The sequence below is a fragment of the Theobroma cacao genome, chromosome 2 (genome assembly GCF_053813885.1).
Source record: "Theobroma cacao isolate CCN51 chromosome 2, ASM5381388v1, whole genome shotgun sequence".
Lineage (NCBI taxonomy): Eukaryota > Viridiplantae > Streptophyta > Magnoliopsida > Malvales > Malvaceae > Theobroma > Theobroma cacao.
The window spans coordinates 8,681,649-8,819,044 of record NC_142640.1 but is presented as its reverse complement, the minus strand read 5'-3'; the positions used below and the strand labels follow the sequence as shown (position 1 = coordinate 8,819,044).

At 34.9% G+C, this 137,396-nt stretch overlaps 22 protein-coding genes, 1 non-coding gene and 2 pseudogenes across 26 annotated transcripts; 12 read left to right on the top strand and 13 right to left on the bottom strand.

Annotated features, from left to right (window-relative positions):
- Positions 1 to 1,691: 1,691 nt before the first annotated feature.
- Positions 1,692 to 2,926, bottom strand: NCLPP7 (nuclear-encoded CLP protease P7). The gene is made up of 2 exons (XM_007043234.3): positions 2,481 to 2,926; positions 1,692 to 2,392 (listed from the first exon to the last, which is right to left on the bottom strand). Exons 1-2 carry the CDS (start codon positions 2,776 to 2,778, stop codon positions 1,947 to 1,949), a joined length of 744 nt encoding a protein of 247 aa, XP_007043296.3. The 5' UTR covers positions 2,779 to 2,926; the 3' UTR covers positions 1,692 to 1,946.
- Positions 2,927 to 3,489: 563 nt separating this feature from the next.
- LOC18608503 (large ribosomal subunit protein eL42) lies at positions 3,490 to 5,072 on the bottom strand. Its single transcript, XM_018114880.2, has 4 exons — positions 4,938 to 5,072; positions 4,087 to 4,266; positions 3,815 to 3,889; positions 3,490 to 3,721 (listed from the first exon to the last, which is right to left on the bottom strand). Exons 1-4 carry the CDS (start codon positions 4,938 to 4,940, stop codon positions 3,662 to 3,664), a joined length of 318 nt encoding a protein of 105 aa, XP_017970369.2. The 5' UTR covers positions 4,941 to 5,072; the 3' UTR covers positions 3,490 to 3,661.
- A 2,582-nt stretch (positions 5,073 to 7,654) lies between these two features.
- LOC18608502 (uncharacterized) lies at positions 7,655 to 8,961 on the bottom strand. Its single transcript, XM_007043231.3, has 2 exons — positions 8,494 to 8,961; positions 7,655 to 8,313 (listed from the first exon to the last, which is right to left on the bottom strand). Exons 1-2 carry the CDS (start codon positions 8,878 to 8,880, stop codon positions 7,831 to 7,833), a joined length of 870 nt encoding a protein of 289 aa, XP_007043293.3. The 5' UTR covers positions 8,881 to 8,961; the 3' UTR covers positions 7,655 to 7,830.
- A 12,643-nt stretch (positions 8,962 to 21,604) lies between these two features.
- Positions 21,605 to 24,092, top strand: LOC18608500 (Metal-dependent phosphohydrolase). The gene is made up of 7 exons (XM_007043229.3): positions 21,605 to 21,997; positions 22,400 to 22,430; positions 22,518 to 22,536; positions 22,736 to 22,833; positions 23,049 to 23,147; positions 23,388 to 23,560; positions 23,702 to 24,092. The coding sequence occupies exons 1-7, from the start codon at positions 21,812 to 21,814 to the stop codon at positions 23,786 to 23,788; spliced, it is 693 nt and encodes a 230-aa protein (XP_007043291.3). The 5' UTR covers positions 21,605 to 21,811; the 3' UTR covers positions 23,789 to 24,092.
- A 795-nt stretch (positions 24,093 to 24,887) lies between these two features.
- LOC18608499 (cytochrome P450 86B1-like) lies at positions 24,888 to 27,644 on the bottom strand. Its single transcript, XM_007043225.3, has 2 exons — positions 26,171 to 27,644; positions 24,888 to 25,522 (listed from the first exon to the last, which is right to left on the bottom strand). Exons 1-2 carry the CDS (start codon positions 27,461 to 27,463, stop codon positions 25,118 to 25,120), a joined length of 1,698 nt encoding a protein of 565 aa, XP_007043287.3. The 5' UTR covers positions 27,464 to 27,644; the 3' UTR covers positions 24,888 to 25,117.
- A 4,487-nt stretch (positions 27,645 to 32,131) lies between these two features.
- Positions 32,132 to 37,025, top strand: LOC18608498 (serine carboxypeptidase-like 35). Its single transcript, XM_007043224.3, has 8 exons — positions 32,132 to 32,524; positions 33,974 to 34,081; positions 34,214 to 34,402; positions 34,544 to 34,632; positions 34,764 to 35,045; positions 35,143 to 35,279; positions 36,475 to 36,567; positions 36,650 to 37,025. Exons 1-8 carry the CDS (start codon positions 32,251 to 32,253, stop codon positions 36,906 to 36,908), a joined length of 1,431 nt encoding a protein of 476 aa, XP_007043286.3. The 5' UTR covers positions 32,132 to 32,250; the 3' UTR covers positions 36,909 to 37,025.
- A 2,133-nt stretch (positions 37,026 to 39,158) lies between these two features.
- LOC18608497 (uncharacterized) lies at positions 39,159 to 42,201 on the top strand. Its single transcript, XM_007043223.3, has 4 exons — positions 39,159 to 39,293; positions 39,484 to 39,578; positions 39,683 to 39,942; positions 40,796 to 42,201. Exons 1-4 carry the CDS (start codon positions 39,264 to 39,266, stop codon positions 41,605 to 41,607), a joined length of 1,197 nt encoding a protein of 398 aa, XP_007043285.3. The 5' UTR covers positions 39,159 to 39,263; the 3' UTR covers positions 41,608 to 42,201.
- A 1,980-nt stretch (positions 42,202 to 44,181) lies between these two features.
- On the top strand, positions 44,182 to 47,051 carry LOC18608496 (serine carboxypeptidase-like 34). Its single transcript, XM_088803520.1, has 10 exons — positions 44,182 to 44,461; positions 44,867 to 44,971; positions 45,159 to 45,248; positions 45,362 to 45,454; positions 45,544 to 45,632; positions 45,731 to 46,000; positions 46,088 to 46,227; positions 46,369 to 46,464; positions 46,571 to 46,676; positions 46,873 to 47,051. Exons 1-10 carry the CDS (start codon positions 44,182 to 44,184, stop codon positions 47,020 to 47,022), a joined length of 1,419 nt encoding a protein of 472 aa, XP_088659646.1. The 3' UTR covers positions 47,023 to 47,051.
- A 1,300-nt stretch (positions 47,052 to 48,351) lies between these two features.
- LOC18608495 (serine carboxypeptidase-like 34) lies at positions 48,352 to 50,248 on the top strand (annotated as a pseudogene).
- Positions 50,249 to 53,025: 2,777 nt separating this feature from the next.
- On the top strand, positions 53,026 to 57,303 carry LOC18608494 (serine carboxypeptidase-like 34). Its single transcript, XM_007043219.3, has 10 exons — positions 53,026 to 53,349; positions 54,386 to 54,493; positions 54,668 to 54,763; positions 54,847 to 54,939; positions 55,115 to 55,203; positions 55,653 to 55,943; positions 56,065 to 56,201; positions 56,407 to 56,499; positions 56,753 to 56,858; positions 56,956 to 57,303. Exons 1-10 carry the CDS (start codon positions 53,049 to 53,051, stop codon positions 57,103 to 57,105), a joined length of 1,464 nt encoding a protein of 487 aa, XP_007043281.3. The 5' UTR covers positions 53,026 to 53,048; the 3' UTR covers positions 57,106 to 57,303.
- Positions 57,304 to 58,136: 833 nt separating this feature from the next.
- Positions 58,137 to 58,209, bottom strand: TRNAE-CUC (transfer RNA glutamic acid (anticodon CUC)). Its single transcript has one exon. It is a non-coding gene; the product is annotated as a tRNA-Glu (tRNA).
- Positions 58,210 to 59,100: 891 nt separating this feature from the next.
- Positions 59,101 to 62,442, bottom strand: HEMC (hydroxymethylbilane synthase). Its single transcript, XM_007043217.3, has 5 exons — positions 62,089 to 62,442; positions 60,926 to 61,331; positions 60,389 to 60,595; positions 59,561 to 59,738; positions 59,101 to 59,448 (listed from the first exon to the last, which is right to left on the bottom strand). The coding sequence occupies exons 1-5, from the start codon at positions 62,298 to 62,300 to the stop codon at positions 59,336 to 59,338; spliced, it is 1,116 nt and encodes a 371-aa protein (XP_007043279.2). The 5' UTR covers positions 62,301 to 62,442; the 3' UTR covers positions 59,101 to 59,335.
- Positions 62,443 to 64,821: 2,379 nt separating this feature from the next.
- LOC18608491 (nicotinamidase 3-like) lies at positions 64,822 to 65,746 on the bottom strand. Its single transcript, XM_007043215.3, has one exon. The coding sequence runs from the start codon at positions 65,706 to 65,708 to the stop codon at positions 65,088 to 65,090; it is 621 nt and encodes a 206-aa protein (XP_007043277.2). The 5' UTR covers positions 65,709 to 65,746; the 3' UTR covers positions 64,822 to 65,087.
- Positions 65,747 to 66,004: 258 nt separating this feature from the next.
- Positions 66,005 to 70,576, top strand: YLS8 (mRNA splicing factor, thioredoxin-like U5 snRNP). 2 transcript variants are annotated; one of them, XM_018115824.2, is made up of 2 exons: positions 66,005 to 66,221; positions 70,000 to 70,576. In XM_018115824.2, exons 1-2 carry the CDS (start codon positions 66,102 to 66,104, stop codon positions 70,306 to 70,308), a joined length of 429 nt encoding a protein of 142 aa, XP_017971313.1. In that variant the 5' UTR covers positions 66,005 to 66,101; the 3' UTR covers positions 70,309 to 70,576. The 2 variants fall into 2 exon arrangements, with proteins under 2 accessions (XP_017971313.1, XP_007043276.1); XM_007043214.3 differs by lacking the exon at positions 66,005 to 66,221 and adding an exon at positions 67,226 to 67,482.
- Positions 70,577 to 70,967: 391 nt separating this feature from the next.
- On the bottom strand, positions 70,968 to 73,270 carry LOC18608489 (receptor-like protein 33). The gene is made up of 2 exons (XM_007043212.3): positions 72,856 to 73,270; positions 70,968 to 72,771 (listed from the first exon to the last, which is right to left on the bottom strand). The coding sequence occupies exons 1-2, from the start codon at positions 73,232 to 73,234 to the stop codon at positions 71,042 to 71,044; spliced, it is 2,109 nt and encodes a 702-aa protein (XP_007043274.3). The 5' UTR covers positions 73,235 to 73,270; the 3' UTR covers positions 70,968 to 71,041.
- A 537-nt stretch (positions 73,271 to 73,807) lies between these two features.
- LOC18608488 (receptor-like protein EIX2) lies at positions 73,808 to 76,337 on the top strand. 2 transcript variants are annotated; one of them, XM_088803194.1, is made up of 3 exons: positions 73,808 to 74,317; positions 74,416 to 75,609; positions 75,736 to 76,337. In XM_088803194.1, exons 1-3 carry the CDS (start codon positions 73,873 to 73,875, stop codon positions 76,194 to 76,196), a joined length of 2,100 nt encoding a protein of 699 aa, XP_088659320.1. In that variant the 5' UTR covers positions 73,808 to 73,872; the 3' UTR covers positions 76,197 to 76,337. The 2 variants fall into 2 exon arrangements, with proteins under 2 accessions (XP_088659320.1, XP_017970366.2); XM_018114877.2 differs by having other exon boundaries at positions 74,416 to 76,337.
- Positions 76,338 to 76,422: 85 nt separating this feature from the next.
- LOC18608487 (DNAJ heat shock N-terminal domain-containing protein) lies at positions 76,423 to 78,636 on the bottom strand. Its single transcript, XM_007043210.3, has 4 exons — positions 78,150 to 78,636; positions 77,792 to 78,048; positions 77,367 to 77,550; positions 76,423 to 77,269 (listed from the first exon to the last, which is right to left on the bottom strand). Exons 1-4 carry the CDS (start codon positions 78,504 to 78,506, stop codon positions 76,646 to 76,648), a joined length of 1,422 nt encoding a protein of 473 aa, XP_007043272.2. The 5' UTR covers positions 78,507 to 78,636; the 3' UTR covers positions 76,423 to 76,645.
- LOC18608486 (sugar transport protein 10-like) lies at positions 78,626 to 80,325 on the top strand (annotated as a pseudogene).
- Positions 80,326 to 81,645: 1,320 nt separating this feature from the next.
- On the top strand, positions 81,646 to 86,100 carry LOC18608485 (Succinyl-CoA ligase, alpha subunit). The gene is made up of 7 exons (XM_018115798.2): positions 81,646 to 82,051; positions 82,407 to 82,616; positions 82,897 to 83,067; positions 83,809 to 83,932; positions 84,260 to 84,321; positions 85,419 to 85,500; positions 85,778 to 86,100. Exons 1-7 carry the CDS (start codon positions 81,785 to 81,787, stop codon positions 85,915 to 85,917), a joined length of 1,056 nt encoding a protein of 351 aa, XP_017971287.1. The 5' UTR covers positions 81,646 to 81,784; the 3' UTR covers positions 85,918 to 86,100.
- A 708-nt stretch (positions 86,101 to 86,808) lies between these two features.
- LOC18608484 (lysine-specific demethylase JMJ29-like) lies at positions 86,809 to 100,133 on the top strand. The gene is made up of 13 exons (XM_007043206.3): positions 86,809 to 88,434; positions 88,541 to 88,656; positions 88,997 to 89,096; positions 89,192 to 89,336; positions 90,100 to 90,163; positions 90,275 to 91,028; positions 91,497 to 91,826; positions 95,634 to 96,134; positions 96,891 to 96,963; positions 97,052 to 97,137; positions 98,094 to 98,213; positions 98,921 to 98,982; positions 99,759 to 100,133. The coding sequence occupies exons 1-13, from the start codon at positions 87,367 to 87,369 to the stop codon at positions 99,784 to 99,786; spliced, it is 3,447 nt and encodes a 1,148-aa protein (XP_007043268.2). The 5' UTR covers positions 86,809 to 87,366; the 3' UTR covers positions 99,787 to 100,133.
- Positions 100,134 to 103,118: 2,985 nt separating this feature from the next.
- Positions 103,119 to 106,778, top strand: TT16 (K-box region and MADS-box transcription factor family protein). Its single transcript, XM_018115814.2, has 8 exons — positions 103,119 to 103,152; positions 103,482 to 103,699; positions 105,051 to 105,117; positions 105,208 to 105,372; positions 105,610 to 105,651; positions 105,756 to 105,797; positions 105,993 to 106,203; positions 106,606 to 106,778. The coding sequence occupies exons 2-7, from the start codon at positions 103,512 to 103,514 to the stop codon at positions 106,188 to 106,190; spliced, it is 702 nt and encodes a 233-aa protein (XP_017971303.1). The 5' UTR covers positions 103,119 to 103,152; positions 103,482 to 103,511; the 3' UTR covers positions 106,191 to 106,203; positions 106,606 to 106,778.
- Positions 106,779 to 107,182: 404 nt separating this feature from the next.
- Positions 107,183 to 108,987, bottom strand: LOC18608482 (Pentatricopeptide repeat (PPR) superfamily protein). Its single transcript, XM_007043202.3, has one exon. It carries the CDS (start codon positions 108,854 to 108,856, stop codon positions 107,264 to 107,266), a length of 1,593 nt encoding a protein of 530 aa, XP_007043264.2. The 5' UTR covers positions 108,857 to 108,987; the 3' UTR covers positions 107,183 to 107,263.
- A 202-nt stretch (positions 108,988 to 109,189) lies between these two features.
- LOC18608481 (RING/U-box superfamily protein) lies at positions 109,190 to 113,015 on the bottom strand. The gene is made up of 7 exons (XM_018115802.2): positions 112,461 to 113,015; positions 111,990 to 112,344; positions 111,860 to 111,900; positions 110,109 to 110,150; positions 109,912 to 110,033; positions 109,727 to 109,835; positions 109,190 to 109,463 (listed from the first exon to the last, which is right to left on the bottom strand). Exons 1-7 carry the CDS (start codon positions 112,662 to 112,664, stop codon positions 109,422 to 109,424), a joined length of 915 nt encoding a protein of 304 aa, XP_017971291.1. The 5' UTR covers positions 112,665 to 113,015; the 3' UTR covers positions 109,190 to 109,421.
- A 762-nt stretch (positions 113,016 to 113,777) lies between these two features.
- Positions 113,778 to 128,760, bottom strand: LOC108660629 (BTB/POZ domain protein). Its single transcript, XM_088803519.1, is given in 12 exon segments — positions 113,778 to 113,956; positions 113,959 to 114,035; positions 114,037 to 114,073; positions 114,195 to 114,249; positions 114,252 to 114,414; positions 114,469 to 114,729; positions 127,268 to 127,299; positions 128,418 to 128,451; positions 128,453 to 128,549; positions 128,552 to 128,659; positions 128,662 to 128,690; positions 128,756 to 128,760. Coding segments are annotated over 12 exon segments (1,077 nt in total).
- On the bottom strand, positions 128,216 to 131,478 carry LOC18608480 (Tetratricopeptide repeat (TPR)-like superfamily protein). Of its 2 annotated transcripts, XM_088803209.1 has the most exons (2): positions 129,121 to 131,478; positions 128,216 to 128,982 (listed from the first exon to the last, which is right to left on the bottom strand). In XM_088803209.1, exons 1-2 carry the CDS (start codon positions 131,360 to 131,362, stop codon positions 128,810 to 128,812), a joined length of 2,415 nt encoding a protein of 804 aa, XP_088659335.1. In that variant the 5' UTR covers positions 131,363 to 131,478; the 3' UTR covers positions 128,216 to 128,809. The 2 variants fall into 2 exon arrangements, with proteins under 2 accessions (XP_088659335.1, XP_017971238.1); XM_018115749.2 differs by having other exon boundaries at positions 128,216 to 131,478.
- Positions 131,479 to 137,396: the final 5,918 nt, after the last annotated feature.

Here is a 137,396-nt window from a genome sequence, read left to right as displayed (position 1 = left end):
AATCACTTCCGGGAAGTATAAATTAATCATGTGAAAATATTGAAATTCAAACCACGCAATTGTTTCTTTTTTGTGGCGTGGCATGAAGCAGTTAATGAACGGAAACTAGCATAATATTATGGAAAACGTGAATGCTTGTTTAGATTAAGATCGTAAATTATGGTAACAATGCCTGCCTTAAATTTAATCCATTTATTTTGTGAAAGCCAACATTTAATTCTTTATATTACATGTATGTGAACATTTGACTTAAATCTCTTATCCAAAATGCAAAAATTCCATAACCTACCTACTAGTGAATATGAAAAGTACTTCCTATTTTTTTTTATATATATTTACTTATTTATTTTAAGAAAAAAAAAAAGGTTACGATTAATCATTTGTACAAATGCATTTGACTTAGGTAATGCACGATTTGAGAAGGTTTGAATCCCCTTTCTCAAATCAAAATAAATAAACAATCATTCCTACCAATTTTAAAGAATGTTACAACTATTTTCGGTTTCACGGGACAGAGTCAAACCATTAGCAACATCACCATTCAAACAACCATGGACTACCAGTAAGTACTTCACTCAACAGAAATCAGCATCAATGTCACATATGCACCTGAATTCGGCAGATCTCTACTTTATTACCCAACAAGCTGCAACACCAATTCCACCACACCACCCACCATATTCTCCACAACCTGATGCCACCACTTCTCATTTCAACCATTAACTCAAATCTTTAGATTACTTTCAAACGAACACCAGCAATCATAATTCTCTCAGGGATTATTGAGAGCTTTGAAATTCAATGATGTCCAAAATTAGTGGGCAATTTCAAGATATCAGTCATAATCGTGTAAAACTTGGGTCTGGTGATTATTCAAGACAATGGTAAGAATTTTTCATGTTGATCTTTATCCACAGATAAGAGGATAGAAAAAGAAGACTAAACATCAGCAAGAACTGAGACGTTTTTGAGAAAATCAGTCATGTCAACCATCCTCCTTAAAGAAATTGTAGCCCTAAAAAGGTAGACTAATATCATTCAGCAGGCATCCCCCGGTATGAGATTATGGCTTGGTTGAGTCTAATCTCAAAATAAAACCCTTAACTTAATCCCTAATAGCCACGAATCAAGATCTTTCACTTTGACATAAAACCCTAAGAAGCTAAGACACTCATCGTATTCATGCTAATCTTAATCCTACTACATATTATGCCCAGAAGTCCTTGAAAAATCTTGTCCAAAGTAGCCAACATGTGAAAATTGAAACCCAAAGATCAAGAATCAGTAGGAAGTTTTATTATGCATGGAAACAAAAATGCAGGTTAACAAGTCAAAGTCCTTGCTCATTCTTGGTTTAATGCATCTGTATGACCAAAGACCATCCTCCTCTACCTAAAACATACCAACAACATGGACAAGCAGAATCTTGTTTGCACTTTATGCTTCAATGCCAAGCACCATTAAGTTGCTCATTTAGGGAATTTTTTTTCAAAACCAAGAAGAGCAAGGGAGAAAATAGGAGGATGATGCTTCAATTAGTGGGGGGGAGATAGAAACCAGAAACCAAATCTTCTAATTATATCAAAGTTCTTTCCTATTCTTCACCAATTCAGATTAGTTATTATCTACATTATGAGGCATAAAAACCAAGATCAAAGATTTTCATAGAAAAAGCATTAAAGCCACCCATCTAAATATATAAACACCCATTCATGTATTATTTTTCTACTTAAGTGCGCTTTCTTAAATAAAACTCTTTGCCAGCAAAACTTTGTGTCTGATCTCATACAAGTACTGATGGAAACATTAGCCGGCAAGCTCACTAAATTGCAGATATCAATTCCAGGAGCATAAGATCAACAGCCGAAAAACAGCTACAAAAATAGTTAATCATGAAATTGGAGAACGGAAACAATAAATCATCAAACAGCTTACCACCTCTGATCCTAATTGGAACCTTTATCTTTGCTCTCTTTGCTTTCTTTGTTATCTTTGGTTTCATTTGCTACAGCATCAGTGATCAGAGCCATTGGTCTTTCATCAATAACTTCATCAATTATCCCAAATTCTTTGGCCTCTTCGGGAGTCATAAAATAATCCCTATCCATATTCTTCTGAATTACATCAACCGATTGTCCTGTGTGCTTCGAATACAAAGCATTCAACGAATCCCAAACGCGAACAATCTGCTTAGTGTGAATGGTCATATCTTTAGCCTGGCCGCTGTATCCACCAGAAGGCTGATGAATCATGATGGTGGCATTGGGGAGGGACCGCCTTTCGCCCTTGGCGCCTGCAGCTAAAAGGAGAGAAGCCATGGATGCAGCTTGGCCCAAACAGATTGTGTTAATTGGAGATTTAATGTACTGCATCGTATCATAAATTGCAAGGCCTGTACAAAAAAAAAATAATGATAAGATTATTGAAAATTATGATAGAATTGGGAATTTTTGAGGTTGAAAAGGGGGAAAGGGAAGGACCTGCGGTGACATGGCCGCCGGGGGAGTTGAGGTACATGTGGATGGGCTTGGAGGGGTTTTCGGATTCGAGGAAGAGGAGCTGGGCTACGACGACGTGGGCAGTGTCGTCGTTGATGGTTCCGTTTATGCAGACGATCCTTTCCTTGAGGAGACGAGAGAATATGTCGTAAGCTCTTTCGCCGCGGGAAGAGTGCTCGATCACCATCGGTATGAGGCTGTAGTTTCGGTGGTTGGAACGTGACAGGGCGGTGGTAGTGGTGGAGATGAGCCTTTTGGTGCTGGAAATTAGGGCCCTCATGGTTGCCTCTGCGACAATCAGGCTTAGCTTAGGGTTTCGGAGAAATGGGGACAGGATGGGTTTTAGACTTCAAGGAGTTACTAACAAGTTCTGAGAGTGAGAATGAGAGAGCTCGCTTCTTTCCGGTGCCGTTAGTTTTATGCTTATAAACTTAAGCTCTGCCATGTCATTTTATTCAATGGTTACCATTGGGTGTTACTACAAATTAGCACAAATAATCAAATGAAGTATTCTATGGTCTTTACCATAACAATGAAGCACCAAATGCGCGTTTAATTGTTTCACATTTTTGCTTTGATAAGATAATATCTTTCTTTCTTTCTGGAGATATCTCCCAAGAATTGAATCGATAACTAGGATCCATGGAGATTAGAGAAGAGGAGAATAGTGCATCTCTCCATCATATGCTGCTTTAAAATACCAAAAATTATTTGAAGGTGTTAAGTTAGTGGTATCGATCATCTGCAGTCTTATGAATTGAGCAAGCCAGCCAATGTTATAACAGTTGAATCAATTTTCATTACCTATTCTTTGATCTCATCTTTCAACTTCCATTATCTTTAGGCCAAAATAGAGCAAGGGTTATGCTTGCCTTGTGCTATTCCTTCTTTCCCAAATACAGCAAATTCAAAATAGAAGTGAAAACAATCAAATTGAAAAATAGTGGAAGATTTAAATTAAAAAATAATGGTGAAACTTTGAAACAATTGCTAACAGTAAGAGCAACTGATGTCATTAAGTACTTGAAAAGAACACCAAAATATCCTCTAAAAACAACATCATAAAACTAAAAGCAAACTCAACAAAATTCCAAACTGTCTTTTATGTTTTTCAACTACTGCATTACAGTAAAGCAACATAACAGATGGCATGAATAACACATTTAGAAAAGAGATGTTCCCTTCCCCTTCTTGTCTCCGCCAATCTCAAAGTGCTTGCACCTCTGCAAAACCCAAAACACACAAACAAACATTAGCTCATGAAACAAGGTTGAAGAAAAGCAAAATGAAACACCAGGGGTTTTCAGTGCATTAACCTTGATTGGATGCTGGGAGACATGCTTGCAACCCTGGCATTGCAGCCTTAGCACAATCTTCTTGGTGGTCTTTGCCTGTAGGGATTATACAAAGTCACATATTTATACATGTATAAGGCTCAGAGTTGCAAGAAATATCAATAATCAAAATGACAATTGAATAACTAAACATCTCTAGGGACCTAGTACCAGAATGTAAGGCATAAAATTCTTCATCTTTTCACTTCCTAAATATAATCTATGGGATAAAAGATTGGTGACATAAAATTTACCTTCTTGTGGAACACTGGTTTGGTCTGCCCACCATAACCTGACTGTTTGCGATCATAACGGCGTTTCCCTTGGGCAGCCAAACTATCCTTACCCTTCTTATACTGTGTAACCTTGTGCAAAGTGTGCTTTCTGCAATCCTTGCTCTTGCAGTAAGTCTTCTTGGTCTTGGGTACGTTCACCTGCAAAAAGTCATAATTAGTCTCAAAACAATATCAAAAGTAATAAACTTGAAGACCTAGGTTACACTTCATTGTCAACAAGAAACAAACAGTACTGCCAAGAACAACAATTTACCCTACTTTGCAATCTCATCAACTTATTTTATATTAGAATTTTCAAGAGACAAACCCAAGGCTAAAGTGATTAACGCATGGCCAATTTTCAGATTTAAAACACTTTGTTTTTTTTTTTTTAGCCAAAGATTTCAAACATCCTATAGTTATCATTAATTCATCAAAATAGTGTAAAATCTACATCTTTATAGGCGATTTCTTGGATACCAATCCTATAAAACACATGATAACTAAGCTTAAGTAACCAAACATTAAAAACTGCGAAATATTACACTAAAGGCATATGGAAGAAAATAATTACACAATAAATTTTCTGGGAGGGGAAGATAAAGAAATGCCCAAGCTCTACATGCCAGTTCTCTCCACCCAAATGGTTTCATAAAATCATGATAATAAACTAAATTTATATCGTTTCGATTATTTCTCATTTTAATCATTATGTAAACATTTTCTACGGGGAAAAAGGACCAAATCTAATCTAGATGCTCAACAAACAAATGAAACTAAACCAAGAAGAGGAACAGTAAGAGTGAGAGAGAGGGAGACGGAGAGCGTACCATGGCCGCAGACGAAGAGAGAGAACCTGAGCTCTGTTTCGGCCGGAAGGTGAACTGGGAGGCGTCCAAGCTATAAATATATCCATTCTAAAATTTAGGGTTTGAAAGGGTTAGGGGTATTTTCGTCTTTGAAAGGGAAAATAACGGAAAAAGGAAATAAGAGAAAAAAATTAGTAAAAGGGCAACATAAAAAGATTAAAAGGAAACAAGAAAGCAGTGAAACAAATCTTTGCTTGGATATCTTTGGCCCATTAAATATTTTTGGGCTAAATGTAGTACTAATAAATTAATGTTTAGTTTTGCAATGCTAACAATGGCTAATGATGGTAGATGTTTCCAAACCCAAAGACCTGTCTAGTATATGGGAGGCCTTTAAACGGGCCTGGACAAAATCAAGACCCATTTAAATTCGGGTCGGGTTTTGAAAAGAAATTTAGAGCCCAATTCTGGCCCGGCCCGATTATTAAAATTGATGATATAAGCGTTTACCTTGAAATAGGGAGTTAAAAAGATTAAAAGGTAATGAAACTTGGAGTGGACCCAATGTAAAGATAAGAAATTGACATGCTCCTCAAATCACATCACTCTTCACGTGATTGCTTTTGGCTTTTAATTATGTAAGTATTTATTTTTTCTGATTTGGCTTCCTTTCATATTTACTTTACTATCTGAACCAGCCGCTTCTCCGGATCAAAGCCATTTTGGCGTTTCTCTTCGCCGTGATCTTGTCCCTTTCTCCATTTCTTTATCAGATCCCGCTTTTGTTTCGTCCTCCAAGGTTTGTAGCAATAAACCATGGTTTGATATTGGTTTAATTTTCCATTCACCTTGAAATCTTGTGTTTATGTTTTGTTCAAAGATGAATGGTAATAAAGTTAATCTTATTCTTAATCTATCTAATTAATAGTATTATAATATAACTCTAAGTAATTGATAATATGATATTATAACTCCAATTAAATAATTTGTACAATCATTTTAATAATGTAAAAGAATCTTGACACTGCTTGCCTAAAATCAAATTGGATGAATTGGGATGTAACCATAATTATTGCCTTTGATGACAAGTTATCCATAATAATGAGTTTGTTTACAAGTATTAAATTAAAAATTAGAAGAAAATACTTTTATTTTTAAAATTTTGATCAAAATTATAAAAAAATCTATTAATTTTTGAAATGGATATTTCGTCCTAAGAATATAAATATCATTAACAGAAGTTATGAAAATGTTAAAATGTCATTTTTTTATTAATTTTAAAAAATATTATTATATTTAAAATAAAAAATAAAAAATAACAGGGAAGCATCAATTGATGCTCTCTAGCTCACCAAGAAAAAGGAGCACCGATTAATACTCCCAGGAGAAGGGAGCACGAAGCTCGATTGCCTTTTTTTTTAATTAATAAAAAAAATAAAATTATATAATAGTAATTATAAAAATTAATTAAGAGTAATTTTTTTAATTTTTGTTATATCAGTAAATTGATGAAAATATTAATGATTGACTAACAGATGGACTTACTTGTCCAGCGAAAAATATTTTTTTGAGAGCAGAGTATTTATTATGAAAACTAATGAATTTTCGTATAATTACGATTATAACTTAGTGGGATAAATATATCTTATCCTAAAAATTATACTTAAGTGGTTTAAACTATGGGCTTTGTACTTCCTTAGTGTTACCATTAATTAATAGTAGGATCGATTACTTAAATCTTACTTAATTTCTCATAATTTGTTTGTACCAAAGTTTGAGTTGTTTTTATCGCATAACAAATTCACTCAAATTTTGAGAAAGAAAAAAAGTCGAAAATATTATGCTAAAAACATATAGGAGAGAACTCCTTTTAAGCTCTAGACACGTGTAAAGTTTTTGCTTTATGGTAGCTTTTAGATGCTAGTGAGAAGTAGGGCAAGAATGATTGAGACGTGGCCACGATGGATAATTAAGGAGTCATAAATTAGGTTTGGTTCGAGCTTGTTGTGATTCTGACCATAGGAATGATTATCTAATGATTGGTAACCAAGAAAAACATTCCACCATTCCCCTTTCGCCTTTTGAATTGCACACAGTAAAAGAAGAAAGATAAACGTTTTCTTTTCCTTTGTCCAAGCCATTGTGGCACAGAACGGGAGAACAGAAAACCGAGCAATAACACGCTTAAGTTAGTGGCCAGCTTGGTCAAGGAGAAATTAACCACCAAACCAACCATTCAAGTAACCATTATTTAAGGCTTTACTCAGTCTTCTCAACTGTTGTATTGCCAGGTAAAGGAGGTGAATAAAAAAACAGAAAAAGGAAAACAATGAAGTTGGTGAAATTACCGGATCCATTGCTTTGCATCAAAAGAAAATTAATGCATACATTAGAAAAAACAGATAAATCGAAAGAAAAATCAGGTGTGGATAAGTCATAAGAAAAATAAATAAATAACAGCAAAGTCAAATTGATTAAACAGGATCAAAAAAATTATTTGAAAAATAAATAACATCTTTGAATATGGATTTCATGTTTTTTCTCTTTAAATTCTCTCGGTTATGTTAGGTGATGCAGAAGCCGACAACTGAAGCTGACCGCTATTTTCCAGCCACAAAAGCCAAACAGTCCCCAACATCACTCGTTGACGGAGTCCTGGCACGTGCTCCACATCTAAAATCACGTGACATCCCCCAACTGCCAATTAAACAAGAGCACCACCACAATGGAAAAAAACAAGAAAAAAGCTCAACTTTGATTCTAGAAGACACTGACCCACGGCAAATTTTCACAAAAAGTTCTGGTAATTTACACAAAATGCCCATTGGGCTCACTTTAGCAAAACATGTATAGTTGCATCTAACGTGCGCATTGAACATCAAACAAAACTTATTTTGTACAAAAAGTTTCACAATTACGTGAGCCGGTGGTTCCTCTGGAGGAACCCCTCCAACACCACCTTCTTCTTGTACTCCTCCGAATCCAAATCTAAATCACTGGAATTGGCGGTACCTCTAACAGCAGTGTCATTATTGTTAATTGTGGATCGGAAACGAGGGCAAAAATAGAACCATGCCGACGTACAAAGAATGGCGCACAATCGACCCCAAAGTAACATTATTATCAGGGTCACCATAATAATAGACATGCCCAGTACGGGGTCGATTTTTTCAACCACCTCATTATTTTTCCGTTGGACCTCCCTCAAGTGCATCCGGGGATTCCCCACCCGTTTGTTCTCTTCTAGGACCGGTAACGAAACCGTGTGGGACAACTTGGTCTGCGTTTTGGATTTGGGCTTCACGTTCGGCGAACCAGGTGGGCTCGACCCTGTTCTCGTCGGCTCCGAAAGTTTCCTATTCCCGAGGATGATATTCGGTTCAGGTCCCTGCCTTGTCTGAAAATAGTGAATTCCAAAAGTAGCATGTAAAGACAAAACAAGTTCTAACTGACGACACAGATCACCTTTTTACATACATAATGGTAATAAAGCAAGATTTAGCTAAAATAATATTAGGGTTTTGCTTTAACACTGCTTTTGCACAAGAAATTTTAAGGCCTATTCCTTTTTACTAACCTCTTTAGGTTTCTCTCTTGCAGCTTGATTGCAGGACGCCACTTGCTCAGCTTCGGAATTTTGAGGTGAAGGTGTATGATTGGTAACCGGGTTCTGAGGTTTAGAGGAGAGTTTGGTATCAGATTTCCTCTTGATCAGCTTTGATGTATGGCTTTTATTGCCATCTGCGCCCTCTGCTTTCTCGGTGTTATCAACAGGCACCGTTTTGGTACGGAACTTTCTCACGCTTGAACGAAACATTGGCCAAGAGAGCAAACGGGTCTCTTTTTTGCTCCTGGCATGGATGGTTTTCTTCAGGGGTTTTTCCTTCCCGGAAAACCCAAAACAGCCTATAAAACAACTGCTTCTGCGGTTGGTTTGATGGGTTTTCATTTGAGGTTCGGCCATGGAAGAGAGAGAAGGGAGTTGGCATGGAGGACTTTGAATACCCGAATGGATGGCCCTCTTCTTGGGTCGCTATGACTAAATAATGACCACATTATTCTATTCATAAAAAATTGTACTGTATTAAATTAAAGCTTATTTATTATCTTTTTTTTTTTTTTTTACTTTTCTCATGAGTAATTTACGTTTGATTAGGGAGAGGAGACTTGGACTTGGTGGCTGAGTCGCTGTTCTAACACGTTTTCACCTTGTCCACGGTTTCACCACTTCTAATGTTGCCTTCCTTAATGCACAATACAATACAAACAACATGCCATGCATGTTGATTTTAGTAGACATTGACGCGTATCTTCCTTTTTTAAAATTTTTCTTACTTCCCTCGTTTAATTACTTAATGTCTAATTGTCTATGACTTAGGATAATTAGCCCCATGCAATTGTGATCAAGCTATGTTGTCAAAACCAAACCTTTGCTAATTTTCTGGTGGCAAAGGGGCCAGATTGACTGCAAGGCTTAATCTTTTTCATTTTTATTTTTTGATATTTATCCATTCCAACTAATTGACCTGGAATTAATGCATGTAAAATTCAGCCACGTATATACGTCACGTACTTGGTGTGACCACCCTAATAAATTTATAGTTACTTAATTGTATAATTAACTCAATAGTCGAACAAGTTACTTAACAAGTTCAGTCCAAACAAGTTCCGATTAATAGAATAAGAAGGCTTTTATTATTGGGAATTTTGAGAGAGATAAATTTGGTATAAGAATTTTATAAAATTTAAAAAAATTGGAGAAATGAAAAAAAAAAACATTTGTACAAGTTATATGAAATATGGTGTATTTTACGAGTTTAAGTACCATCTAGGAACAAGCTTGAAATACGAAAATATTCCTTAGATGAGTTACATGGGATATATATATGGCAAATATATCTCATGACCAGTGTAGATATATATATACTCACACAAGTTATATGAGATATGGGGTGTTCCATAGATTCATAAAGAGCGTATGCAATTTCACTTAAAATCCCAACAAAGAGATCCTCGAAGGAGACAAGGAGAGTTGATAATTAAGCTCCATGCACGCGTAAGGTGTATTAATTAAAGTGATTCAAAACCTAACTAATTTCATTACTACAACTACTCTATAAGCAGATAAAAAACATGTAGCGATGGCAGCTAAGTTATCATATGGAAGCGACGTGTTCCCCTACTTATTGACGTTGGGACTTTGCCTGGCGCCACGCCCTTGCCCTAGGAAGAATATATATAAACATGGTTTAGTTATGCATTTTAAAATTAATAATGGTATTTTTCTACAATTTTATTTTTGGCAATTTGTTCATTCAAATAAATATAAATTAAAATGGAAAATAAAAGAGTTGGTATGGTTCCGGTAAAGATGAATATGTAGTGATGGAAGTCTGTATATAAGGGCAAATAAGCCGAACACGTACATTTGAGGGAAGACTAGCTTTGGGATTTCTAACCTTCACATTAATCATGAAACGACAATTAATGAACTTATAAAACTAACACAAAAGCCAACAGTATTTGGACATAAATTCAACTGGCCTACCTAGCTAGCTGACTATATATATATATGTATATCTTTTAAATGTAGACTTTTCTAAAGCACAAGAAATTCTTGAGAAATTTCTCACAAGGCTTGAATGTAGATTAGAAAATTTTAAAGTTTGTAAAAGTAAAATGGAGATATGTAGCTTTGCGGCGTTATCCCAATAATCGTGATGGCTGCAATAAATAGAAGGTTTATATGTGCATGAGTCCCACGCTTAATAAAGTTGTTTCCATGTTCCGCTTTGCATTTTTTTTAAGCTAGCTACTGGTAGATACCCTCCTCACTCCCCTTTAAAAAAAGCCAACATAGAGGTTTAGGGACTGAAATTTGACACCCAAAGCGTTATTGACTTTATAATAATAAGGGTTAAATATATTCTCCCTATATATTATATATTTTATATCATATTTAAAAAATTTACAAGTAGATTCACATTGGTTGTATATAAATTTAAATATGCAATGAAATAAACATTAGTTTATGTAGTACACATATATTTAGTATTTGTTTGGTCTGCCTTATTTTTAGCTTATTTATTTTTTTAAAACTAAAAGTTGGGCCAAACACTATTTTGTGAGAAGTTCTTAATATTTTTATTTTTTTAAAGAACAAAATTTAAAAAAGAAAGTGCTTAAAAAAATTCAAATAGGAGCCTTCTCTTCTTCTTTTTTTTTTTTAAAAAAAGCACACCAGCTTCTTAAGAGAGTTATTTTTTTCCAAAACAATCCTCTCTCAAAAAAATACTCTTTTCCTCTCCCTCTCTTCTCTTCCTTTATGCAAATCATCCTTCTAGGGTTTTTTTTATTCTTACAATAATTAAAGGAAAAAAAACCTAAAATTCAAAATTACATTCAAATATTATTTCTTCTTTTTCTTTCTGTTTTATTTTTTATTTTTTTTTGGTTTTGAAAACTCTCTTTATTGTTTGATATTTTTCAGTTTATTATTTGATATGACAATTATGTGATATTTATTTGTTCTTAACTTCTTTCTAATAGATATAATATTTGTTGATTATGATTGAAATAATTAGTCAAATAAGTCAATGGCTGTTGAGATACATTAGATAAAAATTGAGAAGTCAATATTTGTACTCGTTTGTGCTAACTCAATTTTGAAGAATTTTTTCTTTTAGGTATAATAACAGGAGGCACTACAACAAATTGAAATAGATTTTAATTCCTTGGGCAATAGAAATTGCACATTTCTTGAACTTCTTAGCAGTGAATTCCACATTTGAGCTATCAATACGATGATGTGGCACTTCTCGACAAAATAAATAACTCATTAAGAAAATCAACAAAATTTGCCTAAAATAATGGAAAAAACTATAAAAGCCAAAACTTTTTTATTCATGGAGGCTAACTTTGTTGGTGAGGACATTATGATTTCAATAAGAAAATGGGCGCCAAATCAATAACTAAAGTGATTTTCCTGACCTAGTTAGATCAATTATTAATACCACCTTTGGCTTCCCTTCTTTCTTTTTGAGTTCTATTCCTTATATGTAACATCAGTTTTGTTTAGCTCCAAAAGTTATAAATTCTAAGCCAATTTTTAAAAAATAACAACAAATATTTTTTTTATATTCTTCTTTTATCCTTCAGCAATTCATAATATTATAGGGAAAATTATATTTTTGTCACACTCATCTTTTTTATTTGATTTATTAAGTAATTTTAATCAAAATTAGAATTTATATAAATTGTTTTGCCAAACAATTTATCTATAAAAAAAGCTTATAAAAAGTAAATTTATCAAAGAACTTTAATTTAATTTTAAAAGTTATTATTTTTCATAAGAGTTGTATAATAATTTTTAAGAAAAAAAAAGTCAGACCAAACATGCTCGTAGTAGGAACATGTGAGAGTATTAAGATCGGAATGTTTAGGATATCATTATCCAAACCTCATCCCGTCCTTTATTAATTTTCTTTTGAGCCAAATCCAATAGTTAACATATATTATTATTAAGTAAACACTTTGTTAAATTATAAATATGCTCCTGAGCTTTGAGAATTGGGCATAAGGCTATTCATGTTGACAAACCATGTTATTTCGCACAGCTTTGAATAAACATGTCCGGCTAGCTTGATTCAATTTAAAAGTTTTACTCAATTTTTATTTATAGACAAAGAGTAGTTAGTTAAAATCATTTCTCCATTTTGCTCCATGAATGATCGGCCAATAAGACCATTATTACAGTGAGGTAGCTAGTAATTTAATTTTCTGAATCTTGTATTGCCCTTCAAAAAAAAAAATAGAATTTGTATTACACATTTGTTCTAGAATTTCTACAATAGTTACTTCGTATTGGAATATACTTAAGTTCAGAACATTTCTAAATCTACATTTTATGCACACTTGTAATTATTTGATATTTGTTAAAAAAAAACAACCACATTGGTTAGTCAAGTCAAAAGCGTGGATTCATGAATATTATAGTTTATACCCAATAGATAGATATTCATGAGAGGGTTAGCAGTTGATTAGCCGAAGTCCTTAAAATGTCTAATCAAGATTAGTATCGTCATTATCTATGTCAGTATGTCATCGCTGACAATCGGAGACAGATATTTGAAGTTTAATGAAGTATGATACATCATCAAATAAAATCGCATCACATCCTGCCGGTTTTCTTGTTAGCTGTTGGGGCGGCTGCTTAGAGGCATTTAATCAAATTTATAGCTGCTTCGCTTTTACTGATGCAACACACTTTTGGCTTGGCTCCACACCTCGCTGTCCTGTTCTTCTTCGTGCATGTCTTTGTTGTCACTCCCAAATGTTTGTAAACCTTCCAAAATCCCCCATTCCTCCATCACCGGAAGCACTTGCAAGCCTAGGATTTTTATATTCGAAATTCAGTTTAACTGCTTCCATATGGAGGAAACACAGAAATATCTATATAGAGAAAAGGCAAATCCTCATTTGTCTGTATTCATTCAAATTTCTGGGTTTTGTTTCACAATTGTCCAACACCTTGCCTTGGTACTGGACAAATGGATTCGGTACTTTATTTATTACATTATAATTTGATTTTAGTGACGTACGTTGAGTTAAATCAAGTGTTATTTTCATTGGATTATTTCATTTATATAAAAGAGTATTACATCAGGCATGACAGAAAAAGAAGATTTTGGTGCTATTAAATTTGGACAGTTTCCCAAAGGACCAAACGAAGCCGCCAAGTACAAGTGGCCGCAACGGCAACCATTTGGATTAGCATTGTGATTCAACAGTGAATCATTCACTCTTTTAATATTCTTCTTTTTAAAATTTTTATAAATTGAAAATCAACTATTTATGATATTAAGCAGTTGCTCATAGGTTATTTTTTTTTTGTTGGAAATGAAAACCGTTGACTAAAATCTTGGGTTGGTTCATTTAACTCAGGTCTGAGTTTGGGTTGAGGACATTTGATCGCAATTAAGCCCACCTCAATTGAGTAGAGTCTGGGCAGAATTATTTGGCTTTTGCGGCAGCTGTGAAAGATATTCCAATAGAGGAGGGAGGTTGGAATTTGAAATTTGTCCCACTAGTCAACGAGTTTGAAGATGTGTTTCTAGATGAATTATTAGGTATGTCTTCCGAAAGGAAAAAATGTAGAGGGGAAGAAAAGAAGATCAGGTGAGAGAAAAATAAATTTGATTTTATTTCTTATGTAATTAAATTTTTAAAAAAACTTATCAATATATATTTGTAAGTTTCTAAAAAAATTAATTTTGTTTTTTATAATGAAGTAGCATTTTACTATAACCATCATATTAGATTAAAGTTAAAAAATTAAGTATAGATTAAGAAAATGATTTCTTTATTTGGGACAATTTTCGAGTGTATTTAATAAATTATAAATTTATATTTGATGCTCTAATAGTATATACTTTTTATACACTATCAGCTCACCAAATGCTGCTACTTCATTGAGGAGGTAATATTAAAAATCTTTAAGAACTTAAAATTAAATATTAATAATTTTTCTCAAAAATATATACAAAATAAAAATATTTTTTTCTCTCTCCAATTTCCTTACAACCGTTTTATTATTGTCCTCTTTGTATCTCTTTCCAACTCCATCATCTTGCTCTCTTCATCTTCTTCTTCCATTAAAAATAAATATTAAAACTTTTTAATAATTAATCAAATAAAAAAATAAAATATTCAATGGAACAGACATTACAAGGAGATATTGAGTGGCAATGGATATAGCACAAGTGAGAATCAAAACAATCTATGCCTTAGGCAATACCCTTCCATGGACTAAGTGGGGGAGTTAGGGAATAATAGATTTAGAGTTATCAATCTATGCTAGATGTCAGTCTGCAGAACTATGACAGACATTGTAACACCTAGTACCTTAGTAAGCTACTTAATAGAGACCTCAAGTGTGATGTTAAAATCAATTGAGATGTTTTAGAGCATTGGAAGGTGAAAGGAAAATTGTGAAATAAAATAATATTAAAGTAATATAGATGCTGAATTGATTATGTCACGTGAAAAATGTGTGAAATGTACATTAAACTTAAGTGAGGGAGGAGATTGAATTATTCATTATAATGATTAAAATAATATTTTTATACACATGTAATATATTCCAGGTAATATTATATATGCACATATTTGAAATATATGTAATTTGATTTATTTGAGTATACTAAGTGAGATTGAATAGCAAATTAGGGCCAACAAACCTTAAGGAATCCGCAATATTATGAAGTCCCAAATTTTCAATAAGTTAGGCTTTTGAGTAAGTTTTCCCATACCCTAAAGGACACAGGGAGAAGAGAAATTTATTTAAAACCAAAGTCATTATAAGATTTAGGAAAAGAAGAAAAGATGAAGAAAAAGAGATCATCAATAGTGTGAGTGCTTCAAATTCAACACACGCATGTATTGCAAAGCATTACGAGTCTTAGAATAATTTGCAAGCATCAAATAATTGCTTATCTCACCTTGAGATGGAAGCCATGTACTTAAACCCTTTGTGTCCTATGTGTGCCACAAATGGAGATATTGTGCACATGGGAGCCATGTACTTGGATGTCGAAGGCCAGCTGCAAGTTAGATATCCATATGGCGAAACACGCTTCGACTTAGAGGTGTTTTATAGACAACTAATTAGCGGCTACATCAATTACACCCATAACTATCATGGGGAACTTCTTGAAGATTTGTGGCATAGGGAAGCCATGAGGCAACAAAGGCGTTGCTTAGATCGAGTAAGGGAGAATGTCACGGTTTACAAAATCGTGACCTGCACAGCCCACAAGACTTGTCGATACAGTACAACAAACGATTGTTACACACCTCCTAAGGCCAGAAATCAACCTTAGGCCAACATTTATTGAGGCTTATCGACAACCAATAGGCCGTAGACACACCATGTTACCCGGTCTAGTTGACTAGTAGGCAGTAGAAAAGATTGCATAAGGAGCCCAACTTCAAAATGACTACTCAAATAGGGTAGTTTGTTTGGGATAAAATTCTTGTGTATAGTCATCTATTTATTTTATTTGCACTAGGACTTTAGGCTAGTCATAGAATATTTATTTACTTTAAGCTCTTATTACTTATTCTAGTTGTACTAGACCACTAAAAGTAGAGCTTTTTTAGGATTAGGGAAAATCTATTATAAATAAGACCCTAAGGCATTAAGCAAAGGGAATTAGAGTTAATTGCCTTAGTAGTAATTTATTCAAGCATTCATAGGTTATTTGCTTAAAACCTTAGGTATTTATTTTCTTTTGGGAATAATACAATTATTTTTTTTCAAAGTTTTTTTTTTTAAAGTTCAAATATTTTTGCTTCTGTATATTTGCGCAATATTTTGAGTTAGGCTTGCTTAGGCTTTTGATTCCCAAACCTTAAGTGCCACACAAATCTTGGTTAAAGTTCCAAGCCCATGACATAGAAACTTGATGGAGTAACTATGATTTCTACTAGGGTTATGTCGTAATGTGCAGGTTCGGGAACTCGACCGCTAGATGTGGGCAAAAATTAAATATCTTGGAGTTGCCACCAATCCCTTTTTTTACCTAGGTGTGATTGGCCACCTAATAAATTTGTTTTATTCGACGAAATCTTAAATTAACTTAGGAATCATCGAAAGGACGATAAACCGGCCTACGTATCTTTTAGAGTTGGGTTCGGGAGTACGATTATGCACAGGGAAGGGTTAGCACCCCCGTGACGCCCGTTTCACGAACGGTACCATTTAATCATATATTATCCTAACCTATTAATTTTATTCTTATGTTTTCTTAATTGTTATTTATTTAATTTGTCTTTTATTTCATTAATCAAGTCAAAATATTTTACGGGTTTGGTGCACACATGATGCAATCGTGAAATGTATGGCATAAAATCAAGATAATGCCAAACGAAAACCTTTTATTGAGCATACTTTCTGAATCTGTCCATCATATTGGTGGGACCCGGGAGTATTCTCTCACCTAGAGAAATACCTTATAAACTCGCCTTCGCAAGCTTACAAGATAAATCCCATCATCGAGATAGTCGTTTGTGAGTAAAAAATAGTGCTTTCATGAATGCAAATCCTAATAGGGTAAAAGCCTTTTATTAAAAATATTTCTCCGAACCCTCCCATCGTACTGGTGGAGTTCGGAGGTATCTTTTCACCTAGAGAGTTTACCGATGAAACTCGCCTTCGCAAGCTTTCTCGAAAAGTCTCATCATCGGGGTTTAGACCCGTATACAGAATATATCTATATGCCATGGCATTTAACAATGCGACCATGATACGTGATGCACTCGTAGGTTCTATGTTCGTTTCTTATTTTTCACTTTTCTTTGAGCTTACTTATCATGAACAAAATGTTTCACATTTATTTATTGTTTTTATACAACCATTTCTATACTTTGTTTATTTATATTTTCAATCGTGTATTTTGACTATACATAGTTATTACTATTTATACATATGTATTTTATTCATTTTTATTATTATGATTAACGATTTTATTGTTACCATTGATTTCTCATTTTTTTTATATTTTTATTAATTGGTGATTAAGTGTATATAATTCTCATTTATTTAAAATTGAAAACATTAGAATTCCGAATTAGGACCCTCCTATCATACTGGTGGAGTCCTAATCGAAATTCCTAACTTAAGGAAATTCTTTCGGAATTACGACTTCTCGCGTTCCGTACAAATATCCCATCATCGGTATTACCTTTACATTTTTTTTTATCAATAATTAAAATTCAATTAACTATTAATATTAATCTAAGACATAAGTTTTATTATTATAATTAGTATATTTTTACCTCATCATTTTAACCTTTATTGACAAACATTTACTTTTTCTTTTACTTTGTTATAGTTTTGTTGTACTTGTTTATTTATTAACCATTTACCTACTCCCATGTCTCTTTATTCTTTTTCCCTTTTTTATTTATCTTTCCTTCTTTTTATTATTTATTTATTTCTCTAGCTACTAAATCCACTACTACAACCATACTTTATTTAGACATTTAGCTTTTGTTTTATATGTATGTTTCATGTACCAAGGTTTGTATATTTCCAATAAATATTCTCCTAGATTTAAATTCTTCCTATAACTATACTTTTTTAATATATTTTTAATTTATTATCTTTTTGTTATTATTATTTACATACTTTTCTATTTATGTTAGTTTCCTAACTCTAAAATATTACCTATCAATTTTTAAAATATTATACCAAAATAATTTGAATTCAATCTTACACCATTATACAATAATTTTAAAATTAAACAAAATGGACCAGCCCAAGTCATACAGATCTAAAAATAAATAAATAAATAGATAAAATCTTTACCTGACTTGGGCTTAAACTGTGACCCAAAAAGACCAGTCCAAGGGAGGAGCTCCCCAACCCGTTTTGTTGGCCCACTAGGTTCCCTTCCAAACGATGTCGTTTAGGTTCCAAGCCTTAGTATATAAACCCTTTTTTTCTCTCTTATCTTATTTTCCCCTCTTATTTTCTGTCTCTAGCCGGCCAAATGCTCTCCATTCTCTCTAAAATCGACTCTTTCACGGGCTAGATCTCCAACGTCGTCGAATCTAGTGCGTGACGCTACTTTCACCCTTTTTTCTCTCTACCTTAAGCCGGCGGCTTCCCCTCTCTCTAGTTAGTAATCGGTGGCCCAAAAGTCCTCTCCGTCGACCTTTTTCTTCCTCCTCCCGCTTCTCCGTCGGTGACCCAACCAGGTCTCCCTTTTTCTCTCCGTCGACCTCTCTTAACCGGATCTCTCCAAAAAGATCATAAATCCGAACCTAAAAATCCTAAGCCACTACCTTCTTTCCCATTTTCTTTTTCTTTTTGTATTTTTTTTGTTGTGATTTCTTATTTGCTGTTGATTGTGGTTAGGGCTGCTAGACTGCTGGTAGTTTAGGATTTTGTTGATGGTTGGTTTGTGGTTTGATTTTTGTGGGTTTTTGGTTTGAATCCCTTTTTTCATATTGGCTCTTTCCTTTTTTGAATCGTTTTTTAGTCTTCTTTTTAAGTTTTCTCCCCTCCAAATTGTTTTCCCCCTCTTCCTTTTTAAGAACTGGATTGTCCAAAAATTTGGACAATCCAGAAGTGAAATCATGCTCTAATGCTCTGGCAAATTGGAGGGGTTGGTAGCCGGAGGTGACCGCTCCTCCTCAAACCCGGCTGCCTTTCAAGGGCATTCATGCCCTGTAATGATGGACTGGGAAAGGGGCTGAGCACACGCTCAGTCCCTTCCTGTTCATCCATTTTTTTATTATTTTTTTAAATTTATTTCTTACTTTTATTTTTTTGTTTTTTTATTATATTTTTTTATTTTTTATTTTTATTTTTTTGAAATAGGTGTCTACAGGCTACTGAGACTTTTTGCTTTTGGGACGTTTTTAAACTCTTACTATATTGGAAATTTAATGTTTTTAGATCTTAAAGATCTTTTGTCTTCAAAGACGTCTTTAAGAAGATAATAGCATGTGAAGCAATTGTTCATAACATGTTAGCGTCCTTCTCTATAACTTATTCGATTATTGTATAGATATTCAAAGCATGCTTATAAAAAACTCAAATAAAAAATAAAATATTTTCAAACAATTTGTAGAAAAAAATTCTCATTTTGATCCTTCATGGTGGAAGAATTGATTATATCTTGAATCAATATTTTAAATTGGAATTTGAATTTTTTGCTCACAAAGAAATTCTCAACTCTTTGTTGACAGTGAGAGAATTAATTTATGTGAAAGAGGATATTATTTGAATCCTCTTGGAGATGAAGAATAAGAAAGAGAGAAGCATGCAAGAGGGATTCTAAAAAAAAAAAATTCTTTTCTATGATTAAGTATTAAAATATTTTAATATTTATTTTTAAGTCCTTATAAAAATTTACTTTGTTTATTAATGATGTGTTATATTTTGGTGATTTGATAGTGTCTAGAAAGTATACAATGTTTATGCACTGTCAATGTATCAAATATAAATCCATAAATTATTGAAAATGAAAATCTTCAATGTTTTAATTTTTTTTGTATGTTTGATGATTTACTTTTAAAAACACTTAATGGAAGATTTTTAACAAATAAAGTGTTAAAGATCTTAATTAGCTACAAGCTATTTAATGTATTCAACTAATTTTATTTTAAAAATTATATTATTTAAGATTAGTGTAATTAAATAAAATACTTGTAAATCTTTTATAAAAATAAAATAAACATTTTGTAATTTTTCATAATATATCAAACAATTTTTGTATCGCAAACTCAATACTTAAAATTTCCAAAACTAAAATCAATTTATTTCCTAAAATTGAGTTTTTATACTAATCTAATAGATCCAGACCCAAATCTGAGCCACTAATGGCATGTTTGGCATGGAAGAATAGCTAAGTCATTCCCCCCTTATATCTTTCTCATTTTTATTCTTTTGTTTGGTTGGTTTTTGAGGTGGGGAATAGCAATTCCAAGTAATGACTATTTTTCAAAATCTTGGTTTAGTTATTCCTCACCTCCTCATGTTAATGGCTATTACATGACTATGAAATAGAATCAAAAATTTATTAGATAAAAATGTCCCTATTTATTGAAAATAATTACAACCTACAAATAGAAAATAAAAATAAAAAAGTAAAAAGAAATTAAAATAAAAGATATATTAATAATTTAATAATAAATTATTAATGTTTAAATTTTTAAAGAAAATAGAAATTAAAAGATTAAAATATGAAAATACAAATAGAGACAAAATAAAAAGAAATTGAAATGAAAAATCATATTAATAATTTAATAATAAATTATTAATATTTTAAAATTTTAATAAAAAATTAAAAGATTAAAAAATAAAAATATTATTAAATTATAATAATGAATAATTTTGTCTAGTTTACTAAATTATAATAAACGGTAATTTTATCATTTTATCACTTATTTTTGATTAAATACCCAAATAAATCCCTAAACTATGTTAAAAAAATCAATTCAACCTCTATCATTTTATTGCGTTCAAATAAACCCCTGAACTTCTATTTCAGGTCAAATAAGCCTATCTCCCTAGCCATTTACTAACTTTCATTAATTAACGATACATGTGAGACTTTTATATCACGTAATCTGTCACGTGGTAGATAACATGACATTAAATATTATTGATTAGGATTTATGTGCTTACTTTTTTACCTATTTACTCAATCTTAATCAACAATATTCAATGTCACATTATTTGTCACATGATAGATGACATGGTATAAAAGTACCACATGTACCGTTGACCAATAAAATTTAATCAACGAATAAGGAGAGGGGCTTATTTGACCCGATATAAAAATTCAAGGATTTATTTGAATGCAATAAAAATATAAGGGCTAATTGATTTTTTTAACATAATTCAGAGACTTATTTGGATATTTAACCTTTATTTTTTAATTATACCAAAACTATTTCTACCAACCAAATATAAAATAAATTATAATAACAATTTTTATTTTATTTTATTTCATAAATTAAATAACATAATAATTATTTTATTTTATATATTTTTATTTTATTTTAATATAATGACAAGTCTATCCTATTTTATTTCATCCCATTCCCTTATCCAAAGGTGCCGTAACTGTGAGGTCAAAAGGAGCAATAGGCTAGCGTAGCCAGTCAACACTTAGCAGATGAACAAGACCACATCAACGAATACAATGAATTTATCCAAATCCTTTGCTCCCACTTGCTGTTTTGCTTGTTGCTTCTCCCGCGCACCGAATCAGAGACAAGATTTCTATTTGGCGACCCAGGCCCGTGATGCACATTTCGTAGTTGTCAAACCAAGTTTTTCTTCCTCTGTGGAAACCAGAGACCACTTTTTGAGTTAAGTCATGGTTAGGGAAATCCACGAAATGGCGAGCAGAGACGCGGTGAAAAGGGCGGAGCAGCTGGTGGAGAGAGCAATGAAAGGGAACGACGCCTCCCACGATGCGGCGCACGTGTGGAGGGTCAGGGACCTCGCTCTCTCCCTCGCAAGAGAGGAAGGCCTCTCCTCCAACCATCACTCCATGGAAATCGTAAATGAAATATATAATATTTGCTTTCTCCATTTATTTCCTTTATACTGAAAGAATTAGTCCAAGTCTTGAAACTAATGTTTCTTGTACAAAAAATTGGTCATTTACTTCCAGCCTCTGAGGTTCCTAAGCTACTTACATTGAGCTGAACAATTTATTAGGGATTCTGCATTTTTTCTTTATTTGATCTTCTGCTGGAGTTTTGAGGAAAACTTTTAACTGTGCAACTTAGAAACTGTTTCATGTGTTTCTAATGTTAAATTCCAAAGCTAAGGTCTTTTGTTGTTCAACTTCAATTGCGTCAAATTCTTTTTTTATTTAAGTTTCCTGCTTTCTCTTTGCCACTTCCCTTCTCTTGGTTTCCTTCTAAATTTCTCTTTTGCCTTTGGTTTTACATGGCAGGTAGAGCTAGCTGCACTTCTCCATGATATAGGTACACTCTTCTATCCCTATTCTCAAAAAAACCCCTTTCGTTCTCTAAATTCACTGATCATTCATAAAATGTTGGTTTCTGCTACAGGTGATTACAAATACTTGAGGTTTGTATTTCTAATTTTTGCTAAAGTACCGTGTATTAACTCCTATCTATCTGGCATCAGACTATCAGAGTTGCTTTTGTGTTTCACAAATGCAGTTCCTTATTGCATTCCTTCTAGTCAGCTAAGTAGATGTCACTTCCCAAAGACGGGTTTCATTTTTCATTTGCTCTGATGTGTGAGTTGCTGCTTTGGCATGCAGGGATCCATCTGAGGAGAAACTTGTCGAGAATTTTCTTGAGGAAGAGGGCATAGAGGACAGCAAAAAGATAAAGATATTAAACATCATAAAGGGAATGGGTACGTTCGAGGATAACTGATTGTGACTAGCTAATCTTGTGCCTTTTCTGTTTTCTTAGTCATTAATGTAACTTATTTTTATCTTATGCAATCATTGAATGTCAAGTAGGCTTCTTCATGTAACCCTTCATGATTGTTCTAAGTACCCTTTTCTTATGCACTCCTTGTTTCATATTTGATATATAACCATGACAGATGTCCTTCGGTTTTTTCAGGTTTTAAAGATGAACTTTCAGGGCTTGGAAACCATGAGTTTTCCCCCGAATTTGGGGTTGTGCAAGATGCTGATCGTCTTGATGCAATTGGTGCTATAGGTAATTTTTGTGCTCTTTAATTTGCGATTTACCTCATTTTATTCAGTTTATATATTGCCTGCTGATGGAAAATGCCTCATCCATGATCTAATACGAATGTTATAAGCTCAAACCTAAAATAGTTTCATGGTGTATTCTTGGCTGACTCAAGAATTAATAATGCCATCAACTTTCATTCCTTTTCCTCGTAGTGTGGTTTATTTAATGCACTTGTGCTGAACTCAAGTTCTTTGATTTCAGGAATTGCTCGCTGCTTTACTTTTGGTGGAAACAGAAACAGAGTTCTTCATGATCCAGCCATCCAGCCACGATTAGACTTATCCAAGGAACAGTACATGAAAAAGGAGGAGCAGACTACCGTGAATCATTTCCATGAGAAGCTTCTCAAGTTAAAGGATTTGATGAAAACTAAGGTACTAGATGTGTAAGACAAATCCTTTTACCCATAACAATAATTGGGTGCATGATATTACTTTAGATATTTGTATATGTTCATATCACAAGAATATAGCACCCCTTGTGGTATTGAGTTTGAGAATTGCTGGAAATTTCAGGCTGGGCAAAGGAGGGCTGAGAAAAGGCACAAGTTCATGGAGGAATTCCTTAAAGAATTTTATGAAGAGTGGGATGGGAGGGCTTGAATGAGGTGATTTTTCTCCACCCAGATACAGTATAATTGAAGAGAGAAAAATGAGACCATAGATACAATGAAATTACCTTATGAATTTTCTGTTTCTGACTAATTTATATTTCAGCATTTTTCCTCCAGTTAGCCTGCTTTAGATGCTGGCAACTACTATCCTACGGTTCAAAATTACTTGTGACCCATGAATGATGTTTTGTGGAAGTACTATTTTGATTTTGAATGGACATAAACTGTCAATGGTATACATATATATGAATAATGTACACATGCTGTACCCTATAGAACTGGGTGTTGGTTAAGTTACTTCTGTGTAACTTTTTTCTTGGTTCTTTTATCTTTCCACCGTGTTGAATGCTGGTCTATACGAGGCTAACACTAATCATTGTTCAGACTTCTAAAATCAATCATAATATTGTCTATTGTGATAATTCTTTGATTCTGTTTTTATAGAGTACGTATACTGTTCAAACCATTGGTGTGCACTGTTCTCGTTAAAATTTGATTAAAGTTGGTTTGCTGCGCAATTATCAGGTAATAAATGGACACTATTCTTATGCGGCAGTGCTGCATGTGTTAGTGTTTACTCGGATAATTTACTTCTTTTTCCACATATGTCAACTATACCTTCATCATCCACCGAGGACCATGTCAACCTTGCTTGTAGTCCGATTCTCACGCAGGTCAAATGTTGCTGTCTTTGAGTAGGCTGCTTGGCCAACAAGTTGTTGGTGGTTTGCTGTTTGATGTAAGGTCTAGAAGTCATAGAAGGTTAAAAATTATGTTTTTTTCTTTGACTTTTACCACTCATTAAACTTGTCAGGGTTTGGTAAATGGTGCGAACCATTTGAAGCCTAAAGGGCTAATCTAATGTATTGCTAAAAGCAGCCCGTAAGATAATTTGCAGCATTCCCCACATGTCAGCAGATTTCTGAAGCGTCATGGACATCAGTAATCATACAAACCTCATGCGGAAAGCAGAACATCTATAGCTCTTGCAGTTAAAGTGATACAAGGAGTGACTGAACCTGATAAGTAATGAAGTTCGAAAGGGAAGGCAAGGCTTTTGCAGGCCTTCTTAGTTAAGCCAAATGCCATGTTTTAATTGTTTTCTTTATTCATATGTAGCTTTAAAGGCTCAGATGACCATAGAAATACTTACATAGATCAGTAGTTATCAAATAATGAACAGTCCGATAAAAAAACAAATACAAATCCATTATTGTACCATCGTATACGTAACCGTATGCCACTCTACATGTATATGCTTCAATACAACAATCACTATATCAGGAAAGAGAAAGTGACGACAGAGTATTGAAGATACTTAAGTATGTGTCTTTAGGTAGTTTTGAAGCTCTGATTCATCGCGCTTGATTAGATTCACATTAAGCCCATGCTTCATGTACATGGTCAGGGCAAGTTTTGGTGCAACAGGATGATCTTTCACCACCTTCACGCGGTAACGGTATATGATTGAGGCAGCAGCAAACTTCATCTGATAATAAGCAAAATCTTTTCCTAAGCACAGCCGCGGACCTCCATTGAAGGCAGTAAATTTGTAGGCTGACTCGCTCATGTACCTGCCATCTCTTAGCCATCTCTCTGGTTTATACTCCCTGCAGTCTTTTCCCCATATGGCTTCCATTCTTCCCATTGCGTAGATTGCATAAATTACTTTTGTTCCTTTTTTTAGCACTGTTCCATCTGGAAATACGTCATCTTCGACAACCTAAGAGAACAGAAGGATCAAGGAATCAATGTTTCATGCCAGACGATAAATAGAGATGACAGGAAAATACAAGAGAAAATATGAAAGCGGAGTGGAAAACAGGGTTCAAAGAAGGTCGCTTCCTTGTCGCATTTAGCTTCTAATTGACCATGCTATAATTTATTAGTGGCGGTTTAAATATAAATGGGGGGAAGATTCTTTAACCCAAGTACCCAAAAGGTGTAAATATGTTAGTAATAAAGACTATTTTTATGGAGTGTCGACCAATAATTCAAGGTCTGATTTAGGTCTTCACCTAAGTCTAGGTGATCAACTTCTAATCCCATTTTTAATATTTGCTACTCCTAGGTTGTCTTTTCAATTATAATGTTGGTTTAGGTGAACAAGAAACTCACCCAAATTCATTCCCAAGTCATGACCACCTAGAGATTAGGCAGGCATGAACGAACTAAATAATATCGGACAAGAGTTGACCTAAACATTAACGAGAGGTAAAATGATAGAACTAGAAGAATTAACATGGCTTTTGAGCCTTTTGGAATCATGGCTCTGGTTCATGTTCCGACCAAATAAACTACTTGAAATATATATGAATTGAATAACATGCCAAAGATGAAATTTAAATTAATGATTAAAAGGTAAAATTACCTCTTTGTGATCCACAGGGACAGAAGGATACAATCTCAGAGCCTCTGATAATGCAGCTTGCAAATAATCCATCTTCTTTATCTCCTCTGGTCTAAACACCAACCGACTTTTTAATTCTTCGTCTTTCATCTCTTCTCTTTCATTAATAATTCTGCTTATCTCTGCAAGAATTTTTTCCTCCACCATTGGATTCTTTTCCAGCAACCAGAAAAACCAGCTCAATGCCACTGAAGAAGTATCTCTTCCAGCAAGTATAAAGTTCACACAAATATCACGCAGGAACTTGTCCGAAAAAGGCTTTCCCTGCTCATCTTTCAACCTCATGAATATCGTTAACAAGTCTGATCTCTGCTTCTTGTCTTCACTTTGTAAGGCGAGTTCCTTTTTCCTTGTCCTAATTACTTCTTCAGCAAATTTGTCCACGCCCTTTATCGATCTTTTCAGCTTCTTTTCGGTCCCCAAATCAAGGTACCTCATGGCCTTCCATATACATGTTGGCGTAACGAATCGCAGCACCGTGGCCTCCGTTGCGTCCTCAAAGGCTCTGGCGAATGGTATTTCAGGCAACCCAGAATGCAGGCACCCGGGGTCAACCCCAAAGGCTATCATGCAAACGTTATCGAAAGTTAATCTCAATAAGATATCTTGGAGATCAATGGAGATTGATTTGTTCACTGCATTTTCCAAGACAGGCAAGAGCCTGGCATGAACAAGCTCCAGCAATGACTCAGTGGTCAATTGCCTGAACTTAGCCGAGTGGAACTCAATGCTCGCTGTTTTCCTTTGCCTTTGCCAGGTTTCATCATCTGCACTAAATATTCCGTCTCCGAGGAGATCACGAACGGTGTCACGGAAATAGGGCCCTTTGGGGAAAACAGAGAATTTTGTCTTGAGAAGATGTTCAAGGTTCCTAGGATCAGCAGTAACAACGCAATTGAGACTACTAAACCAAGGACCTCTGAATTTGAAAGTCCCATTTTGCTGGCAAAGTATGTCAGAAACCCACTCGTACATGTTAGCCTGGAGACCGGACACTAACGATGGTAGCATGCCTAGAAATGGCCACACAGGCAGGCCATAACGTCTTTTTTGCCTCAAGGAATGTATAACAACAAAGACTAAAAGAGCAAGAAATATCTCCAAAATATGAACATCTTGTAAGAAAAACAGCCGCCGGGAAACAAAGTTTCCACCGTGACTATCATCGGAGGAAAGGGAGGAAGAGGAGGAAGTTAGATTGGTGCTAGGGTCGATCATGGTCTTGGAATGACAGGAAATCAAGGGATATTGCATGGGAATTGTTAGTTAGGGGAGGGGTGGCAATGCGTTATAAGGGATAGGACATGTGTTTCTTGGCGTGCATGCTTCGGCCCAATTGGTTTGATTTGGTGAGCTGAATTTTTTGTGTATAGCTGCTTGCTCTTCCTGTGGCTTGCAACAACAATATTTTTGTGGGCGCGGCTAACATTTCTTGAGATCGGGAGTTTAAATAAAAATTCAGGCTGTCCCGGAAGTTTCCCTTGCTTAAGGAATGATTGGCAAAGACTACTGAGAATGTGGGCAATGCTAGTTGGTTGAGTGTCAAATGCTAGTTTCCACAAATAGAGTTTACCCTGTTTTCTAAGATGGGGTGTACTGTTAATGGAGGATGAAAAGTGGGTGGCGACGGGTAACCTAAGTAGGAACTATTTTCCGCAGTGTTCTTTTCTTTTAGTTTGCCTTTTAGTAGGTTGATTACAAATTGAAATGTGTAGATTAGCTAGCACATAGAATACTGTGATTTGTGTGGCACCCCTAATCTGGTATGGTTACTTAACAGCTACGCCTAACTATATAAATCACACCACTTGGCAACAACCCAGCCAAAATCTTTTGATTACTTACAGGGGGGCTGTCTTATTTGTGGATGCTTTGCTTGAAAATATAAAATGCCCATTTGGTCAATAGTTTTATTTATTTCAGATTGGCCTTTGTAGATCAACTTTAATTGTCTTATTTATTGAAGAATTCATTTCATGATGTTAAAATGATCAAGTATTGAATCTATCTTGTTAAGTTATTGTTCCTTAGCTAGCCCGTGATTTGGTCACTTTCAAATAGATGTTGAGAAGAAAAACATCGGACCAACTTGGAGTGAAGATTATGGTTTGTATTCTAGAGGTGCATGTTAAGTATTTTGACAAATAAAATAAAAGGGTTAATTACACATTAGATACTCAAATTATAATCAAATTCTCAATTTAATATTTAAAGTTTAAAATTGACAATTAGATATATTCAAACATTATTTCTGTCCATCTATACATAAATGAGATTAATATTATTAGTCAAATATATTATAGGTCTAAAAATAAATGAGATTCATATTATTAGTCAAATAGATTATATGTCTAAAAATAACTTATAAAAACATATCACGTGTCTCAAAAATATTACATTAACATGTCACATATTACAAATTGACTAGATGTTTTGGATATATCATCCATTTGATTTATGATGTTAGTCTAGTGTATTATATCATAGGTACTAAATTTATAAAATTCAAGATAATATAACTGTTATAGTGTTACTTTAGTACCACGTGCTATGGACTTACATTTTCAACTCAAAAAATATGTTGATAGATGGAAGAATGTTCTTATTTATAAATGTAATATTTATCTATATCTTATTGATTTGAGATCCGTAATAACATGTCTTAGCTCAAATTTAGATGTGTGAGAAATCTAGATAAGATTGTTGATATGTCGCCTAATTCAGGCTAATAGCAGTAATGTTTAGCCGGAGTTGGTCCTTGAAACCGTGGTGGAAGAAGTGGTTACACGCAGCTTCAAGTTATGGACACTTCCGGTAAGAAAAAAGTGGTATTTGCCTTTTCGTATTTTTTAAATGGATGTGTATATACTAAATCCTCTATTATTATTATTATTATCTATACGCTTATACATGTGTTAACCTAAGACGCCAACTTTCTTCGGAGTTTTCCTTTCTGACTTTTGTTTCTAATATTGATATAAGATTAGATTTACTTATGAATTTAATACACAGACTATTTCAGGCAAATTCATTTACGGAGATTGGACACAGGAAGTATACATAAGACTGAAGCTTAGAATTTAATCATGCCTTAAAGATATTATTAAGTCAAGATTAAAAAGATCATATAATATAAGGTCAGTAACTCTTCAATCTTCTATATATATATATATATATATATCTTTCTTACTCTGTTTATTTGCGCAGGAGACTTGTTTACCCTTGTAAGTTATGACTAAACTTTGCTTTTTTACCACACAGAGAAAACATTACGTCTCTAAACCCTACAAGAGAAAAGCCTCAAACAAGCTTTCAAAAATGGAAATTCAAGTCAAGCAATTTGGTTTCCAGGTCTATATCTTGCTTCAATTAATTCTTCACCAAATATGGATTAATCTTTTGTTTTTTTTGAAAGATACCGAACAAGGATTATTAATTACGGTAGCTTAGCTTTCACCTTACTTCTTCTTATCTTTTATCTTTCATTTCAATCTTCCATATTGATATTTCCGCAAAAGATATATTCATTTCACAACCATTTTTCAAGAGATCTTAAAGAAGTCGATGTTCATAAGAGCAAGATTCATAAATTTAACAATTTATATACCCTTATCAATTAAGTATGTAAAATTTCAAATCAATTTTATATTTATATTATAATAAACGAAGATCTGTCTTTATCAATATATATATAATAAATATAAATTATATAGAAAATAAAATCATATAAAATTTAATTAGTTGTACACCAACCTAAATAAATTTCCCTTGTATATATAAATATATATTTAATTTTTTTTTTAAAGTCCAGTGGAGTCAATTCACCCACTCAACACAAATGTGACTATGCTTGCAATGTGTCTCTTATTAATCCCACTGAAAATCACCTCATTTTGAGCCTTCCACAAAGGCGTGTGTGCGTATCCCTTCAATTATTCATTCATTGCATTCTCAATCTTCATTCTAATGAGTTTACCTATTTAATCATTTGTATAACATCATTTGTTTTTAAAAAAATTCTTATCATAATAAAATAACCATTATTAATATTATAAACTTGTATCACATTAATAAAAATGAACGAAAAATTTACTTAAATGACCCCTTCTTTTTAGAAATCAATATAAGAAAAATTTACAAAATAGTTTACTATTACAATATACATATAGTAATTATAAATTTAGTTTATTAAAGTTGAGTGGCGTCCATTGACCCCCCACTCAACAAAATGTCTCTAGGCCTTGTGCAAGTTGCATTTTCTCTTTTAAACTCACCTCATTTTGAGCCTTCCACGAAGGTGTGCAGCGCAGGGTTTCAATTTTTCACTCATTGCATCCCCAACTTTCGTCTTTTGTTTTATTAGAATTCCCATCATGCATTCACTTCTAATATTACCGTTCTTATCATATTAATATTATCATTTTATTCATAATAAAAATGGATGAGAATTGTATTTATTTGACCCTTTTTTTATTTAATTTTAGTGGGACTAATATAAAAATTATATACATAATAAGTATTTTAAAATTTAAATTGAGTGGACACAATGTGGGCTTTGCATGTTGCATTATTATTTCGTTTAAAATCACTCCATTTTGAGCCTTCCATGAAGGTGAGTGTGTAGCCCTTTAATCATTTGCCCATTGCATTCCTGACACTCTTCTCCATTTTAAGTAGTTTCCTGCTTCAACGCGTTGTAATCATCATTATAACATTATCTTTGCCAAAATCATAAGCACTTTGAAATTTTGTTCATCATCAACACAAATATGATACTATAAAATCTCGAAGCTGCTTCACTTGACCTCTTTAATTTAATCTTTGTTTAGAAAATAAAATTGCATTTTTCATGAATCATGATTGTCAAGAAATAATAAAACCATGATCATGAAATGTACAATTTCAAACATACATTAATCCACTTCAAATCAAAATATCCTTTCACACGTTAAACATGACTAATTGATCATGCACATATTATTTAAATGAATGAAAATCATGTGTCTCTTATTCAAAAAACTTATCATGTAACATAGTAAGTGATTTTTTTAATTTAATTTAACAGAAAATTATCTTTAAAAGCATTTTCTTCCAAAATAGTACATAAAGATTTATTTAGAAGCCAGAATTTCTTGAAATTTTGTTCTTTAAACATAACAAAATATTAAAAAAAAAAAAAAACTCGTAAATCACGCCTTCGACTTTTTCTCCATCAACACTTTTGACTGTTTTGTCTCCAAGTTAGTATGGTTTTTAATATATGGTTCTAATTAAAAGAGAAAACGACATTACAAGGTAAAAACCTACCATTTTACCTTTTCAATAACTTTCTGGTGGTAAGCAGAACCAAGTGTGATAAACTGAATTTTGTGGAATATTCTATATAATTCAATATGTTCTAGCTAATTAAGCCATTAATCAATTTTCGGTGTATATATATATACATATATATATATCAATATATCTCATGAATTAATTAAAAGAAAAAGACCATTAATCTCTATCATCTAACCAGCTAGCTAATACTGTTGCTTCATCTTCATCGTTTCATATATATATATATATATAAATATATATATATATATATATGTAGATGATATAACTCAAACAATGCATTTTTCAATTAGTAATTACTCAATTAAACCGAATGTTAATCATTCAACCATGGCTTTCACTGCCCTCACTCAAAAGAAATATTTAAAAGAAATTAATACCATTAGTAAATAAAAATAAAAAAGTGAAAAAGACAAAAGGAAAAAGAAGTAAAAAAAGGGCAGACAATAGTTGTATAGTATTATTGTACCAACCAAACATAAATAATTAGTGCTGCCCAGGGCAACATGCTAATGGGCTCAGGATCTTTTCACCATGCCGCTCCCAATTACATTCCTATTCCTATATAAAAAGCCCACGCCCTTTTTCTACTGTCTCCACCCTCAACCTCTTTGGTTTTTTTCTTCTCTGTTTCTTTTTCGCTACTCCCACTCTCTCTTCATTCCTTCCCTGGCTTGCTGGTGCCAAGCAAGCAAGCAAAGGTTTCAATGGCAAAGCTAAGCACCCGCTTTTTCCTATGCTATCTTCTACTCATTCTCGTTCCCATCTTCGCCCAAAGCAGACAACCTTACGGTGAAGAAGAAGTGCAGCAGAAAGAGGTTGACAGAGTCACGAACTTGCCTGGACAGCCACCCGTGAACTTTAGGCACTATGCAGGGTACGTGAAACTCCGACCTAAAAACCAGAAAGCCTTGTTCTACTGGTTTTTTGAAGCCCAAGATGGAGCCGCTCTCAAGCCACTTGTTCTTTGGCTCAATGGAGGTTGGCATCTTCTCTTTTTATACCTCTTCAAACTTCTGTTAGTTATATCTGTTTCTCTTTTTCCATAATTCACTTGCTTTAGTCGAATTTGAGCTAGTTAATTTATTTTTTCCTTTTTATTAATGATAATAAAAGACACTTAGTGGGTGCAAAGAGTCAAAAACAAAAACGAGAACAGAAATCGAAGTACATTTGTCCCGTAAAGGACTTTGATAGGAGCAGAAGAGCAGAGTGCTCAGAAATTTTTTTCGCAGTAAAAGAGGAGAATATTTGCTGTCATCACTTTTTAACGGCTAAGTGAAGAGAAAAAAGGCAAATTTCTATTAAGGGAATGGATGTGTAACTCTGTACACTGACCACTGCACTGTTTTTCCAAGGCTATAATCATTCATTCAGTAGTCTGCCTAATTACGAAGTAACAACTCAAAATCAGTTCTTTGCTTTGGGTTTTGACCCATACTTGCATATCTTCTTTTCCTTTGGGTATTTCTCTATTTATTTATTTATTTCAGACTTTCAGTTTCTCAATTGGTCACATCAGTGAAGATTTTTCCCTTTCAAAATTGGGCATGATTTTCATTGATTAGATTTTTTTTTTCTTTTACTGAATGACGGTAAGATCAACCTATTCGAGTTTATTATCAACAACTACTGCCAAGTACGGAGAAGCTAGGTCACAAAGTTCAATAAACTACTGCCAAAATTTTCCCAATCAGTGCCAGTGCCGCCTAAGTCAATTTAATTTTTAGAAAAAGCGCAACTTAGTACACCAATACAAGTTTGAATTTGCCAATTTCAAAGACTATAGTAGCATGGGCAACAGGGCATTGGACGCACATCCGTTACTTACTTGGACCCTACCTATTGCCAGGCCACACAAGCCCTCCACCTTTTGAGACGTTGACTGGATAGGCATCTAATGTGTTTGCATCAAGAAATATGAACCGTCGGATCAACGTACCTTATGCTTTTTATCATTCCTTCTTCTGCCCCTTCCATGGCCAGACCCTTCTTCCTTTCTGTGAAATTGCTTCTTGTCTTTTTGTCTGAAGAGAACAAATTCGGGGACCCATGCGTGCAACATGTGACTGACAATGCTGTCGTGTACAAAAATTCTCGTGGGGAACTTTGGGACCCAACTGGCCAACTCTAATGCATTGCCCAACGACTGTGACAATCACTTTAATTTTGTTTTCTTTTCAAAAGCACAGTTATGATAGTTTGAAAATCCAACATATATATGTTACTTTTTCCTTTTTGGCTGGGAAGAAACATCCCTTGCTTTTCACACGGCTCATCAGTAGTTTCTTGTAGGTTAATTGAATTCGAATCAATCAAAATTTGACATAGTTTAAAATGGTTATTAATTTATTTATACTTCCATATAAAATTGTATCCTTTTTTATGGCAAGATACGATTGATATCCAAATTGACAATGTTGTAATTAGGACCTGGCTGCTCATCAGTGGCCTATGGAGCTGCACAAGAACTTGGTCCATTCCTTGTTCGAAGCAAAGGAACTCGGCTTACCTTTAACAAATTCTCTTGGAACAAAGGTAGCCAATTTGCGAATTTGTCATTCAATATTCTCCATCCTCTTAGTAGCAATATGTATGTATATTTATATATGTACATATATCTTCTCTTTCTCTATTCAAATGCTCACTCCTCATCATTGCTATGGTTAGTTGCAAATATGCTGTTTTTGGAGGCACCAGTTGGCGTTGGATTTTCGTATACCAACAATTCTGAAGATTTACGTACACTTGGTGATCAAATTACAGCTGCTGACTCTTACTCATTCTTAATTAATTGGTTCAAAAGGTTTCCAAACTTCAAATCCCATGATTTTTACATTGCTGGAGAGAGCTATGCTGGTATGGTACCACCTTTTCACTTTCTGAGAAATGTCCTGTCATTTTCAGTGCTTTACTGGTATCCGCTATATTAATATTTTTGTTGACTCTTTAGCATACGTGAACATGCACTTCATTTCCCTTTTCCTCTGCCTCTGTCAGGTCACTATGTTCCCCAGCTGGCTGACCTCATTTATGAGAAAAACAAAGGATCTAGCAAAGACTCGTATATTAATCTCAAGGGATTCATGGTATAAAATGTCCATGTATAATTGTATATGTTCTTGTTCTGCTGGTAATTGAATGCTATTTGTGAGCTTGAAATATTTCAAGATGAACCCGTAAGAAATGAACTGCAATGTTTCTTTTGGTTAAAACCCAGATTGGGAATGCTGCCATCAATGATCAAACAGACACCTTAGGCCTCGTTGATTATGCTTGGAGTCATGCGATCATCTCAGACCAACTTTACAATAAGATAAACAAGGACTGTGGTTTTAAACAAAGTAGTAACCAAACAGCCGACTGCGCTCAACATTTGGGAGGGTTCATGGAAGCTTATTCTGACATTGACATATACAGCATCTACACTCCTGTTTGCCTTAATTCTCCCGGAAGAACCTATCCTAAACTCCTAGTTGCTCCTCGTCTCCTAACACAACATGTAAGTCCCAAAACATTTTGTTATCTTGTGGATATATTTGTATGTATATTTGGTTTTGTCTATGCAAGCTTTTGCTAATTTTCTTCTTTTTAATTAGGACCTCTGGCACAAGCTACCATCAGGCTACGATCCATGCACAGAAGACTACGTGGAGAAATATTTCAACAAAAAAGATGTTCAGACTGCCCTGCATGCTAATGTCACCAAGCTTCCTTATCCCTACACTACATGCAGGTAAAACTAAACTACACATCATTCCTTTTTTACTCAATCTATACATGTTACTATGGAAGTAATCTGGTTTACAGTTTCTTAGTTTGCTTTCAGAAATATGTCAAATTAATCTCCAGTACATGGAAATTCCAAAATTAATGCTACTGTAGAAAGTTAGCATTATAGATATAGTATTTAATACTCGCTCTGCTTAATTTATGTAAAAAACAAAAATGGCTCCGCCGTTGTTTACACTGAGAGAGAGGGAATGGTAGCCAGAGAATCCAGGAACTATCGAGCATTTAATGTGAGCATGTGTCAGATCATCGAAGTAGAGCTTTCTTTCTGTTACACTGCCACAAAATTTAAATGAAAGACAGGACAGCAATAGGATTTTTGACCTTTCCTTTTCACTTTCGTTTATGGCACCCAAACTACTCCTTTCAATCATTCAAGCAGTTACATGGTAAAGGAAAGCATCAAAAAACACAACAAAGAGAAATGCCAGGGCATAAAGTTTTACGTGTGGTCAATTGGGAGGGTAGAATTTCCGAATTTTACCTTGGGTTTTCCTTGCTCTTTATCCCAAAATTTTGGCACCCTCAGCATTTTTATTTGACATTTTGGGTAGTAACAATGCCTCTTGAACTCCTATCAAACTTGACATTTTATTCAATTACCCGTTACTCTATTTATATCTAGACCCAAAGTTGGGAAGATTATGACACCAGAAACTTTTTTGTTCACTTACTTTCTTCTTGGGGCACTTTTATTTATTTATTTATATTGATATTATAGCATATCCCCAATATTGCAACTTGCTAACAACTAAACAATCATCTCACAAATAAATTCATGCCCAGCATTGACATTGAATGTCTCAACTGGGTACCATCTAGCAGACCCCAGCAATAATATCAAAGTAATAGATTCCTTAAGGCAGAGGCCAATATAATTGTATATTTAAAGGTTCTTCAGCTCAAGCTGTTTATGGCTTCATTTGAATGGTCCCGAAGCTCTATGACTATCTACGTGGTCCATCATCCATGTCGCAGTAATCACTGAAATGCTTTCATATGGAGACTGGAGTACCTTTCTTTTGTTTTTCTTTATGTCTCCTCTTGAACACAGGCAGTAGCATGCATGGTTGGTCTTGTATGTATATATATAAAGAGAGAAAGTATTAACTTTTCTATTGCTAAATATATATTCGCAGTGGTGCAATCAGGGATTGGAATGACTCTCCCGATACAGTGTTGCCCACCATTCAAAAACTCCTAAAAGCTGGCTTGCGTATTTGGATTTACAGGTACATGTACAAACATATTCTTTCTGCTTCTAAAATTTAATCAAGTTTTGGTGTGATCTTACATATAATTACTATGTTGCAGTGGGGATACTGATGGGAGGGTGCCAGTGACATCAACGAGGTACAGCATAAACAAAATGGGGTTGAAAGTAAAAGAAGAGTGGAGGGCATGGTTCCATAAAAGCCAAGTGGCTGGATGGGTAGAGACCTACGAAGGAGGCCTGACGTTAGCCACGGTACGCGGTGCGGGCCATCAAGTCCCGGTCTTCGCTCCTGATCAGTCCCTTTCTCTCTTCACCCATTTTCTCAATGCCAACACCTTGCCATCTTCACGCTTCTAGCTACCTCGCTCCTGTTACTGCTGCTTAGACTATAGCCAATAGGGCAGTATCCATTATATGTTCAACAAAGTTTGGACAGTTCTATAAGAATTTTTAGCTAGTAATTTTCTGCCTTCACTACAGCTTTCTAAATGAATTTCTCTCTCTCTCTCTCTCTCTCTATATATATATATATACATATATCTTGCCTTACATCAAACACAAGATCAAGTAAGCCTAGAATCTAGACGGTTCGATTTTTCCTCTTTTTGGGTGAATAATTTAAAGAAAAAAAAGGAAATCAATTAAATGAATAAAAATATTTAAAATAATGTAAGGCATTGTTCCATCGCTTTCTTGAATCCTGATCCAGGGTGGGCAGATCCTGTCTTCCAGAACAGGGTAGACAGTGCCAAGTGCAATGCCATTTTTTAGCAAGCTGCTGCCTAAAGCGATTGAGGGGATTTCAGAATAGTAATTTCTAATATTGAAAAATGTGTAGCCTTATCCAAATAATGAGAATGTTTCCCCAAAGCCAAACTTCTATGACACAAATTGCATGCATATTATTGTCATGCGTGATACAGCAAAGTATTTTCTCATGAACAATCCCAAAGCAATGAGGTTATTTTAACATTGGAAAACTTCATCACCTCAAAAGATACCAAAGATAGTGACACTACTCTATTGCAATTGTCGAGCATGTTATCTATTGGCTATCCGGTTGGCTAACCCTTGTCTCTTTTTCGGATTTTTATGCATTTGTTATTCCTCTTGCCTACCCGGCTGAAGCTTTTCCTTGGCTAATGTCATCATGTTATCATTTCATTTTTCTTCATGTTCACCTGTATATCTTGTGGTGGCATGATAAACTTTCTCAATTTCTTAATTTCAATTACCAAATGACCATATAATATGTAAGCCTTGTAGAAGGGGAAGTTTTTTAATTCAATTACAAGATACCATATGTCTTAAATTAGTAGATCGAAAAAATTTTTCAAAACGAATCATTACCATCATTTGAACTTGAATACATAATTTAAATTAATCATATAATTAATTATTTGTCTAATGAAATGTTTTTTCTTCATTCACTTATGAATGTCTTCTCTTCCCTTCTCGCTTCTTTTTTTTTTTTCATTGCTTTTCCCTTTCTGTTTTGAGAATACTCTTCTCATTGTGGAAGTGAAACACCTATAGATCTAGCTTTTGTCGTTTCACCATTCTCTACTAGCTATTCAAAGAAAGAAACTTCAACATAGCTCACCTCATGTCACTTGAATGGTGTTCTAAAGGTTGGAATGAGTATTTTCTTACCCTTTCAATAACTTTTGATGTATCAGTGACGTGAGGAAGAAATGATGTTATGCGTGTGTAAGAACTTGTTCCTTATGAGGACATGATAAGCACCTACACAATGAATATGCTTAGTTTTTCCTTTTTAAGTAATCAACGATGCAATAAACATGTTGGAGGAGGGATGTGGGGGCATCTCTATTAATTTTGATATGGCATATAGTGTTAATCTTCATTCATGATTATATACACACACACTTAAATGAAGAAAATTATGAAGATCATCAACAAATGCTTGTAATAATAAACCAATTTTTCTTTGTTCAATTCTCTCTTACAAAGGTACAAGGGTAACATTACATTTTTATACAAAGATTTTAACGTTTGATAGAAATAAATTTTATAAGATATGTTTGAAATTCCACCAAAAAGTATATACATGAAATTAAGTCACTCATTATAGATCTTTTAAATAAAATTAATTAATCTTTAATTGATCAAAGTAAACATAAAAGGTATATTAATACGTTTGTAAAAGAGAAAGATAATGCAAAAGAAAATAACTTTGACTTTAATATCTCTTATGGAGGTTTCAAATCCATGAAGAATTAAATAATTTTAAATATAACTTATTACGGATTTACATTTTTAATTTAAAAAATATATACATTAAAAAAAATCTTTATTTATAAATCCAAAACTATCTCATCTCTTTTCAATGGAATCCGTGACACTTGTGCATGGTTAATTTAAATTTAAATTTTAATTGTTGAGTATTAATGGAGATTTACTTACAATTGGATGCAGGTGAATTGACCATAACAAACCTGTAAAAGAAGCCCTGGGCCTATGGCAAGCCCAAGCTTCCTTAATGAAGCAGAAAAGCCATGTCATCGGACCCAGCAGAATCCAACCCAAAGAAAGCGCAAACCTAAAGGCCCCAAAAGTGGTAAGGGGGGCTTTCTCCGTTTCGACATTTTTCTGCTTTCGCGTTTCAAATCCGGAAACGGTGCACAGCCAAGGAAGCCGAGCAAAAGCTTAAGAGTCTCAGAGGGAGTTTTGTTGGCAGCTGCTTTCTCAATGGCTTTTCTTTTTAACAAATTCCAAGATGTAAGTTCTTTTTCTCTCCTACTATCAATTCGTTACCTTCTCCATTTCAGCGATCTTTCATTTTAGGACCTCAAGTAGCTTAACAGATTGCATTCAAGTTATGTATGACTTTGGGTAACAATGAATCAACGGTGGAGTTCAATTGAGGCCATTTTATGCGTAAAATAAGTGTTCTGCATTGTTGTTGCAGGCTGTGAGAGCCCTTGCAAAGAGTCCCACTTTTGCTAGGGACCCAAGGAAACTCCAATTTGAAGCCGACATCAATCGCCTTTTCATGTACACCAGGTTGGTGGTCTCCGATACCTATACCCCTTTTCTCATTCCTTGTCATTTTAGTCCTATATGTTGATTGGTTGAAAATTTTAAATTGTTGTTTGTGCAATATTCAGTTTCAATCGTTTGGGAAAGAATGCGGATGAGGCAGATGCAGAGGAGATCATTGACATGGCTAGTAAAGCCTCTGTTGCTGACCAACAGAAGCAAGTTCAAGAAAACGTTCACTTTCAAGTTCAAAACTTCTGCACTGCTATGGATGAAATTCTTCTTCCTGATATCAGTGAGCCACAGAAATCGCAATCAGATGCTACACCTTCCCGAAGTGGTCTTAGCTTTGCTGTTGGAAGGAATGGCCCACCTTCTAAACATCCTGGTTGGTAGATTTCTGTTTTATCTGTTTTCTGAGTTTTCACGCTATATGGTTTGTAAATTATTTGAGTCTTATGGAGTAATCAAGCTATATTTTCAAGGAAATTGGGCTTTAACTGTTTTTGGCAGTTGCTTTGCTCTACATCACATTGTATTGCAGCTGTAATTTGATTATTTTGATTTGGAAGTTAAAACGTGAATTAGTTTTAAACCTTCACTGCAACTTTTCATATGGCTACTGAGGTGCATGATATTGCAGCTGTCAAGGAAATTGGGCTTTCACTGTTTTTAGCAGTTACTTTGCTCTACATCACATTGTATTGCAGTGGTAATTTGATGATTTTGATTCGAAAATTAAAATGTAATTAGTTTTAGACCTTCAATGTCTTTATCAGTTGCAATGCAATTTTTGATATGGCAGCCTTCACTGAGGTCCATGTAGGTAGTAGTCAGTGCTCATAGTCATAGAAATACAATTTTTTTTTCTGTGTTTCTTTTGCGATAAGGCTTTGTTTGTTAGTTGTTTTAAGATAATTGTGATGGGTACAAAATAAGTAGATTATGCATTGATCTAGAACTATTATGAACAGATAATTGCTAGAATATATGATACTAATGAATTGCAGAAAACTGAGCTAAACTTTATTATTGTTGCTAAGTTTGTGATAGATCTGTACAAAAATGAAACAGCAACAATTAGTTGGAATATGAATCTTTTCATCCTTCACTTGACTTTGATCATATATGCCTTTGGTCCCTAACTTCTATTTTCTACCAGTAATAGTGGAGTTAAATGGAAGACCCTGCCACTGATAATCTCCTTCTCAGCCCTAACTATTGATGATTTTTCAGTGCAGCTGTTCCTGAGACAAGGCCATTAAAACGCACTGAACTCTCACAGAGGTTGAAGGATTCCATTGGCTACACACTTGATGTCAAACCATCTCAAATACCCCACAATGAAGCTGGACAAGGTTTATTTTTGAATGGTGAAGCTAATGTTGGAGCCGTCATTGCAATGTACCCTGGTGTTATATACTCCCCAGCTAGTTACCGATACATTCCTGGATACCCAAGAGTTGATGCGCAAAACACATATCTGATCACAAGATATGATGGGACTGTAATAAATGCCCAACCCTGGGGTTATGGGGGTGAAACACGTGAATTGTGGGATGGCTCAACAATGCTAGATTTGAGGCCCAATGCAGAAGTGACAGAGAAAGGTTTGGACCGGTTCTGGAGAGTGCTTAGTAATCCTTTGAATAACTCACAAGTGGGGAGTGGTGGTGAGATTTTGGAGCGTAGAAACCCTCTAGCTTTGGCTCATTTTGCCAATCACCCTGCTAAAGGAATGGTCCCAAATGTGATGGTTTGCCCTTATGACTTTCCACTGACTGAAAAAGACATGAGAGCTTATATTCCAAATGTATCATTTGGAAATACAGAAGAAGCAAATATGAGGAGATTTGGCAGCTTTTGGTTCAGATCATGGGGTTCGAGAAATAGTGGGTCAGATGCTCCTGTCGTAAAGACACTTGTTCTGGTGGCTACTATGGCACTTTGTGATGAAGAAGTGCTGCTGAACTACAGGTTAAGCAACTCAAAGCGAAGACCATTGTGGTATACTCCTGTGGATGAAGAGGAGGATAGAAGGAGATGGAGCTAAATTAACAGAGCTGAGGTATTGAAGGTTAGACAGCTGAAGGAAAGACCAGCCATTGAAGATTGGATAGAATTGTTTTGAACCATTGAAGATTGGACAACTTTGAATGCATGTGCAATGCAGTCCTGGAAAGGAGTTTTTCTTCGATTTTTATTACAATCCCTTGAGAAACTGAATCCTTAGCCTAAGTTAAGGTAGTTATGATGTAAAGCTGTATAATGCTGTACCCGTTTGTTATCATATTTAGGGAGGATAGAAGAGCCAAGGTGCGGACTGATTTTGGTAACTATACTATCAAATCAAATTATGAGTCAATAGAAACAAAAACGAAAGAAAAGAAAGGGAAATGTTCCCCGTTTTCTGGTATCAGACCGGAAAGGGCTTTGTTGAGACAGTGAAAGTAAATGTTTCACGTCAAATGAAGGTTGTTGCTTTGCATCCAGTGCAGTGCATTGTAGTTCAGTAGTTGTAGAACTTCACTTTGATGGAGGAGATATATCAAGTTCTCTTGTGGCCTCAGATTCTTTGTTTGCCCGGTTTTGAGTACTGTAATAAACAGGAACTACTTGGTGATTCCGCCCATATTTTCCTCTTCTATTTAGATGGTGATCGATATGGAAACTTTTTTTCTGGTGCAAAAGTAAAAAGTTATCTGTTGTATTACAAATATACAAGGATTTGCATTATTTGCAGTCGACCGTAGAGAAAACAAAGAAACTATTGAATGATTGAAGAGAACACAAACCAATTTTACCAAGTCCTCAACCATTTTCCGGTTCCTATTCCTGTATTATTCCAAGCTGAGGTTGCATCTGCAATAAAGCCAAAAGAAAAAATATGAAATTCTGGGTTATGATGTCCATACGTCCTATAGTTTCCCTTTGTCCAGCTCTTAAAAGCCAAATGGATTTTTCAGCATTACCGAGCTAACATTACAGCTTCCACTAGTTAATTACATTTGATAAATAACTTTGCCGGCTTCGTTGGCAGCGTAGCAACAAAGGCAAAAACATTGTTTCTCTCAAAAGCTTTCGTTAATATCTAAATTTTCGAATCCTCTAAGCACCATTATGATGGGAAATGAAAATTCTGATTAAAGTGACTTTGCAATTGTATAATACAAGCAAATAACCAAAAGTGTCACTATCTTGCTAGTTAATTATTGTTCCAAGTATTTAAAATGATGATCAAATATATGATTTGTTGGTTCCGACAATATCATAGTAACGTGTAGTGCTAGCTTATGCACGAACAAGGCACAATCTTTTACTTGTTCAATCCTTCAGTGCCGTCCAAGTACAGTACAGGGATTGCTTGTTCTTTGTTGGAAGAAAACTTTCATTTTCCATCACCATTGTTTCCAACTCACGAGTCTTGACTGGTGGCTAACTGACAGGAGATGAGAGAGTGAGGGAAGTGGAAATTGGAAAGACTTGTACAGGATGCGACAATAAGAGTGCATATAACTCACAGAAGAAATTCTTTTCCCTTTGCTCCAAAATCAGGCAGGACTATATTGCTCAAACCTCTGTTTTAAAGCAATATATAACATGTTATGTCCAATTATGGACATGAAATTTTCTGTAAGGTGTCATATAGGACATTTTCAATAATTGTGAGACACAATTTTATGTTAAAAATGGAAAAGAAAAAAGAGTTCTTTAAATAAAGTGGACAATTAGTTCATAGTTATGCATTTATAAAAAAAAAAAAAAAAGGTTCATAGTTGGACTTAAGTGCAAAATGAACCATGAATAGATTTTTTAAGTCTTGGTTGATCTTGAAATTAATTAAATTAATCATTTACAATTAATATATTACAAAGATAATTGACACTTGGACTTGTTGAAAAACCAACAATTATGTTTGTTAGAGACATACAAAAACAACAAATAACGATCTCTCATTCCTTTTTCGATATTTTCTAAATTTCTTTTATATTATTTTGTTGCAAAATATTCTTATAAAAGTTCGATAATCTTATCATACACCAATAGATGCTCAATGGTAATTTTATTTTGTATTTTCGAGATTTATCTCTTGCAATCCTTTTACTTATTATGAGTAAAGACAAATAAAATCCTAAAGACGGTAACATTTGATACAGTCTTGAAACCATTTCATTATTTTACAATCATGTGCTCTAACATATCATTAATCCAATAGTGCTGATTAAAGAGACTTGATTACTATTAAGTTATGAGAAGGGAGGTACAGCAATCAATGCTCTTAGGATATATCTCCAGTACTCTTAACCATTGTTCTTAGGATTTTATATCTGATGCATATGACAATAACAGTAAATCAAGAATAAGATTATGTAAGATGAATCATTGGTTATCATGTTTTTATTTAATCATGAGAGTGAAAGGCAAACTAGCATATTAAGTGAAAGGTTGCATCTCTAATATCTAACAGATACGATCTTGCAGGCTTTTGTTACATTAACTGATGTTTTACACTAAACATCACATCAAAATTTGAAACTACCCTTTTGTCATGAACCTCTGATCTTTCCCTATATAAAGGATTGGCATTAGAACCCTCTCGACAGCCAGATCGTGAACCATCATAACAATGGCCTTATCAAAATTTGCCCTGTGCCTTTGGCTTTGTACTAGCATGTTTCTTCTCTGCCCACAAATCTTCTCATTGGAACTTGACCCCCAAACTAGGGCACTTCAAGAGGCTGACCGGGTTATATCGCTTCCCAGCCAGCCTCCGATGCAAGTGCTGTTTCAGCAATATTCAGGGTACGTGACGGTTGATAAGAGTAATGAGAAGGCTCTTTTCTATTGGTTTTTTGAAGCCACCAGCAAGCCAGCACAAAAACCCCTTATTTTGTGGCTTAATGGAGGTATTGTACATTATTATATGGGATTAATTTGTTTTAGCCCTCTCCTGGTTTATTTGGAATTTCCTTTATATGTTTTGTGTTTGAGAGAATGCTTGGTTTTACTGAAAATGAGACCTAATTAAGTGAATTTAATTAAATTGTGGCATTCTAAGTATACAAGTATAATAAAAAAATTTTCATTTATTATCAATTCGTTTTAAATTGCAATAATTCAATATGATGTCAAAACAGGTAAGGTCCTGATTCCTTGCTCTAAAACATATGACAAATTTGTTATCCCAATGTGTAATGAGGAGTATTAAAATATTGATAAAAGACATAACATATTAATTAAATTGAATATTATTGACATGTAAATATAATTAATTTTAAATTGAATATTCATTCTTAAATTTAATTTTGCAGGTCCAGGATGTTCTTCTGTTGGATCCGGAGCGGCACAAGAGATTGGACCGTTTTTAGTGAAAGAAGGCCCAACGCTTAAATTTAACAAATACGCTTGGAACAAAGGCATGTTTCTCATTGTATTTAGTTATTCTTATAATATCCCCTTTAATTTGAAGTTAAAATAAGAAATTAAGTGCTATGAAGAAAGAAAGAATGCAAGTTCTAACCCTCCTAAGCACCATATTTCAGTTCATGGCACAAAAGTGAGCAATGCCTAATCCCTTGTCGTTTCATGTTGTATCATGAACAGCTGCAAATTTGTTATTCTTGGATTCTCCTGCTGGTGTTGGATTTTCATATTCAAACAAGAGTCTTAATGTTCAAGGAGACAACATTACAGGTATACATATGTTCGAGGAGAATTGATATATGGAATCCTTTTTCCCTTTTGTTTGAGGCAATGCTCACCCTGGCTGTGCTTTCTCTTTGTTTTAACCCTCCAATGGTCTCTAGCTCTGGACTCGTACGCATTTCTCCAAAACTGGTTCAAGAGGTTTCCACAATACAAATCCCACGAATTCTACATTGCAGGTGAAAGCTATGCAGGTAATGCTAATTACGTATTGTCAGGATTCTTAAGATTTTCTTTATTTCGGTTCAACCTTTTTCACCCTCTCTTTCCCCTGTTTTGTCAGGGCACTATGTACCCCAACTTGCTGATGTAATATTTGATGAGAACAAAAAATCAGCCAAAGAAAATTACATTAATCTCAAAGGTTTCATAGTAAGTTGTGTCTTATCCAACTTTTACTTTATAGTATTGTGGGTGATTGATTCGTTAATTTTCTTAACCTCCAAATCTAATGGACTTGATGCCCGCAGATTGGGAATCCATTTTTGGACTATGAAACCGACCGAAGGGGAATGTATGACTATGCATGGGGACATGGACTCATCTCCGACGCTCTTTACCAGTCAATCAAAGCCAAATGCGATTTTAGCAGTCAAATCCTAACTCAAGAATGCTGGGATCAAATATTCAAGTACAATTCATTGTACGAAATGATCGATATGTTTAGCTTGTACACTCCAACCTGCGCCTTGAATGCCCCCTCTTCCTCTGGAAAAAAACTTGCAGCCCGTTCTAATACCGTACGTGTTTCGGTTTTTCTCAATTGAAACTCATCATTTCAATTGCTTGGAGGGTTTTTAAATCAAATCTTTTTTCTTTGATGCCAGGGACTTTTCCATATGATACCAAGTGCAGGCCATGATCCATGTACAGCAAACTATGCAACAGAATACTTTAATCGTCCTGATGTTCAACAAGCATTGCATGCAAATGTAACCAAAATATCTCGTCCGTATATCCTCTGCAAGTTGGTTCACTCACTCAACCCTCTAAATTTTTATCTTCATTTCAATATTTTATGATCATCGATTGTCGTTTGTGAAAATTCCTTCTATTTTTTTGTTTGTGTAAGGATTCTGATCCCTTGTTCTGTGAAACTTTGTCCCAGTTCTGAGGTGGGTAATGCATGGAAGAACTCAACCTTTTCACTTCTTCCAACTATTACAAAGCTCATCAATGGAGGCCTTCGTGTATGGCTCTTTAGGTAATAACCATATACATAGCATTTCGTTTGAACATGGATGTACTGTACTATACATAATGAAAATGATTTAATCTTTCTTGTCCTGTGTTTTTTCCCCTGAATTTAGTGGAGACACGGATGGTAGACTTCCGGTAACCTCAACAAGGTACACATTGAATAAGCTTGGACTAAACATAATTGAAGATTGGACGCCTTGGTACAGCCATAGGGAGGTAATCCATTTCCAAATTTAACTCATTGACATAGCAATATCAATGCTAATGGAAGCATTATGATCATTGCTCATTTGAAATTATAGTGTGTTGAACAGTTGCATAGCTAGGAGCAATAAACTTGTTCTAATTTTCATTTAATCCTTCGCTCTTTTTATTCCTAAGTGTTGTGTTGGGTATAATACATGTGTTACAGGTTGGAGGATGGACTGTTACATATGAAGGATTAACTTTCATAACTGTCAGAGGAGCAGGCCACCAAGTTCCCATGTTTGCTCCGCAGCAATCTCTTCAAATCATCACACACTTCCTGGCCAACAAGAAGCTGCCATCTCTTGCTTTTTAATCTGCACAAACCATGTCTAGTTGGGTCTTTCCGTTGAATTTCGTTAGCAGTAACTTTGATAGGTGTACTTTATGTAGAGGAAGACTCTTGCTTTAATCATTGTTGATCAAAGGTTTCAGTTTTCAAAGCGTTGATGCAGTGCTCTGATCGCTTTTCTATTCGTTTCTTTCTTTTTCTCTTTATTTCATAAACGCACTATTGGCCTAATTGTCTTTTAGACCACAACCAACCTAATGTATCAAACTCGGGTGAGAACAAAAACTGTCATCACTGAAGCATGAACAAGCATCCGAATCACAAAGCAGTTGTTCTATACTTCTTTGTGGATAAAAGATTGCTGGACAGGAATTTGGGAGAGGGAGAAGGCCTAATTGAGCTCTATTATTGGGCCCCTAAACATAGAAATGGCCCCAAATGGTAGGGTTGATCCAATTTTTTAAGACTTTCAAGCACAAATAGTGTATGTGAAGATCCAACCATTAATTTATCATTCTGAATTAAAAGAAATGTGCATATCCAATTCTCATTTTTTTCTGAACAAAAGAAAAAAGGGGTCCTTACTCCCTAGCAATAGTAGAGCTGCCCTCTCCGTCTCGCTCATAGAAGCCAACAATGCCAAATGTATTCTTTGGGTATTAGGAGTACATTTGTACATGTTGGTCATTGCATCTTGCTTTAAATTTGCCGGCTTCCCCCGCAGCAAATGAAGCCAAAAACATTTCTCTCTCTCTCTCTCTCTCCCTCTAAAGCTTCTCTTATTGTCTAGAGTTTCAGAGCACTAATTTGATAACAAAGGAATATTCTAATTCGGCTAGAAGCAAATTAAAAAGAAATATTGACCTGTGGACTCCTTAATTCGCCGTCCAAGTGGATGAATTTTTGAATGTACCTTCATTTTCGTCATCTTGTTTCCAATTTTCTCCTTTTTTTTTTTTGTTTTTGTTTCTGTGGCAAAATGTTCCAAAAATTATATATAAATGAATGAATATTATAAAATTGAAATTAAATTAAAAGATGTAGAGCAGCAATGATAGGCCATGAATTTTTATCTCATTCTTGTCTCCACCCCTGCATTATCTAGCAGGCATTGTTTACATCAATGTTGAGTTGGATTGTAAACACATCACATCAAATTTTTGAATCCATCTTCTTGTCACCAACCTATGATCTTTTTTCTATATAAGGGTTTGGCACTTAAACCCTCTTGACAGCGAGAGTGAACACCGTCATAAAAATGGCCTTACCTAATCTTGCTTTGTGCCTTTCCCTATGTATATGTGTGCTGTGCTGTGCTCAGGAGTATTCTCAAGGGAACTTGACCCCTAAATTAACGCTCACGAAGAGGCTGACCGTATTATATCACTTCCCAGCCACCCTCCAGTGATGTTTCAGCAGTAAGCAGGGTATGCGACTGTTGATGAGAGTTACGGCAAGGCTCTTTTCTACTGGTTTTTTGAAGCCACTCGCAAGCCTGCAAAGAAACCTCTCATTTTATGGCTCAATGGAGGTATATGTATTAGTAATAAATATATTGAGTATAAGATTGAATTATTTTATAATTTACTCTCCTGTTGTAGCAGCAGGCAATTGTTTTCTGGATCAACGAGCGATCTATTGTATGTGATGTTGTTTTTCAGGTCCCGGGTGTTCTTCTATTGCATACGGGAAGGCACAGGAGCTCGGACCATTTTGGGTGAAAGAAGGTCCAACATAAAAATTCAACAGATACTCTTTGAACAAAGGCATGGCTTCTTGCATTCAACTTCTTCTTCTTAATCAATATAGTTAGTTCCCTTTAACTTCAACTGTATCTCATCTCAGCACATGAACATATAGTTCATGGGATGCTATACTCTTGCTAAGCACAATTTAAAATTGCAGTTGGCACAATCTGCGGATTATATACCTAACTCTTAATGTTTCATGTTGTAATTATGAGCAGCTGCAAATTTGTTGTTCTTGGATTCTCCTGCTGTTGTAGGATTTTCATATTCAAATAAGACTCTTGATTTTCAAGGGGATAACAGTACTGGTAAACATGTGGAGAATTGATATATAGCATATATAGGATACTTTCTTTGCGGATAAGCTGATCACGCTTTAATTTTCTTGTTTTATCGTCGACCTCCATTGTTTTCCAGCCCTGGATTCATTCACATTTCTCCAAAACTGGTTCAAGAGGTTTCCACAGTACAAGTCCTCCGAATTCTACATTGCAGGGGAAAGCTATGCCGGTAGCTCATGCATATAATAATTATGAACTGTTGTCTTTTTCTCCGTTGTTGTTGCCGTTTGACTTAGTCCCCCTCTTTTCCCATGTTTATGGACACTATGTACCCCAGCTTGCTGAGGATATATTTGATGAGAACAAAAAATCGACCAAGGAAAATTATATAAATCTCAAAGGTTTCATAGTAAGTGTATTACTTATTTGTATTTAGCAAAGTGATGGGTCCTGGATCAACCTTGAATCTTATACACATATGCAGATAGGGAATGCACTTATGGACGAGGAAACAGATCAAATTGGGATGATCGATTATGCATGGGGACATGCACTCATCTCTGACGCCCTGTACAAAGCCGTCAAGGTCAAGTGCAATTTCAGCACACCCAACCTAACTGATGAATGCCGGAATGAAATGCTCAAGTACTTCCAATTGTACCAACTCATCGACATGTATAGCTTAAATTCTCCAATTTGTACAGTGGATCCTCCCTTTGCTGCCGAAGCTCTAATGTCCCGAATCAATAGTGCAGCCCTTTCCAACATTGTATGTGTTAATTAATCTTCATTATTAATTACTATTTCATGTTGCTTTCAGGGTTCTGAATTTGAAAAATTCTTCAATCTTTCTCTTTGATTGACAGGGGATTTTGGACAAGATACCAAGTGCAGGCACCTACGATCCATGTACGACGAATCACGCCATGACATATATATTTTAACCATCCAGATGTTCAACAAGCATTGCATGCTAATGTAACCAAAATACCAGCGCCATGGCTCCCTAGCAAGCTGCGTCCCTTCAACATTTTCGTTCTCACACTTAATTTCTATACGACTGATCATTTGATTTTGTTATATATCTTGAATTAAATAATTTATCATTTTTCTCTCTTCAGCTCTGATGTTAATAATGCATGGAAAGATTGGCGCTTTTCGCTTCTTCCAGTCCTCAAAAACGTCATTGATGGAGGCATTCGTGTGTGGATTTATAGGTAACTAATAATTTGTTAAAAATCATCATATTTAATATGAAAACGTGACTATAAATATTATTTTAACGAATCTTAAAACAGTATTTTAAAAACATTCATTAGCAAATCTCATAAATCTATAGTAATGGTATATGTATTTCTTTCTTTCTTTCTTGTGATCTGAAAATTATTGAAGATTGGACTCCTTGGAACAACCATAAAGAGGTAAGTAATTACCCATTTAAAAAAAAAATTAACACTTTGATATATATAGTAGTGTTGAGGCATGCACGCATGCATGCATATAATAGAAGCACGTATTTAAGGTAAACAAGATCTTATTTGAGAGTAAATGAAGATGCGCAGGTTGGAGGTTGGACAATTAGATATGAAGGATTGAGCTCCATCACGGTAAGAGAAGCAGGCTACCATGCAAGTTCCGACCTATGCTCCTCAACGTTCTCTTCAATGCCAACGAGAAGCTGCCATCCGTTGCTTTTTAGTCAGCTTATGACTCTTCATTCAAAAATTTACGTTGCTTTTTAAAAAGTCAGATACTCAAATTAGCTTGTGCTTTTAGGCCTTAACTTAAACATGGTTCCTTGATCTAACACAAAATTTGTGCAGATCTGAGCTTATTTACTTGCCTTATCATGCCCTTTTACATGCTCCAGCCCGACCCCTAATTCTTTTAAAATGGCCAAAAAGAGGGGAAATGGGATAAATAAATGTGGGAAACAACAAAATGGAAGTGGGTAAAATCCTTTCTTCAATGAGGAAAATTTATTAACAAAAGAAACCTGGTGCATGTTTACACGCTTTGCACGTGAAAATTAATTATTAAGATGTTTTTCAAAGTTATATATAATTTTAAAATGTAAATAAGTAATTTATTAATTTAGAAGTGATTTAATAAGTACAAATTTTTTGGTACAATTGATAATTGCAACATTAAAAGTAGACATATATCGAAAATTATAAGAAGTTCAGTTCCATAAAAAATTCACATCTAACTCAATTACTAATTAAACATTTTCATTAATTAATGAAATCGTGATGGAATAACGTTAGATAATTTGCCTGTCAATTAAATTCACTTCACGTTTTGAATAGATTATTACTCATAATATTCTTCTCAATCCAGAACTCTTTAATTGTTGAATTTAATAAGGACTTAATGTTTTAATTGTTTAAATTAAATAAATGAAAAGTTAATAATGAATTTATATAAATGTAACGTATATATTTACTTTTTTATTAAATTTAGAAGAAGGGAGATTCAAACCCTAATCTTAATAGATTATGCATCAATTAATAAACTAAATACTCGGATACTGTGTACATACTTTTTATAACAAGAAAATATAGAAATATATATAACCAAACTTGATATGCCCTCCTTGATGCTCATATATCTTTCATTTGGTAATAACTCTTTCCATTTAATTTTGGATTCTACAATTTTAGTCCAACTTCTACATATTTTGTTCATTCACCACTTGAAAATAAGCACAAATAAGTAGTAAAAATCTAGTAGGATTAGAATTGCATTATAATGCCATGACATTTAGAGACTAATCAAACCCTAGTTTTGGATAATATATACTACTAATAAACTCTAACTTCACACTTATTTGATGAATTTTAGGGGTTATCCAACAAATAATTAGAATTAGAACTAAAATGTTTAAGATAGAGTTATCCAAACAAACATTATCTAAAAAAAATTATTTTGATGACAATAATTCATTGTAATTTAAACTTTTTTTTATCTTGAAAATAGATCTTATCTAATTAGAAATTATAATAAAAAATTAATTTAAAAATATAATGAATAAATATATCTATTTTCATCAATTAAAAATTTTATAAACATTTGTGTTTATATGTATATTGTGGAATTATGGATATGATATAGACCATAAATTATTGATAGATTATAGATTAGAATAACTCTCACTTTAGTTTTATTTAGATTATTCATACATATCGGCTTTTATATTATGTCGTTCATAATATTACATTTATATCTCGTTATTTATCAATAAAGTTATTCATTAATTTAGGTAATCTTTATCGAATATTTACTTTGTTTTGTTTTTTTTATTTATTCAGTAAAAACAACTTACATTTTACAAATATAATTTCGACCAACAAAAATTAAAAATGTATACATTTATGTTAATTTTTCTTTTAATTTGGAAAATCGAATTTTGTTATTTTTTCAATAAAAATATCATATATATATACCATTGAACTTAAAGCTTCGAATGCATTAAAAGATTATTAGAAGTCGTTTTCTTTTAATTTGCATTAAAAAAGTATTCTTTCCAAGTTTATAAAAATTGCAAAATATATATTGCAAAAATTGAAATGAAGGGTTCAATGTACATATATATTATATTACCATATTTAGTTTTAGCTTTTAAGAAAACGAGAGAGCCTGAAAGGTTAACACAGTGGCGAAAGGCTGTCAAAAGTTTGAAACAGAAGCCATTGACCGGCCGTGGCTTTCCTCCTTCACTCCCATCCATTTAGGCGCTTTTCATAAATCTCCTAAATTCCCGTCTAAGCGACTAATATTTAGGCACGCATGCATTTATACTTCACTTCCTGAAAAGCGGAATAATTAATAACAAATACCCAAAAGATACTGCCTAATAAATCATTTCAAATTAATATCTATATCTGATTACAGATGACTCCTATCTGTCGTTGAACACTTGAATATCTTCCTCTATATATACACACTCCTTCACACAACATAGCACAGATAAATATAAATATATCCAGCAAGAGATCAAGTACTGGCCGAGGAGTCTCCAATGGCTTCCAATGCAGCTGTTTCTTTGACCTTTCTTTTTCTTTTGCTCAGTGTTAACCTGGCTATAGCCAGAATAAGTGTTGCTGACTGTTTTTCGAATGGTACGGAGTTGAGCCAAGAGGTTTTGGCTCGACAAGAAGCCGACAGGGTCACCAAGCTTCCAGGTCAACCTTCGGTGGAGTTCAAGCACTATGCAGGCTACGTTACTGTGAATGAGAGTCATGGAAGAGCCCTGTTCTATTGGTTTTTTGAAGCCTCGAGCAAACCAGAGAAAAAGCCTCTCCTCCTCTGGCTCAATGGAGGTAACTCTTAAATCCCAGAGTTCTCCTGGAATTTGCTTTGGATTTCAATTATTGTCTCTTCCAGTTTTGCTCCTATTCTGAACATCTGACGCAGATATATTTTGTTTATCATTAATTAGTTACCCAGGTAGGTGGGAAAAATAAAATCAAGTTGACTATGCGTTATCGTTGGTTTTTGCATTTATCACCACTCCTCGGCCCATAATTTTCTTTCACACCATTGCTGCATGAAAATATCTTTTTTATTTTTTCTCTATCTTCACATTGGTCAGAATTGTCATCTTCAGCCTTTTTCCTACGGTTTTGTCCCTTCTTCTGTTTGGAAGAAAGTTGTTTTTCCCCTTTTCCTTTTCTATGCTAACTAATCGAGTAGTATTATTCCTTCATTTATTTGGATTTTTTTTCCTTCCGAATTTGTCAATTTCTATTCAACTTTTCCATCCACTCAAGATTGTATTCGTATTGAGCTAGAATGAATTAAAGCAACATGCGTAGTTGGCTAAGTTCAAAATTGCAATAAAATAATGAGAAGAATATGTAGGTGTAACCCCCACGTCTTTCCACAAGCTGTCAAACCAAATAATCATGGATTTCGTGAATGTCGAGTAGATTCAACAACCCTATAATAACAATCATGACTTCTCCCAATTTAAGGCCACCAATATTGGTTTACTTGTTCGTCTTCTAGCACCCACAACTTATTGCTCTTTGTCATCTCATAATGATTGTTTCAATATTTTATTTTATTTTTATGAGAGTGTAGTTTAAACAGTATTATTGCTACCCACTGAATAAATTTGTGCATGTATGGAATGTAAAGTAAGTATTGAATTCTTTCATTAAATGAGTCAAAAAGTATGGAAAAGATATTCCATTGTTTGACCGAAGATAGTTTTTTAAAGTTAAAAATTGATAACCTTAATGCACAGAATTTGGTGCATGCACGTGCGTATGTTGGAAACTGTAAATTCGTTGACATAATAGCTAGATATGTTAAAGCAGATCAACTTTTTTCTTTTTTTTTTTTTGGTCCAAGGTCCTGGATGTTCATCAGTTGGATATGGAGAAGCAGAGGAGCTGGGGCCTTTCTTCCCTCAGAATGACACAAAAACGCTAAAGCTCAACCCCCATAGATGGAACAAAGGTATACATTCACATGCCATTTAGTGCCAAGTTAATTCACATCAGATCAACCCAGTTTGACAGTGGTTTCAATCATTTGAGACATGAAAATAGTTTATGTTGTTTAATAAAATTATAATCAGAAGAGAGAAAAAAAAATCAGAACTAATTTCTATGCTCTTGTTTTCTCATCCAGCTGCCAACTTACTGTTTGTTGAATCTCCCTTTGGTGTTGGGTTTTCTTATACCAACACTAGCAATGATTTCAATACACTTGGTGATGCAATCACAGGTAAATCTTATCCTTTTAACGCAACAAAGTTTCTAAGATAATCTCCTATCTTGATCACTCCCTTTTTTTTCTTGGATGATTAGCTAAGGATTCATATGCATTTCTTATCAACTGGTTCAAAAGATTCCCACAGTTCAAATCCCATGACTTCTACATTTCTGGAGAAAGCTATGCTGGTATGACAAAGTTGCCCTACGCAGCTATTTTGCCTTGCGCAGTTTATTTCTCTATTCTCTTTTACTTTCTTAGTTTTTCTATGATTCTTTCGGCCTCCGTTGTGTGATTCCATCTCCATTAGTTCCAATACTTCCTTCACTAAAATGTTTATAAGGTTTTTAATGAATTATTCAGGGCACTATGTTCCACAGCTAGCCGAGGTTATTTTTGACAGCAACAAGAAGGCTTCCAAGGAAGATCACATAAATCTAAAGGGATTTGCTGTAAGGGTTTAATTGCACTAGCATTCTATTCAGTAATTAGAATCTTTTGGATACGTTCAGCATGCCTTTTGTTATGCACAATCCATCTGTCATTTGATAGCTTGCCTTTTGCCTTACTTTTTGACTACAAAAGAAGATTTGACTTTTAATATATACGCTACTTGACTCTTTTGTTGTGGTTAATCATTAATTACTTGTTTACTAGTATTTTCTTTTATTTAGCTTAAACCTTAATCTACAGAACTTGGGGTTTCCCAGCTTTTGCTTGATTAACAAAGCTACAGCCTTTTACAGGCTTTCAAAAATCATTTCTGTTCTACCGATGGAAGCATGAATAAAACATTTCCGATGGAGATTAACTGTCTGATTGTTGATTCTGGCAATTCTATTAAATAAAGAATGTATAAAGTTATGCTTAACAACCTAGTTCGCCTTCAACTTTGATGCAGATTGGGAATGCACTGTTGGACGACGTAACAAATAGTAGAGGAATGATAGAGTATGCGTGGGATCATGCAGTCATATCTGATCGAGTTTACGACAATATAATAAGCAAATGTAACTTCAGCGTGGAAGAGTTATCTGATGATTGCAACGACGCGTTCGATGAATACTATGCTGTGTACAGACTCATTGACATGTACAGCTTGTATACTCCCACCTGTGTAGATAGTAACTCCAGCAGTAGCAGACAACGACATTTGATTAAAGGCATCTCTCCTCAGATGTTGTCTAAATTTGTAAGTTCTTCACAGAATTTGGTGGATTTCCAGCAAAGAAATCAGCATTAATTGCTTGTAATATGTCCCAATTCAAATTCAAGCTATCTAGTCTAAACCAGTTAAAATGATTTTTGTGCAGGATGGGTGGCACAAGAGACTAGCAGGATACGACCCTTGTATATCAGACTACACAGAGGTTTACTTGAATAGGCCTGATGTTCAAGCAGCACTTCACGTCAATGTTACCAAAAAGTCCCATAAATGGACTCATTGCAGGTATTAAATCCATTTCTATTTACCCAGAAATCAAATTTAAGCCTTAAGTTTTGTGGGAGCATTGTGTGCAGAGCTGCCCCTTTTCTATTGAGGAGCTGATCTTGTCCACTATTAGTGAAGATTGATGAGTGATTTGGACATAATCAACATTAATCATGTGAAAGTACTCTCAGTATGATGTTTTTTTCTTTTGGGGTGTGTACAGTAACGCTATCTTAATTTGGAACGATTCACCAGCATCTATGCTTCCTACAATTAAAAAGCTTGCAGCTGGAGGCATTCGCATATGGGTTTACAGGTAAATTCTTAGCAATAGCCATTTTAAACTTAAAAGCCACAAATTTCCATAAATTCAACTAGGCAACTTGTTGAAGAGATCTTATGGCCAATCATCTTGTGAGACTCCCCATTTTGGTCTCTATAACTCCCACGTCTGGGTCATATAAACCATAAACTACACGAGATTAAATAATTTACAAAGTTTGAATTTTTCTTAAATTGAACTGACAATTTGATTCCGTATGTTGTATGGAAAAAATGTGTATTTGCAGTGGAGATACTGACGGGAGAGTTCCAGTTACCGCAACTAGATATGCCCTGAAAAAGCTTGGGTTAAAAACAGTTAAAGAATGGACAGCTTGGTACACCAGCAAACAGGTTATGCTTTGTCCTCTGTCGTTCTACACTCTCAGGTGTTTTTTCACATGATGATAAAGTTAAAAGAAAATTTGGTTTTTGCATTCCAATTTCACAGGTTGGTGGGTGGACGATTGAGTATGATGGGCTTACATTTGTCACCATTAGAGGAGCTGGTCATGAAGTTCCATCTTTTAAACCCAAGGAGGCTCTTCAGCTAATTGAGCATTTCATGGCCAACAAGAAATTGCCCCAAAAACCCTTTTAGTCATTATTGCAATGTATTTTCCTTGCAAGGAACTGTTTTTTTTTATTTTAAAAATTTTGATCAGTTATTTTGTTACAAAACAATAGCTGCAGCAGCACATCTGTTAAGATACTTGGCATGAAATTTGTACAGCATTGATTCTTCTATTGCTATGATCAGATTGAAACATCAAAGTAATAATAAACAGATTAGACTGAATTGTAGCTCCCGCAAGTCCTATCATGCAATAAGTGAGTAATTTAACAGACTTGCTAACAAGAACCCAGAAGTTGATTGGTTGATAAATTAAATCTGTATGCAAACAACTTTGAATAGAAGATGAAACTTTATCTAAATTTTCTTTTGGTAATTGTTGATTAGATCTCTTAGTCCATGAATTTTTTATTTTAGGATATATGAAAGTCTAAGTTTTGCTCATTAGATGTCTATGCTCATAAGTTCTCTTTGATAAAGATAAAAAGTTTTATCAGAAAAATTTTATTTGATAAAGATGAGAAGTTTTTTTCAAAAAAGTTAAAATGTTTCACAGCTCAATATAAAAAATTGTGTTGATCAATGTAAAATGTCTTACGCTGAAAAAACGTAAAATATTGATAAATGTGTTGTCCTCTCTCTTATGAGATTGATCTCATAAACCAATAAAACATCCTTAATTTTTTCTTCATCACTCTCTCTTATTTTCATTCACTTAACAAACTTAACAATTTAACAAAAAAAAATATATAAAAAGGGTTAAATATTATTTATATATATTAATTTTTTTTTAGATATCTTTTATAATTGATGAATGTTGATATTTTTACAATATTATAATAAAAAGATTTAAAAAATCAGTCATGAAAAATATTTTCTATATGATGATCCACTGAATATTTTTGACTATTTATCAAAACAAAAAAAAAAGTTACATTTTTTTAAAAAAATGAGTATATTTTTTATTATTTATCAAAATAAGAACCAGTGTTAAATTTTTCACTGGAAAGATTTTTTTTATTTATTGGTTATCAGATAGAACCTGAAATAAAATTATTTTCCGTTGCCGGGACTTGAACCCGGGTCTCTCGGGTGAGAGCCGAGTATCCTAACCAACTAGACTACAACGGATGCTGAAAGTAAGGAATTCATAATTCGTTAAACAGCAAAGTTAGCTTGACGCTCATGCATTCCCACCTTAGAAAAATAACCTTTACTGCACCATCAAAACGAGCTAGGAATTTTAGGTTATTCAGTGGACACATGACATAAAGTCATTTGGAAATTGAATGGAACATTTGAGTTGCAGACCCATATGTGTTCTGTAATGGAGGCACAAACAAAAATAAAGCAACCATCCGCTGATTTAAGCAGGTATGCATTAACAAATGGCTTCAGACTATACAAAACTCCACATCTTTCCACTTCAGCTTGAGCTTGCTTTTTCTCCTCTCTTGGCTTCTATTTCTGTCACAGATATATATCCCACCACATTTGACACCACCTCATACACTATAATGCAATGCTATATATTCTCTTTCTACCAAAAAAGTGCAATATATTCTCAGTTCTCCATATGATGCCTATGTATTATGCATTGCTTACACATCATTCTAGCCACTAATTCCACAAGATGTACCAGCTTCACATTTACCAGGCAATGTAGACAAGTTCTGAGCATATTGTCAGGCTTCTGAAACAGCCCATCTGTTTGGAAACTACAATCCATCTAGTGTATGATCTAAGTAACAAGAATATACTTCAATTGTACAGTAGAATATTGCAACTCCATTTGGTTGATACTTTTATTTTTTTCTTCTTTCAAAAAAAAAAAAGAATACAAATTAAAAAGAGAAAAACAAAAGATAAAAAGCAAAAGGTGAATAGGAAAAGACAAAAGTATTGACTGCATGGAACTTGAAGAAACTCACAGAAATCAGCAGTAAAATATCCATAGCTATGGTGTATATATGCTCGTCTATTGTTAACTAGCCCATGCGTGCTCATGTGCACAGAGATAAGTTGACAGAATTTTTCTGCTTTTCATTAATATAAAATTATACAAAAAGATCTAACCTTCTCACATCATTGATCAAAAATTTATCTTCTAACTCACACAATTAACAAAACAATTGCTATTCCTAGAATTACAACAAACAAAGGCTCAAGAGAATGAATAAACTTGATGGACAAATCCTAAAAGTTAAACCAAAGGCCTTGAGCTTTCCTCTTCTACCCCACATTATTGTTAAATTACTCAAAAATCAAAGAACCCTGGACCTGCCCTAGAAAGAAGTTCCTTCCCAGCATCCTTCCCCATCATTACCATATCTTCAAAAGCATATTGGCCTTTTCTAGAAGTTTCAAGCACTGAAATAAAGAGAGGGAGAGAAGAAATGACAAAGTTACAAGGAAAAACAAACAATCATAGCAGAAAGAAAAAAATACAGATTTTGAAAATGTTTGAGTGCAACGGACATACCTCTTTTTCCATCAGGAGAAGCCACCAATCCTTTAAATACGCAATTACCATCCTCATCCTTGTAAGCATTGCCAGCAATAGGTGTACGGCAAGATCCATCCAATGTCTCCAGAAAGGCCCTCTCACATGCAACAGTCAGTCGTGTTTCCTCATGATTTAATGAGGCTAGGTAATTAGCCTATAAATTAGAACCAACCAAATCAAAGGAAGAAAAACGATAGGAGATCAAATGAGATTTTCAAAAACCACTACTTAAGTGATTGTTCAAATACAAATAAAATTTTCATGATTACATCAAAAATGGAAGACGTAAATCACTGGGAAAATTTAATTCGTAAACAGATCCAGAACTTATTCAATTGGGTAAAAGACGCTTTAGATGAGCATCTGAGCCAAGGCCCAGATAGGCTGTGTAAAATTAACAGCAGGTTCATCTAATCTACAATGAAATAAAAAACTCTTGCATCAGTATTTTCTGTTCTACAACATTATGTACCTCAAGCTTCTGATTTTCTGGTTCTACAGCATTTCTATTCTCAATTATCAGGTCTTAAAATTCAATTTAATCTCTTCCAACGGAGGAAAAATCAATTTGGCCCACACTTTCATCAAATATAAAATTTTTTGAGCCAAATGGTTTTCTTCTTTTTTTTTTTTTGTTTCCCATAAATTTTGTTATTTAGTTTTGATGCCATCACTTGTTAGCCGGATAATCATGAGTTCCGTCTTTGCTCTGTTATTAAGCTCTGTGGGCAGAGGTCACAAAATAACTCCAGGATGTGATGGAAATTTTAGGTCAGGCATTAATCGAGTAAAGGTAAAACATACCATTTTTTCATCATTGCTTCGACATGCAATTCCAATTGCACCCTGGGCAACAGCTGGAAGCATTTCATCAATTGAAAGAACAGAAGTCACATTTTCTGTCATGCTCAAGCGTCTGAGTCCAGCTAATGCCAGTAAAGTTGCTTGGACCACCCCTTCATTAAGTTTTCTTAATCGTGTTTGTACATTGCCTCGGAAATTCTCCTCCACCTTCAAAAGGGACAAACTATAAGTATTAATAAGAAGCAGCAGAAATTTATACAACTAATTCAGAATAAAAATTAAGCAATTTGTATGTTTGAATTCTAAGACAACATCCTTCATTCACCATAGCTGCAACATTTACACTTTAAATGCAATGCAGCACTACTATAGCCTACTTTTTAGAAACAGGATCATTTTCACATTTCAAGGCAATTGTTGGTCACAAGATAAAAGATAACTTACAGACAGAAAGTTAGATTTCTAATAAAGTGTATCTTAAATAACTCTGCTAATTTTTCTAACAATATATTAAAATGACAAAGCAAAGTAACTTACCTTGAGCGATGGATATCTGTGGAGTATTTGTGACTTTCTTCTGAGTGATGCAGTACCAACAACACTCCCAGCAGGAAGCTCAGCCAAGGAAGATGCACTCAAGGAAATAAATGCATCACGAACATCCTCACGCGGAAGGTTGCAAGGTAGAATTGTCTTCTCCGGTAAATAAGTAGGAACATCCTTCATTGAGTGGACAGCAATGTCAATATCACCATTTATTAAAGCCTCATCTATTTCTTTTGTGAACAAGCCTTTCCCACCAATGTCTGCAAGTGGCTGACTCAGTATCTTATCACCAGTTGTTTTTATTATAACAATTTTAATAGCCCCTTCTTCAGCTAGTTCCGGATGGGAAGCCATAAGTTTGTCACGTGTCTCATGAGCTTGAGCGAGTGCTAATGGGCTGTCCTACACATTAAAAGAACATAAATAGCCAGAAGAGGTTCAAGATATCTTTCACAAAACGTAAAAAAGTTGTCAAGTTAAAACCGATGAATACAACAACATCATAACAATCTGAATTGAATTGTAGCAATCTTAAAATGATAAATTATCAGCCAAATGAACTAAGACCATCTATTCACTTGAATGCCCTGAGAAAGACATGAAATATCTTAAAAGAACAACTGAAACTAACAAATGTTCAATAACAAAAACGTCAATGACTGATGGAATGAATCAGAGTCGAGCTACATTTATACATCAAAATGAACATTAAGGAGGAAGTAAGCATGCATAACACTACAAAAACTACGCAAATTAGATTAGGTCTTTACATAATAAGCCAAGATCAAAGCTAGATTTTACATAACCAATTAAGCCCAGAAGAAAACCACCGAACTATTCAACAAATTCAAAATGAACATTAAGGAGGAAGTAAGCATGTCTAACACTACAAAAACTACGCAACTTAGATTAGTTCTTTACACAATTAGCCAAAATCAAAGCTAGATTTTACATAACAAGTTAAACCCAGAAGAAAACCACCCAAGTATTCAACAAATTCTTTTTTTTAATAAAAAGGACCACTTTGCAGCATCTTAAGCCAAACTCATTTCAATTCAACAAACAAAGGCATCATTGATCCACATTATGAAGCAACAATTCAGAGGCACATTTAAAAAAGAAAAGAGAAAGAAAAAACAAAGCGAAGAAAGGACCTTCCTCTAGTGCCAATTCTGAGAAGAGCAACTTCAGTCTTGGCAACAGAAGCTTTTATAACCCCAAAACTCTGCTTCTTCTTAGAATCAGGAAGAGCTCTAGTGTTGAGATGTTGGAGAGGGAAGCCAAGTACAGAGACCGAGCCACCACCACAAAAATGGACTAGGCCGCCGCCGTGGGTTGTACAGAAAGAAGAAGAAAGCATCTCCATTGGCAGTTAGAGAAGTCAATAGAGGAAGGAAGGAAGGAAGGAGGGGGAGAGAAGAAGAAGAAGAAGAAATTGAAAGTGAGACAGACAGATTGAATTGGCTTCGAAGGGATTGTTTGTTATTGTCTGTTAAAAAATAAGAGAGTTGGGTGAGAGTAGATATTGGATAGGATATTGGGATTACAAAGATTTTGATCCGCTACGGTTTGCTTCCCCTACAGTTCTTTACAAGTTCTTTTGACTTTTTCATTTTTTATTTTCAGCCCCTAAGAGAAAGTAAATTTTGGCAGGCGGTATATTTTTAGGCTCTTTTTTTATTTTCTTTTGTATTAGTGTGGTTTTACCTAAGCATACACAGAACAAAATACTTGATGCATCCCCTCTATTCAAAATGAAAACCGAAGAAGATGGGATCTGTCGACCCATCCTTTCAGGCCCATCTCCTGTCTGAACTGCTTGGCAACCCAGTCTGCAGCCTTCTTAGCTTAGCGCTACGCTCCACCAGAGATAGCTTTGCCTCCTGGTCCATGGATCCGGTTCTTCAATTCCTCAAAAGTCCTCTAGTGTAAGGGCTTACCTTCTTTAGATGCTTTCCTTATTTTTTCCTCCCTTACTTCTGGGGAACAATTTTTGAGTCAGACTCAAAAATTACTTTGTCATACTTGTACAGGACAACTAAGAAGGCTCCTCCTTTTAATGCCAAAGCTTTATCCCTTATCAAATCCCTTCCTTCCAATAAGCTACGCCATCCCCGCAAGGCCATCGCCCCTCTTCTTGCCCCCAAGACTGATCAAAGAGGAAAACATAGCCCTTCGACAGCTTTAGCCCACAATTGCTCTGGATCCTTTAACAACCTTCAGCACTGGTTAGCTAGTAGAGCCTTTTTGAAGGGAACCAAGTCCTTTAATCCCATACCACCATCCTTCTTTGCCTTTGTAAGACTGTTCCAACTCTTCCAATGAATGCTGCCATCTTGTTCCTTCCGTCAACACCAAATATTTCCACGGCTGGGTTGAGTCTGCGCATATCTTCTTAGGCAAGCTGAAGCAAGCCATAGTATATGTTGGTATTACACATGCCACTGCCTTGATCTAAGCTTCTCTTCCTCCATAAGATCAAAGTAGATGTTTTTGAAGCATTCGATCTCTTACATAAGCCATAGCTTACTTTCTGATTTCCCCTAGAAGGAGGAAGAAATACCAAGATAAGTCCCCTGCTTTCTGCTACCTGAATTTTCTGCTTTTGGGATACCAAGGCACTTTGCTATGTCCTTTCTTTTCTAGCCTTCTGTATTGGCACTAAATACAATGCTGGACTTCTCTAGATTCAATATTTGCCCTGATGCCTTGCTATGTTCCTGTACAATACTCAACATTCTTTGACAAGTCAAGACCTTTAATGTTGTGATTTTGAATTTCAATAAGGACCATTCTAGAAATGACATTAACAGCAAAAAGAAACAAATATGGAGAGAGAGGATCAGCTTGCCTAAAATCTATAGAAGGAAGAAATTAACTGGAAGGCTTGTGATTTATGATCAAGAATAAGACACAGTTGTCACATATAAGCATAACAGCCTTTAAAAAATTCCCACTCAACCCTATGTGCCTTATTCATATCCACCGTCATGGCAATGTCATTCTTCCTTCCTTTCTTTTCAGTCTCAGATAGTGGAATACCTCTTGCGATACCACTATGTTATCGTGAATCTATCTTTCCCAAACAAAAGCACATTAATTCTGTTATCAAATTTCCCAGGAAAGGTTTCATTCTGTTCACCATCGCTTTGGGGATCAGTTTATAGGTAACGTTGCAAAACTGTGAACACTTTCAGGGGCTTTGGTCTTTGGAATCACCACAATTTCCTTCAAAAATTGTGCCACTATGAAAAAAGCTTTAACAGCTTTCAGAACATCTTCCTTCACTACCTTCCCGAATATTTTTGAAAGAAAAACCATTAAATCCATCAGGGCCCGAGCCCTTATACTAAGGACTGCCTCAAATATTTGTTTTTCAGTCATTTCCATAGTCAGGTTTTCATTCACCTCCTTAGTAACTGAGCTTGGGACATAGCTTACTACATTTCACCAATCTCTGTGACCATTGGATTGAAACAGACCCTTGTAAAATTGAACAAAACTTCCAATAATCTCGCTCTCCTCATCAATCCATTCCCCATTCTCATCTTTCAAGCGTAGAATCTTATTAAATTGTCTTCTCTGCCTAGTCACTTGGTGAAAAAACTGTGTTTTGATCCCCAAAAGTTAACCAATTCAGCCTTGATCTTTGAAAGATCAACCAATATTGCTCTTCTCTCTCACGAACCTCCCTTAATCTTTTTTTTTTTTTTGTCCAAGTTCTTGTCCAGTGCCAAAAGGAATCGTCCCGCCCTGCGCTAATGTTGGACAAACTTGAGGGTTTGATTGGGATATCATATGCTCCAATTTGATGCACGTCTTCAAGATAAAAGAACAAAGCTTTATGCTTATTACGCTTTAACATTAAAGTGCCCTTTCAGCCAATGTTTTATTTCGTTTTGAAAAAAAAAATTCAGCAGAAGTAGTCATTCTTATGAATTATGACAAACCAAAACTCGAGTTAAAAAAATCATCATTCAAACAAAATACACCTAACAAAAGACATAGATATAAGAAAAGACAGGGAAAAAAAATTAAGGAAGATTACAGAAGTGAAACCGATTGTTTTGCCACAAAAAAAAAAAAAAAAAAAAAAAAGAAATGAAACCGGCTATTATACAATTTCTTGGTCATGGGAAACAAAGTCACTTTGTCAGTTTATCTCATTCCCAAAAAGCCCCTGCTGAAGCCCCTTGCAGTCGACGAGGTAAGCAAACCCGTAAGCCATGTTCTTCAAAGTAGCCTCATGCAACTCCAAATCCGAGGTAGCCGTAGCATCCGTTGAGAAAAACACCCTAAACCCTTTCACAAACGCTTCACGAGCCGTCGTTTCGCAACACAGATTCGTCATCACACCGGTAACTACAACCTCCTCCACTCCTTTCTCCAGCAACATCTCCTGCAGGCGCGTGTTCTGGAACGCACTGTACGTGTTTTTCTCCACCACCTCGTTGGCTCTGGCTAGCTGTCCGATCTCCGGGATTAGCTCGGAATCAACGGTGCCGTCAAAGATGAGATCGTTGTCCCACCACTCCCCGAGCATGCCGTAGTCCGCAGGGGACTTGTGGCAGTGGCGAGTGAAGAAAACGGGGATTGAAGCTTGTCGGCAGAGGTTGATGGTGGTGATTGCATTGTTGAGAATAGGTTTGGCCATAGAGGAAAAATAGTTTTGCATGTCGATTACTAATAGAGCAGATGTTTTGGGGTTTGGGTCTCGCTTTCTGATTTCGTATTTCTTGTATGAGGAGCATTTTAAGGAGGACGCCATTGACATATGGAAAAATTTGATCTAAAGAAGAGGAAGGGGGGGCCGGGGGGGGAGGGAAGGGGGGAAGCAGTGTCTTCGCTTCTTTGTCACTTCAAATAACATTTTGATAAAAGAAATACATTATTTAACTAATAAAACAAAACTGGGGACCGGGCTCAGAAGTGATCAATAAGTTAGACATGTGGCACCATTTTAGTGGCGGGTAGCTTCATTTGCAGTCTGCACTGCCGAAGACTCAGGACCTTTCCAGAGCCTTCATCGCCATCCTATAAATAATTGAACTATTAGCAGTAGTGAGACACATCCTTCAACCTTGCCCTGTTAGATTGCCGTTGGGCCACAAGGGAAAAGAAGTTAAAAAAAACTTAAACGCGAAAGAGAGAGAGTGGGGGAGAAGAGATGTCTTACTTGTTACCGCACCTGCACTCAGGGTGGGCTGTCGATCAAGCCATCCTGGCCGAGGAAGAACGTGTTGTCATCATCCGTTTCGGCCATGATTGGGACGACACCTGCATGCAGGTAGGCACCCCAGAAGATTCTAAACACGTTTATTTTTCCTAAATCATGTGACAAAATTAATTTCTCTTAGCAGTATTCTGGGTTTTGATAATTTTTACCTTTGTTGATGTGGCATTTTTGTGACTGGAATTCAAGATATAACAGGCCTGCATGCGTTTCTGTAAGTCACGCTTGTGTTGGTTCTTCAAGTTGTTTTTATTGCGGAATTCAGATGAAAGATTCTTCAAGGTGTTTTTATTGCAGAATTCAGATGAATAAATAGAGATAAATATTGTAGGCATTTCTATTGTTACTTTAATTTGGTGCATACATTATCGTTGGAATTCTTGCTGATGCCAAATTGCGAAAACAAGAGATGAGGTGGGGTGGGTGTTGGTGTATAAATATAAATTTTTTTACCACAAATGCAGCACGTCTTTTGGTTAGAAATGTGAGGCGGTGATATATAATTTTATTTTTAGGGTTTTAGCCTCATATAAAGTTGGATTTAAGTTTTGATAGGTGGGATTTGGTATTAAAGTAGATTTAATTTTTTATTTATGTGAAATTTGTACAAGAGATAAACGAATATATATATTAATATAAGAGTTTTTTTTTATTCTTTATGAGCACAATGTCAATATAACGAGATGGATAAAATATCAAGGATGGGTTTTGAAAATCTTTTATCACTTATTAAATATGTTCTTTAATTAAGAATGAATTCGTAGTTTATAAATTTATTTAAATTTTATTTTTAAAATTTAAAATTGCATGAATTGAGTTTAAATTCAGAATTCCAACAAGTGAAAATTACAAATGTTAAAACTTTCTTAATTAATTACTTTTTTTTTTCTAATTATCTTCATTCATAACCCTGGTGGACTGATATCTCCTGCAATAAGGTTTATGGTAAACATATTGTGCTTGCCCATTCGAGAAGATCCAAACGCTGCGTTTTGATAGGTTTTATTCGTAATTTTAGTTAGCAAATATGCTCGATTGCGCCGGCTTGCGTGTCAACGCATTGGGCTAACTCTACCGACATTTCAAAATGTTTGGTTTATAAACTAGGGTTTCAGACCCAAAATTAGAGGGCAAAAGCATTTCATCGGTGAAAAGGAAATTTAGATTTTGGAGAGAGAGGGGAAACGAAGTAACGATGTCGTATCTGCTACCACATCTGCACTCCGGATGGGCTGTAGATCAGGCCATCCTGGCGGAGGAAGAGCGTCTCGTTGTCATCCGATTCGGCCACGACTGGGACGAAACCTGCATGCAGGTACACTGCATCGTTCTCCTCTCTGTCAATCGCTTTTAATTCGAATTGTTCTTTAATTAGGGAAATTTCCTACTATTTCTGGATCTTTCTTGTTCAGAGAAAAACAAGTGCCATTTTTATTTTTGATTTCAGTTTCATTACTAGAATTAGAAAAAGTATTCAATAAATCCTATGTTCCCTATATGTTTGAAAATTTTCATCGAATTTAGTATGATTGGAATTCGATGAGAATTGACTCTGCTAGTGAACTGATTGTTTCTAGTATTTTGTGATAGGCAATTAGTCAAGTTGGATATTGTTTAACAAAATTTTAGTCAAGCACAAGACTTTCACAGGTGCGATAGGTCTTTCTACCATACTAGTAGGATGGATACCTTCAATTGCTTTAATTTGCCCTTTTAAACCTTTGTTAAATTTTAAACAACGGCCTTGCATTGGTCTTCAATCGCCTGGTGCTGCTAGTGAGCACCCTTCTTTGCTTTCTTTGAAATGTGGTAACAGAGATGACTTTGTTAGGGAAAGATGCTTGAAAAGTGCACATCTCTTTGCTGTCGTTCTCCTGCTTATGCAAAATGTACTGTTCTTAGTTCTTAAAATATGTCTGCTGCCGCTGTTATGTTTATTAAGTTGAAAGAACCTTTAAATTGAAAAAAGCCCGGTTTTATTTTTTTTAATTTTGTTAGGTGAACTTGTGCATAGTGGCCATTAAGCTAATTTCTTTTAAGAGTTTTTTTTTTTTTTATGTAGAATGTTAGATATTTATCAAGTAGCTTTTCTTGCATTTTTCCCCAATTTTAATCTCTCTCTCATGAATTGAATTACACGAGAATTTCAATGCAACATAAATCATTTTATAAATAAATTAATTCTTAGTTATGGTTAGATCAAATAAAAAATATTTTGACATAAAACCAAAATTGATATTATCATTTGACATTTCAATATGAACATGGCTTGAAGTTGAACTGTCATCTTCTCATTGAGCAAATGGTTTAGTTGAGTAGGAAGTTAGAATCTTCTCTAAGTTAGCAAAAAGGAAAGATAGATAGAGCTTTTGATAATGACTCACTGTTTTTCCGTCATCTTATTGAGCCCAATGGTTTAGCTGAGTAGATAGTTAGCATCCTTTTCAAGTGAGCAAAAAGGAATGACACAGAGCTTTTGATAATGACTTACTGGTTTATATTCTGAAGCATTGTTTCAATCACCAAATTAAAATTTCCACCCCTTCACTGAAATGTATGACAATGAAGTAGTCACTAAGTTCTATTTTCACTTACCAGTAACTTACTAGCTTTCTCTTCAATTTGTTTGTGCCCTCTGGTCAAATACTTAAAGACTGAACTTACATTAATTTACTTGGATGAGAGTTACATTTTGTGGCTGTTTTTTTTTTTTTTCTTTGGATAAGCCAAATTTGTATTACCCAAAGAAGCAGTAAAATCGCTACAAGTAGAACAAACTGTGAAGACAACAATAATACAGGCAGCATGCTGTGAAGATAACATTCTACAAACTAATCAAACATAGAACTGTTCGGCCCCCATGTAATGCATAGGTCCCTATAAACAGATTCTGAAGCAATATTCTTCATGTCACAAAGTCTCAAACGAACAGCATCTGCAATGCTGTCATAAATCTGTGAGCGGGTTCTTGCATTGAGCCCATATACCCTGTTGTTTCTCCCTCGAAAGATGATATGCATAAACAGTCCAGGCTACATGCAAAATGACAGTTATGAGTGTTTTCGCTTTTAACCTTCTAACTGCCTATTGCAGCTTTCTCTCCTGGCTGCAACTTGTCAGCAAATTTTACGGGGCAGCAGCGCCTGCTGCCAAATGTTGTTAGAATAATTTCATGTAATAAACAAGTGATACTCTAGTGTCCAGCTCTTGTTGGTAAAACATACAATTCCCGCTGACGGACATCCCCTATGAAAGAAGCCTATCTTAGTAGGAAGTCTAGCAAGCACAGCCAGCCAAGCAATCAAAGCATGCTTGGGATTATAAAATTCAAACCATATAAGCCTGTGCCAATCAAACTTCACAATCTCATTCTAGACATCTCCCATTATTCTGCTTAATGAATCTAGAAGCAACTTGTCTAAGTTGCAGTAATTTTTTCCTGCTCAAGCTGCACCCTTGGGAAATGGGGACCTGCTATAAATTTATTCCCTTGTGTAATAATGGCTTTAAATGGATTTTTTTGGTTGTGCCTGTTGACATGATAGAGAATAGGTTTTTTGTTTTGCTAATATTCAGGTTACCTTTAGATGTGTGTAAGTGTGTGCATGGCCTTTTATTAGATTTTTTTATAGCATTCTGCCCTTTGTTTTTTTTTTTCCTTCTTCGGAGACCTGCATATCAGGAAATTGCATTTTGTGTCATTATTTATTTATTTATTCAATATGAAATGAATGCTTTGCTATTGACTTGCTTCTTCTTCCTCTGGAATGAAAAGAGTGTTATTGTTATACTTAATTTGTGGTCAATTAGTTAATTTGATTTGTGTTTTCAGATGGATGAAGTGCTTGCTTCAGTTGCCGAAACGATAAAGAACTTTGCTGTGATTTATCTTGTGGACATAACAGAAGTGCCTGATTTTAACACAATGTATGAGCTGTACGATCCTTCCACGGTCATGTTCTTCTTCAGAAACAAGCATATTATGATTGATCTTGGCACTGGAAATAACAACAAGATTAACTGGGCTCTCAAGGACAAGCAGGAGTTCATAGACATTGTTGAGACTGTATACCGTGGGGCAAGGAAGGGTCGTGGTCTAGTAATTGCTCCAAAAGATTACTCTACTAAGTACCGCTACTGAGTATTCTTGCAAGCTGTAGTGGATCAGATAGATATATGATCTACTTTTGCAAACTTGATGCAGAGTATTTCATTAGAAATTATCTGGATGTGAATGTCATTGGCAATGATTGCATGTATTTGGAAGATGAAAATTTGAAGCATTTCTTGTGTTTGTGATGCATGTTACCGGTATAGCATCTTGTGCTTGTACTACAGACATTCGAGCGCTGCACTGCTACCGAAAGGTATGGTATGTGAAAGCATGAAATTAAATATCAATTCTAATATATATTAGTTCCCATAAGAAACAAAAAACAGATGATTGTTGGTTGTAATCTCTGAGAATTATTATCATTTTTTCAAAGAAAGTCATGGCCAATTGTATGCTAAAATAAGAATGAAATCCTTCTAATCTATTTTGTGAATTTCAATCTCAAGTGATTGAAGCAACAATATATAGAAATTTATCATTAATTCACCTTTCCACAAAAAAAAACTCTATGTACAGACCATGTTCATTCCACGTAACAAACGTATTTAGACCTAGTCATAGCATTTACACATTTAAAATTTTAAGATTATGAATGAAACTGAGATGTTAATAAAAAGCAGTGGACTATCGGTGAATTCAATAATTAACAAATATTCACATGCATATCATTAGTAGTATATCACGGATAAATTTAAAAATAAATAGCATGTATAACAAGATGCAAAACATTGTCTCCATGGAGGCCCAACCAATTTTTATTCTATGGAAAGAGAATGAAATTTATAACAAGAATAAAAACAATGCAATGAAACAGGAAACTGCACGTGGTGGCCGTATTTGACAAGACATAGGATGGTTTCTGTGTATGTGCACCACATTTCCTTTCAAGTGGGATGCCACAAAGACCGGGATTGCCTACATAACTGTCATTCGCAAACGTATCAAACTGTTTTCCTTGTGGTATCGCGCCTGATAGGTTGTTCAAAGAAACGTCGAAAAACGAAAGGAATGAAAGAGCAGTTAATTCTTGGGATAATTCACCAAAGAGCTTGTTATGGGAAAGATCCAACGCTTCCAGCGCTTCTAAGTTTCCCAGGGATGCCGGTATTTGACCCGTGAGAAGATTATGGGACATATTCAACACTATGATTGCTTTCAGTTGTGTAATTTGGAGGGGAATTGAACCAGTCAATCTATTGCAGGACAAATCTAAACAGGTCATAATATAAAGATGGTATGATATCATTTCAGCACCCCTCTGATCCACCGCTGTCCAAGAAGTGATGTTGTCAATGCATTCGGGAATGTTACCAGAAAGATAGTTGTTAGAAAGGTCTAATAAACTCAAACGTCTCATTCGGCACAGTTGCTGCGGTATTTGCCCTTGCAAACGGTTCCCTCTAAGAATGAGTACTCTTAATTGAGGGAATGCGGACGATTGTGAGAAACTCCTCGACAGGCTATCTTGGAAGTTCCCGGTGAAGTCATTCCTGCCAAGATCTAGTACCATAAGCTTGGGCAAACTTGAATTTTTGAGAAGTGCGTCTCCTCCCAAGTTGTTGTTGCTCAAACACAAATACTCAAGGGAACTCATATTACTTGTCATAAGGTAGGGAATCTCTCCACGTAATTTGTTGCCTGATAACTTCAGAACGAGAAATCGTTTGAATCTACCGAAGGATGGGGGTATGCCACCTCTGAAGACATTTAAGGATGCGTCTAGGACAAGCAACTCTGGAAAAATCACGTTGATATCTTCAGGTAATGGCCCGTAGAAGCTATTGTTGGAGATGTCTAGCGAAGTAAGCTGTGAACTCAAGTTCCGAAAGGTCTTAGGGAATGGCCCACTCACACTGTTGCCTCCAATCCGTAATTCTGAAATGGTATTCTTCATCAGCCAAGAAGGAAATTTCTCTATGATTAAATTGTCCGATAGATCTAGGAACTCCAGCTGGTTCTGTGTGGAGAGGAAGCTGGGGATATTTCGTAGGTTACAACCAGCTAAATTCAGCACAGTTATGTTGAGAGATGGGAACCAAGTCGGGGACTCTGTTTCCAGTTTCAAGTGGGCATTGTCTGAAATGTCAAGCTGACGGAGCCTTGACAAATTGGCAAAAATGGAAAACGAAACCCTGCCTTTGAATTGATTTCTAGAGATTGTAAGTGTCTCAATATTTGTTAGGTTGTGGACTAGAAAGGAAGGAAAGGAACCACTGAATTGATTGTCAGAGAGGTCTAGACATTTGAGTGAAGTCATATTACTCAACCATGTAAAAATGTTATCTTGGAGATGGTTATCATACAGGATTAGTTCCGTTAAGGTCAGGCTATCACAGAAGCATTCTGAAATATGACCTAGTAACCTGTTTTTGGACAAATCTAAGGAATAAAGAGAAGGCAATGCCCCCTTCCCCCAGCAGAGATACGAAGCGTTTTCTATTAAGTTGTCATGCAGATTCAGCTTTTGAAGGTGCTTGAGTTTTTGAAGCTCTGCAAAGTGCAGACCATAAAATTAGTACATACATATTGAGAAAGTTCCAATTATAAGTCATAGAGTGAAGTATCAGTGTTTACCATCAAGTGAAGTGAATCCCTTGATACGATTCCCTGGCAGTTCAAGTTCTTTCAAGCCCTTAAACTGCGCAAATAGGGTAGCATTTGGATACCAATTTTCAAGCAAGCTTTGATCCCTTTGGTAGTGAAAGAAGATGCGTCTGATACGAGCGGTGGATGCATCGCATTCAACACCCTCCCACTGGCAACAATCTTCTCCGTACCAGCTTGAGAAAGCAGTTCCCTCTGGGCTGTTTATTGAAGCTTTAATTTGTAGGAGAGCATCCTTTTCTTCCATCATGCAACCTCGGCAATTAAGGACTATACACAGAAGCAAGAGTAATAAGAAGCACCTATAGACGACAGTGATCTCCATGATGAGAATGAAATTGTTGAACATCCTAAGCAGGCACAATCTCTCTTTGAATTTTAATAAACAGACTTGCTCTTTCTTCTCGCCAACTAAAGTTTCTCGTGTTTATGAAGTCAATTGCGCTAGCTATTTGCTCTAACACTGAACTTCTGGCTGTCTGTGTCAGATGGAGATGGTCAAGAGAGGAAAGTGAAGAAAACGGAAACAAGAAGTTAGAAAAATATGTCCCTTTGAACCAGAAGAAGAACGCGTTTTTCCATCCAATCAACACTGAAAATTGGTCTACTGCAAAATAGGAGGTAATTGCTGGACCTGTGAGTTCGACTTGGGATATTAACAATTCCACGTAAATTTATTACAACCAAAGGGACAACAGCAAAGAAATTCACTTGACTAAGGGAAATTTCCCGTGCATTTTGTCAGATTGTATCATAATCAGAAGGGTCAATAGCAAAGGTTTAACTTTTGACTTGGGAAGTTTTTCTCGGAAGTGATCTACGACAGCTGTTATTGGAGTATGAAAGTAGGACTAGAAATTTTGTCTTGATTTGAGAAAGGAGTAGAAGTTTTAGTTCCTGGACTGTTGTTTGAACAATTAGGGTGCTTTCCAAATTTCTTTAGTCACAAGTTTTCCATAGAGCTAGGCACATTCAATAAGGTTCCGTATGCGTAATAATACAGAGTTGGAACTTCCTAAAAGAGAAAACAAGTTACTGATTTTTGTTGTTAGAATAATTTGGCATGTCAATATGAACAATTTCTCACCTGATAGTGGCATTTTGTTTTTGTTTATGACGATGATAATCTGTTGCAACCTTGGATGCAGCCTAGGTTGTTTGGATGAGGAGAAGAGGGCTCTTCAGGACATAAGAGAATCTATGGGCTATGCATGTGAATATTTTTATCCAGACAGACACTCCGTTGACTGTTGCAGGTGGGATGGGGTTCATTGTAGCCCCACAAGCTCTCATGTGATCAGAATTTTCTTTTACCATGAGAAGCAAGATGACGATCAATGGTTTCCAGATATGAGTTTGTTTTCTCAACTCAAGCAATTGCAGGAATTGCATCTCGAAGGGAATCATATTGGTGGACTGACAAATCCCGAAGGTGAGGTTTTCAGTCCTGCTTTAGTTTAAGTCTTTGCTGCCGTTGAATTAATAGCTATTTATGATAATTTCTTAAGACTATCTTGGCTTGTCATGCAGCAATCTGTGAACTCGTTTACTTAGAATCGCTGGATCTTTCAGATAACTCAATTGAAGATGTTGTGCCAACCTGTTGGGGCAATATGCCATCACTCAGAGCTCTGAAATTGTCAAAGAACCGATTTCAGGGAAACCTTACCTCCTTTCTTGCTAATCTATCAAATATTGAGTTAATTGGCGTTTCCCATAACCCATTTGAAGGCCTGCTGCCATTTTCCATTTTTGCAAATTTTACGAAACTTAGTCATCTAGATCTTTCGTACAATTACCAATTAGAAGTTGAAACTGAAACTACAATTTGGCATCCTTCTTTCCAAGTGCAACATTTGTTTTTGGCAGGATGCAACCTCAATCGTCAGAGTGGTCACATAATTCCTAGATTCCTTTCTACCCAACATAAGTTGCAAAACCTAGATTTATCCAGCAACTTACTGGTTGGAAACTTCCCCACTTGGATGCTTCATAATGTTTCTTCTGTATTAAGCCTGAGAGGCAATTCCTTCGTTGGTCAATTTCCTCTAGGCCGCCAAAATAAATCTACACTTACTAGCCTAGATATCTCTGACAATCATTTGGATGGGCACCTGCCTACAAATATCATTCTAGTCCTCCCTGAGCTGTATAAATTCAATGCATCCTCCAATCAATTTTCTGGTAATATTCTCCCTTCTTTAGGTGAGCTGAAAAATCTACAAAGCTTGGACTTGTCTAACAATCTCCTCTCCGGAGTAGTCCCAGTTGGTCTGACCCAGAATTCCCCATTATGGTACTTGAATCTGTCAAACAATAGTTTGCATGGCGAGCCGCTTCCAGAAAATTGCGGTATGCCGAAACTGACATGGTTGCTGCTTCACAATAATCTCTTTGTGGGGAATATGCCAGCTTGCTTGTCAAACTGTTCGTCTTTGAAGCTGATAGATGTACGACATAACCAACTGTCAGGGACCATCTCAAATCTACCAGTTTTCATGCAATTAGGAGCACTTCTTCTAGGAGCAAATCAGTTCAGAGGACATCTTCCCAAGCAATTATGCCAAATGCAAATGTTGCAGTTCTTAGATTTCTCAAAAAATAAATTTTCAGGGAATATTCCTTCTTGCCTCAATAACAATTCAGTCTGGAGAAAGAAGTTCCAAGCAAACTCATGGGTTCCAATTGATTTCACCACCAAGGGGAATTCATATTCGTACCAAGGTATCCCCCTTACTCTCATGACTGGGATTGATTTTTCAGTTAATGAATTGGCTGGCGCCATTCCATACGAGATTGGTGAATTATCAGAACTGCACTCTTTGAACCTGTCACAAAACCTATTAACAGGTCATATTCCAACATCCTTCAAAAATCTCACCAATTTGGAGAGTCTGGATCTCTCCCACAACAACCTAACAGGACAGATACCTCCTGAAATTGTCCAGATCAATACTCTCTCAACTTTTTCTGTTGCCTTCAACAACCTCTCAGGAAGGATCCCATTTAATGAACAACTTTCAACATTCTCTGAAAGTAGCTTCCAAGGCAACCAAAAACTCTGCGGAGATCAATTACTAAGAAAATGCTCAGGAAATGACAACGAAGATGACGGAGGAAAAGAAAATCCAAATGAAAGAGCAGAGGACAGCGTCCTGGATAATCACTTGTTGTTCTATTCACTAGTGTTTATATCATATGCTGTCGGATTCTGGAGTGTCATTGCACCACTTTGCATCAGTTCAAACTGGCGAAGAAAATACTTTGCCACAGTAGACGGATGGATTGAATATCTTTCTGACAAGTTATGATCCTTACTTTGCACCAAATGTTGTTCCAAATTACAGTATCTGGAACTCCTCAATAATGAAATACATTTCTTTTTTGTATATCTGATATCTTGATTAAAATTTACCCTGGCCATCACTCTGCCTAGAACCACAGCGATTATGGTTAGCTTTGGAGTTTGAATGGTTTTTTCAGAAGACTCAGATTGAGCAGGGATCTCTATTCTTTCTTCTCCTTATTGGAGACTGATTTTGTTCTGATCTTTCTATTCTTTTACCATTCACATTAAAGATGAACAAGGAATGAAAAGTTAACTACAGGTTTCGGTGCTGGCTGAGTAAAAATTGTATACAAATCAATAATTATAAACTTTTTATTTAGCTATGAAATTTTGTCATTATGCAAATGAACTTCACATCCATTTTATATACTATAAATCAATGAAAGTTTCCTCCTGTTCAGTGTAACTTTCTCACCTATTCCTAATAGTTTCTATTACCTCCACCACTGCAGATCCGATCAAATACCATGTAATTCCTGCTAAAATAACCTGTAGCCAAGAGCTATTAACCATTGTTAGTGCCAAAGAACCGCCTATATGTTCTGTTATTTCACCAACCACTCTGTCTCCAACTTGTTGCCGAACTATAACAGCAGCAATTATTGCGGCCACCATTGGAATTCCCCATTCGACCGGGTTTCTCTTCCTCCTATCTTTATAAAATATTTTGTCGTCTGTTTCCTTCCTCTCATTAGTTTGCAAAGGCTTTGATGAAACTTTAGAGCTAGAGCTGTTATGAATTGAAGCTGGAAGAGCTTGTCTTGATGGCATCCAATACTCATCGTGATGCAAATAACTTGATGGGATACGAGTTCCAACGGTTCTTGAACTCTCTCTTGCTTGTTTTCTAGCAGCAGCAGCATCGCGGAGCTTGTTAATGTTTGGTGCTGATGACTTTGGAGGAACATGTGTCAAGCTAAGTTGAGATTCTGCTACTGGTGTTCCTGCATTGGGTGACTGCCAGTACCACCAGTTTGAAATTGATTTGATCGCATGAATTGCTGACATCCTTGCTTCTCTACGGAGGTCTGCCTCCTGAAATTCACTTGCAGAGTTACTTGTGGCATTTGACAGCAAAATCGATTCAAAAAGATTCATTACTTTAAGAGATAGTATCTATTTAGGCCCATACCTTGGATTCTTTGGTAGCAGCTTTGTCTATGGCATCAACAAATCTCGTTTGAAATTTCTTCACATCAACAAATATGTTTGAAACACGTGCTCCCACGGTGTTGCCTACACCAACTCTAACATTGCCTCGCGGTTGCTTGGACATTAAAAATTCCAGCGCTGCGAGGTCCGACCTCTCCACAATGCTGTTGTTTAATTAGTTCAGAGAAACAACAACGAAAACTGAAAACTGCATTTGAAAAAGCTTTAACAGAAAAGAGAATTAATGAACAAATACATGTTAATCCATATCAATCCCATGAGGTAACAATAGTGCCACTTTCATTGTCAATTATCTTTCTTATAAGTACTAAAACTTAGAATAACTGCAAAATTTTGGAGGCAGAGTAAATAGATAAATTCATATTCTAAAAGCAAGATCCTTACGAAATGCAATCAACAGGGCAAGCTTCTATCGCCTCCAGGATTTTGTGTTCAGAATCAGCCCATTGAGCCACAACTCGTGCTCTTCCATATAGAGATTCAATAGCAAACGTCTTTTCCGCAAACAAGGCACATTTTAAGCAACCAACGCACTTGACTTCATCTACAAACACTGCTCGTTGCTCACTTTCTGATCCACGCCACACTGAATATAAAGGTTTCCCTGTATAGCCCCTCAGCTCTGCCATCTTTGCTTGTTCCTGCACTTCACATCGATCCCCAATCAATTATTTATCAAGAAAACTATGTCGCATTAAAATAGGCAAGATGTGAAGAAAAAGCCGCAAATTAAGTAATTAACCTTGTCATAAGCCAAACGTGAACCTGGATCAGATAAAACTGAATAAGCTTCATTAAGAATGATGGCCATGTCATGCCCTGCTGGCCCAGCAATGTCAGGGTGGCAGCGCTTTTGTAAAGCGCGATAAGCTGTTTTAATCTGTGAATGATTTGAGGAACTATCGATGCCTAGAAGATCATAAAGATCAAAATCCATGATGGAAGAAGATGGCGAAGCTGAAGCTTTGCATGTAAAGGAGTGATGATATATTGGCAACTTCTTAGAAGTTGAGGTGCTGAAAGTGTAAGGTTTTGGGGTTGAGCTTTTGGTTATGATTGAAGTTGCAGGTGTGTATAAAGGGAGGCATGTTGCAGTCATTTTTCTTTTTGTTTTCCTCTCCAAAGAAGAAGGATAAGAGAGAAAGATGAAGATTGTATCCGAAAAAGAGAAGATATTTGTGCGCAGAGGTAGAGAGGATAAGATATTTTTGGTCTGAAATGTCAACGTTAGAAGTTTCAAAATCTCCAATGTTGTTGGGACTTCTAAAAGTGCAAGGGATCCTCTTCGGTTGCCAGTTTAACACTCCACCTCGACCCGCTTCGAATTGGACCCACCCTCGCCAACGAATGGCAAAATTGATCACCTGGACCCGGTGGGTCTGATCTTTCGTTTGGAACAATAAGGATCAAGATGGGTTGATTAGGCTTTCTTCAAAGAAAAAAACAAATAAACGGAGACTGGACATTGGAGTACTACTAATTAGAAGTACTTCCAAAGTTCTGGTTTATCAATTAAAGGAAACCGCAGCATGGCTGGATAAACTATTGTTCAGTGCGTTATGGGGATTAAGATTTAAGATATAATTGGAAAAGAGACATTTAGCAGTTTTTCTAAGCATTTTGCTCAGAACAGAAAATACTTGTCTTCCAACACTGAGATCAATGCTATCATTCAATTGCATATCCAAAAACTGGATGAGGGAAAATGTTTTGAGCAAAAATTCTGGATAAAAACTTTGATTTTCTCCCTCCATTTTTGCAACAAAGTTGTCGATGCACTTCTCGTGTTCGACGGCATATAAATTAATAAAAAACACACTTGATTTTGCATAAAGAGAAAACAAGAGAGGTGAAACAAAGGCATCGAATTATATGTACTGGTTTTGAGAAGTTTAAAGGGCTTTTCCTATTGTTTTGAAAGATAGCTGGAGGAGGCTTTGTAGCTCAGGGTAGGGGAAGGAACTATGAAGGCACTGTTACTGCCTTGGTCATGGTTACTAATTGTATGGTTGCTGCCATGGGTGGTCTCCTCTTTGGTTAGAACCTTGGAAAATCGGGTTTGGATCATTTCGTTGGTTATACCATCATTTTCTTTTAATACCTATTCAGGATTTGAATTGAAACTTTGGTAATCTTTGCATGAGGGGTGACCTCGGTTGAACAACTCTTGCATACAAAACAATGAATGATAAAACCAGATATGAAAGCGAGTATTGCATATTTGATGGGCAGCTACTGACCCTGTTCACCTCTTCCCTCTACCTTGCTGCTTTGGTAGCTTTCTTCTTTGTTTCAATGGTAACTAGTCTTTTTGGACGGAAAGCTTCCATGTGCTTTGGAGTCCTTGCTTTCCTTGTTGGCTCAATTCTCAATGGTATCGCCATGAATACTGAACTCCTAATCATAGGCCGCTTGCTGCTTGGTGTGGATGTTGGATTTGCTAATCAGGTAAATATTTGCTCGTCTTTCCACTAGATCATTTCTCCCAAAATATTCAAATATGACTTGTTTATTTATCCATTGGCAGTCTGTTCCTGTTTATTTATCGGAAATGCCAGCTAAGATTAGAGGAGCCACTCAACATGGGTTTCCAAATGGCCATTACAGCAGCATCTCTAGCAGCAGTACTCATTAATTGCGGCACAGCAAAGATGGAGGGTGGATGGGGATGGAGACTTTCTTTAGCCCTTGCAGCCATTCCTGCAATAATGACGACCATTGTATCTCTTTTCTTACCAGATACTCCCAATTCCATTCTCGAGAGAGGTCACACTGAGAAAGCAAAAGAAATGCTAAAAAAAATCCGTGGCATAGAAAATGTTGACAGGGAATTCCAACACCTCGTTGATGCCAGTGAAGCCGCAAAGAAGGTGCAACAGCCATGGAGGAACATCAACCTTGGCATGCTTCCCACATGAAGTTTGGACTCTTCTTTTTCTTGGCTGGCTTTGTGGTTATAATGACTATCTTCTTTAAACTCTTCTTGCCCGAGACAAACAATGTCCCAATTGAACAGATGAACACAATGTGGAAGGCACATCAGTTTTGGGGAAAATATATCCCGGATGATGCGGTAAGCGATTTGATCATTTGTATGGAAAAAGCCTTGTATCGATCAATCACTGATATACACTACAGACACATTGTTATCTTGATTAAATATAAGAATTTGTTACATTGAAAAATCATATAATAGAAAGATATAGAGGCTTGATTTGCTGAACTGATTGAAGATGTTGTGATCTGCTGTGGTTGAACTGCAGTTGACTTTGGTTTCTGATTTGAATTACTCTGCTAAACTTGCTCTGACTTGGTCTGCTGAATTTGCTGCATATTCTTTACATGATCTGCTAATCATGTTCTGATTTGATAGGCTGTGTCTGCTGCTGTGCTTCTGTTAAGTCTGGTCAGTTGCTGAGCTTCTGTTAAAGCTTGGTCTGGTGCTAAGCCTGCTGCTGAGCTTGTTGCGTACCCTGCAGCGCTCATTGGCAGTAGCAACTGCAACAGCAACAGGCCGATCATCAATGTGTCATACAACCATAGCAGAGATAATCAAAATTGAATTGTAATGCAAAAGCAGGAGAACCAAAAATAACAGTTACTTAGTTTTTCATTTTAGCATGTTCAAAATCATGTTTAATTGTCAGGTTTATCTGCTCCCCTCTTTACTTTCCTAATAATAAGTAAAGTTCAAGAAGAAACAAAAGAAAAAAAAAATAAAAAAACTCTTTTAGAAGCATTCAATTGGCATAACCCTATTTATATACCTTGATTGATGCACAAAAATTGCTAGAAAAAAAAAAGGGAGTATCATAGTCATAGGCTCATAGAGATAGTGCATGTGTAGATAATATTTAAAATTTTGAACTCATTTGATAGGAAAGAAAATAAGAGAAGAGAATGATAAATTATCCATATGTAGATATTTTCAAATACGAATTCCTCTACAAAGAAGAATATTCAATCTACTAATATTAGCTGTTTACTTTTAAAATTTATTATTGACTATTTTCATTCTTTTTTTTTTGTATGTCCATCCCTAATGATTTGGGAAGAAAAAAGATTATTCTTTATTTAATTTTTATTTTTTGATCAAAAAAAGTTTATTTCCCCTTGGATATTTAATAGGACCAAGTGGATACTAATAGCTTTCGGGTCATAGCTCAATTTAGACCCAAAACACGGCCCATGAAAGTCCATTACCAAAAATTAAAAAAAAAAGTATGGAAAAATAATTACAGAGCAAAAATGGGAAGAGAAAGCTGACCAAAATAGAGAGAGGGCTCTTGTACGCAATATTTTGGTCCGGCATTCGTATTTTGCTTTTTGCAGCGAAAGAGGCAAGGGAGATCCAATACTGAATCAGCAGCAGCGGCAATGGCTAGACAAGCCTCACGACTCATCAAATCCTTGTCTTCCAAGATTTCTCCTCGCAACCCTCAAATATCCCCACTCAGTCCCTTCTCCTCCACTTCCTCTTCCTCTTCCTCTTCTTCTTTGACTCTATCACGGTCTTTTTCGGCGGCTCCAGCGCCTCAACCTGCGGTGTTCGTGGACAAGAATACTCGCGTCATTTGCCAAGGCATCACTGGAAAGAATGGAACTTTCCACACCGAGCAAGCCATTGAATACGGCACTAAGATGGTACTTTATATTCCTATTAAACTTTTACCTTATTTAATTTTCATGGATTTTTCGTTACTGTTTTCTTTTTTTAATTTTCTGAATCTGTTATTGGGTCTCTTGTGTAGTTTTCTTTACTACAATACTTGATGGGGAATTGTGAAAATGCAGGAAAAAAAAGACCTTTACATGATTTTTTATATATGTCAGAGACCTGGGTTTCTGTTAGTTTTGTAATATATTATGTGAATTCTGAAATGATAAGGTTACAATTATTTCCTTCTGTCTGTATGAATTTTGGAGATGATCCGATGTTGCTTGTTAATTATAGTTATCTTTTTCAGTCCTTAATTTTGTCGCATTTCTTGTTTGATAGGTTGGTGGAGTTACACCAAAGAAGGGTGGCACAGAGCATTTAGGACTTCCTGTTTTCAACACAGTTGCCGAAGCAAAGGCTGAAACCAAGGCCAATGCTTCTGTCATTTATGTGCCTCCCCCTTTTGCTGCGGCTGCTATCATGGAGGCTATGGAAGCTGAATTGGATCTTGTTGTGTGCATCACGGAAGGAATTCCTCAACATGACATGGTAAATGAATTGAAGGCAACTTAGAAGGAAAGCTGTTTGTTTAATTGTGTGTATAAATTTATAATTCTGCTTCCTTGTCTCTGGAAATGGATTTGTATTGTTTTTTTGGTCATTTTAGAAGTGATTTCAGTCATCTTATTTCCATTAGGTGCACTTCCAAGAGAATGTTGGCAGTATGCACCCGTGACCCAAATTACAGTTTATATCCTCCTTCCATGTTGTGATTGAAATTAATTTTATTGATCTTTTTGAGATTAAGGCTGTTATCTTTGTACTGCAGGTCCGTGTGAAGGCGGCCCTTAATCAGCAATCAAAAACCAGGCTGATTGGTCCAAACTGCCCTGGTATCATTAAACCTGGGGAATGCAAGATTGGAATTATGCCTGGATATATTCACAAACCAGGTCGCGTAGGAATTGTTTCTCGATCGGGCACTTTAACATATGAAGCAGTAAGACACTTCTTTTGTTGGATATTATATTGTCTGTTTCCTTCCTTACTTTCATACTTTCATATATGTTTAATAGTTTCCTTGTTAGTATCTATATGCCTGATGATACATCTTCACATGCTTGTTTTCTAATCCCCTTCTGACTCCTATCATTATCTAGGCATTTTGCTATTGTGAACCTTTATCTTTCTGCCTAACAGAATATGTAGGCATTTCAATAGCAGCCACCGCATGTAGTTCTTTCACTATTTTTAAATCTCATAGTTTGAACTATAATTTTACAAGATGGGGCTTTGTTCTTCTGGCATAGGTTGGCACCAACTACATGTCTCTCTATTTTTTTTGGTCTATGTACCGTTCACATGACCCTTTCTGTTTAATATATCTATATTACAGAAAACTTGGAGTGGGTTCTCATATTTAAAATTTTCTATTTCGTAAAGAATATGTGTCAAAAAAGAAAGTTTAGAAGTGATCAATTTGATTTGATGAAAGTAGTTGAGAAGTATAAATAGAATTGGCTCTCTTAATATGAGTTGGATCTGAATTTAATCTGTCCCAATAGTCAGTAAATGTATACATAGGCTGATAGCTATCGAATTTGAATTATCGTAGAACTCAAGAAACTCATATAAAGCAGTTTCTTACAATAAAATAACACCATTTTGGCATATGCTGATGGCATGATTTACTCTCTTTTAGTAAGTTGTCAATAAAAATATTTGTCATTTTATCTCGTAGGTTTTCCAAACAACTGCAGTTGGTCTGGGGCAATCAACCTGTGTAGGAATTGGTGGGGATCCTTTTAATGGAACCAACTTCGTTGATTGTGTGACAAAATTCCTTGACGATCCTCAAACAGAAGGTAATGTTTTTCTGATTTAGATCATAAGTGGGAGTTTCTCTTGGACTACTTTTATTATCAGTATATTGTGACTATTATTAATTCTACTGTAGTTATTAAATTAAATGGTCTTTGTTACTATGTGGCTGTATCTTGTCCATTATGGGTTTGGCATCTTGTATGTTTATCTAAACCATAGCTAGTTCTCTATTGTTTTTTTTTTTTTTTGGTCTTTTGCACTTCCTCTTTTAAGTTGAAGTATATGGTGAAAGTTAATGATGTAAAGATTTTCTTTAAACTGATTATAAATAGGAATGCATACCATCTAATTATTTCAATTGCATTCAGGTATCGTTATAATTGGTGAGATAGGGGGCACTGCAGAAGAAGATGCTGCTGCACTAATAAAGGTAATATTAATACTTTAGCATGAAGTAACCGAGGACTCCTTGTTCCAGAATTTGATCTAAGTACTTACTAGTTACTGCTTGTACGTAGGTTGGGAAAAAAAAGTAAACTTTTCATGCAGATTCTCACTTGATTTAGTAAGATTGCATTTACTTTGCAGAGTTGGTTAATAATTTATAGTTAATAGCACTTGTGCAACTAACAAATTTGGCTTCTCTCATTCTCCTCAATTGGGATAAAATTGAAGCGTAAGATAGCCAGTTATCTTCTATGTAAATGTAATATCTGCTGAATTATATTTTAGCTCATAATTGTCTTGGAAATAGTCCTATTTTGCATAAATGATGACATCTAAACTTTTTAATAGGATTTAGGATTCATGTTTTCTACAGTCTAGTTCTCTTAAAGAAAATCATGTTAAGCATTGATTTTAATCCTACCTTCTTAGCCAAAAGTAAATTACCTTCAGGTAAAGGAAATATAAACGAAGAAATATCTAGTTGGAAGAGAATACAAATATCTAGAGCAATTATAACCCTTGTATGGTGCACGTATATGCTTAAGGTCTGCAACATGGTGGGGATCTGGTATCTGTTTAATTAGTAAAATTTTATTTATTTCTTGACTGTAACTTATGGCAATATTATACCTTGGACTGCATCTTACACTTTTGTTTGAAACCTGCCTTAGTGTTATGTATCTGATTGGATTTCTCACACATAATTTGATTCAGTGATGACTGTATAACTCTGTGATATGTGGATCCACAGATGAATATATGTTTGTGCTCATATATGCGTGTATGATGAATACATTATTTAGCCCCTCTATCCTTATGGTCCTATGTGTTCGTTCTTCTCTGAATATTTGCTAAATTGGTTTTGCTCCATCCTGCTTTAGTTAATTTTTACTTCCATAGATTTAATGGGCATGTTTGCAAATTTATATGCTTGCTTCATAGAGCAATATCGTAATTGGTAACATTCAACCTTGTTCATTACATTTCTACTGCACTTGTATAAAACTACAAATTGCTGGAGAATATCTTTGTTTCTCAGTAGAGAATTTAACATCTGGTTTTGTTTAATAAATGAAACAGGAAAGTGGCACTAAAAAGCCTATTGTAGCCTTCATTGCTGGACTTACTGCTCCTCCAGGACGGCGTATGGGTCACGCTGGAGGTACAAAATTGCTTCCATGTTTTGCTTATTAGATTTATGATTGCATTTACAACTACTTGTATGCTCACTTGCATAAGCTAAAATAAGGTAATTCAAAGACCTTTTTATACTGGAAAAAGGAGAATGTTCTACCCATAATAATAAAGGTATCATGTTTTGAGAATTTAGAAAAAAGGTAAATTGTTGTCTTTGTTCTTAATGTCTGTATGTATCAAAATTAAGAGGATACGCAATTGAAATTGTCAATTTGTGATGCTCCTTGTTTTTGTACAAACAGCTATAGTATCTGGGGGAAAGGGCACGGCGCAGGACAAAATCAAGACACTAAGGGAGGCTGGAGTGACGGTTGTTGAATCACCTGCAAAGATTGGTGTAGCAATGCTTAATGTCTTCAAGGAAAGAGGTCTCGTGAATTAGTTTTTTCTTTCCAAAGAGAAGAGAAAATTCCTGAATTAGTTTCAGGTGGACTTGTCTTACACAATATTTTCATTGTTTTGTCCAAAATTGAGGGAAAATGTTTTACCCTCATTGAATGTGCCATTGTTTCGAAAACCAGTTTTGGCATAAAAAGAAGAGCTAAACTTTGATAGTTGCTGGGAAGTTTGAGGGGGAAATATTCATTTCATCCGTTCCTTTCCTCTGTCTGGTTAACTCTTTTCATATTCTGAATAGGAAGTGGGGTGAAGTTGTTCACAAAGTAGAACACTCGCCCGGCAATTCCGTGTTCTGCAGAAAGTCGCAGCCATAGCTAGCGAAGTGGATGATCATGCCTTTCCTGGTCTTGAACGAAACCCTTTGCGGACTATGCGCTCGGTTTACCATAACTTAATCAACAACCCATTTTACTGTAAGATCAAATAATAAAAAATTATTAAATAAGTTAACAGATTAATAATTTTTACATTTCATTTTAATTCGTTCAGTTTATCTTTACAAATTTCTCATTCAATTAATTTTGGATATATAACGAAATAAAAAGTTAGATGCATCATTTTTAAGTGATAAGTTTTATTATTACATGATATGATGTTATTAGAATGATATGTTAATATATTATGCGACAAATGTCGTAATATAAAAGTGATAGTCAATAAAAATGAATTATTTGATTTATAATAAAATTATAAGAGTTTAATCAACTTTTTCAAAATAATTTAAAAACTTATTTAATCATTTAGCTTATTTTCTAATATTATATTGAATTTATTTTGAAAGAATTGTTAGCGATTAGACAACATGCACTCAAACGTTAGCAAATTAAATACACAGTTGAAATTTAAAACGCGTGCGAAATTTTATTTAGTTGAGCGTAAGTTACAATCTCGCAGTCGGAATCCGGGGCACACTTGGACAACTTCCGGATTCTTCGATTCTTATTGCATCGAAGTGCGAGAACTCCAAACTTTTTTAATGTCTGTCTGGTCTGGACTGAAGTGGGCAGTTCCAATTTCCAGCTCATGGGTTTCCATTTTCTCCAACACTGCGCCGTCCTACTTTGCAATCACTTCATTTCAAATCAAACTTCATCAAAATCAACGGGCGAATTTTGCTTTCCCTCCCAAATTTTGATTTTTCATGTTTTTAACCCACACTTAAAGCAAAAAAAACGCCCTAACCCTAATTCTACCGTACATATTTATTTTGAAACTTTCTATTATTGGCGGTTGGCGCCAGTTTGCCGAGCTCTACAGTACTCAATCTTCTTTTATTACTAAAACATCTTACTTCATTTAGAAACTCACATAAAAAGAAAAAAAAAAGAGAATGTTCTTCGTTCTCTCTCTCTCTCTCTCTTTCTGAAAGACTCTAATTGGTGATTGAGGCTTAATCTTCGTCTTATAACTTTAAAGATCATTTTGTTTGTGGATGGCACGCCCGAGGAAGAGGCTGAAGCCGGAGCGAGCCCCTGGCAGCTGCGAAGGAGTGCCGCAAAGCGATGGTGAAGTTATGGGAAGTAAAGAAAATTGCGCTTCTGCGGAGGACCAAGTTGAAGGGATAAATGGGAAGGGACAAGAGGAGGAAGACAGTGAAATGGATGGGGACAAAGCAGGGGAAGTAGAAGGAAAAGAGGAGGGGATTGAAAGGAAGGATAAGAAATGTGGGGATTTAGAAGGGGATGGGGAAGGGGTTGCTTTAAAGAAGCCTACCAAAAGAGGTAGAAAGGTAAAGCAAGCGACTGTTTCTTTGAAAAGGGGCACAATGGAGATTGTGAAAGAGGAAAATGTTGAGGGAAGTTCGGATTTTGTGGCTGAAAAAAAGGAAGAAGTTGGAGAGAAATTGAAGGAAAATGGTGTTCAACCGAAAGGTGAGAAAAAGCTGAGTTTTGTTGAGAATCTAGAGATATCAAATGGAGAAGATGGAGTTAGTATCAAAGAGGAAGTTGATTCGGGTGCTGATGGTAATGGGCAAGGAAATAGTGGGGATGTTTTGAAGAGGAGATTGAGAGCAGTTGCTAAGAAGGTTAGTTATGCCGATGTTCAAGAATCTGAAGATGAAGGGTTTTCGGCAAAGAAGCGTAGTCGAAAGGGTAGGCAGAAGGAGAAGGTTCTTAAATCTGAAGGTCAAGAATATGGTAATAATGAGAACGAAGATATTGAAATACCTACAAAGAAGAGAGGAAGAAGGGGTAGGCAAAAGAGAAAAGTTTCCGAAAGTGAAGACAATGAAGGGAAAGATGTAAAGAAGGAGGGGGGTAAAGTAGAGCAAGGCGGTGATTTAGGTGCAGATGATGGAAAGAAGAGGAGTCGAAGAGGGGCAAAGAACGATGGAAAGAAGATGGATAAAGAAGTTTTAGGAAATGGGAAAAGTCTGGAAAAACTAGAGGAGGAATCTTTGGGAATGAGCACTAAACCAAAATATTCGCTTAGGGCCTCGAGAGTTCGCAAGGCAAGAGAGGAGTCTGTGCCATATTCAAAGAAGCGAAATTTTGCTAAGGTAACAAATTACCCTTTTTAATTGTTGCGTTATTGTTATGATATCTTTTTCATTTTGGTTACGTGATGGATTGAAGTGTTGCCGTGCTTCTTTTTGCTTTCAACAGTGGATTGCAGAAGAATCATTAATGTGCCATCAGTGCCAGAGGAATGATAAAGGCCGGGTTGTGAGGTGCAAACTTTGCAAGCGGAAACGATATTGCATCCCCTGCTTAACAAATTGGTACTCTTTTTGGAGCATTAAGTTTGTCTATTCTTCCCTTAAAAAATAGTGTCTTCTTAGATTTGATTCTGCTAGTTAGTTTCTACTTTATCTCATTAATATGGCTTAAAATAATACTACTTTTCCTCTTAAGATATTTATATTGCTGATAATCCATGTCCTAAATTTCTTTTATCAAGACTGGTTTCTATCAAATTGACCATGCAATGCTTTTTTGAATTGCATGCAATTTCTAATTTACCATGAACTTTGATACTTTTCAATCTGATTGTTGCCATCTTAATCATGAGTATGCTGTTTCCTTTTCAACTGATCATGTATATTATTTTCCTCGGACTAGGTATCCCAAGATGTCAGAGGATGCTATTGCTGATGCCTGCCCAGTTTGTCGGGATAATTGCACTTGCAAGGCATGCTTGCGCATGACTGGACTTCTCAAAGTTAGTTTTGAAATTCATGGCTCTACTGCGTCTTTTGATGCATATATATATATGTAATACTCGATTTATGATATTGTATACTTGATGAGTTGCAGAAATTGGGAAAGACACTAAAGTTGGAGTTCAGTGATGATGAAAAGGTTCAGCACTCTAGATACTTACTTCAGGCACTTCTTCCGTACATTAAACAATTTAGTCAAGAGCAAATGAAAGAGAAGGTCATTGAGTCAAAAATTCAAGGTATCTATATCTCTATGTGAACGACATGTTTACCTGCAATTTAGTGATGTTCTCATGCAAACTAAATGGGGTCTAATCTGGAGGCATGTTTACAATTTAACAATTTAATGTTGAAATTCATTTTTAAGAAAATCATAAATTCTTTTGAGAGAAGGATTGTAAAAATGATGTCAAAAATCTGTTTCTCATGTTGATGTAGTTATTAAAGATGGCTCTTTGTTTTGTTTGAAGGTTACTCTATGTCTTTATAGGGAAGAAGCTTGACAAAAGAAAATTCCAGATACCATGCTGGCAGAATTTGTTGTTAACATGGCAAAGTTTTGAATCAAGCTGACAGAATTTGTTGTTAAGATGGCAAAGTTTTGAATTGGCTTCTTATTGGTATAAGATATTAATTTTGAGTGTTCTTGATTTTAAGGGATCTGCCTGTGAGGTATCTTCATGGCATGGCAGCTGGCCCTTTTAAACCTACTAGTCTGCCTTCAGTAAATTAGAGCATCATATGAAAGTTTTGAACCTGTTATTACAATTTCAATTTTCACCTTAGTTTGGTGGTAGTATACTGGTTGGTTTATTAAGAATTATTTATACCACCATCATTTCAAAAATGTGATTTCTTGAGCCCTATCAAAATCAGGACACTGAACTGGTGATCAGGATTGTAAACTTCTTGTTATCTAATACGTACATGTCATGTTACTACATCGGTATTTGCTGATTGTTTCTAATAATCATATCTAACACTCATTTATTGGATGAGTAGGGATGCTCCCCGAACAAATACAGCTTAAGCAGGCAGTTTGTCTTGAAGATGAGCGTGTATATTGGTAGGTTCCTGTTGTTATCATAGTGATGGTGAAATTAAAGTGAGGATCATTTTGTTTGTTGTTTGAACTCTATTTTTATCAAGTTCCTGATGCCAAGACATGTTTTTGCAGTAACAACTGCAGAACTTCAATTGTCGACTTTCATAGAAGTTGTTCTAATTGTAACTATGATCTCTGCCTTACGTGTTGCCATGAAATCCGCGATGGACATTTGCAGGGTGGACAAAAGGAAGTAATTATGGAATATGCTGATAGGGGTTTTTCTTACTTGCATGGAGCGCTTCAGTGCTCTATGTCTTCAGAAGTTGGGAAGTCTTTGGATTCCCCCAAGGAAACTAATTCTAAAGAACATAAAGCTGCAACTTCTAGGTGGAAGGCAAATGAAAATGGTAGCATTCCTTGTGCCCCGAAGGATTTGAATGGGTGTGGTAATGGCCTTTTGGAGTTAAGGTGTATGTTTACAGAAAATGCTATTTTTGAGTTAACAGAAAAGGCTGAGAAAATAGCCAAAGCTCTCAATCTTGGGAATGTTCTTGAAGTTTCTAACCAACAGTGCCCTTGTTACAATTCAATGGGAGAAGTTGACACTGGCAATGGTAAGTTAAGGAAAGCAGCTTTTCGTGAAGATGCCACTGACAATTATTTATATTGTCCAAAAGCTAAAGATATTCAGACTGGTGATTTGAAACATTTCCAAAGGCATTGGGCTAATGGTGAGCCTGTTATTGTCAGTGATGTACTTGAGAATACATCTGGTTTGAGTTGGGAGCCAATGGTTATGTGGCGTGCTTTTCGTCAGATTACACATACTAAACATGACCAACAGTTGGAAGTTAAGGCCATTGATTGCTTAGATTGGTCTGAGGTCAGTTTGGTTATCAAGTGTACTAGTTCTTATTAGCATATGATGTTAAACTTGATTATGTACTATTTATTGTACCAAGGTGTGTAAATTAAACTGACTACTGCAGAAGTCAACTTAATCTGTGATCTCACTGCAAATGACTTTCTTATTATAATATGTTTTGACTGCAGGTGTCATGTTTGAAATAAATTTTTTTTTCTTCATGACTTCCAATTGTTTTTAATTTAGTATCATGTAGAGTACAGAGTACAGACATGTCCACATCTCAATATCTTTTGTAACTTGAAGCTAAGAGAATGGGATAATATGTCCATATTTATACTTTGTTGATTTTGTGATATCATTGCCATTTTTGAATCTCAGCTTCCTGGAATTCTGGCTTGTATAGTGAAGTATGCTTCTCTTTTCTCAATTGCTTGTTGGCTGGATTACCCTGGTTCTAAAATCATCTTTCTTGATGAAATGCAGGTGATGGTCAATATTCACCAATTCTTTAAGGGGTATACAGATGGTCCATTTGATACAAAATCATGGCCGCAGATACTGAAGCTGAAAGATTGGCCTCCCTCTAATGAATTTGAGAAGCTCCTTCCACGTCATCATGTGGAGTTTCTTCGTTGTTTGCCTTTTAAAGAATATACCCATTCTCTAAGTGGCATTCTTAATATGGCTACCAAATTACCAGAGAAATCTCTAAAGCCAGATATGGGGCCAAAGTCATATATTGCTTATGGAGTTGCTGAAGAGCTTGGGCGTGGAGACTCTGTAACCAGGCTTCATTGTGATATGTCTGATGCGGTATATGCTTTTTCCTTTAGTTTTATTAATAACAACTTTAATGCTTCATGGATTATTTATTCAGTCGGAAGAAGAAAATTTATTAGGGTGGATAACCAGAAGGAACTTTCTTTTTGTGCTTAATTTCTTGAGTTATTGATATATCTATATGACCATGTGCCAATGAGATTAAAGTTAGGTGTCAAAACTAATAAACTTTAATGGCTGTGCCTGTTTTTGTGATTGCAAGTATATTTATGCACAATTTTAAAAAGTATATTTATGCACATTGTTAGAATTTTGAGATACCTTGAGAGATTGTTGCATGCTAAAACAAAAGGAGGAAGATAATCACACTTTCATTAACAAGGATAACGGCTTTTATAATCTTATAAAAGATAATGCTGAATAAAAACAAACAAATAAAATTAAAAGAAAATAAATAGCACTACTTGAGATTGCCGCATTACTAAGTTTGTGGGTTGTTCTTTACATTTGTATTAACTGTCAAAACATGACTAACATGAAAACAGAATAAGGAAACCAAATAACCACCAAGTAAAAGACAGTAATTAGCACACGGCCTTACTTTTCCAAATTGAAAACTAATTTTTCGCACTAAGGAGTATTGCAAGCAAGGCTTAACTTCATCACACTTTCTTAGGGTTAGCTTTCAATACTCCCAATTTGGATCTCAGTAATTCTAACTTATCCTTCAGTGTCATATGTTCTTGAATCACTCCCATGCTTAGCTTTGTGTATATTATCTTTGTAAGTCTCCTAGGGATAAATTACTCCATTGTCGTCTTGGCCAAAAGAGACAACATGTTGTTGAAGGACACTTATGCCATTAATCTTATGTCCAGATGTTTCATTGGGATGTTCCTCATGGGCTTTCATTGCTTTAGCCAAACAGGGCTTTGGTAATTTTCTTCCAGGTCATCTCGAATCTTTTTTACATTTATCAACAATGGAAGATCTTCAACGAGACTATCAACGATCATTCGTTTGATAGACTTGGAATTGACATGCCCAAGTCTTTTGTGCCAAAACTTGCCTTCATTGATTACACAATGAATATGCCTTGTGCCCCACGTTTAACCAATCAAGAGGAAAACATTCTTTTTTTTCATTTGAATTGACAGCAGCTCAACACCAAAGGAGTCAAAGATTGTGCACACTTTCTCTTTGAATAGCAGAGTATAATTTTCTTCAACAAGTTGGTCAACACTCAATAGGTTTTGATTAGTTTCAGGTACAAAATGAGTGTTTGAAATAGATTTAATACTTGAGGGAGTTTGCACTCCAATTGTGCCATGCCCAAAAATTTCGAGTTATTCACCATTACCAATCTCTACTTGAGACTTGTAATTTTCGTTCAAGGAAAGAAAATTATTTGTGTTTCTGTTCATATGATTGGAACACACATTGTCAATAAGCCAAACATTAGAGCTTCTTGACCTCTCTAGTTTCTTGGCTATGAATAACACCTTATCTGCTTCATGTTCCTTGGCTACTGTAGCTTTTTCTTCTCTTCAATCGGCTTTGTGTTGCATGCTTTCTCCATATGCCCAAGTTGATTACGAGACCTACATGTAACATTTGGTCTATACTAGCAAAAATGCTTAGTATGGTTGCATCTTCTAAAGTAAGAACAAGGAAGGTATTGAGCTCTTTGATTATCTTGTTTCTTGTCATTATATTTCTTCTCCCTTACTCGTTCTAGTTAAGTATTTTCTACATGATCTTCTTGCTTCAAAGCCCTTTGCTTTTTAGCTTGAAGAGCATTTACGAGCTTCGTCATGGTCAATGTGGACATATCTTTGGAGTCTTTCAGAGAAGATATATTGGCTTTAAATTTTTCTAATTGGCTTACAAGGAATTTGTTAACTATTCTTCTCTTTAATAAATCTTTTTTAAGTAATCTCAATTGATTGACTACTTTCAAAACCTTCTCAGAGTAGTCTTTCACACTTTCCTCATCTTTCATCTTCAATATTTCGAATTCCCTAAGTAGATTTATGACTTATATTTGACCAGTCCTATCACTGTTATGAAGCTCAACTTTCAACTTGTCCAATGTTTTTATGGCAGACCCACAATCCATTATACGAGTAAAAATTGAGTCAAAAGCAATAGAATGAATACAAGATAAGGTTTTATATCTCTTTGCAATTTTTTTGATATGTTGCTTTAACGATTGTTAGGTTTGCTTGTCTCATCTTAGGAGGATTTCCACCAACTTTATCGACCTCTCAAAGATCAAACGTATGAAGATATATCTTCATTTTTATTGCCCATATCGGATAATTTTCTCATAAAAACAGGTAGAGCAGTATTTCGAAAATAGTAAAAGGTAAGGAAGATAAGTTAACGGGGTTTTTAAAGTGATTTGCATCAACAGTCTCTTAATATAACAACTCTAATACCATGTTAGAATTTTGAGATATTTAAGAGATTGTTTAGTGTTAAAACAAGAGGAAGATAACACATTTTCATTAACAAGGATAGTGGCTTTTATAACTTAACGAAAGATAATGTTGAAAAAAAAATAATAATAATAATAAAAAAAAACACTACTTGGGATTGCCACACCACTAAGTTTGTGGGCTGTTCATTACGTTTTCATTAATTGCCAAAAAATGGCAAACATGAAAATAGAATAAAGAAACCAAATAACCACCAAGTAAAAACATGTAATTAGTGCATAACACTACTAACTCTAAATTGAAAACTAACTTTTTGCACTAAGAAGTAATGCAGGCAGGGCCTAACTCCATAGCACATATATACCCAAATTTGCTCAAGTTTTATTGAATGATGAAACTGATGTTTGTGGTAATTATCATAAAGTTGAACATATAAAATAGATGTATAACTTTTGTAATGCTTTCTTTTAGTATGTAGGTGTCTTTCGATTGTAGTTAACAATAACTTTGACACAGTTTGGATCAAAAGGTCATTATCGCATTAGTTTATTTTCTTGGTCCAAAGTATTAACATTAACATCAGAAGGCATTCAAAGAGGAAAATTTGCAGCTTTGAGTGATAGCTTATTCTTTCAGTTTTATGGTTAGATTAGATCCTGTCTTTACTTGTTCATGCCTGATGCTTAATTCTTAAACAATTCCTGTTCCTTTTATGCCTTTCAAATACATGATCAGAGCCAACATAACTTCCTCTAACAATGATTTTGTATGCATTTGCATATCTCCTTAATTTTTGCCTTTTCCTTTTTCATCTTTGTGGGCTTTGGCTTGGAGAATGGGTATGTGGGTTGTAAGGGCATTGCATTGGCAATTTGACTGCAAAAACTAGCAGGTAGATTTTGGGATGTTATAACTCAAGAAAGAGATCAATGAATTGTGTGTGAGTATTGAGTCCTATATTATTTTTTGGCTAATGAGGTGTTGCTACATTCTGCTAACATAACTCAACAGGAAATGTCTTAACATACCTCTATATCTACATTTGTAGGTGAGGCTGAGGCACACCCTAGTTGGTGTAGCCACATTCTTGACAGTTGATGTTTCAAGTTCAGATACTCATTCCCCTAATAAGTAACATATTCAAAATTAAGGATTGTATGCTTTAAGTTTTTATTGTTTGTGTGTTTACTTCAGGACTTCAGGTGCTATTTAAGCATCTTTTCTTCATTAGATGTGGAAACCTGAGCTTTACGTTACTGTGCAAGTACACTGAAGTTGGTAGTGGCTGTGGTTCTGTTTACCTCTCCATCTGCACTGTGAAATATCAAACTAAAAGTTATGTAATTTTCCTCATTTTTTAGTTCTTAAAGTATGTTTTTGTTTTGAAATTGATGTTTAGGTGAATGTTTTGACACACACAGCTGAGGTGAAGCTTACACCTAAAGAGCTTGCTAGCATTGACAATTTAAAACAAAGGCACCATCTGCAAGACCAGTGGGAACTTTTTGGAATGGGTTCGAAGGTGGGCACGAATATGCCTGGTGATGATTCTTTTGACATCTCTATTTGCGACAAGCAGTCTAGTGACAGAAGTGGTGATCAAGAAGGTGATGTTATTGTCCAACAAGATTGTCAAGATGGTTATTCTAGCCTGAATGGCAATAATATGGGGAGAGAATTTGAAATGGAAAAGAGTGGGAAGGCAAAAGTGGATCAGGAAAAATGCATGGAGAATGGCAGATTGTATGAAACTTCTAGGAATAAGATTGAAGAAGTGGAAGCTGTTGAGGGAGGTGCTATCTGGGACATTTTCCGGAGGCAAGATGTTCCCAAGCTGCAGGATTACCTTAAAAAGCATTTCGGGGAGTTTAGATATGTTCATTGTTGCCCAGTATCACAGGTAATTTATTTTTTAAATTGTACATGGTGCCCGGAGCTTTTTGTTTTGTTTCTTTTTTTTATTGAATTGATAATCTATTCAGTAATGAGCTGCAATACTTTATCTTAATTATTTGAGTGCTTTTATATATGTTGGGCATCAACTGAATCCGCTTTCCACATTGTATTTATCTATAAGTTTTCTGCTCAGAGATTAGTGGAATTGAAATCATTCTGCTATACTTCAATGGTATCTTTTAATTCAAATAAACTCCATGAAGTTGTTGCGGATGCTTGGATTGACAACTGAAAATATAAACTTTTCTTTTGATTGGATACTTTTTGATGATTACAACTCCCTTTTTTCCCTTTTCTTTATTTTTGAAAATGAACTAATCTCAGAGCTATAGCAAATAGATGGATATTAATTGCTATTTAAGATGTGTCTATTATGGTTCCTTGGGCATGATGAAAGAAATAAATCCTTTTTTTAGTGTGTGCATGCACACATGTACAAGAAAAGCAATGGGATGTAAAGTAACAACAATTGGAGAAATTAGTAACTCCTTGCAGATCTCATGTATTGTCCTTTATTGAGCTGGGTAAAGAATATAATCAAATGGGATTCACAGAGCAGACTTTGTGAAGACTATTTGATATTAGCATATTTATATGCCATAAAATTAAATACATTAATTGTTTTAGGCAATCGGTTTTTACTTTCCTGTCTTTGATGGGCCATTTGTACTATACAATTTATTGTCTCTTGGTGATATAGGTTTTTCATCCAATACATGATCAGACCTTTTTTCTGACTCTGGATCATAAGGCAAAGCTTAAGAAGGAATATGGTATGTTAAAACATATAGTACATACTATTGGAGCAATCATACAAAACATAAGTCCTTGATAATTGTTGTGTAAAATGCTGGCATGCAGGAATTGAACCGTGGACTTTTGTTCAGAAACTTGGGGAGGCTGTTTTTATACCTGCAGGTTGTCCTCATCAAGTCCGGAACATTAAGGTAACACAAATTACATGTTGCAATCTTTTGTTGTACCTTAGTTTGAAAAAGATTATGTACCTCAAATGTTTTCAAAATTAATGTTGTATTTTAATTGTGTACCAAATCTCTTCAATATGAAGTCTACTATTTCTTTTTTGTAAAGTTGTCAACATGAGGCCTGTAAAATTCAATCGAGACCTTCATGTAAAAGGGATTGCCAACTTGAATCATTGTCTTTAATGGTTTTATCAATATGAGGTGTATATGTGTGTGTGTGTGTGTAACATGAGGCATGTAAAATTCCATTGAGACCTTCAAGTAAAAGGGATGGCCAAGTTGAATCATGTCTTCAATGTTTTTATTGGCGTGCCTCTCATCTAGTATATGCTTCTGCAGTTTGAGAAGGAATTGGGTTCTACTTCAATTGTTATCTTACAATCACCTAAAGTTGCACTTCGCAAATTTAAAGATATTATTACCTATGGAGTTCCTTCTTTGTCTCATTGATATCCCGTTTTAATTTTGTAATGGTGTATGCTCATTTGAGCAAATGTGTCAATCAGGAAACCTTGCTGCAAATAGTTCTAATCATTAACATGGTGATTATAAGAACATTGTCCTATGAATCCTTCTCTCTAATCAATTTGAATTGTGTCATGCTTGTGAGTGGTTGGACATATTAATAGGGAAGCAACATCGGATATTTCTGAAACTCTTAAATAATTCTATTTCTTGGTGTCTTGTCTGATATCCTGGACGGATTCTTTTATGTTTGGTCATACTGTCTGTGTCAGAAAAAAACCTTGTTCGGCCACCATGAAATTTTTATAATTTCGCTTAGCAGTCATAATGTCTTCAATGCTGTGAATTCCTTCCTTTAGTAATCATGCATGAATTTGATTTCTTTTGGTGATGAATTAATATGCATTGGCTTATCTCTCTGATGCTCTTACCTTTATCTTTATATTTGACAGTCATGCATAAAGGTTGCACTTGATTTTGTTTCACCTGAAAATGTTGGTGAGTGTGTTCGCTTGACAGAAGAATTTCGTGTACTTCCTCAAGATCATAGGGCAAGAGAGGATAAATTGGAGGTATGTGCATAGTTCTTGAGCATTGGAATATTGATGCTATAATTTCTTTGTATTTCTTTTAGCTCCTATAGTGAGAGGGCCTGTGGGTAGCTTTACTGGTATCTTGCCTGTTAGAGACTTTCAGTTGTCTAGCTGATATTGGAATATTATACCTATGCAGTGTGAATCCACAATTGATATTATATCATTGTTACTTAGACCTATGCAAGCATTAGTTTTCTGCTCCCATGATCAATGAATACAGGTGGAACCTAAGCACTGCAGCACCGCATACTCTGAATTGAAAGATTCCATCACCTGTGCGTGATCATTGTGACCTTGCCTGATCTCTGTTGCATTTGCTTTTTCACATAGTCATGGTGATAGAACATGTTTTGTACTTTAATAATTCTGATCTGGTTTGGCTCTCCTTCCCATGTGAATTACAGTCCATGAATTGGTTTGTACCTGATTTTATTCACTCATCTGCATCTGCAATATTTGTTAATAGTTCTTGCTGACATTGGCCTTTGTTCATTTCATTCCGTCCAATGTAGTAATTTTAGTTTGATTGAGGTTGGTGCACTGCTAAACTAGTGATTAGGAGGTTAGCATGTCATACAAATGTTTTATAGTTTGAGCCTTTTTTTCTCCCTTAAATTACTTACAAAAACTTGAGTGTATTAAACTTTTGAATGTTGTTTCCTTATAACTGTCATCTGTAACAGGTGAAGAAAATGACTGTTCATGCAATCTGTGAGGCTGTGAATTACTTGGATCCAAATGCAAAGTGAGGCACTAAAAAAGCTTGTGTCCGGTGTTTGATTCTGAATTTTAGTACTAGTTATTTTATTTGCTCTGAAACTCTGCAGTAACTTTTTTTTTTTCTTCTTGAAATGATAATAAGATATGACCCCGAATTTCTTCTTTAATATACTGCTTGACTTTAGAGTTTGGGAAGTAAATGTGAAATGTTGGTCCTTTCATGCATTTTTTATGTGAAAGGAGTACAAAAGCAATTCTGCAATTGGTTTCATGAGGTGGGATTTGAAAGTGCCTTCAATAACTGCTTGTTTAATTGCATCATGTATTGGGCACAGTGGGTTGATTAAATTTTCTGGCCTACCATATATATCTGCTGGAAGCCCCCCAACTCTATTTCCTACAAACACTTGTTTCTGCATCTATCTGTTTGTTTACTGACAATAATCTCGATTCATGTGGAGATGTCTTTGCTATTTATGCTAGTTACCTTACATCTGATGATTTTGTAGAATGAACATAAAACTGATAAATTGGTTGGATTGATTTACTAATTGAGTTTCTATTCCAGTACCCAAAACCATCATTCACTATCCTGTTTCTGCTTTATTATTTGAAATTTAGATTTTTGCAAAGAAAAATGCATACATATAGTCCAAATTGGTTGAACACTTTCCTGCACATTTTTAGCATGTCATATTGTTTTGTTACTGATGCATGATAAAAAATAGTAATTTTTTTTTTTATTTCATTGCTGATAATTGATTGAAGTAACTCAAATAGTTGTTAAATTGTTTGATTCAGGATTGAGCTTGCTAATAAAGTTGAATGAGTTGCAACTTTGTTCCTGCTTCTTAGCTGGAGGTTACACTTGCAAAGTGGGCACATCTTTTGGAGTTCCATTTCTCAGAACATGACTTTGTTTATCTGCAGCATCTAGTAAGAGGTAGGACATGGCTTATAACCAAAAAGAAGATGTAGAACATGGGAACTATCTTCCTGTTTCTGTATATATACCCCTAAATCTGACTTGCTTTTTGGGCTCTCAGCTAGAGCCTGGTAATGTATGTAGGTTCAAGTGCTATTGATAAGTGTTGTAGGCAAGCACATGCTGTTTTTGTAGCTACTGATGTTTCCACCACGTATTTATATTAAGAGTACTGGCTTTAGCTCACTAAAGTTAGGTCTACCAAAAATGACAACTATTGTGCTCTTCAAAACCATATTATGTGTTTTTCAGAGTTATTATATATAAGTTGAACTTATGGCACGTTTGATTTGCAGGAGAGAATAAATATTTTGTGAAAATAGAATAAGATAGAAATAAAATGAAAATGTTATTGTTTAATTTGGTTGATAAAATAAAATAAGGTATAAATTATTATTATAACTTCTTGTAATGTTTAGGTAATAAAAATAATTTTAAAATAACAAAGAAATAAAAGATAAAAAGACAAATATATTTTTTATTATAATATATAATTTTTTATTTTATTTTATTTTTAAATATTAATATTTTATTTATAATTTAAGTGTTATTATGATTAAAATATTAAAAATTTTAATTAATTTTTATATTTAAAATATTATTTTTTATAATATACAATATGTACTATTTTAAACTTGTAAGGGATATTTTAATTTTTATTATTTTTTAAAACTATTTCTAAGCTAAGGAATGGTTAATACTTGGGCAAGAGTTGACATTAGTTATTCCTTAATTTTAGATGATTTTGAGTAATAGCCATTCCTCCTTGAAGCATGTGATAACCAAATAAAGAAACAAATTCCTTAAGAATGGAGGGGAAATGGTTTTTGTCATTCTTTCAACCAAACATGCCATTACAGGCAATATAAGAGGGCATGGACATATTTTCCTTGGAATCTGCTATTCTTCCGTCTCAGCAAACTCTGTTTTATCCACCTATGCAGTAATATAATAGAAGAAGAAATTTACCACGAAGTAATTTACTTGGTGACCAATAAATGTGTTGAATCTATTTAATTTATTCAGATTTTAAGACTTAAGAGTGAATTTATATTATTCAAAATTTAAAGATTTATGAGGGAATTAACAAATCATAAGGAGGTGAAATTCTGAATGATAATATGATAAAAAATAGATTACCAAAATGGATTTGGGTGCATATTGATGCGAAAAGAAGTAAATTTGGTCAAACTAATCCAATCAGAATGGTAATTAACCTCATATAATTAAGCCCAAAGGAGAAAATTTTACCAGGGTTCTGTGCATCTCTTTGGCTACCCCTTTGCTTTATTTACTGGAAATTGGTAATCATCATGAAACATGATGCAAATTTAGATCTCTGCAAGGGCCACGTGAATCTGAGGCCTAAATGAGGGCTGAAGTGGACCTAAAACCGCTTCTGCGACGCTTCCCATTTATGGAAAGCCCCCATGTTCTCATTTCGTTTTTCTTCAGTTTCCACTGGACCTTCGCTGAAAGAGTCTTCCACATTTCTTATTTCAAACTTTATATAAAATAAATAAATAAATAAAGACCCCCACTTCAATAGTTCTAAAAATAATTAAATAATTGTATTCGACTTGCTGAGGATTTCAACTCAACCGGTTCTAAAAGAGAGGTTGTTTCAGTGAATATGGCTGGTAACTGCAGTTCAAGTGGGATATTATGATGCTGACTAGCAATGACATGCTAGACAAACTTTGGGGGACCAATGCCCAGCCTTAGCATATCCTCCTTTAGAAAACCTAATATGCGTTGTCTGGCTAGGGCTTGTTACTAAAAATAGACTGGGACAAATTCTGATTACACAACACAACCCTTATCGGCTCAACAAGAATCCCAAAGCCATCATCAAAAAGCCAAGCATTTTCATTTTCTAACCAAGACATTAATATCACTGCTCCACTTTATAAAATGACTCATGGGGTTAACTGCAAATTTTAGAAAGAAACAGCATTTTCTACATGTTTCACACTATACTTGTTGTATATATGAAGCTGGTAATTATACATGTCTATGCACTCTGAGGATTTGATATAAAAACACACTTTGGAAAGTCGGAATTCGGAAACACAGTTAAAGAACAGTTTCTGATGATGATAATAGTTGAACTGAAACTGCCTTTTTTCTCAGCTCCAAAATTAATGACTTTCTATCTGCTTGGTATTCGATCATTATTTGGTGGGAATTAAAATGGGAAGAGGCCTTATTGGCAATTCTTTAAGGCATCTTAAATGTATAAGTGTGAGAAAGCAGATGATCATATTCCCTGGTTGTTCATTGCATCAAAGTTTGGTGTTTCAGCACAATGACTTTTGATATACTTTCCAAATTGCGTGTTGTGAATACTTGCTGCATTTCCATTTCTTGCAGTCAAAAAGTAAAGGATAGACCAGATGGAAGGGTTTTGATTAGTGCTTCCAAAGGGAACCATTTACAGCAAAAAATAGAGCTTTAGGTGATGGGGAAAAAAGGGGATCTAACCTTTTCATCCTTACGGTTTAATAAGCGTAAAAGAAAAGGAAATCACCCTCATCTTTACCTCTATTTTTTCCTCAAGTTGCTGTGATGCTTAAGGACCATGCCATGAACTATGCATACAAGTCTTTCTCATCGATTGTTACAGTTTGTCGTTTCCCATTAGGGGTCTCTAGGATTTTGGCGGACCCCCCCTCTTGAATTTCCCTCTTCAGATTGCCATAGTTTTCTCCCCATTGTAAAGAACTTTCCAAATTTGGTAAATTTCAGGTTGCTTGGCAGATGAGATCAGAGAGTGGTTAAGAGTCACAGCAACCTTTTGTCTATGTTTCCGCATAGGACAATAAAGGAATACTTATTGCAATTCAATTACTGATAATGCCACTCCCATCCTAGCATGAAACGAAGTCGTTCTAGGTATTGACGATCCGATGTGCTGCGGTGAAACATTGAGACCATGAACCCCCCCTGGTCTGTGATGCAAGCAAGGAGTTTGTCTTTTACAAAAAACAAGGCAGCAGTGGGAAGAGCTAGCCTGCCTTGGCTCTGTCTCTTACTATATATCTTTTTTTATAAATGGGAAATGAAGCATGTATGAGATAGGTGCAATTTTGTAGTTTTGCTGAAAGAGATGGGGATTTTAGAAATGGTAAAGTAGCATCCTTATAGAATAAATTCCTTGTTCCTACACGCTTCACCAAAACAGCTGCAGTTTTACGAGGCAAGGAATAGGTAAACACAGTCATCTTTCTTTCTCTTTCTCTTTCTCTCTATTCTCTCTTCCCTTCCTGTTTTATGAACTACAAACTACAAAGTTCTTATTTTAGGTTGCAGAAGCTTTTAGTTTCCATTTTATCATCACATTTCTTTGTGTCTACTACTCCATATTTGAACTTGTTCTTTATTAAGAGAGCTTTTATTTATTTTTAAACCCTTTTCTTATTTTTTTTCTCTCCTTCTTTTTCCATTATTATTTGTGACCTAAACGCTTTGCACCTTTTGTGGTTTTTAGAAGTGAAAAAAGAGTATAATTCCCTGATTTCATGTTTCCCTAACTAGAGATAGACAAAGATTAAGGGTGTTGGGTAAATATGGGACGTGGAAAGATACCGATCAAGAGGATTGAGAACCAGACAACTCGACAAGTCACCTTTTCAAAGCGGCGAGCTGGGCTTTTGAAGAAGACCCACGAGCTTTCTGTGCTTTGCGATGCTCAGATTGGGCTCATCATCTTCTCTAGCACTGGCAAGATGTGCCAGTACTGCAGTGAGCCTTTCCGGTCTCTACCTTATTCTCCTTACTCTTTTCTCGTATTGACTTTCTTTTTGTAGGGTTTGCATGAATATTACATGTATTGCTTAGAAGAAAGCTAACTTTTTTCATGATCCGATGACTTGGTCTGAGTTTTATTTGAGGCTGCTGCTGCTGCTCTCTCTCTCTCTCTGTCTTCGCCATAGAATGCATGACAGAATTTGATTTGACCAAGATTTGGTTTCGATTTTCTCCCCCATGGTTCTCACAGACTAGGGTTTCTTCCATGCCTAAGCCAACTTTCTGATGGTTATGCTCCAGTATCATGATCTGCTGTTCTCTACCTGATAATACCTGCTTTTCATAATTCACTGATTACAGTCTTGTTACAATTATACACACTGATTTTTCTCGCATTTTTTAAATAATACTTACTTTTTTTTTTCAAAAAGAAAGAATCTGAGATTCATATCCTTAATTGAAGAATATCTCTATGGCTATATAGCATCCTCAAGAGAGATTCAATAATAGAATTGCATGGCCTCTTAAAAATTGTTAAGAATGTAACAGTATTAAAATTAGCTACCTCTTGTCTAGCACAAGCTAGGCAAAGTAATTTAAACTGAATTATTATTATTATTATTATTATTTTAAAGTAATTCAAATTGATTTATACCATGTGGGATATGTTCATTATTGCATATATATTGATTTATACCATATGTTCATTATTGATTGGGAAGTATATATTGATTTCTGAGGATTAATGATGAAATCATTTAGTAGTTCATAACTATCTTGGTACACTTTCCATTAGTTAGGAGTTTAAGACGCCAACATGCATAATGTATATATGATATAGGCTATATAGGAATTAAATGCTGCCTACAACATCCATAGCATTTTAAACTTTTTAATCTGACTTAATTTTTCATGCACATCCTCCTGAAATGATGTGAATTATGAACTTGCTGAGACACAAACATTTTAAAACCTTCTATAAGCATCTGATCAAATTTACTAACACTGCATAACATGCTAAATTATGAGCATGAAGCTAGACATGCAGGGATCAGCAATTAGATGCCTATTCCATGAGCTAGAGCCTTTCGGGGCAAGCAAATTCCAGGAACAACAACTTTTTATTAAAAAGATATAAATCAAATAGAACAATTTTTGTTTTTCATAATAATGGCTAAGGTCAACTAGGCAGGAGATGTTTTAGACAGAATTACTGTCCAAGGCAGTTATCAAGCCTCATATTGATATACTAGCAAGACCTTTATAGTGACTGAAATTAGTGTGCTAACTTAGGCCTTAATGTTTTTCCTTTTTTAATCACTAAGTATTCCTATCCCTTTCTGGCTATTTTGTCACAGAATGGAGCAAATCATAGAAAGGTACCAGAAAGTCACAGGGACTCGCATTCCTGAGCATGACAACCGAGTAAGAGTCATTCAGGACTTACGATTATTATTAGGCCCTTAAAGTTTGATTTGGTATGTTCTTGTCTTACCCTTTTCATTTTCTACATAGGAACATTTGTACAATGAATTGGCAGTGTTGAGGAAAGAAACCCGTCGTCTTCAATTGAGCATGCGCCGCTACACGGGTGAGGACATGAGCTCTATACCATTTGAAGAGCTGGATCAACTTGAACAAGAACTTGAACGTTCTGTCAACAAGGTCCGAGAGCGAAAGGTATACTGTTTATCATCTTCCATTATGTACTTAAATTTCCCACTCTTCCAACCAAAATCTCAATGATATTTAACTAAAGGAATAACTGAGAATTAATGATCAAAGTTTAGAAACAGTAACTCTCTTTGACTCTTTTCATTCAACTAAGAATATTTCTTGAGAACTGATTCTTTGGTCGTTTTGTTACTATACGGCAACATTTATGTTTTTCCATTTGTTTGGATTGGAATATTGCAGAATGAGCTCTTGCAACAACAGCTGGATAATCTACGAAGAAAGGTGATACAATGACACTTTTTTTCTTCATGCACACTGACAGAAGCGCCTGCACTCACATTCAAAGTAATTCGAATGCTAATTTATTTTTGACTTTCGATGTCTAGGAGCGAATACTAGAGGAAGAAAACAGCAACATGTACCGCTGGGTAAGTAAAGAATTCATGTGAATTAATACTAATTACCTTATACAACGAAACCATTAATTTTGTAGATTATCCATGATGTTAAAGTTCTGATGAAATAGAGGAAAGGTTAGGGACAAGAGTTATTAAATGGGACTTTTATTAGGTGATAAAAAAGAAAAAATACTATTTGAGTTGGTTTGCCTGGTGACCACGCAGATTCAGGAACACCGGGCAGCAATAGAGTATCAACAGGGAGGAATAGAAGCGAAGCCGGTGGAGCATCAGCAAGTTCTGGATCAATTCCCCTTCTATGGAGAACCCAGTAGTGTGCTCCAGCTTGCAACCATTCCTCAACAGTTTCACTCATATCAGCTCCAGCTTGCTCAGCCCAACCTTCAAGATTCAAACGTCTAGCATTGCAGCAAAGGTATAATCATCACCATTTAGTCATCATATTTCTTACATGGACAGTGCAGTAGTCTAATCAATGCTAGTTTTTCTTACTGTTCTCAAGTTAAAACTTCAGAGTTTATTAATTAGAACAAAATCAGTTGGCTTGTTGAAAACTTTAAACAAGTGTAACTAGTTTAAAGTGATACAAACAGGCAGTTGCTCAATATATGAACTGCAACTACATTTCCCTAAACAAAAAAAATGATTCAATGAAATTGTATGAAGCGATTGTTAATAGAAGTTGCTAAAGAAAGTGCATCAAGTGACAATTAATTGTCCGAATATTAGTCAACCAAATCCATCTCTTTTCAGTTGTTTGCAACTTGTATTCAGTGTCAGGACATCTTGTGACAGCCTTTTAATTACAACTCTGCAGCATGAGCAGGTTTTCTGAGAAGAGTTTCCTGGATGAAAGAGGATATAGTATACTCGGACAGGGTCAGCAACTCAGCATTGGAATCAAGTCTTATGTTCATAAATCTACTAGAAAGTTATTTCTGATATGTTTGTTTTACGGAGTGTGTTATGCTTTCATGTTTCTGAAGTTAAACGTCCAACTCAAGATTAATAACCTTTCTGTGTGTTTTTCTGAATTTTTTTTCCCTTTTTCATGTACTATGCTATTGACAGAAGTATGAATTACTAAAAGTTAATAAATGTTTGCAGTGGACTTTCTGAGAGGAAGAGAGAACACATTCAATGACATTCTATACTACTTTGGTAACTCTAGTAGTTGAATCAACAACTAAAAATTGGAATCTCACCCCTCCCATCCGCCAATATTAAGATGACATTGTACAACCTTAGGCTCTCCTAATTGTTAGAGAAAGCAAAGTTCTGTGGTTTAAGTTTAATCATGCAATTATGGATGATTGTCTGACCTTCACCAGAAGATTACGGGCTAAATGCGATGGAAAGGATTGATCTCTCTATGTATAATCCATATCACTGAATTATCAAAAGAAAATCAGAGGCAACCTCTGAAAATCTAATTATATTCCTTTGTCAAAATTTATTGAAAAGAAAGCATGCACTCAACTACATTTCATTTCATACAAAAGATATTCTTGATTATCCTTATGAACATCAAGTTTCATTTGGCTTACGATAAATTTTAGCATTGTATAAATGTCTTCTGAATTAGGATGTGTTTCATCATGAGCTACAAAGCTATGAAGAGCTCCAGGCATCTCCACACAACTAAATCCAGCAGACTTCTTCAGTCCTCTTCTTTCCATGGACTCTCTCATTCTTCTTGCTTCATTCCATTGCTGGACAGCTGCATAAACATTTGACAAGCCAATATATCTACCATCATGATCCGGGTCTAACTCAATTAGCTTCCTTCCTACTATTTCTGCAAGATCAGATTTTCCATATATTAAGCACCCATTTAGCAGAGCACCCAGTAATGACGCTGTCGGCTCCATGGGCATTTCGCATAGAAACTGGTACGCCTCCGCTACCTGCCCTGCTCGAGCCAGGACATCCACCATGCAAGCGTAATGCTCACTCTTAGGAGTCATCCCATGTTTGCCAAGACACTCAAAGAAATACCAAGCTTCCTTCACTGATCCACCATGAGCACAAGCACTCAACAAGCACAAGTAAGTAATCTCATCCGGGACAATCCCAACCACTTGCATTTCCGCAAACAATTCAAGCGACTCTTTAACCAATCCATGAGTTGCAAGCCCTCCAATCATTGCATTCCACAACAACACATCACTCTTACAATTAGAAACCCCACGAAAGACATCCAAAGCTTCCTCTATTGCCCCACATTTAGCGTACATATCAACAAGAGAAGTACGCAAAACTAAAGTCATTGGTAATCCATTGTCCATCACATAACAATGCATTAACCTTCCTTGATGGAGTGCACCCAGATGAGCACAAGCGCACAACACGCTCACCATAGTTACCTCATTAGCCTTGGGACCCCATACCCGCATTCCCTCGAAAACAGCCAACGCCTCCTTATAATCCCCACTCTTAGCATACCCATCAATCAAACAAGTCCACGAAACAACATCCCTCTGAGGCATCCAATCGAAAACCTGACGCGCCAAAGCCATATCCCCACACTTAGCATAACCATCCAACATAGCATTCCACGAAACAATATTTTTCCTAGGCAACTCATCAAACACCCGACGCGCGTAAACTATGTCACGGCAAGAGGCGTACATATGAATCAACGAATTGTTTATGAACTTATCTAACTCGAACCCATTTTTTAAAGCGTGGCAATGAATCGCACCACCAAGTTCCGGCTTTAAAAGACGAGCAGATGTCTTGACCAGAAAAGGGTAAGTTAAATGATCAGGGAAGACTCCAGCTCTTAACATATTAATGAAAGCCGAAATTGATTTGTTTGGATTTTTACTGTTGGAGAAACCTCGGATGATGGAGTTCCAATTAAAGACTCTAGGAGTGGGTAGCCTGGAAAAAACCCGATATGCGTAATCGACGTTGCCTGTATCGGAGAGAGCAGCGAAGGAAAGAAGTTTTGTTGATATAGGGTCATGATGAGAGAGGCCGAAAGTTATTACTAGTGCATGAATTTGCTTTAGTTCAGAGAATGATTTGCACTTTCCCAGATTGGTAATAAGAGCTTGGAACATTCCACATTTACAGGAACTGGAACTTAATTTGAAACTCTAAAGACCTTACCTTTGCTACATGAGATCCATGGATCTACTATATATCGACCTTTAGATGTCCAAGACATAAAGAAGGGGCCCAAGGCCCATCAGCTGAAGCACCCCTTGGGAGAAAGATTTTTAGAAACCCTGGCTTGGCTTGAATTAATCTCTTGGAAAGAAAGCAGTATTTGTCTATTTTAATTCACTCTTTCGACCAAAAGAAATGACAAGCATTATGGTTTAAAGACTAGCATTTTTGTGATATTTCCTTGACCGCAAATATAAACACCATGGAGATGCAGTTCCAATATCTTTGTAGAAATTGATAATCAGGCGAGGAAGATTGTCATTTCTCTAAAAAGCCCGGCCAGTGACCATAAGACAGACACTAAAATTAATTCCAAAGGGTTTAACAGAGAATGGATACAGGCAGGAAGATTTGGTGATACAAGTCTTTTCCCATAAAGACATGGTGCATTTCTGCGTATTAAAACAAGCAGGTGCCTTGTGGCTTGAGGAAGAAGATTGTCCAAAAATACTATCTCTATCCCGAGGTAGAGACCTCAGCACTACAAACAGGACAGACCTGCAATGACAACAGCAATACATTATTTGGCACCCAAGGCATTGCAAATTATATGTCTATAAAAGGTTCTGGAAACATATTATTAAGGTCATGTACAATATAACAATAGTACAGGAAAGAAAAACTAAAGTGGTCAGATGTATTTTGATGAAAACATTAGCAGAAAGTTACTTTAAATATCCTCACAAACCAATGATACTTAATAAACACTATATGACACAAAATAATTGAAGGCAGTAAGATCCAAGTGTAAATAAGCATACCTTGTTTATTTTCAACCAATTATTTATGCACTCAGGATGATATGAATGCTTGCAAGAAAGCACTGTCAAGGAGTCACCATCCTCATAGTCTACACGGCATATGACACACCTGAAAACAAGGATACAAATTTATTTATCAAGTGAAAAAAGTTCAGGCATAAAAATGCTATGGCATTCAAACTTACGAATCATTGCTTCCAGTCTGACTGCTTCCTGCCTTGTATGTTACTGAAGGCAAGGAGGCAATTGAATCAGCCGAAAGCCCTCTGCTCTCAGTTCCAACTACTTCACCAAGTGCAAGGAGTTCCTGAATGATAGAAGCATGTTTACTAAGAATGCTTAAGCAAAGAGTTAAAGCAGTAGAATCTACAGCCCAGCTTACCTCATATGAAAGCTCATCAGGATCAACTTCCTCCCATGTATCCTGCAAATGCACGTCACCAAAGACTCAGGCTTGAAATAAAGTGAAATAATAAGCCCCAGCACTGCTTTAAAAAACCTTTTGTTCTTTCCTGCATGCCAAATGTCAAGGTAATTGTACATGCATTTGCTATTTCATTAAAATTCCTAGTAAAATCTCATTAAGAGCAGTGTAAACAGGACAAGCTTCTATTGAACAATGAACTAGATATCTACCAATCACTATGGGCACCAAAAAAAAAAAAACATATAATCCAACAGTGAGTTTCCAAGAAAATATGTTGAGAACTATAACATATAACAACCACAAATTTTGATCCAATCACAACATGATCCTTGATTTTCAAGCTGTGCACAGCTATTGTTCTCAGCATTGAAACTACAAAAAAAGGTTGACTGTTTTAAATACTCAACACAGACCTTTGAGTTCAATATATCACCAGACCATTCCCAATAAGAGAAGTTCTAAATGTAAAAGAACCATTTCATGTAGAATATATAAACCACTGCCCCATGCAACAGGGTAAAACAGAAACCAGACATGATATTATCAACCACAAAAATGGAGAGAGAGGCATAACCCTCTGCCTCAGACATAGAGAAAAGAAAGGATTGCTGAACGTAAAACCCTGCTTTTAACAATTTAAAGATGAAACAAATGGATGATTTACACTTTTCTAATTGAAGAAATGAGGTGATTATCAAGAGAGGGAAACAAGTGCTAAATTTAGCATGTGCATTTCACCTAAATACCCAAAAGCTAAAAAATGAGATAATTTGATGGCCATTGTGATTTAATGATGGCAAGAGTAGAACCCCAATGTAGGCACATCCCAGGCATCAGATTGGAAATAACTTGCTAAGATTTTTGCTTTAGCGCCATTCCAATAAAAACTCTTATTAATAATATATTAGCTACCCATGCACAAATACAATTTTGTTAGCTATAACGATACATATTTGTGAAGATTCAAAATTTTCCAAGTGAAGATCTCTGTTATAAAGGAAGTGAAAACCCAACATGCTTCCTGATATATTATTACAGTTTTCTACCTTGCAGGCACATAAGATGAATGCAAAATAAGAATAGACGACCATCTAAGTATATACAAACACACATGCAAGCATGTACAACTGGTACATGTCACATACATCAGTTCATGTATTTTATTTAATAGTGAAGGAATAAAATAAAATCAGACAAATAGAGAAAAACAGATGACCAGATTCAAAGAGGCAAACTACTAACTCTTTCCATTACAAAGATAGGTATTATGCACCACGTGAAACAAAAGCACCCTTCCTATAGGTAGGAGGACACAACTTACTTACCGGTTAAGATGCTCTTGGAAACAAATGTGGCAAAAACTCTAACCATAATACACTTATATGAAGACCAAAGTCCAGATTAAGTAAAAGCCATCCATTTTAAAATCAGTTCCAAGAGCAATACCCCATAAATGACAACTTTAAATCACTGCTCCAATAAACAAATTCAGCTACAGAGGCATGCAAGCAAAGAAGGCGACATAGAGGACACTGAATTGAGATATCAATAAAATAGAAGACACTGAATTGAGATATCAATAACATAGAAGACACTGAATTGCAAACTATTTATCTGATCGAAAATTTTATTCCTTGAATGAACTAGAAAATTCATATATATGCACGCAAAATTGGGTTGAGAATCATGTTTACAGGAATTCAAACCTGAGAGTTACCACCATGATCCTCTAAGGTAACAATTCCTCCTGCAAAATAGTAAAACTTTAATAAACACGCTTGACATTGGCATAAATTTAAAACAATTAACAAGAATCTCATAGTTATAAACACTCACTATCATTTAACCCAGCTAAGGCCAACAATCTAGCAGCCATTTCTCTTTCTTCAGCATCCTGAAGCGCTCTAGCATACGCCTCATCACTTGAAAAAACAGCCGGGTTGAATTCAACATTAGGGTTGTAATCCTCCTCCCCATTCTCAGCATGAGCATGCACATCAAACGCATCCACATCATCATCAGCAGCAGTGCCATCATATTCCTCCTCATCCTCTTCCTCATCCCCATCAGTATCATCATGATCATGGGGATCCCCGAAATCATCATCGTCATCATGTAAATAGCTTCCAGCCTCCCAACTTCCATAATCACTCCCATCATTGTTCATCCTGAGCATCATATATGCCCTTTCCTACAACAAATGTATAATAAATAACGGAGAAAAAAAATAATTTTATAAATAAGTCACACAAAAACAACAAATTTTAAAGTAATAAACCAAGACATGAATATTAAAAAAAAAAAAACCTGTTCTTGTAGGGTTCGAGCAAGAGCCAGGTCAGCATCGACCTGACTGAGATTAGTGAAAGGAGTTCTGGTCGATGACTGACGTGTATCCTCTTCTTCTTCTTCTTCTTCTTCTTCTCTTTCTACATGTTCACTTTCATTGTTCAAATTATCATTATCGTTACCGTTAGGGTTTGGTTCTTGTTCTTTCGGTTCGCTCGACATGTTTGCGTTCCTCTCTAACCGAACGCTGCCGATTTCACTTTGCTGTTCCACGTCGTTGTTCTTCCGAAGATAGATTTTTAGATCGGAAAAAAAAGAGAGAGAAAGAGAGAGAGAGAGAGAGAGCGGTGGGTTTATTGGAAATGTAAAGAGGAGAGATCGGGGTGGGTTCGATCGAATCGGGGAATAATTCAAGAATGTAAAAAAGATAAAAAGAGGAGAGAGACACGAATGATTGGAGAGAGAGAGGGAGGGAAGAGAAAGAGGCGTCGTTGGGCGGAGGAGTCTTTCTTTTCTTCGATGGAAAAACTTGAATTTTTCTTTTCTTTTTTTTTTTAATTTTGCTTTGAAATATGAGAATTAAAAAAAGAAAAGAAAAGAGAGAGGTTGCGAATTGCTATGCTAGTTACTACTGTTCCAGAGGCCGGGATCTTGTCGAGTCAATCTTACGAGGAATTCTGATATTTGTCCAAGACGTTTAGGTACGCACCCAATGGTAGCTTGCCACGTAAACAAGGAGCGCCGACTTGACTTGGTGGAACTCTTTTGTTTGGGTAGGCTTGTGGGGGTTGTTTCAGGCCCTTCAAACAAGGACAAATATCAGAATCACCCCATTTCCGTCTCCTTTACTTGATGGAAAAACATTATATTTCAATTTCAATTTAAAAAAAGAAAAAGGAAAAACACGATATTTCAAACAAAAAAAAAAAACTCAGATTAAAACTATTTTCCACATATATGTAAAATTAAATTTAATTAAAGAGTATTGTCTTAGTTAATTAATAAGAATAATAACTTTGGGCCTGAACCAGGCCAGAAAGTTATGGGGCCCTGTTTGAGAGAGAACAAGGCACAGCAATCCAACTCTCAAAGTTAATCTACAAAAATGAATGCGCTGATGCGATTAAATTCCGGGTCCCAAGTTATCAGCTACCACAAAATAATCACATCAGCGACTTCAATTTTTTATCATTTAAATGGCATAATCCAGGTCAGCTTCAGATAGGTTGGTAAATGACATGAGTACCATTCGATTGTAATAAGTTGGAGAACGAGGAAGGAAGCTACAAAATAACTGCATCATGCAGTTATTTCTATGGTTCCATTCCTCTGTATTTATGTAACTAGTTTGCTAGTAGATTGGCACCAGCGATCACGACATAATCAGAGATTTGGCCAATCTGAGATAATAGATACAGCATAGTCTTGAAGTCGATCGGTGACGATAACTTCTTGATCCCTTGCAGCCAAACTGGAGATTACTTCGTCCATTGCTTTCTCTTTTTGTGCCTTCTTAAGACAGGATAGGCAAGCCCATTGCTAGCATGGCAAAACAATTGAATCCAAAGCACCCGCAACCGGAACTTTACTTGCATCCAAGTATTTTCGAGTCAACTCCCCGAATACTAAAGCTGCATAAATGAAGGGAAATAAACACTTGGGTTAAATAATTCAGTATTCATTTATTTAGTTTCAGCCTGTATGGCTCAAAGCCATAATGTGATTAATTAGAACCTTGGAGAGGAGCATGACCTATGATCTTAAAAATGCAACCCTGAATTCTGGGACTCGCTGAAAGGGATAAAAAAAAGGCAAACTAGAAGCCAAACTCCGTTGCAACAAAGCGTCGTTGACATCCCCATAAATCTTGAGTTTATACGTAAACCATAATAACTCTTGTACCAACTTCTCAGCCATCACCTCTCCATAGTTGTAATCTTGTCCATCGCTGCTAGCTAATCCCAATTGCATCCTTTGCAAACACCTTGTGTTATTGTCAAACCAAGACAATGCTGCGTTGAATCACATTATTAAGCCCTTTGTGCATGACGCGATGCAGGAGCCGAAAGGGATAGCCTTGAAGGCGCGCATGTGCCATGAGTCACTTTCCTTTCTTGATGCCACGCTTTGTAGGCAACAGTATACAAGGGTGGATGTACGTGCCAAGGATCAAACTAGAGCCATTCTATTGACATGGAGAAGCTTGGTGTGGTCATCCCTCGCGTTATCTTCCAAGATCTTGTCAGCCATTGCAATGGTAAATTGGTAGTTTTTGTTAGAATTTATACTCAAAAAGATGAAGAAGAACATACGAAGTGTTGGTGTATTTTCAAAATAAAAGAATTGTCTCTTAACATGAAAAGCTATTTTAACTCAAAAGTTACGAGACAATTAGAAAAACACCACAAATCACAAATTATGTCTTATAAAATAAATGATTGTCCTTTCATAAAGTGATATGAAAAATTATCTTTTTATATTGTAATTCAAAAGTTGTGTCTTATGAATGAATAGTTGTAATTTCAAAAAGTAATTATTAAAAAATCCCTTTATCCAAAGGTTATGTCTTAATGCAAATATGTTTTTTAAACAAAGAAGTGCCTTGATGAAAGGGTTGTGTCCTTGAAAAAGAGATACTTGCAAGCCTATATAAAGGACTTGCTACTAACCATTTTGATACATCAAAACAAAAACAAAACAAAAGCAAAAAAATCAAGATTAAGAAAAGTGTTGTATTCTAAAAATTAATATAAACACTTAAGTTCCCATCAACTGCAAATGCGTTCAAATTTCTTATAATCTACTTCCTACAAAAAGTAGGCTCTAAGGCTAAACAACTTTGTAAACCCTTAGGTGTATCTAGTGGTTTACTCTCGTAAAATGCAAGACGAAATTAAACGTTGGTTTCATTGTATTCCTAAGGCTATTTGCATTATTCTCCTTTATATATAGAGTGGTAAGGGCGAAATAAATCTTAAAGATAGCGTCTATTAAAAAGGCTCGCATTGAAGTCAATTTTGTCAGTTCTTTAAATTCCATCTAAATCTCGTTTGCACCAACAATTTTAAGACTTATTTTTTATGGTGTTAGAATTTAAAATGGCTTCACTTAAAGAGATGGTTATCAACATTGTCAAGCTAAATCGCTTTGAAAAAGGAAACTTTATTCGGTGGCAGAAAAAGATGCATTTTCTTTTTACAACTTTCAAGGTCGCTTATGTTTTAGATACACCAAGATTAAATGAAAAAGGTGATAAAGAATTCGTGAATCAAACTCGTTTGAGGCAAAAATGGGATAATGATGACTACATATGCATAGAACATATTCTTAATGGAATGTCGGATGCATTGTTGATGCGTACCAAAATGAAGCTAGTGCAAAACAACTTTGGGACAAATTGGAAGCAAGATACATGGCCAAAGATGCAAGTAGCAAGAAAATTCTGGTTAGTCATTTCAATAACTATAAAATGATTGATAATTGTTATGTTATGGAGCAATTACATGAGCTTGAACGCATTTTAAATTGTTTTAAGCAATATAGTCTTAAAATGGATGAAGCTATTATGGTATTTTCTATAATTGATAAGTTTTCCCCTTTATGGAGTGACACTAAAAAAACTTTAAAACATAAATAAGAAGAAATACCTTTCGAGGACGTGGGTAATCATCTTTGAATAGAAGAAGATTATCGCAAACAAAAAGAAGTCAAGTAAGATGAAAAAGCAAAATATTATAATGTAAAGAATCTTGAGACTTCGAAGGTCCATGTGATAAAACATAAACTGTCAAACAAGCCAGTCTCGCACAACACAAGAAAACATTCTGTTGGTATGAATAACAAAAGTCATGAGATCAAAAGGACCAAAAAAGGGCTATGTTCTCATTGTAACAAACTTGGACACTTCAAGGTAGAATGTAAACTTTTGAAATACAAGACACGAGGTGTGAACAACAAGAAGTTTGTGGCTATGATTTTCGAAGTCAATATTCTCCAATATGATGGAGCATAGAGGATTAACATTGGTGCAACTAATCATGTTCATAAAGACAAAAGTTTTTTCAAGACTTTGGAAGCGATTAATGAAAGAACCGTGTTGTACATGGAAAATTCCTCCACTACACAAGTGAAAGGAAAGGGTACCGTGGAACACATGTTTATTTTTAGAAAAATACTTGTACTAAACAATGTCTATTATGTAGTAAAAATTAGAAAGAATCTTGTGTCGGGTGGTTTATTGAATAAGTATGGCTTCAAATTAGTATTTGAAGTGGATAAGTTCGTCTTTATAAAAAGTGGACAATATGTGAGAAATGGATACTTATGTGAAAACATGTTCAAACTTAATATTAATAAAAATGTTACTAGTTCTACTTGTATTGATACCTTATTTAATGTTCATGGTAGTAAAGCAACATTGTTTAATTTATGGAAAAATAGATTAGGTCATGTTCATTAAAAAAGAATGCATGTTATGGCTAAATTAGAGTTGATACCTAATATTGATGAAAATAATTATATGTGCAAAACATGCATGGTTACTAAAATCACAATAAGCTTATTTCCTAAGGTAGAAAGAAACTCCAAATTACTTGCATTAATACATTTCGATATTTGTGATATACATAGTACTCCATCTATTGGTGGAAAGAAATACTTCGTAATATTTATAGATGACATCTATAGATTTTGCAACATTTACTTATTGCATGCTAAAGATGAAGTAATGGAGAAATTTAGAATCTATAAAAATGAAATCAAATTGCATTGTGAATTGCTTATCAAATGTTTATAAAGTGATAGAGGAGGTGAGTATTATGATCCAACGTATTTCGAGTCCACTGATATTATTTATTAGATTACGGCTCTATGCCCATCAGAACAAATTAGTATAGCAGAACGTAAGAATTGAATTCTTACGAAAATAGTCAATGCTTTGCTTTCTAATTAGGGTTTGGGAAAAAGGATTTTGGGGTGAAGCCTTATTAACGGCTTGTCATATACTAAATAGAATTCTAAACAAAAGGAGTAAAACTACACCTTATGAGGTATGGAAAGGAAAAAAGCCAAACCTTAATTATTTATAAGTTAAGGGATGTCAAGCCATAATAATAGTTCCAAAACAAAAGAAAAGGAAATTGGGTGAAAAAGAAATTGAATGTATATTTATGGGATATGATAAACATAGTAAAGCATATCGTTACATGGTGATAAATTCTAATGATTCATTTTCCACTAACACAATCATAAAATCAAAACATGTTATCTTTGATAAAACAATGTTCAATTCAATTCCAAGACCCAAAAAACTAGTAATGGAAAGTGATAAACTTTCGAAAAATGGTGAAAAAACTATTGAGCTTTAAAGAAGTAAAAAAAATTAGAAAAGTAAAGACATATGGATCCAATTTCCTCATGTACTTAGTAGAAGGTACAAAAGAAGAAACATGTGAATATTTATTTTACTACTTTAATGTAGAAGGTGAAGGTGATCTTCAAACTTATGTGGAGGCACTGAAGCCTTGAGATGCTTCATTTTGGAGAAAAGCAATAAAAGATGAAATAGCTCGATAATGGGAAACAAAACTTGGAAATTGGTAGACCTTCCACCAAGTTTCAAACCAATAGGTTGTAAATGAATTTTTAAAAAGAAAATAAAAGTTGATGGTACTGTAGAAAAGTTTAAAGCAAAGCAAGTGGCCAAGGGCTTTAAACAAAAGGAAGGTACTAGTTATTTTGATATGTATGCATAGATAGCGAGAATAGCTACAATTAAAGTGCTTATAGCACTTGCATCTATACATAAAATGGTAATTCACCAAATGAATGTTAAAAAGGCATTCCCAAATGGTGAATTAGATATAGAGGTGTATATGGAACAACCTGAAGGGTTTGTCTTTCCTAGTCAATAAAGGAAAGTATGTAAGCTTGTAAAGTCCTTGTGTGGATTAAAACAAGCGTCTAAATAATGGCATCAAAAGTTTGATGAAGTTATACTAACTAATGGTTATAAGATTAATCAATCTGAAAATTATGTCTATAGTAAGTTTCATAATGGTAAATGTGTCATCATTTGTCTATACGTGGATGACATGTTAATCTTTGGTACTGATTTGGAATAAATAGAGGATACAAAGGTTTTTTTTTTTTAATTTTGACATGAAAAATATGGGTGTGGTGAACGTTATTCTAGGTATAAGAATAATGAGAGAAAATAATGGCCTAACATTGTCCCAATCTCATTACGTTGAAAAGATTGTAATGAAGTATGGTAAGTCAAATTGTATGTTAAAATCTACGTCTTATAATTCTAATCTAAAGCTAGTATCCAATAAAGACAAGCCAATAGCACAAAATGAATATGCAAGGGTGATTGGACGCCTAATGTATGTTATGGTGTGTACAAGGCTAGACATTGCTTTTGTGATTAGAATGTTAAGTCGGTTTACAAGTAATCTAAGTAAAGAACATTGGTATGCTATTCATAGAGTTCTCAAGTACTTAAAAGGTGCAATGAATTATGACATTTGTTATTCAAGTTTTCTTTTTGTTTTAGAAGTGCAAACAGATGCTAGTTAGAACTCAAATAGAATGGATCATACTTTTACAACTGGTTGGGTTTTACAATCGGTGGGGGGTGCTGTTTCTTGGGGTTTTAAGAAACAATCTTGTTAAGCGGACTCCACCATGGCGATTGAATATATAGCTTTAGCATTTACCACCCAAAAAGCGAAATGATTGAAAGATTTACTTTATGAAATTTCGTTGTGGCCTAAACCAATGGCACCAATCTTGATACATTGCAACAATGAAGCAACTATATCAAAAACATATAATCAAGCATACAATGAAAAGAGTTTATATAGTAGACTTCAGCATAGCATTGTAAGACAAAAAATTAATGATGGTATAATCATTATAAGTTATGTAAAGTCTTGTGAAACTTTAGCGGATTTGTTTACTAAATGTCTGAAAAAGGACTTGGTGATGAAGACCTCAAGAGGGATGGATCTCAAGCCTATCAACTAAATCTCTAATTATAGGAGCTTAACTCAATGCTTGTAGCCAACCTGTAAGTTTTGGTACTGACCATTTTACCACATGTATGATTGCAAGTACTAATTTATATTTTCCATCCTAAGGTGTATAACGCTTCATTCTCGTAATGTGTAAAGTAAGATTGAACAAAAATTCTTAATAGACCCGTAACATGTATATGTTGAAGTAATATAATTACGGGACACTTCCAATGGAGGCTACCTATGTGAGTGGAAATGTAGTCACTTCTAAGAGCTAAAGGATTGACTATAACAGCACTCAAGAATGGATGCAAAACACAAGGTTATAAAACATGTTGGCAAAACTAGATACAAAATGAGCAAGGAAGCTTGTGTGTGTTTAATGACCCGACTAATCAAATGAATGATCGATGGTTCAAGGTTTGGTCAACCACTCAATCGAAACTAAAAGCAACCACACTTACTAAGTGAAGGTTTCAAATTTACAGGATACCTTCATTCATACACAAGATTCCCAAAGTTATTGGTATTAGGAAATTTTGGAAATGGTGGGGGATTGTTGGTGTATTTTCAAAATAAAAGAATTGTCTTTGAACATGAAAAGCTATCTTAGCTCAAAGGTTATGAGATAATTGGAAAAATACCATAAATTAAAACTTATGTCTTATGGAATGACTAATTATCTTTTCATAAGGAGTTATGAAAAGTTATCTTTTCATATTGTAGCTCAAAAGTTGTGTCTTATGAATGAATGGTTGTAATTTCAAAAGGTAATTATTGAAACATGCCTTTATCCAAAAGTTGTGCCTTAATACAAAGATATCTTTTAAACAAAGAGGTACCTTGTTGAAAGGGTTACTTCATTGAAGAAGAGACATATGCAAGCCTATATAAAAGATTTGCTACTAATCATTTTGATACATCAAAACAAAAACAAAACAAAAGCAAGAAAAGTATTGTGTTCTGAAACTTAACATAAACATTTAAGTTCTCATCAACTGCAAAAGCATCCAAATTTCTTATAATCTACTTATTGTAGAAAGTAGGTTGGCAAGCCAAATAACTTTGCAAACCCACAAATGTATCTAGTAGCTTACTCTTATAAAGTGCAAGACAAAGTTAGATGTTAGCTTCATTGTAACTTTAATGCTATTCACATTATTCTCTTTTGCATACTAAGTGGTTGGGATGAAATAAGTTTTAAAGATAACGTATATTGAAAAGACTGACCTTGAAGTCAATTTTGTTGGTTCCTTGAATTTCATCTAAACCCCGTTTGCACCAACACAAAAAAATAATAAAGACTTAATAGTTAACAACACAAAGAAATAAGAAAAAGTTTTGAATGTGAAAATTGGTTCGAGGCACTCTATGGAAAGTGCTGATTACATAGTAGATTTTTGTTGTTACCCTAGTGCAAATAGTAATCAATGACGTCTTACTCCTAAGATATAATAAACCACTCAAGGATCTTCTAATGTGCACTCAAATAGAAAATTCAACAAACTCGTAAATCTCTCGACTGCTTTTAAAGAAATTTTAGAATGAAGAAAAATAGATTTTTTAAAAACACGGAATGCTTCAAAATAAATTTTTTAGAAAGATGAGATGGGTATTTATAGATAATGAACCATCACCAACGTGCCTCTTCATTCAGACACATCTATTCAAAATTGAACAATATGTCTTTATAAAGCTACATGCCTTTCTACAATCAAAGGTCATACCTCTCCCAATAGACACATTAAAGTTTGAATCAGCAAAAATAAAATAAGAGTTTAAATAAAAAGCCAACAAGCCCCCACATTTAAGGAATACAAGAATAATTTTTTACAATGTATTCAGTGAAGGTGTCCTGTAGACTTGAACCTCATTTAGTATGAGAAAATCTATTCAAAAGAATTGTAGTGAACTTGCATCTTGAATTAGGATCTTTTAGCCGAGCTTCAATTTATCATACATATCGTACGAGATTTTATTGAGTTCTAAACGAGATCGCGCTTTAATGATTTTGCGCTCATATCTTGCTTCTTGAGTGCTTTAGAGAAAAACCCAATTTCATAGGTTGTAACCTCACAACCATACTCAAATAGGTGAGTTTTTCAAAGACAGGTGTGATAGAAGCATGTCCTACATAATTTTCTGCGAACTTATTCAGAGCATGTATTCTTCCTAACCACTACATTAAATACTATAAAATCACAATGGGACTATAAAACTTTTAAAAGATGGTACTTCTTCAATCACTAAACGGCTTGTTTTTACTACATTGAACCTTCATCTTAGGATCTCTGATTAGAAAGGTTGGGTTACCATTAGCAGTAATTTTTAATTAATGGGCTTTAGTCTTATCCCTCTTAAGGATGGCAATGGGTACCTTGTTACAAGATATTCGCAAATACCCAACCTGGTTATATAAAGTTAAGATACCCTATAACCGAGTTTGGGACAAGTTCAAGTGATGATTTCACTATCCATATCAGGTTTGGGTAGGGTTTGGGTACCACCCTTTAGATACCCACTACCCGAACCCGATTATCATTTATAAATATAATAATATTATTATTATTTCAATAATTTAAGTAAAAATATACAATTTTTACCAACTTTACAAGCAATTCTTTGGTTAAAAACTAACAAATATATAAAAAGTATGATTACTCTAATTATTAATGTGATGACATGTATATATTTAAATTAAAAAAAGTATTAGATTATTAATTATATTTAAATAATATGAATATCATATCATATTATAAAAGAATATAATTACTATTATATGTATATATATATACTTTTAATATAAACATATTTACTTTCTATTTTGTGTTAACATTACAAAAATTATAACTTATAAAATTATTAATTATAATATATATACTATTATTTATATAAACTTATAATATATATACTTAAAAGAGCTTTTGATATTAGAATAGTTTTGGAACTTAACTATTTTTTTTTAATTTCCTGAAATCAAGGACAAATTCATATATTTAATTAAATTAATTAATGAAACTAATTTTATTAATTGACTTGTAATGTCTTTTAATATGTATACTTTATATACATTGAGTTCATTTATAAGAAATATAATTGCTATTATATATACACTAAAAGTATTTTAGTATATATACATTTTAAATATAAACATATTTACTTTGCATTTTGTGTTAACATTACAAAAATTTTAACTTATAAAATTATTAATTATGTTTGAGATATTTGTTTTTGATTATTTAAATTTAAATTTTATTATTTGTGTGTTTTTATTAATTTAATTATTAGTAAATTATATGAAATATGTAAGAGAAATATTATTGTATATGGATACGGGTACGGATTTGAGTTTGGGTAATTAGGTACCCCTAATCCCTCTTGCATATTCAATGACTTGCTTTCTAACTAGTCATTTCATTAATGGATCCACAATATTCTTCAAAAAATGAAAATAATCCAACGTGATTACTTCATTTATAATTAAACTCATAATTATTTTCTGCTTCAAATGAAGATGTTCTTTTTGCTCATTTGAGTTCTTTTGTTTACATTTCACAATAGCTGTTTAATTATCACAATAAAGGCAGATTGCAAGAATTGGTTTTTCCATAATTGGAATATCCAGTAATAAATGTTTAAGCCATTCCTCTTGTTGTGTCGTCGCATCTAGATCTATCATCTCAAATTCCATGAAAGATCAAGAAATACATGTTTGCTTAAAGGATTTCCATGCAACAACAACTCCACTTAATGTGAAAACATATTCTGTGGTAGCTTTAGTTTCATCCGAATCAAAGATCTAGTTTGCATTGTTGTAACCTTCGAGCACAATGAGATAACCTAAATAATGTATACGCAATGATATGGTACCCTTTAGAAATCTCAGTATCCTTTCAATATTGTCCAATGATTTATATCAGGATTACTGGTATATCTACTTAGCCTTCCCATTGTTTGTGTTATATCAGGTCTCATAGCATTTGAGAGATACATGAGTGTACTAATAATTTGAGAGTACAATAATGGAAAAACAAGCTCTTCAACATTTTCCTTAATCTCACATTCAGATCATAAGACGTATTCACGGGTTTACAATCAAATTTATTGAATTTTTTAATATTTTCTCGATACAATGTGATTGTGTAAATAAAACTTTGTAAAATCCTAACTCCGAAAATAACATCTGTCTGTCCTAAATCTTTCATGTCAATGTTATTCAACAAGAAATATTTAGTCTTCTTAATAATACTCAAATTGCTACCAAAGATGAGAATATCATCGACATACAAACATAATTTGACACATCCAAGGTTAGTAACTTTAATATAAACACATTTATCAAAGTCATTTCTCAAAAATCCATTTGACAAGATGACATGATCAAATTTCTCATGCTATTACTTTGGGGCTTGCTTTAATCCATATAAGGATTTCATTAATTAACAAACCTTATGCTCCTAACCCAGTATGACAAATCCTTTCAGTTGTTCCATATATATTTCTTCTTTTAAATCACCATTTAGAAAGGCGATTTTAACTTCCGTTTGATGAATCTCCAACTTATATATAGATGCCAAAGCTAAAAGCACTTTGATTATCATCATTTTTGCTATTGGAGAATAAGTGTTGAAATAATCAAACCTTTCTTTTTTAGAACAATCTCTTGCAATTAATCTTGCCTTGAATTTTTCTATGGACACATCTAGTTGAAGTTTCTTTTTAAATATCCACTTACAGCCAATAGGTTTACACCCCTTAGGCAATTTGGTCAAAACCCAAGTTTTATTATTTATTAGAGACTCCATTTCAACATTTATGACATCTTTTCAAAAAGTAAAGTTTACATATGATGTGGCCTCCTTGAACGTTTGAGGATCATCTTCCATTAGATAGGTTTAAAAATCGTTTTCAAACTTTTTCTCTACTTTTTGCTCTTTTGCTTCTTTAGTACCTTTCTTCTTCCTCTTATTCTATCATTAAAGTGCGTTCAGAAAATATTGATTTATTCACCTTAATTTTTCAAGGGTAAAATATCTTTAAAAAATACAACATTTCTCAATTCTATGATAGTGGTGACACTTATATCAATAATTTCGGATTTTATTACTAAAATCTTGTGGATGACACTATCTTGGGATTAGCCCACAAGAACTCCATCAATGGTTTTAGGTCTTAGTTTTTTTCTTATAATTACTCGAATTTTTACTTTTGCCAAGCACCCCCACATTCTTAAATACTTTAAATTGGGTTTCTCCCATTTCCATAATTTTTACGGAGTTTTGTCTAATTTCTTTTAAAAAAACTCTATTTAGAATGTGATATGCAAATAAAAGTGCTTCATTTCATAAGTTTTTTGGAGTTCGAAACTTGAGAGCATGCAATTGATCATATTCAATAAAGTTTGATTTTTCCTTTTTGCCACAACGTTTGATTAAGGTATATAAGAGGAATACCTTATGGATAATTTCATTCTCATTTCAAAAGTTTGAAAACTCTATAGAATCATATTCTCCTCCTTTATCTGAATGAAGAAATTTGATTCTTTTTTCTTTCTGATTTTCAACTTCATTTTTATATGCAGTAAACATAACCAAAGCCTAATCTTTTGTTCAAATAGGAAAAATATAACAATATGTAGAAAAATCATTTATGAAAGTAATAAAGCATCTCTTACCATTCTTAGAGTAAACTAGAATGTCACAAGTATTGTTATGTATTAACTCTAAGATTGCAGATTTTTTAGTTACAGATTTAAAAGGCTTTCTAGGTAATTTAAATTGCATACAAATTTTACATTTTTCGTGTATGTTTATGTCAGATTTAGAAATAAGATCCAAATTCATTATTCTTTTAATGGACGTATTATTAATATGCCTTAAACAACTATGCCAAATATTAGAAGAAAAAACAACATTGTGAAAAGCAAAATGTTTATTACTTACGTTACAATGACAAATAACATTTGACACATTTAACTTGAAGAAACCCTCAGATACATATTGTTTACCGAAAAAAGACTCATTTCTACTAATTACAACTTTGTTGGACTCAAATAGTAATTTATAACCATCTATAATAAAAAGAGAGCCACTAATTAAATTCCTGCTAATGTTGGGCCCATGTTGCACTTTATGAAGAGACAAAGTCTTCTTAAAAGTTAGTAATAAATATATCCTTCCTTCTCCTTGCACTTGTGCAATCGCAAAATTACTGATGTTCATGTATTTTTCATTAATGATTTGATATTTTAAAGATATAGATTGATTAGTATAAACATGGATATTAGCACCGGTAACAATCCATCAATCGATAGACTCACATAGTAAATTGACCACAAGAATGTTTGAGACAAACCTTTTGTCATCCTCACTAGTCATAACATTGACTTGTGAGACTGGTGTCTCAAATGTTTTCTAGCCTTTATGAAGTTAACAAACTCTTGCTAAATGCCTTGATTTTCTACAAACAAAACAACATTTTTTTTTTCTTGTTAACATTATATGGTTGTTTACAAAAATTATCATTTGAAAATTTTCTTTTTTTCGAGTTTGAATTTTTCCCTTTTACAATGTTTACTTTGTCCTCAAACTCATTGGACAATTTATCCTTATCTCTCTAATTTTCTTAAATTTGAAAAGAGACAATTAAACTATCTATAGTCAAAGTCTCATGTATGTGTTTTAGGGTCACAACAAAAGATTTCTATTTTGGAGGAAAATTTTCAAGCAAAGCACCCACATAAAATTTTTCACACATTTCAACTTTCCTTTGTTCAACTCATGAATAACAACTTGAAAAAGATGTGCTCGTTCCACAACAGATTTATGATCAATCATTTTGAAGTTCATATATTTTTCTATAATATAGTTGTCAAGACCGTCATCCTTTTTACTATATATTTTTTTCTAATACTTCTCATAATTCACGTGCAGTTTTGGTAGTGCAAAAGATATCGTAAAAATTACTAGACAAAGTAGACAAAATATGAACATGACAAAGATAATCCTTATTTAATTGTGTTTGTGTGCTTGTGTTCTTAAGTACGTTATAATCAGAGTTTTGATTTGAAGGACAAACAGGATTAGGATTTTCATTTTAAGAATCAACGAATTAGAGATAATATAAAAAAATCCTAAGGTTGTTAACCAATAACGCATTTGATTTTACCATTTACAAAAGTTTTACTTTGGGAATTTCTTTGGCTTGGTAAAAATTTGTTCTTCAATAGAAACAATTTAAAAAAAAATGCAAAAAAAAAATGTACTTTGAAATTATTGGGATCTATACTTGAAAAAATAAAGAAGAACCCACGAAAAAATAATAGACTTAATAGTTAACAACAACAAAAAATAAGAAAAAGTTTTGAATGTGAAAACCAATTCAAGACATGTTATGAAAAGCGCTGATTTCATAGTAGGTGTCTGTCGCTACCTCAATGCAAATAGCAATTGATGATGTCCTACTCCCAAAATACAACAAGCCACTCAAGGATCTTCTAATGTACACTCAAATAAAAATCTGACGAACTCGTAAATCTCTCGACTGTTCTTGAAATAATTTCAGAAGGAAGAATAATAGAGGTTTTGGAAATTTATAATGCTTAGAATGAATTTTTCAAAAAGAGATGATAGGTATTTATAGAAGTGGATCATCACCAATGTATCTCTTTATTCATACACACCTATTCAAAAGTGAACAAATGTGTTATTCTGAAGATACATGTCTTTCAACAATCAAATGTCATACCTCTTCCAATAGACATTAAATTTTAAATCATCAAAAATAAAATAAAAAATCAATAGTTACGAAGCCCGTATCTCGTCGAGTAAGGCCAAAATCTGCATCCATAGACATAATTAATTAAATGGGACATTTTCATTTTGCCTTTACCTGTAAACTCTAATCAAGGAATCACCGTGTTACAAATAATTGATAATTAACATTACCATTTGTCATTTGAAAGAGTGAAGAACTAATGGGCTGTAAAAAACAGGCGAAAGTTCTGTTTCATAAACTCATTGTGGCACACCCAAGAAAGCTTTGAAACTTTTGCATGCAGGCCACTTGTCCCTAGGGTGGTCAAGGATGTGTTACCATTAGTATAGTTTTACAGGGCAATGACGCTGGTTTTTCTCATCATTAGATTGCAAACAGGGAGTAGCTTGGATTTCTGAAACAGAATATGAGCAGGTCATTAAGCTGGCACTAAAATTAATTTGCCCCTATTTAATTTCTTAAATTTATAGGAAAAAATTACTATCGAGACAATGAAGCACAGAAGTTTGTCCAAACAGAAAATGACAAACGGAGGTGGAAAGGGGTTCTTTGTGAATTATTTGGGGTCTGTCTAGAGGCCAGGACGGGGTGCTCTCACTGCTCAGTGTGAAGAAGAGGCTGAGCTCATGATACAGATGGGTGCATCTATGCTCGTAAAGTTCCCCATGCCAAGATCAAATGTTTCTCTGTTGGTTTAAACGACAGATAAGTGGCATCTCCTCCATTTTGTTGGTCTTGGACCTTCTTTATTGTACTCATTTACTGACTCCTTATCAGCATTGTCCTTACCTTCTTCTCTTCCTCTTTTCTTCCTATCAAAATCAGGTAACTTACTCCTGGTTTGTATCTCAAATATAGTTATGATACTTATATTTGTTTAATATTAACTTGAATATCGATGAGGGGCAAAAATCATTCAGGTGATCATCACTTTTGTTATGAACAAAAAAAAAAACCAAAAACTCTGAACAATTAAAAGGTCTCTCAATCAGTCAATTACCTACTGGTTGAGTCATTGGTGACACAACATTCCGAGTATTTAAACCTACCATTGACAGTAAAACTTAACCCCATTTGGGAGGAAGGAACATAATAATGGCCCAAAAAAAAGTAATAAGTTCAAAAAGATCTTTCTGAAAATTTAAGGTTCCAAGTGGTGGATTTGGAGTTGTAGACTTACATGTGTTAGTGCTTTAGCCAGGGCATTAACTGATGTTACCATCAATCCTTTCGTGAAGTATCAAATCCAATGATGAACCAGAAGATGACAATGGTTCTGCTGATGATCCGACAGACGATAAGGACCAGGTAGATAGTCTGGAGAAGAGCTCAGAGAGCACGGAAAATGTTCCATCAAAACCCTAAGAACCCACACGGTCAGCCAAGTCATTAGCATGACCATGAACCTCAACTGATCTGTGGCTTCCACGTCTCGGTGTTCGCAGCTTTTGAGCTTGATGCCACCGGAACAGTTAAGTTCCAATCCACAATGGTGCGTGAAAAATGGAAGAAATTTACCTCATTTCATTATGCTGCATCTGATAACATGACTACAATCTCATTGACTCCAGATCAAATAGTGGGCCTATTCATATCGAGGGTAACATCTGGAATCCTGCCCTCTGCTATAAGATCTTTTATGCTAGAGAATGTTCTGGCATCTTCAGACAATTTACAAATTGCATCTCTTATGATAAGAAAGTTCTTATCTAGTGGATCTGGTAAATTTCCTCCATCAACCATCTCTTTTAACATGTCAAAAACAGAGGGTAAGTTTGTGTCTGATAGAAAAGCACTTATTAGTGCTATATAGACATAGCTGTCAGGTTTCATATTCTTCTCTTTCATCTCATTGAAATGAACTAAAGCTGCAGAGGACCTACCGCATTTACAAAGTCCATTAATGAGAGCATGATAAGCAATTCTGTTGGGAGCACATCCCTGTCTCCCCATTTCATTCCATAGCTTTAGAGCATCATCAGGTCTTCCAAGATTACATAATCCATCAACTAAAGTTGCATAAGTAATCACATTTGCCTCCCTCTCTTTTCCGAACATCTTGGAAAGGCAAAGCATAGCTTGGTCAATCTCACCATTTTTGCACCATCCATCTATCAAATAATTATAAGTAACTACAGAGGGCACAAGCCCCTTCAACATCATCTCATTCAAAAGATGCTCAGCTTCTGCAACTCTTTGAACCTTGCAAAGAGCTTTTATTACTATGTTATAAGAAATCACATCAGGACAATACCCACGAGCACAAATATGTTGGAATAGCTCCAAACCCGCATCCACTGATTTAATCTTGATCAAACCATTCATAGCAGCAGAATATGTAATTATATCAGGGAGAAAACCTTCTTGTACCATGTCAGTGAGAAATTTGCAACCTTCCACTGCCTTCCCATGTTTACACAATTCTTTCACAAGCAAGGTAGAATGCTTTACCCATGGTTCATGGCCATAAAAACGCATCTTCCTCAAGAAATCAAGTGCTCCTTCAACATCCTCTCTCCGACAAAGGCACCCAAATATGCAGTTGTGGGTAAACTGGGTTGGTTCAAGTCCCACTTCCTTCATCTCTCGCAAAAGCTCATAACTCTCTTCCAGTCTATCTAACTTACACAGCCCATCAATCAAATTATTATAAAGTAATAAAGTTTTATTACAACCAAACTGAACCATTTTTCTGAATAGAGTTAGTGCCAGATCCAGCTTACCAGCATCAAGCAAGCCATTAATAACAAAAGTAAATGAATTAGTATTAAGGGTAATTATTTCCTTTTCATCCCTAAAGTACTTAACAATGACACTATCACCATTGCTGCTGTACCCCATTATTGCTTGAAGAAGATCGTAAGCTATATCTATTGAGCCACTACGAACAAGACCTTCCAAAACAGAATTGTAAAGCAGGTTCTTCGTTTGTGAATTCATATCTTCCCAGCATTCTTCAAGCAATCGATCCAACTCTCCTCCTTTAGAAAAAGAAGATATCAACTTTGTGAATATCCCAATATCAGTACCAATCCCCAACTCTTTCATTTCTGAATATAAAGACAATGCTTTGTCAAGATCATTACGTTTACAGAGCCCTCCAATCATCACATCAAAAAGTGAAACACTAGGGCAAAAACCCAATTTTCTCATTTTATCAAACAAGCAAATAGCTTTATCCATTCTAGACACCCTCACAAATCCATGAATCAAAACAAAAAATGTCTTCTCGTTCAACCTCACATTACACTCTTCCATACTATCAATCAATTCAATCGCCTTATCCACTTCACCCCACTTACTAAAGGCAACAACCAAGATAGAAAAAACATGTTCATCCAACCAACCCCTCTCAAATATCTCATTGAACACACTCAAAGCTTTATCAAACTTCCCAGCATTGCAATAAACCTGCAAAACTGGGGTCAGCGTGTATTTATGCAATTCCAACCCCAAACCTCTCATCTCTTTCAATCTTATCTCAACCAAATCAATCAAACCAGACTTGGACAAAGCTTCCAACAAACAATTATAGCTATAACTATTCGGTATGCAAATACCTGATCTTTTAACCTGATCAAACAAGTTATTAGCTTCATCAACCAATCCAACACACCCCAAACACCTAATTAAAAACCCCAAAGCCCCAGGATTCATAGAACAATGGGAATTCACGACATCCAAAGCCAAAGCTTTCAGTAAAGCATTTTGTCGAGCACGTGATAGAATTGAGGCCATGGCATTGTAAGAATAAATATTATGCTTATAACCACGTTGATTTGAAGCCCAAGTGAAAAACAGGTGAGCTATTCTCCAGCTCCTGAGGTTATTTACTACGGCTTCGACAACTTTATGGGTGAGTAGTGGTACGAGGTTTTGGAGCTCTGGGTTATTTGGTGAAAAAGGTTGTTTGATTAAGATAGAAATGAAGGCATTTGAGATGTTAATCTGATCTGATGAGAGAAAATTGTCGTTTTGGTGTTTAGTGCAAATGGGTCTTTGTTGATACGAGGAATAAAACAGGTTTTTGTAGGAGACTATGAAAATAGAATTTGGTTTAATTGGTTTGGTTGATTTGCAAAGAATTTGAAGGGATTTTATGATTGTTGACAATGCCATAACCATGAGAAATGAACAATGTCTTGGTTCAGACTAACGAAGCAAAGTCGCTAGTCTCCTCGTGGCTTTTTCAAGTTTGCCCGCTACTCGGTACAAGAAGACAGAACCAGTTCCGATCGTAACGTTTCATGCTTTCGCTTCGGCAATATTGTCATTATTCTTTTTTTTTTAATCTAATCGATAAAAAATATCATTGTACTTTTTTTAAAAAAAATATCAAATACATTTTTTAAATTTTTAAAACTTTATCAAATAAAATTAAAAAAGTATAAATAACAAATATGATAATATTTTAATTTGTTTGTAAAATTTAAAATCTTTAGTAATATAAAATTTAAATATGTACTTTATATAAGCTTTTAAAATTTCTCATTCAATTTGGAGATTTTCTCTAACCCAATAACCTATCAACGCTTTTATTTGGTGAAAAGACCTAGGCAGTCGCTATACTCTCTCATTTTATTCAATTTAGTCTCTATACTCAAAATCGAAATAATTTAGTTTCTTGATTTTGAAAATTTCTCTAATTTAATCCATCCCTTGACGGCATTTATTTTAACCATTAAAGGTGATGACATCAGTTCTGACATGGCAAACATTGCTGACTTGGCAAACATTGTGTAATTGACCGAATGACATGGCACTCCCATGTCATTCGACATGAAACTTGGCATGGCATTGCCATGTGGCAAACAGAAGGAAAAAAAATTTCTAACCCAAAAAACCAAAGGGACTAAAGTGGAGATAAATTTACAATATAAGGACTAATGTGAATAAAAATTCAATGTATGAGGATGAAATTGAACAAAAAAATATATTATGCTAATAAAAGAAATGCCACGTGGCAGTTTTGATCAGATGGTGTGGGGGAGATATTTGGCTTTTAGGGTTCATTTCTCGTTAACCTCGATAATTTTCCCTAAACAGTGGCTTAACCCTAAACCTACCGTTATCCTCGCCAGAGCCGTTAACCTTTGAAATTCTGACCACCTAAAATCGAGAGAAAACAGTAAACCAAGAGTAAAACCCAACCTAAACACTAAACCAAGATTGAAATCTAGCCTAAACACTAAACCTAAACCCTAAACCCAACCTAAACAGTAAATTAAGAGTGAAAAATTGAGAAACTTTGAAACCAACAAACCCACGTAAAAGCATTAAACCCAGCCTAAAACAGACAAACCTTGAAAGATTCCAAGCCTGAAATTGACAAAACTTGAAAGCTTTCATGCCTGAATGCTTGAATTCAAAGACGCTTGAAAGCTGATGGGTGCAAGCTTGGGAGAAAGAAGAAAATTGAGATGAGGAAAAGGAAAAGGAAAAGGCTACTGGTCTAGAAAAGAGAGGTACAGATTCATTTTGTTGATGATGAATAGTATTAGGTTCTGTTTTTAATGTTGACTGAGATTCCGTCTTGTTGTTTCATTTTTTAATGCTGATGTATTTGTTTATACTATTAGGTTATGTTTTTAATGTATGCTGATTTGGCTTTGGTTTTTTAATTTGTTATTGTTGCTAATGTATTAGATAAGATAAAAAAATATATAGGAAAAAGTAATGCACCAAAATTCTCTTTGATTCAGTTTCTAACTTTGGCAAATTAGATTACTTTATGTGGGTACTTTAAGGTGGTTAGGGCACATAAATAGGAGTATGATGTTGTTGGTAATAAATTATCCATTTTGAACACATGTTTCACAGGAAATCTCAAAGTGTGTAGAGAACATTACAATATGACCCTCCAAACATATTGGTAAATGGAATTGACATATGAGGATGTGATTTGAACAAAATTGATTGAATTCACTAAATCAAATAATTTAAATTCAATTTAACTAAGTTATGTTCAATCGAGAAGAGTAAAAAAACAATATAATATGGAACCTCAATCATTTAGTTAATATTTAGATATTTCTCAATAACACATTTAAATTGTCATGGACCTTTGTTGATATGTGACAGTAATTTCTATGCCAAATATTAAAAAACAGTTTTTAGTTTTAGAGCTGTGTTCTCTAAATTCATAGCTTGCATGCTAAGTTGGTTCTCATCTTTGTTTTTTCTTGATAGATGATGCTTTTAGTTAGTGTTCCTGATATGATGAATTAAAAGGACTTTTAGTTACTGTGATATTTATAACACATAAGTTTTTTTTTTTCTAGACTTCATGGCACTTACATGTGTAGTATTTGTTTGGATCGGTTTACTTGTAGCTTTCAATTGGCCATGCCTAAGTCTATATATTGTTGAGTTGTAGTATATTCCTGTGTCTATTATTTTGATTAATTTTTTTTTGCATTATTACTCAACATTCTATTCTCCATACAGTTAATGGCACATACAATTTTAATGTTCAATTCGTGGTCAGATACTAGATTTGTTTTTGTTTTAATGTATGCTGATTGAGTTTTCAAATTTTATCATATAGATAACAATTGCTTTTAATTATGCTTTCATCATGGGGGGATCTTAGTTCATGAACCCAAGTTTGCATATAAGAATGGGAAGAGGAAGCTGGTTGATATACTAGATATCGATACCATCTGTTATTAGACTTTATTACAGATGGTAAAGTCTTCAAAATATGATATAGGATTGATTAAAGGCTTATATTATAAAGACAGGAATGGTTTGAGAGCAATTTTAGGTGATAAAAGTGTGACTAGTTTGTCCGGATTACTTAAGGAGAAGGGTCTTTTTTCTATTTATGTTGAGATGGGGAAAATACTCAACATGGTACTCCAATGCCTGAAGCACTCAATGAGGATATGGAGTTTCTATCATCAGATACTGAACTTAGAGATGAAGAAGGTTTAAATGAATATTATTTTGATATAACATGGTTAAGTGATGAAGGGGAGGGTGAGTTGGCAATGGTTAGGGAGAAAATAAGAGAATTTAAGGCAAGCAAAGATAAGTTGCTAGCTGTTGCATCAGAAAAATTAAATGAGGAAGGGCTATCTGAATAAACAGCTGCAGGTCCATCTAAAGCTATTGGAGGCCAATTTGAAGCTGTTGGTGGCTCATCTGAAGTTGCTAGAGGCTAATTTGAAGTTGCTGGTGGGTCATCTAAAACTGTTGGAGGCCCATTTAAAGCTGTTGAAGGCCCATCTAAAGTTGTTGGAGGTCAATTTAAAGCTGCTGATGGCCTTTCTGAAGTTACTAGAGGCCAATCTGAAGTTATGGGAAATGATGGAGGCTTGGCTGTTGGACCATCAAGGGCAAAACATCATAGTGATTATATTGACTCTAACGACACAAGGAGTTATATTTCTACAAGCTCTAGGTTTGAAGCTGATGTGGCACAAATGGTCAATCGAGTGAGAAGTTTTGTACTTCGAATCAGTCGATATCGAACTTCTTTGTAGGTCAATCTTTCAAGGATCCGAGACACTTCAAAGTTGTTTTGTGTGAGTATAGTATGGTTAAGTGGTTTTCTTTCATTTTGAAGAAAAATGACAAGGTCAGAGTTATAGCTAAATGTGATAGAATTGGTTACGAGTGGGAGATAGTAGCTTCGAAGCACAGGAATGATAACTCCTTCAAAGTGAAAACCTATCTCGGAACACACAATTGTCTGCTTATAATTAAGAACAAGAAAGTGATAGCAAGGGTTTTGGCTAGGAAGTTGAAAGATGATATTATCAAGATGCCATTCCTAAGGGCAAGACAAATCAGAGTGTTGGTGAGAAAACAGCTAGGTGTGGCAATTGGTTTGACAAAGGCTAACAGAGTCAAGTTGAGAATGATAAAGGAAGTGCGAGATAATTATGTAGAGGAGTTCAAAAGATTAAAACAGTATGCTGATGAGCTTTTAGAGACAAATGAGGGGTCAACAATTAAAATAGATGTGGATAGGTCTGTACCAAATGAGGTAGCAGTTTTCCATCGAATGTTTATCTGTTTTGGGGCATTAAAGAATAATTTTTTAAAAGGTTGCAGACATATATTTGGATTGGATGGTTGTTTCTTGAAGGGTTTAGTGAAAGAACAGCTTCTGGTTGCTGTGGGTCAAGATGGGAATAACCAAATGTTCCCTTTTGCATAGGCAGTGGTCAATGGTGTCAAGAACAAAGACCATTGGAAATGTTTTTTGGAGCTATTATGTGCTGATATGGGTATCGAAGATGGAATAGGATGGACCATCATAAGCGACATGCAAAAGGTATTTTTTTTATAAAATAGTAAATAAGACTATTAAAATATTTAAATATAATTTGATGTTATGTACTATATGTATGTTTTGTATCTTTTGTATGAATCTTTTAATAATCAGATGCTGGAAATTATGATATGAATTTAGTGTTTAGCTTTTACATTGAAATAAACACATGCTGCAAATTATCTAAGCATTTTGTTCCACCATAAAGATCATAAATTTCAACTCCTAAACTCATGCATAATTTGCCATCTATGCATGATCTTTCAAAACAGTATGATGATTGTCCATAGATTTAAAGGAGGAAAAGTAGGATTGCAAAGCAATCCAACAGTTCAAGAATAACTCGAACTCTTTTTATGTTCTGTTTAAAAGACTCACTTTTGAAAATGACTTTTTTAAACAGAAAATAAAAAGAGTTTGAGTTTTAATGAACTACTCTATTACCTTGCAATCTTACTATTCCTCCATTAAATCTTTCATTTACTCATAACTTTGTCCACTTTGTCTACTATAATATGATATATGATATATGTATGAAATTTCCTAGATATTTAAGATCGACAAAAAGAACCCCTTTTCTGCTAAACTTGTATAGTTATTAGGATTATTAATAGGGCTTTTGACATTGTCAAAAGTAAGTCTGAATTTTTTCATAGTCTTAACTTTTAAGGTCTCCAGTAATAGCTGACTTAGTGTTAGAGCAAAACAAAACTAAATTGCCTTAATTAGCTATAAAGATTAGGGGTTAGAATGCGGCCTAAGGATTACACAATATGGGGTCATGCTATTTGATCCCACCTTCACCTGACAAAAACCACATCAACTATTTTCATTGAGATGCCTAAACCCTCAGAATATTTTTGTATTCCAACAATAGCCTGCTTTTTCCTTTCACCTTGGAACTTATACTAAGTCAACTTTTGTTATCGTTTTGACTACTATTGTAACTTCATGTTGATATTGCCATATGTAATTCGTAAAGCTTTTATAGTATAATGTTTGCACTTTTTTTCTATAGTATGATATTTAATTAAGATTGAAAAAGTTGTAAATAAGGCATGCAATAAATTAATCTTTAATGTATATCTTCTCATCATTTACCATATTTATTTTGTTATTGTAAGGGCTTTTAAGTGCTATCAATGAGCTTCTTCCCTTTGTTGAACAACAAAATTGTGCATGACATATTTACACGAGGTGGGGGAAGAAGTTCAGAGATGAAGACTTAAAGCTCCAATTTTGGCACTATGCTAAATCTCCAAACCAGCTAGAGTTCAAGAAGCAAATAGAATTTCTATGCTCCATGAATAAGGCTGCATACAATCACTTGCTTAAAAATTGGGATGTCGTGCATTGGTGTCAAGCATTCTTCTCCAATTTCTCCAACTACAATGTTATTGACAACAATATGTGTGCGAACTTTAATGGAGTAATTATAGAAGCAAGATGTTAAGCAGTCATAAGTATGCTTGAGGATATTAGACTTTATGTCATAAGGCGATTGGTTCAGAACAAGGAATATGGCACGAAGTGGAATACTAAGTATGGCCCTCGTATACTCACCAAATTAGAGAAGTCTATGGGGTCGGCAGCAAAATGGGAAATGAATTAGAATAGGGCCTATTTGTATGAAGTCTTTTGGGAAAATCCTGAAAAGCTGGTGAAGGAGAGTTACACGATATCTTTGCAGCATATGACATGTAGTTGCTGAGTTTGGGACATCAGTGGATTGTCATGCCAGCATGCCATCAACGCTATCTATTATGAAGGAGTGGACCTTACAAAGTATGTAGCATATTATTTTAAAGAAACTGAATACCTTAAGGCTTATGAACAATTGCTTCATCCTATCAGAGGCCCAATGTTTTAGCATCAACA

Excerpts from the sequence above, each read along its gene's own strand:
- NCLPP7 (XM_007043234.3), bottom strand. The coding sequence starts at position 2,778 with ATGAGGGCCCTAATTTCCAGCACCAAAAGGCTCATCTCCACCACTACC. Across the intron at positions 2,393-2,480 it reads CGGCGGCCATGTCACCGCAG|GCCTTGCAATTTATGATACG; the intron begins GTCCTTCCCTTT and ends TTTTTTGTACAG.
- LOC18608503 (XM_018114880.2), bottom strand. Across the intron at positions 3,890-4,086 it reads AACCAGTGTTCCACAAGAAG|GCAAAGACCACCAAGAAGAT; the intron begins GTAAATTTTATG and ends TAATCCCTACAG. Across the intron at positions 3,722-3,814 it reads TCTCCCAGCATCCAATCAAG|AGGTGCAAGCACTTTGAGAT; the intron begins GTTAATGCACTG and ends TGGGTTTTGCAG.
- LOC18608502 (XM_007043231.3), bottom strand. The coding sequence starts at position 8,880 with ATGGCCGAACCTCAAATGAAAACCCATCAAACCAACCGCAGAAGCAGT. Across the intron at positions 8,314-8,493 it reads CAAGAGAGAAACCTAAAGAG|ACAAGGCAGGGACCTGAACC; the intron begins GTTAGTAAAAAG and ends CACTATTTTCAG.
- LOC18608500 (XM_007043229.3), top strand. The coding sequence starts at position 21,812 with ATGGTTAGGGAAATCCACGAAATGGCGAGCAGAGACGCGGTGAAAAGG. Across the intron at positions 21,998-22,399 it reads ACCATCACTCCATGGAAATC|GTAGAGCTAGCTGCACTTCT; the intron begins GTAAATGAAATA and ends TTTACATGGCAG. Across the intron at positions 22,834-23,048 it reads AAACATCATAAAGGGAATGG|GTTTTAAAGATGAACTTTCA; the intron begins GTACGTTCGAGG and ends CGGTTTTTTCAG.
- LOC18608499 (XM_007043225.3), bottom strand. The coding sequence starts at position 27,463 with ATGCAATATCCCTTGATTTCCTGTCATTCCAAGACCATGATCGACCCT. Across the intron at positions 25,523-26,170 it reads TCCCTGTGGATCACAAAGAG|GTTGTCGAAGATGACGTATT; the intron begins GTAATTTTACCT and ends CTGTTCTCTTAG.
- LOC18608498 (XM_007043224.3), top strand. The coding sequence starts at position 32,251 with ATGGCAAAGCTAAGCACCCGCTTTTTCCTATGCTATCTTCTACTCATT. Across the intron at positions 34,082-34,213 it reads CAAATTCTCTTGGAACAAAG|TTGCAAATATGCTGTTTTTG; the intron begins GTAGCCAATTTG and ends TGCTATGGTTAG. Across the intron at positions 35,046-35,142 it reads CTCGTCTCCTAACACAACAT|GACCTCTGGCACAAGCTACC; the intron begins GTAAGTCCCAAA and ends CTTTTTAATTAG.
- LOC18608497 (XM_007043223.3), top strand. The coding sequence starts at position 39,264 with ATGGCTTTTCTTTTTAACAAATTCCAAGAT. Across the intron at positions 39,294-39,483 it reads TTTTTAACAAATTCCAAGAT|GCTGTGAGAGCCCTTGCAAA; the intron begins GTAAGTTCTTTT and ends TTGTTGTTGCAG. Across the intron at positions 39,579-39,682 it reads CGCCTTTTCATGTACACCAG|TTTCAATCGTTTGGGAAAGA; the intron begins GTTGGTGGTCTC and ends TGCAATATTCAG.
- LOC18608496 (XM_088803520.1), top strand. The coding sequence starts at position 44,182 with ATGGCCTTATCAAAATTTGCCCTGTGCCTTTGGCTTTGTACTAGCATG. Across the intron at positions 44,462-44,866 it reads TATTTTGTGGCTTAATGGAG|GTCCAGGATGTTCTTCTGTT; the intron begins GTATTGTACATT and ends TTAATTTTGCAG. Across the intron at positions 46,465-46,570 it reads CTTCGTGTATGGCTCTTTAG|TGGAGACACGGATGGTAGAC; the intron begins GTAATAACCATA and ends CCCTGAATTTAG.
- LOC18608494 (XM_007043219.3), top strand. The coding sequence starts at position 53,049 with ATGGCTTCCAATGCAGCTGTTTCTTTGACCTTTCTTTTTCTTTTGCTC. Across the intron at positions 54,494-54,667 it reads CCCCCATAGATGGAACAAAG|CTGCCAACTTACTGTTTGTT; the intron begins GTATACATTCAC and ends TTTCTCATCCAG. Across the intron at positions 55,204-55,652 it reads TAAATCTAAAGGGATTTGCT|ATTGGGAATGCACTGTTGGA; the intron begins GTAAGGGTTTAA and ends ACTTTGATGCAG.
- HEMC (XM_007043217.3), bottom strand. The coding sequence starts at position 62,300 with ATGGAGATGCTTTCTTCTTCTTTCTGTACAACCCACGGCGGCGGCCTA. Across the intron at positions 61,332-62,088 it reads AGAATTGGCACTAGAGGAAG|CCCATTAGCACTCGCTCAAG; the intron begins GTCCTTTCTTCG and ends TGTGTAGGACAG. Across the intron at positions 59,739-60,388 it reads GAAGCAATGATGAAAAAATG|GCTAATTACCTAGCCTCATT; the intron begins GTATGTTTTACC and ends TCTAATTTATAG.
- LOC18608491 (XM_007043215.3), bottom strand. The coding sequence starts at position 65,708 with ATGTCAATGGCGTCCTCCTTAAAATGCTCCTCATACAAGAAATACGAA.
- YLS8 (XM_018115824.2), top strand. The coding sequence starts at position 66,102 with ATGTCTTACTTGTTACCGCACCTGCACTCAGGGTGGGCTGTCGATCAA. Across the intron at positions 66,222-69,999 it reads GGGACGACACCTGCATGCAG|ATGGATGAAGTGCTTGCTTC; the intron begins GTAGGCACCCCA and ends TTGTGTTTTCAG.
- LOC18608489 (XM_007043212.3), bottom strand. The coding sequence starts at position 73,234 with ATGTTCAACAATTTCATTCTCATCATGGAGATCACTGTCGTCTATAGG. Across the intron at positions 72,772-72,855 it reads GGGATTCACTTCACTTGATG|AGCTTCAAAAACTCAAGCAC; the intron begins GTAAACACTGAT and ends TGCACTTTGCAG.
- LOC18608488 (XM_018114877.2), top strand. The coding sequence starts at position 73,873 with ATGCGTAATAATACAGAGTTGGAACTTCCTAAAAGAGAAAACAAGTTA. Across the intron at positions 74,318-74,415 it reads TGGACTGACAAATCCCGAAG|CAATCTGTGAACTCGTTTAC; the intron begins GTGAGGTTTTCA and ends CTTGTCATGCAG.
- LOC18608487 (XM_007043210.3), bottom strand. The coding sequence starts at position 78,506 with ATGACTGCAACATGCCTCCCTTTATACACACCTGCAACTTCAATCATA. Across the intron at positions 77,551-77,791 it reads TGCCCTGTTGATTGCATTTC|CATTGTGGAGAGGTCGGACC; the intron begins GTAAGGATCTTG and ends ATTAAACAACAG. Across the intron at positions 77,270-77,366 it reads CTGCTACCAAAGAATCCAAG|GAGGCAGACCTCCGTAGAGA; the intron begins GTATGGGCCTAA and ends AGTGAATTTCAG.
- LOC18608485 (XM_018115798.2), top strand. The coding sequence starts at position 81,785 with ATGGCTAGACAAGCCTCACGACTCATCAAATCCTTGTCTTCCAAGATT. Across the intron at positions 84,322-85,418 it reads ATGCTGCTGCACTAATAAAG|GAAAGTGGCACTAAAAAGCC; the intron begins GTAATATTAATA and ends TAAATGAAACAG. Across the intron at positions 85,501-85,777 it reads GCGTATGGGTCACGCTGGAG|CTATAGTATCTGGGGGAAAG; the intron begins GTACAAAATTGC and ends TTGTACAAACAG.
- LOC18608484 (XM_007043206.3), top strand. The coding sequence starts at position 87,367 with ATGGCACGCCCGAGGAAGAGGCTGAAGCCGGAGCGAGCCCCTGGCAGC. Across the intron at positions 88,435-88,540 it reads AGAAGCGAAATTTTGCTAAG|TGGATTGCAGAAGAATCATT; the intron begins GTAACAAATTAC and ends TGCTTTCAACAG. Across the intron at positions 96,135-96,890 it reads ATTGTTGCCCAGTATCACAG|GTTTTTCATCCAATACATGA; the intron begins GTAATTTATTTT and ends TTGGTGATATAG.
- TT16 (XM_018115814.2), top strand. The coding sequence starts at position 103,512 with ATGGGACGTGGAAAGATACCGATCAAGAGGATTGAGAACCAGACAACT. Across the intron at positions 105,373-105,609 it reads ACAAGGTCCGAGAGCGAAAG|AATGAGCTCTTGCAACAACA; the intron begins GTATACTGTTTA and ends GGAATATTGCAG. Across the intron at positions 105,798-105,992 it reads ACAGCAACATGTACCGCTGG|ATTCAGGAACACCGGGCAGC; the intron begins GTAAGTAAAGAA and ends GTGACCACGCAG.
- LOC18608482 (XM_007043202.3), bottom strand. The coding sequence starts at position 108,856 with ATGTTCCAAGCTCTTATTACCAATCTGGGAAAGTGCAAATCATTCTCT.
- LOC18608481 (XM_018115802.2), bottom strand. The coding sequence starts at position 112,664 with ATGTCGAGCGAACCGAAAGAACAAGAACCAAACCCTAACGGTAACGAT. Across the intron at positions 112,345-112,460 it reads CTCGAACCCTACAAGAACAG|GAAAGGGCATATATGATGCT; the intron begins GTTTTTTTTTTT and ends CATTTGTTGTAG. Across the intron at positions 110,151-111,859 it reads ATCATGGTGGTAACTCTCAG|GATACATGGGAGGAAGTTGA; the intron begins GTTTGAATTCCT and ends GTGCATTTGCAG.
- LOC18608480 (XM_018115749.2), bottom strand. The coding sequence starts at position 131,362 with ATGGTTATGGCATTGTCAACAATCATAAAATCCCTTCAAATTCTTTGC.